At 43.3% G+C, this 144,179-nt stretch overlaps 2 protein-coding genes across 2 annotated transcripts; one reads left to right on the plus strand and one right to left on the minus strand.

The window, feature by feature from the left end:
* Nucleotides 1–10,987: 10,987 nt before the first annotated feature.
* On the minus strand, nt 10,988–50,309 carry EVA1C (eva-1 homolog C). The gene is made up of 8 exons (XM_086461997.1): nt 50,183–50,309; nt 35,365–35,561; nt 31,833–31,956; nt 28,677–28,829; nt 18,039–18,182; nt 13,556–13,627; nt 12,703–12,792; nt 10,988–11,388 (listed from the first exon to the last, which is right to left on the minus strand). Exons 1-8 carry the CDS (start codon nt 50,307–50,309, stop codon nt 10,988–10,990), a joined length of 1,308 nt encoding a protein of 435 aa, XP_086318123.1.
* A 10,152-nt stretch (nt 50,310–60,461) lies between these two features.
* URB1 (URB1 ribosome biogenesis factor) lies at nt 60,462–116,536 on the plus strand. Its single transcript, XM_086462040.1, has 39 exons — nt 60,462–60,588; nt 60,931–61,070; nt 62,958–63,109; nt 65,167–65,299; nt 67,713–67,809; nt 69,001–69,086; nt 71,522–71,647; nt 73,406–73,536; nt 74,724–74,919; nt 76,236–76,373; nt 76,758–76,931; nt 77,562–77,712; nt 80,226–80,348; nt 82,459–82,571; nt 83,797–83,916; nt 87,170–87,286; nt 87,955–88,093; nt 89,178–89,348; nt 90,555–90,751; nt 91,318–91,542; nt 92,058–92,255; nt 93,282–94,137; nt 95,361–95,562; nt 95,768–95,945; nt 97,125–97,183; nt 97,931–98,124; nt 99,975–100,085; nt 100,177–100,240; nt 102,020–102,191; nt 102,726–102,828; nt 107,288–107,448; nt 107,826–107,937; nt 108,923–109,029; nt 109,566–109,709; nt 110,459–110,568; nt 111,568–111,744; nt 112,691–112,932; nt 114,569–115,171; nt 115,761–116,536. Exons 1-39 carry the CDS (start codon nt 60,462–60,464, stop codon nt 115,964–115,966), a joined length of 6,855 nt encoding a protein of 2,284 aa, XP_086318166.1. The 3' UTR covers nt 115,967–116,536.
* The last annotated feature ends 27,643 nt before the right edge of the window (nt 116,537–144,179 follow it).

Genomic DNA, 144,179 nt, shown 5'->3' on the forward strand with positions numbered 1-144,179 from the left:
AGATTAACAGAAATCTGTTTACAAAGGTCAGCATCATTTTTAAGTAGATTTGGTACACCAAAACCAAGTTTAATAGGGCAAGATCTCTAACGTGGAAGATTGTGACTGGATTAGAAGTGTTTAATTTCTAGCAAATCAGCATTTTAAAATGAGAAATCATGAAATTTATTGGAGAGTGTTTCCACTATATGCTTGATGTTTAGGTTCCTGGTACCATTTCTAAAATGTATCATCAGTCAGTTGTGGCTTCAGGACTAACAAAGGGAATGCTGGTAGACTTGAAGCAAATGTCATGCCTGTTTTTGAAGGGAAGATTCTGATTTGGGATATTGTTTGACTAATGGGTAATTAAATCTCCAGAATTATCTATGTAGATAATTGATGTTTAGAAACAAGTTAGACTTCTGTGTCCTTAAAGGAGGTGTTTTTCTATGGAGGCAGATGCGCGTCCTGATCAGGTCGCTGAGCAGTGGAAAGCCAGGGTGCGCTGAAAATTCAGCGTGACATCAACAGAGTGTTTTAAGAAGAGGTGAACTGACGTGGGCACTCACAGCCAACAACTAAAATGAAGTCTTCGTTCACACCCCAAAGCAGTTGTCCCTAGGGCAGCAGGGAGCTGAGAACGCCCAGCCTCTCGGTTCTGCGGCACGGAAAGGCAAGTCCCCTAAGGACGCTGGTTTTGGAGCATGCGGTAGATTTCAGGATACCGAGTTGCCCCCGCACACGTCTGCTTCCCTTCCACCTGAGCCCAACTAGATCACGTTAACAAACTACATCAGCCTTGAGAACAGGCAGTTGCTCATCAGCACGTAGTTTAAGTAGAATTCAAATGTGAGATTCTTTTTTGCAGGTGCCTTGTTGTGGCACTGTGGTGCTAGGGCTGCTCCCCAGCTCTGGAAGTCAGGTGGGTTACGTTTGCTGTCTGAACTTAACCTGTGTTTGACATTTTTTAATTGATTGGGGTTTTTTTGTCTTACTCAAGCCCTAATCCTCATGTCAGGAGGGCAGAGAGACTTGAAAACGCAAATATCTGAGATATGATCAGCCAGAAGCTTCCTGCCTTGCCAAACCTGCCAGTGCAACAAGATGGAAGTAAATTCTGTGGTTGTTGACTGTCCCCTGGCTGTGGCTCTCCAGATTCACAAATCTCAATACTTCTGGCTTAAAGCTCTCTGCTTGTTTGAGTCATTGTAAAATAACTAAGAGAAAGTGTTTTGCTAGTCATTTTTTGATAATAAAATTATCGTTTTCTGTAAGTATTAGTATAGTTGAAGAGACACTGATCAAGTTAAATGAAGTGTTTGCTTTACTCGCAGCTGGAGGATTGAATACAGAAAAGAGAATTAATGCCATTCAGTGAGCTAATAATGGTGGTTTTGCCTCGATCACTGATTCTTTTAGGAAAGTTTGGCGTCTGATAGTTTTTCTTGAATATCAGCTTTACAGTAACATGTTTAAAAATATCAGTACATGGGATTTTGTTAAGTTGCAAAAGTCAAATATTTTACATTTTAAAATTGCTTGGAATTATTTCTATGTGGCAAGAAAATAGAGCGTGTTTTAACAGAACGTTTTGTTCTACCGCTTTGTCAGATGACAAATCAGTGTCCTGTACAAGTCTTTGGAGATCTTTAACCATTCCTGTAGCTGAAGGCTTTTTTCCTAATGTGCCCTTTTGCCATCATGAAAGGGTGGAGTGAAGAAAATCTAGAAGTACTTAATTTCTTAATATCACTGGCATTGCAACCCACAGCCCTATGGTGAATGTTCTTGGTCCATAACCGGCTTTGGGAGGACTTGGTGAAATCATTCTAAAGTCATAAAAGTAACTGATGTATAATAAAGGTTGTTAGTCACCTGGTCAGCTCCTGATCAGTCCTACTGGTTGTAAAGAGACTCGGGTTGCCAGAGGCGTTGCTGTGGCTTTTAAGGGGGCTTCTACACGTATAAAAACCTCTCCCTCCTCTCCCCTGCAATGCTGTCCTTTGTGGTTTCACAGGGATATGTAGAAATGCTGTCTGAAGGCCCAAATTTCAAAACAGGTTCTGCCTTGAAAGTAATTACTTTGGGCATTTATATACATATGCTTCCAAAAAAATCAAATTACTATTTATAGATTAATGACTTAGGGTTGTTGCACGTTTGTGTTCCTCTTTTTTTCAGCAATGTTCTAAAATATTTATGTCCTTTTGGCAGCCAGAAGAAAACGCAGCCCTGTTTATAAGCTTTTAAAGCAAGCTGTGTGGCAGCCTGGCACATGTTGTATCCAGCAGGATTTATAACCTGGTGGTTCCCAAATTTAATTCCTCCAGGATGGCTTTGCTTCCTCTGCTGCTTGTGACAACACTTCCCCTCCCCCAGATCTCATCTTTTCTGTTTAACAGGCTGGCTGAGGACAGCCAGCCCTGCCGTGTGGTTTTTGTCCTGCCGACCTGGGAAGGAGATTCCCAAAAGACGGACTGCCCAGGAACTACTCGAGGCAGAGATCAGCTCCGGGCTCGGGGATTGTAACGTGACCTTACCTAGTGGCGCTTGTTTATTGGCATTTGTGCACCCTGGCGCAGTTTCTTAGCGGGACTACTCATTTGCCTGCTCCTCTCATTTGAAAGTAGCTTTTTTTAGTTACTTTTGTCATAACTGCATTGAGCTTAGTGGCCTTGGCAGGAAGCTTCCCAGATGTTTTGGATCAGTTGTAATGAATGCTTGAAAATAGCCAGCTGAATCCCTCTTACAAATACAGCTTTCATCTTAGATTAGTATTATTCCGAGGAGTTTGTTCTGCGGGCTCCCCGTCCTGTAATAACTGAAGTCATTGTTGGCTTTTGGCCATTTGATTTACTGTTCTTGATATCAGGAAAGTATTCAATAGCAGAAGAGGCAAAATGAAAGTAACATGAGCAGTAAAGTATCTGTGCTCCCCAGAAGTCGCTCGTTAAACCCCAACTGCAAGCAACTGGTGTTCTGAGGCAAAACCCTAACACGTTGCTAGTGCCTTCCTCCTGGCAGAGTTCTTTCTGCAACTGGTGTACGGGTCAAAGGAGCACAAGAAGTTCTGTTGTCTTTCCAAGACTTGTTGAGAGTTGGTGTTTCAGTGAATAAAAGACTTTTAAATTTTAAATTACCATTATACAGAGGATTCTTCTGAGGTCCCATGACAGCATCTGTGGATCTGCTGGATTCATTTATTATGGCTGAAACTGAATGAACTTACTGGAAAAAGATGAAAGAGTACAGGAACAAAGCAAAGCCTATAGATATGTAAATATCTAAAGAATTTGAGAATTACGCGATAGGAACACCACATGTAGGTTTGTAAATTTGCAAAAGCATTTTATCTATCTTCTGAACTGTTTATTTCTGAAAGTTTGATAGCGGACGTGCCCTTCCAGAGGGGGAAATCCATTCTCCATCAAAGGACGCGCGCAGCGGAACATTGCTAAAGTGTTTGTTTTGTGGCCATATCGCCATCCCGATTAATGGAAATTTATATTAAGTGTTGTGAGAGTTGCTAATGCCATTACAGCCCTTAACGCGCTGTTGAGGTTTCCTCGAACAGGAGGCTGAGAGGAAGCAAGGCACGGGCACTTCGTGCTCTGTGGACGTGGCTCCTGCACCGCTTGCCCCGCCAGGAGGTGGGCTGCGCTCCCCGGGGCGCGGGGCGGGTGCTGCTCTGCAGGGCGCTGCTCTGCCCTGGGACGCTGCTGCCACACCAGGCCTGACCCGTGCCCGCCAGTGGGTTCTTCTGACTCTGCGAATGTGCCGTCCTCTTGCTTTACCGCCTGAGGGGCATGGGCAAAACCCACCGGGGAGCGGGAATTTGGCTGTTGTGCTGCAAGGTCTTAGAGCCGGGTGAGCCTACTATACACAGCGTGTTTTAAAATACTCCGGTGACACTTGCTGATTATTTTCCCCTCTCTGTTCACCCCTCCTCTGCCCCCAAACCCTCGTGCTCTGTTACAGGTTTTCCGAATGACAGAGGGGGGACCGCTGCCCGCATGGCTGTGGGATGGGGTGACTGTGGTGGGCTGCCGTTCCTGCTGAGGTGACCCTGGTGGGGCAGTGAGCACCCAGTCCCTGACTCCATGCCCAAGGTGGGCGCAGGGAGCTGGAGCCGCTGCTTTCGGCTGTGCTGATGTCCCACCGGGGCGCAGCTCTTGGACCTGCTCAGCGCTAACAACCGTGGGAGCCTGCGAAGGTCTGGCATGATGGGGCCAGAAAGCGGGGGATGCCTGCCACCACCCATGGCAAGGTCTCCCCGCTAGCAGATGGGAGGATTTTCCAGCTGCCAGTGACCTCCTGACCTCCTCCTCGGTGCTGGAGGAGGATGCAACAAACTGCACCCACCTGCCTGGCTGTTGTTGGTGCGAGTCGGGACTTGCAAAGAGCACGAGCTCTTGCTTTTCCTCTGGCTGTTCCCATCCTTGCCCGCCATCTCGGGGTACTGGGTGACGGGGCAGTGGTGGCCCAGGGCACCTGCGGGCTGCCCCCTCCTTGCCACCTGGTCCCATCTGCGCGCGTGTGCTGGGGGCATGACTGTGCCTCCCCCAAACCCACCTGCCTGCCTGCGTTGAGGGCTCTGTGTGTGTCCCTGTCCCGTGCTCTGGTGAGTATGGGCCGTACAGCAGCTACAGCAGGGTTGTGCTGAGAATGAGGAAGTTTACAGCAAAAATAGGAAATCCGGTGCTTCCTCAAGGAAAAAGAAAAGGTAATTATTGTTTTATTCCAAGGGTTGTGTTTGTGAGAGCAGCTCTCAGCAAAGGCTGAGTAACACAGCCAAGTACTTAGAACGTTGCAGTTAAAAATTGTCGTGTGGGGACTTCTTTTTTTTTTTTTTTTTTCCCTGGCAATCCACATAGAGCTGCCGCTTGTTACCGTGTAAGGGTCTGGGGGCACTGCTGTGTGGTGTTTCGTACCACCTCCGCTTTGTCTCTCGCCCAAGCGACAGCTCCCGCAGTGTAAGGATTCAACCTGTGATTGTCCCCAGCCCAGCGGTCAGTTGTGAGTTTGCAGCTCTGTTTCTTCCTGCCTCTCCCTCCCTCAGTGATACCCTGCGGCCTCATTCAGAAAAGGACATTTCACCTCTTTCCTGATGAGTGATTTTTATTTGGAAACTCTATTTTAAATTTTTGCTGCGGAAAGATCAGCAGGGGGGTGGTGTTGCAACGCAGCCAAAAGGCTGGAAAGCGGGGTTGTTGCAGCTCTGAAGGCTGGCTTCCAGGTGTGGTTAGAGCTGGTCACAGGCTTGTACAACAATTTAGGTTGGGAGGACCTCTTGAGGGCTGCTGGTCCTACCATGCACTTGGAGCTGGCAGTGTGGTTCTGAACTAGGTCTAGCTTCAAAGCTAAATCATGTTGCTCAGGGTCTTGATTTTTCAAAAGAAAACGGGCAGCTACGTTGTGACTGGACCTACCAAGGTTTCCTGTGGATTTTTGTCTCCTGGCTGGTTGACTCTGCTGCACGAAGAAGGTGTGAGCTCTGGCTAACACTTTCAAGCTCTCACTACCCCGAGTGACTGGGCATTACCATCATGTCTTTGGGTCTTAAAAACGCAATGGTCTTAAAAATGCATCGCTCTTAAAAAAAAATTGTCTGGAGAGTTGTACAGGGCTGGGTCAGTGCTCACCCCCAGCCAGCATGCCAGCGATCCTCTGCAGCCACATTGCTCTGCAACAGGGGTTGTTAATGGATAGTCACTAATGCGCACACACCCCCACCCCCCGTATGCATATTTCTCAGCTGCTCTGTGTGTTTGAAGGCACGTTCCTGGCATCTGATGCCTGCCCAGGCTGTCACCAGGCTGTCACCAGAGCTGTTTGTAACACCAAGCTGGGATTTTTATCTTTCTTTATGAGAAGCCACAAGTCCTGCCATTTTTTACAGTGCTGAAAAAAGAGTTTTTTATTACAGTACTGGACCAACTACATGTTGGGGCTGGGTGGGTGGGGTTTTTTCTTCCAGAAATGAGAACGTGATAAAACGATTCCCTAAAGCTGAAGGAGATCCCTGGAGGACTTGCTTTGCCAGGAACACCTCGGAGTACCTGAACCAAGGGTGACCACTGTTTGGGGTCTGTTGGAGTGGCAGTGCTCAGGTGCTGGCAGGAGCCCCACTTTCCCTTCATCTCTTCAAGTGACACTTGGCAGCAGAGCGGGGAGCACCCTCAGCACCGCTGAAACCGTGGGCTGAGGTCCACCAGCAGACAGGGTGTTTTGGGCACAGGCCTGGGCAGTACGGTGTGCTGGTGCAGGGCTCTGCACGCTGCAAACACAGCAGTGCCGAGCTGTGCTCCTCAGCCGGGTCTCCGTGTTGCTTTTGTGCTCCCCAGCTTGAATTCAGCGCTCTGGTGCCCAAACCCATGTCTCCTTCGAGGACAGCGGAGCTGCCACCTCGGTGGTGCTTTGCAGGGCTCGCTCCAAAGCTCACTGGAGAGCGACACCCATTTGCTTCCCAGGGTCTGGGTGGGCTTTGGGAATCCAAGAAAACCCACCATGGAAGACTTCACAGGTGACATGAAATCCCCTGCCTTGGCCCATGCTTGAATGCTCCATCGCTCAGCCGTGCACCTTGTGAAAAAGGCTGTTAGTGGTCATTTATCCCTAAGGCTTCCCAGCATGCAGAGGAAGCCAACTGGATGGTTTCTACACCTGGTTTTGCTCCTTGCTCGCATGCGTACAGTGCTTTCCCAGGTTTTGCTCTCCCAGGTGGCTCCAGGCTCTGTCCTTACCCCAGCCCTGCCTGCACCTTCCTTCCCTGCTGCCTCCTCCCTCCAAACCACCTCAGGCACAGCCAATTGCAGGTGCCTCCCACAAAATCATGGGGGTGATGCGGGGATTTTTGGCTGCAGTGTCACACCTGAGCGGCTGCCGATAAAAGGTACAAGCTTCAGAAGGATTGATTTACTGTTCCTGCAGCCTCACCCAGGGATTCCTTCCTGGTGGTAAACTCTGGGTGATTTTAAAGGGAGGACTGGGGAGCTAAAACAGCTGCAGCAGCGCTGCGCATTGCCTTCCAGCAAGTTTAGGTGTTAATGCTGGGTCATATCATTTTCAAATGCACCTCGTTTCCCCAGCCGTGCACATAGCATGAACCTAACAGTTACAGCCAAACAACTTGCAAGGTCTCCTTTGTAATATTTTCGTCTTAGGCTGCTCTTCTGGGCAGTTGCAGGGATTTTACTGATGAAATGATGTTGCTGAATGATGAAATGAAATGAAATGATGCTGCTGCTAGCCCTAAATGCCCTCCCCATAGCGCTGCTGCTGCCCTACGGCACCCTCCTCAAAAATATTTCTGCCCTTAGCCTGGAAACAAAGTAGATGCTGGCTACGGCATTTCTGCTTGTTTTTTTCAGTTTACGCATGCCACTAATAACCCGCCAAATCCAATCGCTTCTTACCATTGCTCCTGTTCCAGTAAAGCAGACCTGCCACTGAAACGAGCCTGGCTCACTGTACACAGTTTCTCTTTAATGGCCATATGCTGTGTTTTCCCATGAACTCGTGATTTGTGTGGGCTTGGGTCTGGTAAGTACGTTCCCCGTTCATTTTCTGGTTTCTATGCTGGATGCTTTTTCTGCAGAGGGTGTCGCTTCAGAAAGATCGAAATAATTCAATGTCTGTTTCTTGGGTTTTTCCTTGTTTGTTTTCACTCTTAAAACTTTCAGACCACTGTGAACAGTGAACTTTGGGAACGAAGTGAACCACTAATTGATAGCTTTCCCCAGTTAGACCTGGAAAGTTTATGCACATGGAATAAAATAGCAACCCAAACTCAGGCTATAAACAATTCACTCAAGGGAACAGCTCCTGAGTGAAGCTCAGCCTCCCCGTCTGGAGCAAAAGCTGCTTTCCCTGCCCTGCTGAGTTACTCCTGATGCTGGGGTTCACGAGAGGGCTATATCACCATGTTTGAGGTCATATGCAAAACACATTCCCAGAGGCTGTGACATGCTCCTTATTGGGAAGCAGGCTCTTCTCTGGCACCTGTGGAAATCTTTTACTGCCTGCCTGCAGCAGGGAGGAAAATCAGGAGGAAATCAGGCCTGTTAATCATTTACAGGCAATTATATAAAAGTAGCAAAAAAAAAAAATTTCTAATCTTCACTTTAATACAAAGGATTTTTTTCCTGCAGGGTTACAAATGTAGATGAGAGAACTGGGAGCTGGGAAAAATAAAGTATTTTGTGGTTTTGCTCCAAGGAAGGGGCTAACCTCTGAATTACAGACTGGTTTCTGCTGATCTGCTGCCACTTTGGTTGCTTCACCACCAGGGATGAACATCCCTGTTTTCAGCTGGGACCCCCAAAGCAGGGCTATCAGATGGAAGACATGCATGGATGAAGTGAACAAAACAACAGTGAAAGGACCTGTGGTGCCTCGTGACAGGACCAGAGGCAATGGGCACAAATCGAAGCACAGGAGGTTCCCTCTGAACATCAGGGAACACTTTTTTACTGTGAGGGTGACCAAGCCCTGGCACAGGCTGCCCAGAGAGGTTGTGGTCTCCATCCTTGGAGATCTTCCAAAGCCGTTTGGACATGGTGCTGGGCAACTGGCTTTGGGTGGCACTGCTTGAGCGGGGGGCTTGGACCAGATGCCCTCCAGAGGTGCCTTCCGACCTCAACCCCTCTGTGATTCTGTAGCCACCCCTGGGACATGCTAATTTTACCTCGGCTTGAGCAAAGTGAAAGGCTGTGGAAAGACTTAACTCCCAGGTTTTGTTAAGATGTCAGCTTCAGGACTAAAACCTCATGGAGGCTTACAGATAAAGAATGAGGAAAGAAAATACACTAATTTAGTGAGTATAAACAGTAACTGCCAGACAGATAACTTCCAGAAATAGATCAGCTGGAGATCAGCTGGCCTGTGGGCCCCAGGCTCTTCAGGAGCGAGTTTCACTGGGGATCAGTGTTTTGAGGGGGCAGCCGGAGCAGGGCCGGGAGCCCCGGCCCTCAGCCCTGCTCTCTCTCTGCAATCAAATGACAGCTTCTTCGGAGAGTCAGTAAGAGGAAGAAGATCCCTTTTTTCCCTCGGATGGTCTGTCAGCAGGGGGAATTGTTGGGATGTAGGTCAGTCCTGTTTCTCTGTGACCGGGAAATGGGCGGCACCTGCCCCCATGAGTCAGGAGGAAGGAGCCAGCTTCTGACTAGAGCTGTCCCACACCTACCCACGGGGCCGGCCAAAGGCAAACCTGCCGCCTTCCACCTTCAGGACAAAGGCACGGGGTTTTCCCAGACCAAAACCTATTCATCAATATCGTGCAGTAGCTACGATGACTTTCTATTGGAAAGGGGGAGAGTCAAGTCCCAGCGGGTGTGCAGCCAGGCTCCTGGGCTGCACTGAGCAGTTCATGCAGTTTCCCAGTGCCCTGGGTGACCTCAGCTCTCTGTCCATCTCCTCAGCCTCTCTTCCTTCCGCCGATAGGATGCTAATCGCTGCTGAGATTTTTCCAGTTGAGCAGGGGATTGCGCCTTAGTCATCTGAGCAAGCCCCCTTCCTCCCTTTAAAGTTTTCCCATGCTTAATTTGACTTTGTATCAGTAGGAAATGACAAGCCATGCCATTTTTTCTCTTTCCAAGTGTTTCATACTGCTTCACTCTACACAGACGCACAGCATCTGAGTGGGAAAGCACAATGAACTCATGAAGTATTACCAATAGGAAGTGACATTTTTCCTCCTTTTGTTCAGTAAAATTCCCAATGGACTGCAGTTAAAATATTGGAGACATTTTATTTAAAGACAGGAAGGTTGTGTTTTGAACTTAGATATATTTCTGATTTAATTTTCTGTCCAACTGAAGCCAAATCTGACTAGTCTGAACAATTTTCAAGTGAAGATTGCAAACTTATTAAAAAAATCCTGCGAATATAACCTTCAACCAAGTTCTGTCTCTAAACTGTGCTTTAATATCAGAAAAATTAACACAGCATTTCACTTTTAGAAGTAAGTGTTCTCTGTATGTGTCAACTTCAAGGGTCTTATGAAAGCAGCCGTTTTCAAGCTTCTGCTTCACAGATTTGCCAGCATGGGTAGCACCAGGATTACGCCTCAGGCAGGTATCTTCTGATGGCTGAATGGTGACCTTTTCCTTAACAGCAGGGCACTGAAGGTCTTGAATGCAGACTGAGTTTTGCCCTTACATCTGTGCTTCAAGCAGCGCTTTTCCTCCTAGGGCAGGCCTTAACCTGGTGGCCGTGTGCTTTAAAAGAGAAGCTGTAGGCTCTGAGAGGTTCTGTGAAATCTCTGCCCACCAAAGCGCATCTGACTTCAGGTGCTGTTACGTTGCCATCAAGAGGACTGCAACTAAGGAAACTAATGCTTAAACCCTGAAAATTTTCACTGAAATACCTGGTGCTTCTTTGCAGCTTAATTTCCAGATCGCCCAGTCCAGAGAGGGACTCTTCCTTTACGTCTAAGTAATTGCATCAGCTGGACTCAAGTGAGCAGAATTTAACCCCCTTGTAATCAGGATCACTGTTACCAGAGGAATGGGATTTATTAGGGAAAGGCTGGGTTAAGGAAACAGCAGAAAAGCTTCAAGAACCTGTGTTTAATTTTGCTTTGTCCTCCTCATGCTACTAGTACTCGTATTTCTCATCCGTAGAGCACGTTCTCCTGTAATTTATGAGCCGCAACACATGTAACTGGTTACAAGGATGATGCCCTAATGCAGGTGTTTCTCCATGTTATGCTGCTTAAATATTTTAGTCCTTTTTAAATATTCCTTAACCTGCATATGGCAATTGATCCCAAATTACAGTGAAAAGTAATGCGTAACGGAACATAACTTAAAACTATGAAAGCTTGTAAACATGTTTTTCACAGAATGACTTATAGACAGTCAAGGGTTTGAAACTCTCCTTTTATTGCATTTATTTCTTCTTACTTTACAAATAATTATATGCACTGATACAAATGTTCCTTCACAGAAGGTACATTTCTTTTTTAAAAAAAAAAAGGGCTAGGGCATCATCCAAAATAAGCCATTTATTGTTCATTAATATAAAACATATTCATATTTCTAGGAGGTGTCATATCCAAACCACTGTTCATCCAAATTTCTTGTATGATCTGCTCCCTGCGCTCTATCCTTTCAGCCAGTTCTGCTGCCTCTGTTGAATTATAACCTGAGTAAGAAGGTCTGTAAAGTCCCGCTATCTCATCCTGGACGTCTGAATCAGAGGAATCTTCCTCCTCCTCCTCCTCCTCTTCCTCATTTTCACTGTTCTCGTACGCTCTGTCACTTTCTGGCACTAACTGATCCTTCTTCCTGTGCCATTTCTGGAAGTCACGCGAGCACGACGTGCGGATCACCAAAGCACAGAGTGTGAAGATTAATCCCACACAGACACTGGACACAAAGAGGAGAGCGGCTCTTTCAGGGTGATCTGAAATCAGAAAGCCAGTGCTTAGACGCTTTACAAACTCTGCCAAAGCCTAACTACAAAAAAAATCAGCTGCCATTTCCGAAGCATCCCGCACTACACAGGCGTAAGTGGAGGGTCCTTGGGGGGACGTGGGGAGGTTTGTTCCATCAGGCACTGAAAGCACCCTGCACATGCACTCTGAACGCTGCCATCTCTGCCTCTTCAAGTTACTGTGCAAAAATAGTACCCAGACTCTTAATAGTATTATAAAACAACTACATTATCCCATCTTTTTATTAGCGGCTTACTAGCATTCTCAACCAGCTACCAGAAGCATACCCTTTATTTTCCCAGCCATCCTGCCAAAAACAGGCCTTACCCTCATGAAGAGGGGGCATGGGAAGAGCAACTCCGGGCTCGGCGGAGCCACGGCAGCATCTCCAGGCCAGGCTGGGCAGGGAGCATTTTTCTTCCTTGACACAGTCTGAGATCACTCCTCAGTATAGCAACAAGTGAGGCTGATGTGGAAACGGCCTTTCTCAATGGGTTGTGAATGCCCTGGCTGCTTGGGGCGTTGCTGTGAGGCCTCAAGGGTGGTGGAGTCTGGAGGTTTGGGGAGAGCTGGGTGCTGCCGGCAGGGACAGTCTGTCTCGCCACGCCGGCAGGCTGCGGCCGCTCTTTGTGCTGGCGGGGGAAGCCCTTGCAAAGGCTGTGGGATGATGCTCAACAGCTGCGTGGTTCTTGGCGTCTTCTAGAAGAGCGGCAGTCTTAGCTCCAGAATTGCTTCTCAGCAATTGCATCAGCCTTTGCTCACTTCCGAAATTCCTGACTTCTCCTGGTGGTGTTAAGAGATCTGGTGATGACGAATTTATTTGCCTAAACAATGTTTGCCCTAGTGTTGCTGAGTCATAAAACCTGCCATGTCCTGTACCAGAGATGGCTGGGTTTGGGTTGGGTTGTTTTTTTTTTCACTGCTCCTCGATGATCCTTGTATGTATGCAAACCAACATTTCCAAAAATGGATGTCTTCAGCGCTGCTCCCAGATCAGGACCAGATTTTCAAAAATACTGAACAACCGACAGTCCCCATTGAAACTATTCATCAAAAAATACCTTGGCTGCAGTCTCTAGAAGAGTTTGGATCCTTCACAATGGAAAATATTCTATAAATATCAATTATGCTGCGACTGCCCCAACCACAAGATTGTGATTATAACGTAATAATATCGCTACTATAAACACGGGATTACCAGTTGTGACCTTCTGAGGTTACCCTCCTTTTTCCCAATATGCCATGACCTAATGAACCAAACAATCTCAGCCTTATTTTCCTACCTCTAATGTATGCAAATGTAGCCAAAGAGCTGCTAACAATAGTTCCATCTTTCTTTGGAAGTCTTGATTCCTTTGGATCAAGGTCGACACCTGTGACACAAGGAGGTAAACCACCAAATTCAATCATATCGTAGATGCTGAAGCTACTAAACTGATACTCACCCAGTAACTTTTAAACTAACAAGTTCACCTAAAACACAGGCAGACCAGCGCTGTGCTGTAGGAACCTTGCAGAACATTGGACCAAACAATGGTTGATAAATAAAATAAATATTGAAATAAAGTATAAACAACAAAGTATTGAAAATACCGAATATCTAGAAAATGGCAAATTTATTCAACAGATTCTATTACCAAGTGAAAGCCCTTGCCTATTCCCATTAAGGTTTCTGAAATAATTTTACTTCATTAAGCTTCACGGCTCTCAAATAGACTTCCCAGCCCAGTCACTGCAGGACGCTCCTGTTACTGATGACAGCGAATATGCATCAGCCACGTCATCAGTTTTGTTGCCTTTAAGAAGAGCAGGTGTTGGTGTAACTCTTCAAAAGCTCTTCACCCTGAAACAACTGCAGTTTCACATTTACTTTTCCTAATTAGAGGACGTTGTGGGTAGGTCTGGGCGGGTCACTCGTTTCACAGCCTTGCTGTGACAGCAGGACCGTGCTCGTGCGGGTCCCGTCCTGCTCCCAGCCCATCATGCTGCCCTCCGAGGGGAAGAGCAGCTCTTTCAGCAGGGTTGCCATTACCTCGTCCCACCTCCCTCAGACCAAGCTCTGCAGTGGGAAAACGTCCTATTTCAATCAAAGACAAAGAAGAGCAGCAAACTGTATTTTTTTTTGATGGTACATACCATCGTTCTGTTTGATGGAAGACTTGTTATCGGTGACGAGGGGGTTGACAGCCGTGAGGATAAATTTAGGAACTGAAAAGATGAAAGACAAATTGTGTACTGTTAGTTTTAAGAACTAGATCGCCAGTTAATTACCAATCCCACTGGTAACCCTGGGTTTATTAATTGGGTTTCTGATGGTGGTGTTGAAGGGATTGGAGCCAGCAGCTCCACCGCTCAGAGACTGAAGCGGGCGGCTGCATCCGCAGCCAGCGCAGGTAAGTGCCGTCCCTGCTGGTGTGCAAGCCTGGCCCCGGTGCCGCAGCCCGCCTGAGCTCCCTCGGTGGCCCAGAGATGCTCCCTCACGCCCCAAGGCCAGAAGTGTTTGCAGAGGTGGTGCGCGGTGCAGCCCCAGGCAGAGCTGTGCTGCCTGTCCCCACCGTACCAGCGCCGGCCGGGGCTGCTGCCACTGCGTTGCCTTGACTTTTACTAACCTAGTGATACTCTTAACCCCCACAGCGGGCAAATGCAGGGCCCTGCACACGCGGGGAGCCCCAGAAGAAGGGCTGTGCTCAGTGACATGTCCTCCGCCCTCCACCACTACCCACAGATCTGACACACCAGGAGGCACGGCACCGGGATGCTGTGGCGCGGGACAGTGGCAAAGCGCGTGCTGCTCACAGGGCTGGCACTGGCGGGGAGGAAAAGGAGGTGGGAAAGCGAACAGTAACTGGGAAGAAGACTGAAAGGAAAGTGGGGTGGGCAGGGCAGGGAGACAAAAGCAAGCACAGCAGGCAGAGTGAGCCTGAAGGATGGGATGTACAGGTAGAGAGCCAGTAATTTTCACCTAAAGATCAGTGAAACACCAAAGGAGACAGAAAATGCTGCAATTTCTTGCTAGGGACTAGTAAGGGCAGCTCTGGACCTGTGACTGGATCCACACACTAGCCCACGTGGAGCTCCAGGAACACCAATGCAGCTGCATACAGCATGGGGAACTGCTCCTTTGTTTTCCACCCCACAAGGGGTGTGCCAGCCAGTGGACAGGAAACAAAACTGGCCTATAAATTCAGGATAAACTGGGCTACAGTCAGATGCTAAACTGCATCTAGATACCGGTTCTGGATGAGGATAATTCACTGTAACTGAGAGAAATGTTTAAAGTCTTGTGTGACATGCTCTGCAAAGCCTCTGAGACAAATGCTCTCCAAGGAGGAGGGCGCACAGGATGGGAAGAGATGTGCTGGGTGGGAGTGGGCTGCAGCCTTCTCATTTCATTGAATTTTTCCCTTTATAAGTTTTCACACTCTTAAAATAATTAAAAAGAGCTAAAAGCAGGTGCATCATGCAGACATTGAGAGCTGACATATTCTGTATCAGATGAATGGGTCCTTCAGATATCCAGATCTTGGCACCTGCTCTCTGTACTATGTGAAGGCAGATTGATTGATTTTTAGACTGATGTGAAGGGGGAAAAAGAAGGAAGAAATTTCAGGTATGAAGCTTACTTCTCTTCCACATAGAAACATTTGTTAATAAATAGTGTTAAGGAAAGTTAAATGGAACGGAGGAGAGCGAGGTTTGGGGCTTAGCATAGTTTTAATTTGAAAAACAACTAAAAATAGCACTTATTTCTGAGAAGAACTTTTCTTTGTGTGTGGGCTCAAAATCATAGCTCTTTCCTTTCCTGATGAAGGAATTTTTTTGGGACTCTTAGCTCCTGTTTGCAATAGAAGGCCAACAGAGATAGGGGAGAATGAGCTCATTTCTATTTTGGCTTGTACCTCATCGTAATTCTTAGCTGTTTTCCAGCGGCAGAATATTTTTGTTGGTGCATGAGGCAGGCAGTGATCAGGTTGGTTTGTTTTCAGACTGCACTCTGAATTTGCAGGCCTGGCTGTTATGAGCAATGTGCACATGTCAAGAACAACATCCTGGTAGGACACACTGTCCCCAGAGCCTTTGTGTGACCTGAAGCTCCTGTCGCACGGCCTGGTGCCCAGGCCGGCGCTCCTTCACCTGTGCTGATGTTCCTCCTGCTCCCCTCCCAGGGGTAACTTCCCAGGGCTTGGCTTGCTACAGGACTGAATCCTTTCCTTGTGTCTTCCCATCAGGTTTGAACAGCTATTATTTAGTATGCCACTCAAATATTTGTTGTAGGGGGATGCTTAATTCAAAATGGTGTGGACAAAAAAAAAAGCTCCTGACTGCCTGTGTTGTTGATTTTCGTTACGGCTTCATTTCAGACACAAGGACTTTAACTAGGATAGGCTGCATCAGTCACTGAACAGAGTAACTGGTACTAGCATGAGGCATTTTTATCCATCTATACTGCCACTTGTGCCAGCACTACTTTGTCGAGTAGGGTAGGAGTCAGTCACCTACCGCACAGACAGACTCTGAATGGCGTCCAGGGAGCGCAGATACACCACGGGGCATCAGGAGCTGTGCTTCCCGAGTGAGGCTCCTGAAGTCCAGCCTCAGCAAGAGCCACGAGATGTCACCTCATGCAGACACGAGATGATGCTGAGCAGGTCATCGGGGGCCCTGAGACTGAGAAACCAGCACCTCCTGGCTGCTGCTAAGTTTTTACTAGCAGGAATTAACTGCAAAAATAAAAATGCAGCCAGGCACACTAGCCCTAAACAGTTGCTGACCCATGAGGTGGGGAGTATGATTTTTTTCACATTCCTGACCATGATGGAAATACTCTCAAGGGCAGCACAGCCCTCAGAGAACGTGGTCTGCTCTGCTGTGCTCCTGTCACTTCAGGAGGAGGCCTATTTACCTTATCTTGGGAAGCATCAGGTTAGCAGGGATCTTTTATTGAGGGAAAAGAATGTAAAATGTCATTCTGGAATATGCCCAAACTCTTCCCGTGTTCACTAGATGATCTGTAAAATAATTAGACCTGCAAATCATTGGCTAATGCTTCAGATTGCACAGCTCAGTAAGATTTGGCAGAAGAAAAAGTCTTCAAAATGCGCCAGCAACACACAAGAACACTATTTATTACCCACGTGTTTTTGCAAAACCACTTCACTAAGTAACAGAATACATAACCTCGCTGCAAACAAACTTACGCTGGTTTTCTAGTACACAGATGTGCAAGGAAGAACAATCTGTTATAATTATCCTTCCTCTAATTAAAGAGAATTCCATTAACTCTTCCATAAAGTTTCTACAGCATGAAGGCAACTGCATAATAATAGAACGTGTTAGTGCAAAGGCAGATCTCCAGCTCTCTTCAACACAGTAAAGGTGTATTACTGCGATGCCTCTCACCTGACAGCTAACTCATGGGGATACTGAAAATCTCTCATTCCAGCAAGGAAGCAGCCGGGGCTCATTTTCCTCTGGTCTTCAGGTACACGGTGATCTGGTAATCAATCCTACACTGCTGTTCCCAAAAGCACATCTCAGATAACCTGTGCCCTTTGACTACTAGTCACCAGAGATGCAGCAAAAGGACTCTATGGTATGTCCCCATGGAGCTACTGCTGCCACTCCCTACAGACCAGAGAGCGCCAGAAAGGAGCAGGGCTGGCAGCTTTCCAAGCAGTGCACAGTAAGCACAGAGGTAACTTGGTGAAAAAGCTTTTATGCCTCCTCTGGCTGAAGCAGAGGCATGTGAGAGACAATCACCCTTGACCCTCACGCTTCTACCGCACAGCCAGCCAGCAGCAGAAAGCAGAGCCTGAGGAAATCTGTTTGAGGCTTAAGGAATGTGCGGCCATTCCTAAAAGTGTGCAATACCAAAATAAGGCACTACATTGAAGTTCTACAACCACTTTTCTCTCACCTTTACCGGTACTACACTTTGCTGTCTCATGGCCTTTGCTTTTGAGAAAAAGAATTGTAGGGAATTCTGCTTTCCCCCCATGTAAATATATTAGTCTATGGTAAAGAATATGGAAAACTGTTCCCCCTTGTCTGAGGAATGAGCTGAAGTAGGCTTCAGGCCTGCAAGGGATGTATAACCTCAAATTTCTACTTTTAGTGAGACTTTGCCCATGCGAAAGGAAATCCCTCTGCAAGGCTGAAGGCTGTAGGTGTGCTCATGTGAATCAGATTTCAAGACTGGGCTTCTACACAGTGCTTCAATTATGCGGGACTGATTTACCTGCACTGATGGTAGACAATGCCCAGTTATTTTTCCTAGCTCTGTTGCAGGTGAATTCTGTAGAACAGACTCTTAGTTTGATAATATCTCTCAAAATATTAAAACACATACTCTATATTTTATTGTCAATTGCATTTTTATAGGAAAAAACCCCTTGATGCCTGAATTTACATTAGGTGCAGCTCTGCCTGTGGGATTGTTCACATTATTTTGGTTGTTCTTTTATAGCTATGTCACAAACTTCCTGTATTATAGGAAGGGGAGATTTAGGAAGCCTCTGTGTGCATGTGTGTGTGTGTCTCCATAGGTGTGCACCATTTGGCACCGTTTTGCTCTGCAAGCAGAATGAGGGCTTTAAAATGACCATGCATTTACTCTTACCACATGCATAGCTGACGTTAAGGTATTTTGTCACTCCAGGTAGGCACGGACTTCCAAAATCCTGGCTAGTGACAATGACTTTGCATCTCTGTTTCCCATAACACCTTTTTGATAGAACTTCTAGCGCCGTGTGAGAGAAACAGTCTGAAAGAAAAATACATACAATAAAGATACAACACTGGTGTTATCAGAAATGATAGCTGCTACGTGCACGACGAGACATACAAATCCGCTACTGACTTCAGGCATGTTTGCCTAAGCAGGATTTCAGAATTAAATACTAAGATTTGTCAATGCCAGGAAGTCAGCTGCAATGAAAATGTCAACTTGCAGCAGGCTAACTACCTCGTGCTGACTTCCAGGTGCATGCTAAGGTTGCAGTAAGATTCATGTCAAGCTTCAAACAAGGTGCCCAGTATAAGACCTCTATGTTCCCTTCATGATGACTTGGAAAAAATAAGCACATCTAAATAGCTCTTCATCTATTCCATCTCAAGTGCAGATAAAGGGACATGCAATGCTGTTTGCAGGTCTTTCTCTTGGTCCCTGGGTTATTGAGATGGTTCAACTGGATGCCTAATTTCAGTTCAAGCCAGGTGAGATCAATTTTTGTGTGTTGCAACAGCTAGGGCTGCAGTGAAATTCAGTGTATTAAAGGTAGCTTTTTATTTATTATGCCTGTCGCTGGTACGAGCCATTCTGCCGTAGCGAAGAGGTCAAAATGGGCTCAATATTTAACCAGGGAAACTTTTGGCTTCTTCCTCCCATACCAAATTCCAGGCTGTTCTAGTAAGGCTGCCACCACAAGCCAAGTTTGCATGCCTAAAGCAACCTCGGTGGCATCTACCACTGCACTGCCTTCATGCCCTAATTACAGGAGGTAACCCACACCAGTTTCAAAGCAGCTTAAACTACCTCTGACCTTGTGCAGATTGCTGAACCTCTCTCTGTGGACTGAGCAAGAAGCACACGCTGTGTGTGAAAACCTGCCTTACTAACATCTACAATCAGAGTTGGAATGTCTTTGTTCAAGACTTACACCTTCTACCAGAATTTACAAAAGAATAAACCTTGATTACCAGGATTTTGCACTGAAGCCGAAATTGTTTGAGTGGAAAAGTGTGTGTGTCAGACAAACTTTTAAAAATCTGCTTTAAAAAGAGAAAGAATGTCTCTAGATATGATTAAATTCCTGGTATCCACATGTGCTAAACTCCAAGCCACAAAGCAAAAACATCCCTTAGTTTTGGTTTCTAAACAGAAAGCACACAGAAATGACAAGTCTGGAGTAAGTAACACTTTTCTGAAGCTGTCTGCTTCCAGTCAGCGTTACCACATATATTTTGTGACTTTCTGTGGATGAAGATATTTCTCTCTCTAGTCTTCTGAGGCAGGGACGCTCTAGAAGTCTGAAAGCATATCTCTCTGGGCATTGAAACAGTCCTTCCTACAATAAAACACAGACAAGGATGGCACCTTGCCATCTTCCAACTGCTGAAGCCCTTTAGAGGAAAGAGAAACGGTGCTTGCAAAGATACTCCCAAGGTTCCCCAAATCAGTCTTGTTCAAAAAGACAGAGGAGGCTTGAGACTGGAGTTCTTGACAAAGAACACTGACATTTAATATGTGAAAATGGGGCAGATTTGTGATTTTTAGAGCTAATCCCCTGACACCAGCACTAAATAAGTCATAGACTTGAGCAGAGCCATTGGGAGATACTGGGCTGATCTCTTTGTTTGGCAAAGGGCTCATGGGTTACCTTTGAACATGGATTTTTGGGAGAGCAACTCTTTCTTTGTCTTTTCCGAGACCTAAAATCCTAATGCCTGTATGTCCCGGGAGGCTGCTGGGCAGGCAGGGAAGGCTGACCTGAAACACTGGGTAGTTCTGATTAAGTAACTCAGCTGTCTTCTTCTCCATCCCTGGTGATTTTGGACAAGGAAGCATATATTTGGGTGGACATTTTAAGCAACCAAGTAGCTTATTTTGGCAAGTACGAAAACAACTGAAGAATATCAGGAGGAATTATCAGATGATTCATAAATTAATGGATTGGAAGCACAACAGCAATATGGCAAACTGAATTATGTTCTCTACAAAATTTCCTGCCCTGGGAGCTACTTACAGTGTCTTAAAAAACAGGAGGCTGTTGTGCTGATGGTTTTCTACAAATTCAGTGATACACAGTGAGTACGTGTTTCATTCTGCCTTTGGTAGATGTTTGTTCATGTTTCTGTGGGAGTTAATAGCTCCTTATCGTCTATATTCATGTTGGATTTGGCTCTTCTACCTGAGGAGTCAGTTGTCATATGCCTGCGGGCTCTTGGCAGGCCAGTTTTTGGAGAACTTCCCAAGGCATGCCTGGTGTCACAGGTGAGTAAATACAAACCAAGGCTGGCTTACTTTTGCAGGACACCACAGACGTTAACTAGAAAGACCTGTAACAGAAACCCCCTATTTAACAGCTTCCTGTGGTCTGAAAAGATTTTGGCTTTCAGTGATTCAGCCAAAAAATGTTAATTTTTTTTCTCTCTGGTTTATGTGTGTCCTTGCTATCTCCCCACTAGCTCTCCTGGCAGCTACAATGCCAGCTGAGCAATGATTTCAGCTCGGAGGAATTCTGTGTACTCAGTACCAAAGGCCACTTTTTCAATGTCCGCAGCTTCGTCTGTACAATCTCCCACAAACAGTCATTACAGAAGAGTATCTGCACCAAAGTCAGAGGAATCAGTGTGTGCTGAAGGGCTGTCCGAGCTAGTTTCAACCAAACTCGCTTGGCGTCTCATTGCAATCCAGCTGCAGCGACGCAGAGCTTGTGCTAGGAATAACTTATCCTCCTTCTGGTGAAACACCTTATTGCAGTGTCTCCGTGAAGAGAGGGTTCAGTGCTGCATTTTGAATAAATGAGTGAATAGTCCCACTGAACAGTCCCAAAGAAATCATCAATCAGGAGACGAACATAAACATGCAATGTGTCTTCTTTCGGAATATCCAAGTAATGTTTGAGCCACACATATGTTTATGGGGCTTGCCAAATGGGTACCATACGTTTAAAATAAACTGCCTCTTGAAAGGCACGTTCCTGGCGTGTTAGAAGGCTGGTGGCATCCACAAGCAGTGGTGGAAAAGGCAGCGATGTGTGGCTGGGAAAACTCTATTTTTCATGCCTTTCTTCCCAAGTTGCCCACTACACACCAAGACTGTTGGTGGATCTTTTGAAACAGACACTTACATGGATGGCATGGAGACACGGGTGTCAAGAAGAGGTTCTTAATGCAGTAATAAACTATCAAATCTGACTGCAGCTATTTAACAGTTAGAGTAGAAAGCCTTGTTTGTGGAGGAAAGGCTCTTTCAGCTCCCTAATTAGCTTTGTTTAGGAAAGTTTTGGCATGCAAATGACATGCCATAAATCATGCAGGCTTTAATGAGAAGCAATTTGTCTGCTGGTTTCTTAAAGCTTCTCTCAATTCAGACAGGAGGAGTTTTCCCTCCCTTTCTTTCCACCCTGCCACACAAGACCTGCAGATGATGGAGCAGCCAGAGCTGGCCTGAGCATCTTGTGCCAAGCTCTGCCAACAGCATCCCGTCACACCCTCTCCAAACGTTACTAATTGCCATCTTCTCCCACATCACTATGCGCAGGGTGAGCCTCAAGACACGGTGGGCAGGGGATGTGTCAGATCTGCATGCCATAAGAAGTAACATGCTGGTGAAGGACCAAGGCACCCAAAAAAGAAACCCCTCCACAACCTGTCACTCCAATACTGGAGCCGAGCTGCTTCTTGCTTTCATCCCAAACTGCTGGCTTATGCTGCTTTAAGCTTTCTGGGCTGTGCCTACCCGCAAATGAATATGGAGCTTGCTTTGAAAATCAACTGAAAGCAAAGATTTCACACTACCAAATCGGGATGGCTTGTGCTTTGTGGAGCACAAATATCAGCTCTGGGGATAAGAACTGACAAGGGGAAACTACAGAGTTCAGAGCAAGCTAAGGCTGAAGACTACTAAAGAAAGTTACCATAATAATATGGTAATTTATGCAAGAGCATGGCACACACAGGGTCCTGCCTATGCATCAGAAAAGGGCCTTCTGAACCAATGATTCTAGCAAAAACAATATGATCAGCAGCACTTATGAAAAGTGTGGCTGACATCTTTATATGCCAGGTCCAAGTATTGTCAGTAAACAAGACAGTACGATACGCTAAAAATACTACTTACTGCCAGCACAGGCCATTCCTTAGAAGTGAATACAGCACCATCACTTTCTGAAAAGCTGCACTCTCTCCTTCCCTCTTGCTGCAGTGCCTGTTGTGAGGCCCTTGTAAGCCTGCATAAAATTAGCCCATTTCTTGGTTTTATTTACAAGCAGCTCTGAGTTCAGAATTCAGTCTGTAAGTATTTTGCACCAAAAAAACCCCATCCTGGCCCTTCTCTCCTTCTTGAACATGCATATGCACACAGTGAGGGATCCATCTGCCAGCACAAACATCGAGGGCAAGAGACAAGTGGAACTCCACGCTCGCTGCTGGCAGCAGGAACCAGACTCCCTCTGCTCAAACGCTCGTTGCTTTGTTTTGCACCACCTGGGTCTGCCTGTACACAGGCAGGAGCTCCTCGGCTTATGGTAGGCTCAAGCGTCAACTGTACTTTTCCAAACAGTCCAAAAATCTAAGCCAGCAAAAACTATACACAAGAAAACCCTTGAATTGCTAGTAAAGAAAACATTAATGGATGAAGTGGTGTGCATCTGAGTGTGCTTCAAAGTAGGGGTTGGAAGGGACTCTCTGGAGATCATCTAGTCCAACCCCCCTGCTAAAGCAGGTTCACCCAGAGCAGGCCACACAGGACTGCATCCAGGTGGGTTTTGAATATCTCCAGGGAAGGAGACTCCTCAGCCTCCCTGGGCAGCCTGTTCCAGTGCTCTGTCACCCTCAGAGTAAAGAAGTTTTTCCTCATGTTGAAGCAGAACTTCCTGTGCTCCAGTTTGTACCTGTTGCTCCTTGTCCTGTCACTGGGCACCACTGAAAAGAGCCTGGCCCCATCCTCTTGACACCCACCCTTTAGATATTTATAAGCGTTGATAAGGTCCCCTCTCAGCCTTCTCTTCTCCAGGCTAAAGAGCCCCAGGTCTCTCAGCCTTTCCTCACAAGAGAGATGTTCCAGTCCCCTCATCATCTTCAAAGCCTTCCACTGGACTCTCTCCAGCAGTTCCCTCTCTCTCTTGGAACTGTGGGGCCCAGAACTGGACACACTACTCCAGATGTGGGCTCACCAGGGCAGAGTAGAGGGGGAGAAGAACCTTGACCTGCTGGTCACACTTTTCTTCATGCACCCCAGGCTACCATTGGCCTTCTTGGCCACAAGGCCACATTGCTGGCTCATGGTCAACTTGCTGCCTACCAGGACTCCTAAGTCCTTCTCTTCAGAGCTGCTCTCCAGCAGGTCAACCCTCATCCTGTACTGGTGCATGGGGTTATTCCTCCTCAGGCACAGGACCCTACACTTGCCCTTGTTGAACCTCATTGCGTTCCTCTGCACCCAGCTCTCGAGCCTGTCCAGGTCTCACTGAATGGAAGCTCAGCCCTCTGGTGTGTCAGCCACTCCTCCCGGTTTTGTGTCATCAGCAAATGTGCTGAGGGTGCACTCTGTCCCTTCATCCAGGTCAGTGATGAATATGTTGAGCAAGACTGGACCCAGCACTGACCCCTGGGGAACACCATTAGCCACAGGCCTCCAGCTGGACTCTGCGCCACTGATCACAACGCTCTGAGCTCTGTCCTTCAGCCAGTCCTCAGTCCACCCCACTGTCCACTCATCTAACCCACACCTCATAAGCTTCAGGGTGTAAGCATTTCCAGATCTGCCTACAGCCCTTTGTAGCTCTACTTCATTTACATCTGCTCTCAAGAGACTTATACAAGGGTCTGGCTCACACTAGGAGGAGTATGCATCTCTTAGTAAGAGAAAGAAACCAAAAGCCTTTCAACTGCTGTTTGTGAATAAGTGATGTAGGCCCTTTGGATTGTCCACAATAGGGAAGGGAAGGGGGAAGGGAAGGGGGAAGGGAAGGGGGAAGGGAAGGGGGAAGGGAAGGGGGAAGGGAAGGGGGAAGGGAAGGGGGAAGGGAAGGGAAGGGATCCCAGTATCACAAATTCTGTTATATAACAAAATCATGACACCTTGTTGGGCTGGAAGGAACGACACAATTTTGGAAATCTCTCTTTCTTGCCTTGCTGACACCCCTTCTTCTCAGCTGAATGCCATTTGACTGGAAAGAGGGGATTATGACAAAACCCTGCCTCAGGGTATGTCATGCCGTGGTGCAAGCTGTCATGAGAGTGCCTGAATTCTCCACCTCCCCTCTCAACCTCCCAAAAGTGGGAACAGGTAAATGAGAGGGCTGTGCTGGAAAGGACCCTACTTTCCAGCAATAAAGATATGCAATTCAGGGCTCTGCTGGTCATTAGTGCTTGAGGGAATGTACGTCTGACCAGCCAACGCACACCCAGGTGAAATTTCTGACGAGGACATGTCAGTGTTCTAGCTTGCAAGCTGCAGCTAGAGGCGACCCACTACCAAGCCTTCTTTCAAGTACCTTCATGTATTAACAAGAGTAATCTATGATTTGAGAAGTCTTTGTTGACCTGAATCTTCCTTCTGTTCTCTACAGTAACCTGTTCTGGCACAACCCTTAAATTTTCTCTTTCCTCATGCACATGTTAGTACAAATATAAAAGACAGAGTATGTCAGAAAAGGCAACAACTCACACAGGAACAAAGCGCTACAGTTTCCTGCTTTGGTGCTGGGCACAATAGGTTCCTCTAAGCAGAACCATCTGCTACAAAGCAGGACTCAAAAACATTTTTGTTTTCTTGTGACTTTTTTTTTATAATCTTAGTAAATTCTTAGTATAATCTTAGAGAATACTGTAAATTCTGTATAGTCTTAACAGTGCCAGTCATTTGAACAGCTGCAGAAACAAGGCACTGCTTGGAGTCTTTTATTTTCCCGCAAAGATCCGGAGATCTTCTAATGGAAACAATTCCCTGTGCTTCAATGAACACTGCTACTCATGGTAGGAGCTTACTTTGCAGAATAAACTCTTCCTGAAGGCAAAATATCCTGAAATGCCTGGAGACAAGATTTTATGCACTATTCTTTGAAGTGGGCAATGATGACCACTCACAGGAATGAATGCTCCTGATGACAAGTCACAGAGCAAGACCAAAGACATGGAAAAATACCATATTTCACTTTGATGATGAAAATGATAAACAACAGGAAAAAAGTTTTATAGTGATCTTATATGGAAATTTCACACTTTGAGAAATCCTCCCTCTCCCCAAATTGCACCGAGCAAGATGAGTTGTTCTAAGCACAACTTTTTTGTTTCTGGTCATTTTTAACAAAAGCAAGCAACTTTTTGAAAGGCGCAAGTTACACTTCTAACTAGGTATCAGTCTTTACACTGAAGTAGTGCTGTCTCATCAGCTACGGTACATATTGAAGAGTTTCTTGTATTAAGTAGTTCAAATATTTACCCAGATTCAAACCTTCTCTTTATCTGAATCAGAACAGGGACTTGAACATATGTTTCCCATAACCCATCCTGTGAGGGCTTTTCAGTTGGCTTTGTCTTGTGCTAAAGCTGTTCCATTGCCTAGACTAAGCAAGACTTAACCAGACTAGAGGGCAACTCTACCGTAAAGGCTTTATCTAGCAGGGATGACACCATGACGCCATTGCTCTTCTACATCCTCTGTACTGAAAATGGCACCTCATTTACTGTATTAAATTGGCTCAGGAAACGAGTTCCAAGAGGAGGCAGTCATGCTAAATGTTGAGCTGAGGCTCAGGATCCTACAACTGCTCTGAGGCCACACAGCCATCACCAATACCAGAGGTGGATTTATATACTCTGTTTTCTATATGGAGAAGAGCCTTTATGCTGAAGTAATTTTACTTTTTCCTCTGTTCCCTTCGAAACAAAGCTCCAAAAATCTGTCAGCTAATTTGATAGACTGTTCACAGAAAAGCAATAGTTCAGAGTACATCTGTCTCACTCCAAAGCTGCTGTTTGTCATCAATTGCTTATCAGCTATAGCTATTACATGTAACATGAAGTCACCAAAATCTAGAGCAGTATCTAATTAATTCAATACCCAGTACTCCTAGCAGGAGCATATCAAGAATGGATAGATGCAAAACTCTTGAGCTCAACACAGACTTCCTATACTTGTCATTAGGACCTACAGATGAGTTCCCTTCTGCATAGCACTAAAAAAAAGCCTTGCAGTTTCCCTGTGATGCAGTGAAAGAAATGGAAAGACTTAAGCACTGCCTTTAGGCTGAGATGGACAAATGTGGGTAGAAACAACAATGGATGTGTGTTGCAGCAGATTTAGCTTTTGGTGCAAACATACAAGTATGTGGGCTCTGATTCAGGAATGAAGAGCAGCTGAAGTGAGTTTTCTAAATCGTCTAAAATACTGCTAAAATCACATTGACATTCAAATTACCCTTGCTTTCCCTGACAGAAAGGTACACAGACATTTTAAAAAGTGTATTCATGCACCCACTTACATCTGTATACGCTTAAATAACCACATAAGTAAGATTTAAGCTTGAGACAGATAGATCCGGGGTCAATTGGATCTGGCAAACTCTTTTCTGATAACTGAATGTGTACTCCCAAGCCACATAGCTGCTTACTCACTGCAGAGTGTTACTGGTACCACGCAGGAAGAGGCCAAGCACTTATCATTAATTAACAAGACATCTATAAGAGGATCTACCTTCTGTAGATCTACTTTGTCTTTGTCTTAGGTTTTACGCTCTCTCCTATTATCACAGTTTTAGGTTGCTTTATAGAACACAAAACCAGCAACAGCCAAGGTGTTGCTCAAGAGGTGCTCATATGCAGGAGGCCACAGCAGAGCGTTTGTTGCTGTTGCAAATTCTTTCTAGATTTATATCGGGAAACTTTATCCAGAAAGAAGGGTTTGCAGTTTTCTGATCTGTGACCTGTAAGTGCTGACATTAGAGGGAAGTGAGTGATTTCCAGAGGTGAACAAAGTGCAAGAAGTAAGTACGATGGCAGCCCTTCTCGAGAAACAGAGCTATCTCTGCTCTGCCTTGCATCATATACTAATGCCACCAGCACGACGGATGTATGGGTCTAAAGACATCCAGTGTGAAACACAGACCTGGTAATTTTAGATTCTTGTCTAAGAACAGATTAGAATTTCCAGCCAATACATTTTTAATAATATCTGTACAACTAAACAAACACTGGCTTGCAGACAAATAGGTTTTAAGACTAATTATTGATCTCCTCCTGATGTTTAGAGATGCTTCTTATAGATTTCACTTGCAGCACGTTTCTTAGGAGTAAAGTTCAGCCTTTGCACATGGCTGGCATCAGTCATGTAAGCCCCTCCCTGTGTGTTACTAAGGGATTCGAACAGCACACATATCTTGTGCCAACCTTCTCCATGGCATGCAAATTTATCTTCATACCTTCAGTGTCAACCACCGAACATATTATTCATACAAGCATCAAGCACCCTCACAACCACATGCTACTATAAATTTAGCTATTTAGTGATAAAAAGTGAGTTATATGTCATTAATCGTACACCAGCTGAGACTATACAGTGAAGTCAATGACTGGTTATCGATGTAAACCATACAACTACTTACAATATTTTGGGTTCTTTTACCTATTCAAAAGGGAACCGTCTGTGCCTGAAAGTGTTCACAGTCTGACTGAAGTAATATTAATATTAAAGCAACATTAATATATTGTTTATATGTTAATTACTAATATAGTGATCTTAATATGATACATTAATATACATGTTGGGATGCACCCATACTACTAAATCAGCAGCGAGAGGGCATGTTTCTGGCACTGCAACACAGTGCTCCACTCCAGTAAGTATGGTCTCTGCACCCATCTGGCCTGGGCCAACAGCATCGTCTCAACAACACCCCATCGCAGCTGAGGAGCTAGCACAGGCCAGGGAGCAGCCTCAAGAAGCAGTTTGCATGCAGTCATCCTGCTTTGGAGGGTAAGAGTTTAGTACTACATACATAGGACACTCCCCCCTGCTGGACTTGGTGCAAGAGAGAAGTCCCAGGCACATTTAATTTTCTCATACACTACCACAGTTTTGGAGTCTGGTCATACAACAGCATCTAATGGACCCTGACCCTATCCTTACAGTCTGCATTTCAGGCAAGGACGAGCTGGCAGAAACAGAAATCAGTGAAGAAGGTAACAGTAAGACAAGGCGTTGTAACACTCGCATTGCCTAATCATTGTCAGAAGCTGGAGGAACAAGAGAGGCAAACAGCTGATACTGAGTATACGTCACCTAAATGATGATGTTAATCATGCTAAGGATTTATTAGCTATATGAAAGTTTATTTCTTTGCTGCATTTCTTACTCTATGTTTCTCCCTCATACTGAGCAATTTGTTTGAGTTTCAGAAATAATCTCTTACATTTCAATCACTGGTGCTTTCAAAATGCCATTGCTCTTGCACTTGAAGTTTTCTCCCTGTCTGTCTCCCCTCTTCTCAGTGCACCTGGTTAGAGAAGGTCTATTGACAGTATAAAAACATACCAAAGGGGGGGACACGCTCCACTTCTGTCGAGCAGACGTTCTCCTCGTGTGCCCATCTGCCATAGGTGGCAGAGTAGATGATAAGGAACTTGGACTCCTGACAGTGGAGTTTCAGTTCTTGATTTTCACATGCTGATTTGGTTTTGTATTCAGCTAAAATAAAAGCAAATAACAATATGGTAGCATGAGGCAATTTACTCGGCTGGACTGTTAATAGCAAATGGCAGCACGACAGAAAAGAGCTTTTCTGCAAGTTCTGTTGTGAGTGATATGTGGCACAATTATAACCAGAGACAAAGGCAATAGCAAAGCAGAGTGCTTCCTCCAACTGAATTGTTCCCATATGACTATCTAGAGCCTCCGGCTCCTTTTCTGAAATGAATTAAAAAGTTAACTTTTGCCAATCTCCTCTCCCAGTGGAACAGCCTCCCCCCTTCCTGCCCTATTTCCCAGCCTGCTTTCCACCGCTGCTCAGTAGGAGAAGCCTCCTCCTTTCGTCTCTCCCCGTGACAACGTTGCATTCTCCACCTACGTCAGATGCCCGCCTGAGTGCTGAGAGCCTCCGACCACTCATCAATCATGGGGATGGCTGGCATCACCCAGTGCCACCGCGTACAGCACTGAGCGAGCGCCGAAGAATGGGAGGCACAAAGGCATGGGGATGGGCTACACATCCTGAGCCAGACAGTGCTCTCAGCTATATTTGCACGGCTCCGCCAAGGTCAGTGGGTTTCCCTGGGCGTGACTATCCAGCACAGGCTCATTTGAAAGTTTTGCTGACAAAGCAATGTGAATCAAGAGCCTGAGAAAAATACACCCCCTCCCATTCTCAGCTGGCAGAGGCACACTGGCAGCGCTCTCAGCACAGAGGTGGGGAAGTCAGTGAGATCATCTTCTAGACAGCACGGTTTATCCCTCCAAGGGAACTGGCTAAAATGTGCCATCTGGCCAAGGAGGTCTCTTGCTGGCCTAAGCAGCCCCTCTACTTGCAGCATTTTACTGCTCAAGTCTTCCTGGTCTAGGTATGGTGGCAAACCTTTTTACTGCAGATAAGGCCAGGGAGAAGACTTTATTCTGCTCCATTTTTTTGTCCTTCAAAAACGTGAAAATGGGAAAAGGAGACTCCTGAGCTGAGCAGGAGAAAAGGGAAACCTTATTGTTACTGAGCGGTATTCCTGTGAGTGGAGTGTGGGTGGTGGTGCTAGGGGAACCGGAGAGGGAAAAATCTCCTATCTATTCAATAAAGAAAACATTATTGTTTCATCTAGAATAGAACAGATTAAAAAAACGGGTTAACGTTCTTGGTAAGAGACCAGTTTCTTCCCTTCAAGCTCATCAGCAGTCACAAGTTTAAGTCTAAAAAGAGTGATATAAAAAAATAGTTGACCTGCTGCAGATCGTTACTTCTGCAGAAGCACCTGCCATACCATACACCCATGAGGATCATGCCAAGGAAACAGAGGCTCTGACCCAAGGGCTGACAGCCCAAGGCTGGGCTCTGTGTCTGTACAACTGTGCTCAGTGGTTGCTGGAGAGGCTAGGGAAGTACAGACAACAGAAACAAACCCGCAAGTGGTATAAGATAAAGGTAAGAATATAACAGAGACCTCTGCAGAGATACAGCAACAATATTTCTAAATAGATGAAAAACTAAGGGATTCAGGCAATTGCTTAAGTGCCCACTTGAAGGCAAGAAGACTAAAATATACTTAAAGTTATACTCAAGTGATTTCCTGAGTAAGGATGTTTTCCACAGCCAAGCCTAACAGTATTGGTATCTTACCTACAAATATAAATTTTCTGTCATATGAAATCACATAATTTGCACTGGAACTGGACTATTCCTCAATTCTGAAGGCAGCACTTGCTGTTAAATACACTTTCGACCACTTTTTGTAAAATTCAGATCACAGAGAATATGATGTATTCAAAGTAGCTCATTTCCAGTGGGAAAAAAATTAAGCAGCTTATAGAAGTAACAAACAGGCTCCAAATCCACTTTTGATTAGTAAAAAGAGACTTCTAATGACACAGACTGAATATCTATGATATTCAAATCCATCTACTATTAATAATGCTGTAATTGTAATATGTAAAAAAAATAAACTACTAAGATAATAAAACAAATCATTAGAAGTTTAAATTTCAAACATCTTTTCCCCCCGACGACCGGCCCAGAAAATCTCCCAGGGAGTTCTTGTGTCAGTGCTTTGCCAAAAGTAACATCTGCCTACTCTATTCCCGTATCTCTACTCTGACTTCAGTACTCCGCATAAATTTCCCCTTCAATTTGCTTGCCACCCCTGTTCCTATTCCACTGAAGATGTCTATCTTAATGCTCTGATCAAAGAAAATCTCTTTTGTGCTTTCTCCTTTAGTTGTGGGATGGTATTTCTGAGTTGGCTGGTGAACCTACCATAAATCATCATTAAACTATTTTCTTTGGGACCCATTTCAGCCACACTGGGGATTAGCTGCCAAAAAAAAAGCCAAGCCCCCAGGCTACTGGGGCTTGTTCTCATATACAATAGCAACAAGAAAAACAATTTAAAAACACCAAATAATGAAACCTCATTATGACTGTCTTAATCTTTCTTACACTTTCCTTATGTTTACAAAGCACCTCTTTGAGGCGGGATTTGTCCCTTTACATATCAACGTCAAGGTGATTCTACAATGAAATTCTGTAACAAAGTTAGCCACACGTGTATCCCCCAGCCACTGTTCTGTAAACGGGAGGTAGTAACAGGATCTTTGAAAGCTTTGGTGCTACCTCCTTAAGTGTTTTTGCATATTCGTTATTATGATATCTTCATCATTTAGCCCAAGCATCTGTTTTTGCTGTACAGGTCTATCTTTCTAATATGACATTATCATTGCCATCTCTTTAAAAATATTTTCCAAAACATTTTTCCTTTCTAGTCTGATGTCTGACATCTGTTCTGCCAGACTACACTGGTCATTAAATTGGCAGCAAGCACACTGAAGTTGTAAACACAATGGAGAGCTAAGGTAAAGCAGAAAAAAACAATTTGCTATTAATCTGAGAGTCTCAGAACTTCACATGGATTTGTGCAAAGCCTTGTGCAGTGGCATTTTAACCAAAACAAACAACAAAACACACACAAAAACATTTGCCTGATGTGGATTACTTACTAGGTTTGCATTTAAAGGAGACAAAGAGGAATTTAGTGGTCCCTGGACACAGATCAGGTCCAAAAACCCGACTATTGACAAGGAGTTGGCAGGATCTCAGGTTTTGGCATTCATCCAGTACTTTCTAGAACAACGGGCAAAAAGGATAGGCTTGAAAACAAGGTATGAAGCTATACAGCAATAACACTTAGTTGTACTTTGTTCTATACAGGAGAGAAATAATTTCTTCATAACTTTTCTGCTATAAACATGTATGAAATATCTGTACCACCAGATTTAGGCCACGTCTCTATTGGACTTCAAGTCATGGCCAAGTTTATGGGAACACATTCATTACAACGATGCCCATGGCAAGTTAGGAGGTTACCAATTTGCTGTCGTTTGTCACCTTTCCCTCTGCCCCTAGATCTCGCTGTGTGCCACACAGCCCAGAGCAAGTGGGAACACGCTCAGCCTCCAGCCTCTTCACTGGTGTGCCTGAGGCACTCACACACTCCTGATAGCATTTATGGCCATGCCATGTCCAGGTGAAGCACGGTAACTCAAAAAGATGTCTTTTTAACCATTTCATCTCAATCTACTTAAGTTTACCTGATCATGCTCTGTAATATCTCCACTTGAAACAGTTTTAACTAATGACTTGATGTGCTTAGTGACACTTAAGCACAACCCTAGCTTTAAATCATATGTAGGACCTCCTGCTTAAGGGGCACTTACTTCTTGCTTGCAGTTAATCACATTATCAGATATTTATTTGACTTGCCACTTGAACCAATTCCAGAATTGGTTTGATCAGATAGCACAGATGTGCCTGTCTATCCTAAGCCTGCTTGTCTTTTTCTTCTTTTTTTTTAAAATGCTCTTCTAAGGCCCTATCTACCGCAGATTTTTTGGCCCCGCAATATATTGTGGTTCTTACTGTGCTGCTCCACTGGGAGTGGCAACAGAAGAAGGACAACACAAATCAGCAGTGTTATGTTGAGTGTATGTCAGAAGGGTCATGTGGACACTCCAAGTTCAGCAAAAGGACTGAGTACTCCTAGTGCTCACACTGGTGTTCCCACTTCATCAGTGGTTTCGGAGCTCTAGCTATAGAAAATGTGAAGACGTCGTCCACGATGAGTCTGAGTCCAGTTTTTAACACAGGCACAAGCCGAAGCACATTTAAAAAAAAGTTTTAATGCAGCAGTATACTTATGAAATTCCCATTCACCTTCAAAGCCCACTTTAGAGAGGACTTTCCATACATTGTTTTTGGATAGTCTGTGGTGTTGTGCCCAGCATTCTTGATGTTTAAAACCACAGCAGGGTGCAATAAGGAGGGCGTTGGCTCTGGGTCACCCCACTCTTAACAGGACTAACTGTAAGATACCATTCTCTGACAGTTTTATAGTTTTAGGTACTCCCGTAAAATCTACGGGAATTTTTGCCTTGTTTTTTATCAGAAGGGGTCTCAGTCATACCAAGAGGCCAAATCACAAATTTACCACTGTGACAGCACAAGCCGCACTCTTGTTTCCAGGCTGGGAGAGTTGGCAGTGGCTGAATCTCTCCTGTCATCCCTGGAAGCCATCCCTCCCAAGCAGAAATGATACACATTGGCAGCACATTGTAGTGATCCTGTAACAGTCTTGCCTTTTTGTTCCTGTTGGTAGAAGAAGAGGACTTGCATCCAACACTTTTTGAGCATTAAGTGCATTCTAAAGAGTTTAAAAGCGAAGGAAAAGCACGGCAGACTTAATTTTATCAGTCAATTCTTCTTTCACAGAGTTGCAAGTCAAACAAATAACTCCTCCTTAATGGCGATGGTTCTGGAACAGGCCAATGAACTAGAGTTACATCTTTAGTAAGTGCAGATAGCTGTCCCCTACCGAGTCACCTTCTGTTTGCACCTGAGCTGAATCATCTCCTGGGCATCTGTTTGTATTTTCTCCTACTTAATGCAAAAAGCAGTCGCATTTTCCATCGTGTGGCTGTGCAAAAATATGCAACCACAAAAGCAAACAATGATACTCATAATGAGAAAGCACTGGGCTGCTAATATCTTGAGACAGATCGAACTTTGCAGTTAGAGTTTACTATTTATTATTTATTAACCCTTTTAATAGGAGGTCACTGTAAAAAATGCCTGTTATGCTTCCTCCTAGCTGCAGGGTAGCATCACACCCCATTATGCAGACTGCAGATGCAGTTCCAAAGGGAAGGGGAGGAGGGATGAGATCACCGGTGCTCTTTTCTAAGAAATCAGGATGTGTCTCTTCTCCTTGACAGAACCGGAACTCCCTGAGATGCAGAGCACTGGTATCTCTCATGTTCCTGGCCTTGTCAAAATGCTTTCATGCCTTTGATCAGTGACAGTGCCTGAATGACGATGATAGTTTAGACAACAGTTATCCCATGCTGTGTTTATTATATTCAAGGGAAAAAAGTGCCCAGGGAGACCTCACAAAGGCATTCACAAACCCAAAATAATCATTGGTGTCACTTCGCTGTAGTCAGTAAAATGACATCAAGGATGCATCTGGCCTACTGTTTTTGGTGGAGAGATGTACTTTCACATGGCCTATAGGTCATGTCTGGAAAGTCTTTAGAAGCTGCAGTACAGCATGGGCAAGCCACACTTATAAAACTGCCCTAATATTGCTTTTGGAGAAAGGATATTACTGCCAAACCACTCTGTAAAACTCACTAGTGGCGGGAACAGACATACCCTGCTGTCAAGAAGCAATGTGTCAGCTGCAAGCTTCATCAAAGCTTCTGTAGAGTATACACAACAGCTTCACCAACAGAACACATTCAGATTCCACTGACTACTCACTTTTGCAATGTCTTACTGAATTTGGCCTAACACTAGATGTTTCCACCACGATGAAACAAGCCTTTCATAGCAGTGCAAGTCAGACCTTCTAAGCCTTGTTACAAAACTCTCGATAGAAGAAAGTAACACTTTATGAAGTATAAATAATTTTAAGCCATACTCAAGCAGGCCCAGCAAATAAACCATAGGATATTACTCACACAGATCACGCATTCGCAGGAATGCAGATATCTGCAGAAGTCCTTAGGATCTGCTGTTTAACTATCACAGTGAGTGAAGACAGGCACAGAACAAGCCAAATGCCAACCAGAATGGCATCTTTCTCAGTGGATTTGTAACCCAGCTCTGACCAATGTTTGTATCCTCTCCTGGGGACAAGGAGGGCCTGTGTGATGGATTAAGATGAGGTCTGCTCAGTCAAGACCAGTCCTTCATTAGAAGAGAATTATTTTAGGGAACTTCGAGAATGGGGTTTCCAAAGCAAGGCTCATCAAAATCAAAGGCAATCTACAAAGCTTTCACAATCCTACGGTAATATCCTGCAGGCCAGACAAATCCTTTTCAGTTGTAATACTTTTGATGGTAAACTGACATAAGACATGATGTCATTTCATTCAACGTCGTGAACACTTGACAGTTTCACACAGCACAGCTCACCACATGGAAACCATCAAAAACATTCTGTACATTAAGAACCTTTACAACGTGCGATACCTGAAAAGAGGTGGGTGCCACACAGTTTATGGGTTCTGTCATCCTTGTTTCAGGCTCCTGAGTATTACACATGCGGTAGTCTTGCCCGTAAAATGCTGATTGAACACTTATTGTTGAATGCCGAGGACAGTGCAGACTCAAATGTTCCCCGTCGCAGGCATAGGCAGTGTGATTTTGCAGAAGTTTGGTTAGGTAACCTAGAAAATATTCAGCTCTGTTACAACTAGTACAGGAAATGACAAGCTCGTTAGGTAATAAGAAAACTACAATCAGTCTCTGGAAAGGGCATTGTAGTCAAGGTTATATGTGTGGCCCGCTGCCACACCACATGGTTCTGTGAATGGGTCAACCTTTACATGCTAGTAATGCTCAGGTCTGGAAAACAAGAGGTCGCGTGGCAGTGAGTCAGAGCCCTACCAGCACTCCAGCAGCAGCACTATGTCAGAGATGTCATTTCACAGGCAATAAACGGGCTCGGGCCCTTGCCCGTCATGGTTGCTAACAATCCCAGGGCGTGTTTGCAGGAGTCGGAAGGGCTACTACTCGGGTTTGCGGGCTAGACTCTTGCATTCCAGCTGGCTAAGGTATTCCTCACACCTCGTCTTAAACTGATGCTTTGGCACTTCTGGGTTCCTAGGCAGTTGTGTTTCACACAAGTGACAAAAACAGTGATTCTCTCTGTATCACTGAATCAGATGCTCGGATAACAGAGGAAAGGTGGTCCCAAAGTGCTGGACACCATAGGTGCTGGACAGAAACCCAGAAGTAAGACACACCAAATTTTGTATTTGTTAAAGAGTTTGTTGGTGTTACCAGGAGAGGGAGAGGTAGGATCGGAATGCAGCTGTGCACCTGTACCATCCATTTGCATCTTCTAATAAGTAAGTCCATAAGCAGCAAAGCTAATGAGAGCTGCTTTTCTGATTTGTATTTCATCATGTATTGTCTCTTTAGCGAAGATTTCTGTTATCACTACAAATATTTCTAAATTTAATCTCCTACTGCCCTTTTCTCTGTTCTGCAGAATAACAGAAATCTGCAGGCTGCTACCTTTGAGCATTTTAAATTAGCCATTGTGATGGGAAACTACTAGGAGTAATTTAATTCAAAGACTTTCCTCACCTATACTTATGAAGCTTTGATATCTCTACCACTCTGTCACTCTTGATTGAAATCTATCTTTAAGCAGAAAAGGTTTGTGGGTGCAGGGGAAGAAGAGGTGTGAGGGACAGAAGAGATAAAGGATACAAAATACCCATCTACAAATGAAGCAATGTCCTTCCTCATCCCTCATCCATAAACATGTGGAAATTAGATCCAAAAACCACCTTTTCCCCCGTGAGTTTTATGACAACCCAGTATACTACAAAGCAAATCTGTTTTCCAATTCTTCCACTATTAGCCAAATGTTTTAGTAATGTGCAGACAATAACTATATTTTAATAGTTTCCTTATTCTTATACATGCATTAAATTCTGTATAATTCTAAAATAAATTCCCAACTTCTAGGACACCAATTTCATCCACATTCACATCAAAAAACCCCAAAAAAATTCTCCAATCCCAACATATTAAGTAATAAGAAAGCACTAAGAGCTTCCACTGATTTATATGAGAAAAGATTTGTAGAAGTTTTAAAACTGAGACTATGATTACGTACATACCTTTTTAATTTCAAAAACTATAATTTTCCTATCTTTATCTCTTTTCCAAATATGATTAGTCTAATTAAAGACAAAATCTTTGCCTCAGAAGCCTTGTTTACCCTATTGTGGTGACAGCAACATTATTAAGTATAACAGAGAAAAAAACAAACCATTTTTTCTTGTTTTGGTGGCTGAATCAGAACTGGAATGACAAGGTTTTCGTATTACTAAAATGACAATTAGCATTCTCAAAGAAAATATTGAAAAAGAGTTTGCTAACGCCATTTGATTTTCACACTTTTGCAGTTTTTAAACCTTTCAGCAAAGACGAGCAATTTTAAAAAAGGGGTTTAAATAGAAATGTAAGTATTCCAAGTAAACTACAGGAAAACAAAATATTTCAGTTCTCTGGCATCTTTTCCAGCTCCAGCTGTGCAACGGCATAGGAAAATTCAGATCCCCTACCAGTTACTGAGTCTGGAGAAAAGAGAAGCCTGCTCCGCTACTGTCTTTGTTGTTCCACATCTAGAGCCCAAGAGAGGACAGCAGTCAGCTAGGTGCACCTTCCAGTGCAGCAAAGATGAAGGTGAGTTCCTCACCTCATTGAACTCAGTCTGAGCACTGGCACTAAAAATCAGGATGGAGAAAATTTCATGCCCCGCATTTGCAGTCTAGATCTTAAGGAGACCGGCCCAGCAGAAATGCCCATGGCTCCTCACAGCTTAAAAAAAAAAAAAAACCCAACAAAAACCCAACAAATCCATCCCATACATTTTCTGTGTAATTGAGATCACAAATAACTGAGCTTTCCTGCCAGAGCCACTCCTCTGTCAGCCTGCTCCTGAAAGGTGCTGAGTATAGCCAGCAAAATGGGCTGAATGCCCAATTGCACCCAAGCAACTCTGCTACAGTCCGATACTGCAAAGGGGCCTCCAGAGGCATTTACTGCCACTGAATGCCTCTGACATCGCCATCATGGCATAAAGGGCCACAGTGTAAAAGAGTATTCAGCCCAACATGAGTTGTGGGCACTCAACACCTTGAAAGATTTAGCCCGATATTTGTAATCATTCCAATTCTTCAGGTTTTAAGTTACTTGGAGCCAAGAGTGCTGTATACAAAACAGCCCAGTATTCCCTAAAGAATATCAGCTATGTTGTGATTTGGATGAGTTCCCTGGCATCTTAACTGCTACTTTGATCCTGCAAATTCCTAATCCAGTATCTAAGCACCTTTCTCCAACAATTGCAACTATTCAATCCTTTAAAAAAATGCCTTTATAAAAACCTTGCTCTGATTCCGTAAAAGCAATATGGTTCACCTGCAAAAACAGCGTTAGACGGACTCATGAAAATAAGACATCATGCTCTCCGGCCTTCCAAGCGGCATTTAAAGTGACTCTGCTGTTATTAAAATCCTTGTGTATTTGCACACAATAAAGGATAAAAATAGTAATGGAAATTGGCTGAAACCTCATGTTCTCTGATAAGAGAAGTGGTGACGTACTAGTATCTAAATTGCTCGTCTCACATGGCAGACCACATAAACCTGCAGATTTTATTACTACACACACAGACTACGTAGACACAGGTGGAGCGGTCAGCCCTTTGTGAAGAGCGGTGCCAACCAGGCAGCTCACAGCCCACGCTGAGAAAGAATTCCCACTAAAAACGTCACAATTGCCTCTTTCCTGAAAAACTCCTGCTTCTTTCCTCTCCTCATGCTGGCCCTCTTCACGTACTGGGGTGCTGCCTTCCCTGCGCTCAGCAAGGGAATAAAGTTTTCTCAGCAGCTGCTGACTCTCACCTCGGTCACGGAGTGGTGCTTGTGCAGGAGGGAGCAGTTTCCAGTTGCTCTCCCTCTTTTCCTGGGCAGCATGGCCTTGTAGTCACCCTGGTAGAAACCTTCATCTTCTTGAGGTCATAAGCATCCCTATATTGTTTACCAAATTCTGCACAGAAACACACTTCCCTCGAGGCAGCAAATTTAGCCAAACGACAATGTAAGTTTAGGGGGAAAAACATGTTCTTATCTCTACAATTAATAACAGCTGTGATTATCAGCAGAGGGGGCATTGTAACAGTTGAATGGGTCTGTCACTCTTTCTGAAGCATGCTTCCTTTTCTGCATTTCTCTCAACTGGCGCAATCAAATCAGGTCATCCAAAATAGACAGCAGGGTTGTGTCACCGTCCAAATCAGACAGCAGGATTGTGTCACTTTCAGGCACCGGCCCAGCACATTGCCTGGGCTACACGCACTTCAGGGCACTATTTGGTGTTCAGAATCTCTAGGTTTGTATTTATTTAATTAATCAGTATCTGCTAGTCATGAATACTGAGAAAACTTTTTTTTTTTTTTAGAAATATCTAATACGGGAGCTAGAGGCTGTGCCTGGACTACAACACACCTCTAAGACCCGTGCATGCTAGGAAAGTACTCACTAGCTCCCCTCCAGCCAGCACACGAGGAGATTCCCTTCCCCTGGAAAGCAGGGCACAGGGAGGGCTGGAGCACATTCATGGCTCGCCCCAGCGTGGACGGAGTGACGTCATGGCTGTGTGTGTGCCTGGACTGGGAAACCAGAAGACTTGTGAGTTACGGGATTTCTTACCCTGAGCAAACAGAACCTTATGCAAACCCTATAAGAATCCTTAGATGATTTCATGTTTTAAATCTAATTTTTTTTTTCTCTTGGTTTTCTGGGTTGATGGGTGATGTTTGCGGTGGTGGTGTTTAGCTACAGCAGTCACTTTTACAAGCGTTTTTCTGCAATAAGGACTAAGATTTCCTCTTTCTCTTTTCAACAATAATAAATGTCACTCTTCTTCAATATGAAATTTTGTAAAAAAAGTCAGCTATTGTGCGAATTGTCTAAATTAGAAAAACTTGGCAATATTGCAGTGTCCCAATAACATCTCTACGCCTCTGTGTGAAAGCCCCACGAGGAGGTTTCCCATTTATCCAAGACACACATTCATAAGCAATGTATGGGGTGCTCTGCATACAAAATCATGTACAAGACATTACAGACTGCCTCAGAAGCCTGAATCATACAGCAATAAAGAGATCCCATTGATTTGAAGGCCAGAAGGTATCATCCCACCCAACTGTCAGCATAACCCAGACTACTCACTCATTGTAACCTTTTACTGAGACTCAAAACACCAATGCAGAATCCAAGCGTAATCCTTTCTTCCAGAATTAGCCAAATTAGTCACAGCATCCACTGTGTTGACAAAGAACTTCAACTAAAAAAACACAGCACCAGAAAAACACACAAAACACTGAGGCTGAGCAGCTGAACAAAGCTTTAAGCCTTACTGATCACTTCTTGTTGCAAAGGAGGACTGATAAACTGTAATAACAATGACAGACAAAAATAGCTGGCCTAAGAGAGTAAAGGCTGTAAATAGACAACTCTTTGTGCGAAACAGAGCTCTCAGAAGGTTATAGTTTTTTATACACAACATTTGCTCCTGGGATTATTGCTTTGATCAGCAACAATAATGTAGTAATGAACCTGAGGGTGTGAAAATCCAGAAAGAATTTTTTTTCCCTCTTAAATCACTGAAAAACACTGAACTTAGTTTCAGTTTAAAAAAATATGACTACCAAAAAGCCTGGAAGTGGTCAGCCAAGACATGTGTTACATCTTTCGTATGGCACAGGACAGTACAAGGTACCGATATTTACTGGATTCATTCCTTGCGGTGGAGGATGCTAACACAAGGCCTTAATGCCCTTTTTCAGCTATCAGCATTAGAGTAAAAAAAAAAAAAGCATATATTCTGTCCAGCCTCACTGCACTGGCATGAACCTCACCATACGGAAGCATCAAGGAGAACAGCATTTCAAGCTGTGAGTCTAATGCCTAGCACATATTAAACGCAATCTCAGCGTTGACTGATGTAATGTCTTTTTGGCAAGACAGCAGCTTTGCAATGTAATTTTTTTAGAGCCTGAAGCTGAGTAGCACACAGCCTATGAGGATTCTCAGAATCGGGTCTTCATATACAGATTTAGTAATATTAGTTTCTGCACATTGTTCAATCTAGCTTAATGAGCACAACAATTTGCTAGCTTGTTTTAAAGACATACAAATCCATTTTAGATCAAAATAGCTTGAAATAGCACACATATTGTTGTGGGAGTCCCAGAAGGCTAATCCATTCCGCAAATCTACATCAGCTCCCGCAGTTTTAGGAAGAATTGTGCCAACAGTCATTAAAAATACACAAGCAAGATTGGCAAGTTTGAAGGAAGAGATCTCTTGTGGCGATAACAGAACTGCTGATAAACTCTACTACAAACACCATTAGAAGCATCAGTCTGGTATTTATTGGTATTTGGGATCCAGCTGCAGTACTCCTCCAGCACCATTTTCTCTCTTGGTTTGTGAAGGAAGCATTGACGAGAAATTAACCCCAAAGTTTCCTGCCCCATTCCCTCTGCCGGGCCCTCCACTGGTCTTTAGAGGCAGCTACACCCCAGACCATGCTGTTCAGGGTTACGGCATAATCACTGATTTCAGAGCTGGGCTGTGTGTGTGGATATAACAGTGCCTATTTGGCTCCGCTCACAGAAGCAAGGATCTGCCTCTTGCAATTGTCTTTAGTCTCTCACCTCGGTTGTCTGCAGGTTCTTTCTGTGGTAGCTCTTTTTTAGAATTAGTAATTGTGACAGAAGGCAAAATGTTATCCAGGAAAGACATTGGTTCTAAAATTCACAACACTATGTTTCTTGCGCTGTCATTTTATTCTTTTTGATCCAAGTGCCTTGTAAGCATACTGTTTGAGTCATTCTAGCCAGACTTGGTCTTACAGTCTTTTACCAGGAAGAAATGCCCTTAGGCAAAAGCATTGTTTATTCTACTCACTGTTCAGAAATGAGCATAACAGCTTCACTCAGCAGACACACACAAAAATCCGTACTTGCTTAATAGATGCTTTCTTGTGTAGTCACTAATTTGACTTAATTTTCTTCCACTGCTTTTTTTTTTTTTCCAGTGTGCCTTTTCCCACAATTCCTCTCAACACTCATACCCTTTACAAGTGACTGCTATCCTACTAATGTCATCCTTTTACTTCTACTGCAGGAAGTGGCATGAAAAGCCAGTTCGCCATGCAAGGAAAATAGTTTTTGTATAATCAGTGTAATTTTTTATATTATCTAAATCTTTTTGATGTGGGGATAGACATTCACTTGGAAAAACAAGTGGTAATCTAGTTTCACTGATAAGCTAGTGACCATAAAAAACCTTCCCATTTCCAAATGTCTAGTTTGGTTTTAGAGCACACAAAGCTGTTGATCTTCTCAGAATCAGTCCTTCAGAGTTTTCAGCTGATTGTTTCTAAAGGAGATGAAGCTTATGAGACCACAGTCTCTGTCCATCTGCCATTCGCTTACTCAACAACTTCTAAGCTCCATGGCCAGTTTCAAACCTGAGGGGTACAGAGCTTAGGGAAATAAAGTTCCTACAAGTTTCATGAAAACTGAAGCCTGAGCTGACAAGTCAAAGTAGAAAGTATCTCCTCCAACTCAATCTAATTGACTAATGCCAAAAGCCAACTGGCTGCTGAAGAGACAGCATTCTCATACTGGAGAGCTAATCAGCCTGCTGCTAACGGAGCAATTTTTTTTTCAGGGGCCTTATGGCAGATGAAGGATTAAGCCTTCAATAAGAAAATACTTAAGAGTGAAAATGCTTCAGGATAGTATGGCAATCAAAGCAGGCATCAGTGATGAAGACGTCAGTCACGTTTTCCATGAACTGCTTTATCAACATGTGCGCTTTCCTAAGGAAATTGTCTTGTTTCATTTTTTCCCTCACAGTCATACCTCATGGATCATAATGTGAATCATAACCATTTTACTGAACCTCACTCTCACTATCTTGTAAATTTAAGAGTCAAATTAAGCAAGAGACTGGTTCCTCTTAAGCCAGAGAAAGGACCCAGGTAACCAGCAGATAATTCAGCGTAAAAAACTATTCAAACTCTAGTATGTGAACATTATTCAGTGAGGAGCGGCACACACAAGAAGCCAAGCCATGAGCTCTTTTTAGAACCAAGACATCATGAAGAAAGTACAGACCTCCTGTAACTTCCTGGTTAGGCCAATGGGCATTGTTTCTCCAGGAACCACATAACCTCTTTATATCCGTGCCACTCAGCTCAGACTTGCTGTTAGGTGAATTAATTTTCTTGCAGACTGAGAAAATCCATGAACCCTGCACCCACAGACCAGATGCCTATTCTCTCTCTCATATCCTCTCACAGCTGTTCTTTGTTTCCTTCAGATCTACAGTTTCATATTCCCTTGTGTTGCCTCCTAGGAGTGACGGTTATTTTCGTTGCATTGCAATGGCTTTCTGAAGAAATCAGAGATCTCTACGCACTTTCTTCTTCTCACTCACTTTATCTTTTTATTTCCTTCTTCCCTTCTTGCGTTAGGAAGAGGCAAACTATTACTGATCCCCAGAGATTTTGGTCTGTATTAAACTCCATGCTATGATCAGTTATACTTCTTTCATCTATTCCATGAAGCCATAGGGGTAACCACTTGTCCTGGGACTTAATATATAACTATTACAGTAGAAAAGGAAGATTTTCTCCCTCCTGTCCTAAGATTCTGACGAGGTACAACACTGTTAAGCGACACTGCGAGGCTTTCATCTGCCCTTGCCAAAAAATCCTTCTTTTGACTGGAGACAAGAGTAGCCTCTTCTAGTGCCTTTAACAAGAAGTAACAAGAGGAAGGCTCAGTGGGCAGCAACTGCTTCTAGAGACAGAATGAATCATTATGCCCAAGAGACAGTAAAGTTACAATCTTCCCGAAGACTGAAAGTAGGAGAACCTCAAGCACTAGAGGAAAACATTTCTTTGAAAACTTGGATTTATGAACTTGAACCTCCATGCAAACTTGAGGGGCGGGGGGGGCTGTTCATTGCTAGCTCCTCAGAAAACAAAATACAGGTTTCATTTTGCAAACAGAACTCTGACTCAAACTCTGCATTTTTTTTATTCCCATTTATATTTGACACTCAAAAAGGCTGATAAATTAGAGAACAGGAAATCTGCCTATTGAATCACTAAGTCCATCCTCTGGCAGCTCACAAGTCTGCAATGTTACAATGGCTTGTAGTATAGCAAGTCCAAGCCAGAAAAGCAAAACCACCTCACCTTACCCTCAAAGCCTTATAACTTTCTTTATAACCACAATTCATCATCCCCAACTCAGTTTTAGCCTGAAGAAATGAAAAGACCAAAATCGCAAAATGACGCTGAAAAATTAATGCTTGTCTTCCCATCCAAGAATAAAGACAATGGAGAAAAATAAACAGCTATTTGTGGGTTGAGACCCTCATCCAAAGCCCAGTGAAATCCTTGGGAATCCTTTCAGTGACCACAGGCTTTCAATCAGGTCTTATGAGTGATGTTTTAAAATTAATTCTAAATTAAGAGCCAAACATCACTGGTATTTAATTTGTTGCCAGAAGCCACACAATAGACCTTTGAAACAAAACTCTTAAAATGCATAGAAATTCAGACTAAATGACTCACCAATGCTGAACAAATAAGGCGCAACCACGCCTCCTTCTGCTCTTCAGCTCCCTTTAAAACACTATTGTCTCTGTGTTTGGTAATATATCAAAATATTTCAATTTTAATTGTAGATTATGGTTGGCAGATGACAGAATTCTGATAACTGGTGACTGGTCAGACAGTGCTTTCTCTGTCTGGGGACACTTCCATCAAAATCTGAGTATTTATTTGGAACAGGTCTGTAACCCCTTTCTCTAATAAAGCTGAGACTGCCTGGAAGCTCTGTCTTACTAAGAAGGGTATCAGCAGCAGATGGAATAGGAAGGCAGGAAGAAGCTAATCCCTGCTATTTATTTTCAATAAAAATAACATACAATGTGCCAGGTGCCAGCGATCTGCACAGAGGGAACAATGAGAGTTCCTGCCCCAAAGGTGTTAGCATCTGAAAGACAGACTCAAACATGTTGGTCTCTGAGCAGCAGAGCTCAGGAAGTCAGGTTTCCTACAGGTTCGTGTGTCATGTCTGAATTTCCCAGCATCTGTTCTAGAGGTAGGAGCTTCATGCAACACTTTAACTCACTTTGGGAGAGCTTTTAGAGCGGCATCCTTTCTTGGGATGCTACTAGGGCCTAGCTGCTTATGCTAACAACACGTCTAGGAACTTAATAGGACCAAAGCTTTTACTTCTCTAATAAGGATGATTAAATCATTTAACAAAAAATGTTTGGCAAAATCCACATCTAAAATGGGATTTCATAAGCTACACTTCGTCAGGAAAGCAGCGAGAACTGCAGAGATAGGTCTGAAACAAAACCTTGGATCTTAGCACCATGATCTAAACTAAAATCTCATTTCTGACACACACCTCTTTGTGCCACGGAACAAATCCCAGATCCAAACCCACTCCACTTTGAGAAACTTCAAACCAGACTTTGAGGTTTAATTCCCATATAACTGAAATGAAACATGTTTCTAAAATTAAATGTTTTTCTTTAAACAAAGCAACCAAAATTTTCAATTGACTTTTACAAGGCAGTATCAAGAAGATGCATCATTGGCATCACTCCTTTTAGCACCTCTTTAAATAGCCTGGTCGAAAGACAAGCTCCATTTGCCACGGTGAGTCGACAGAACTACGCAAGAAAATTTATATGGGATTTTATCTGACCAACACAAAACCAACCAAAAAAACCCTCAGCATCATTGTGGTTGCTCATGATTGATCCTGTCACGTTATTACAAACAAAGCATTTGCTTGAAGCATTTGTTTGCTTTCCTTTTGCCTGGGGGAATCTGGGATGGGTGAATGCCACAGAACTTAATGGAAACTTTTAATGCAGAAAGGCCACAGGATCAGATTATATTTCTTGGGTGAACTGGTTTGCTTTTTCATTAGATCATTTGTTTTCTATTGTTGGGTCAGAAAGATCAAGTCTATGGAGTTAAAGCAATGTCTAGCTCTGTCTGAACTGTTCTGGAAAAAGAAAGAAAAGTTGACACCAGCAGACAAAGACTGAAAGGTTCTACCTAAGCAGCGGCTGCTTTTTCTGTTCACATCCAGAAAGTCACTCTTCAGCCCAGTTATGCAACCACACAGTTACTTCATTTTTGATCTTCAGTTACAGCCACGTTTCTTGAAAGCTGCCCAGAAAACCTGGCTGGGACCAAGGTAAAGAAAGGGAGAGTGACTGATGGAGTAAGCAAAAGGGGCCAGTTCAAGCAGAAAGCCTAAGCTCAAAGTAGCACAGAGAAAAGAAGAGGAAGAAATGGGTATAAAAAAAGGTGAATGAGTGTTCCTCAGTCTTGCCAGAGAGGAGGAGTTTGTTTCCAGATAGATAACAGGTCAGTCCACTTTTGCAGCAGACAGGGAAAAGGTGGGAGAAGAAGCAGGGCTACGACAGAGAGCCAAGGGGAGAGCGGAGCACTTTCCCCATTGCCAGCAAGGAGGGCAGGGGGATGAGATGAGGGAGCAGTGACTCCTGCTGTTGGGAAGGTACACACTCCTGAGCAAACGTCACCATCCCCAGCAAAAACAACTCTCTCTCAGAAGCAGTGGTAGCAGACAGTTGGGCTTTCTGTAGCACCAGTATAGGTATATAAGTATATAGGTATGTAAGTTAAGTATAGTATGTAAGTAGATAAGTATAGTATGTAAGTTTGCTGGTTTGCCTGTTTTGGGAAACAGTCCTTGACCATAGAGGAGCTATGAGGAAACGGCTGTCACGTGGCCTTGATTTCTTGAAAAATGTGTCCCTCTTCACTTCTGACAGCCTCCTGGGAGCCCAGAGTATTCAGGATTTTGGCTCCCAGAGACTGCAAAATTCATAGCAGTCTTCAGCCTCCTGGATTGGGACCTGATCTGAAATGTGAAATTTGCAAGTGATCACTGAGAAAAATAAGGTAGGACAGAGCTTTGTCAAGTAGGAATGAAACTGTGGACATGAATAAATATTTTGGTGAAAAGTAATACAAGACCACAGTGGCAACTGACCTGCAATAACCAAATGAAGAGATTCTACTAGCAGCCAGAGCTGCCAACCTCTCTTATGAAAAGGGAGGGATAAATACTGTACTAGTTTCACTATTTCTGTTCTGTGAAGTGATCCATAAAAAATGACCACAGTTTTCTAAATAGGGAAATAAATACAAGTCAAACACGAGGAAAAAAAAAAAAAAAGAAAAAGAAAAATAATAACCCTTCCCTATCCACATACAGTGTTTCCTGCTCTCCTTTCCACAACATCAAACAGATCCCAAGAGGGGCCATCTCTGCTGTTACAAGCAAGCAGATAGGTCTTGTGATTAACAAATGGACCCTGGGTAGGTCAGAATTGCTAGCACAATTTAATACACACGTAAAGAGAACACCAAAGATTACACGTGCAGTTGCAATCTGACAGCAGCCTGGGAGTTGATTACAGAAAGCTGTCAGAATGGGGTGGATGGAGAAGCAGAGAGGAACAGAGCTGGGCTGCTGTGGTAGAGATCCGACGATAGAAACACACAGAGCAGAAAGGCAATGACCCAAAGAAGTATGCACCCGATAATCTGAGTATAAAAGCCTGAAATCTGTGAAAAGGAGGAAAAGTTTAAGCAACTGGTCTTCCAACTCTCTGGGCACTCCAAAATTCCCAGTATTGGATCAAATCATGCAGAACACATCCAAGGTGCAGACCTCAGCTCCTTTTGCTACGACATGGGCTGCACGTGGAAACCTGCAACCTGCTGCCTGGAAGCTTCACCCTCAAAAGGACAGGGTTAGACCTGACCCCTTCCAGAAGAGTGAATGTGCAGGTGGTGGGTAAGGCAGCGGGAGGCATCTCCCTGCTCCTCATCCCTCCGGATAATCCCCCGGGAGCTGCCTGCACCTTGGCAGCTGCAGGGCGCTGCCCCTTTAAACAGGGCAGATTTGTTTTCATGTAAATTCAACAGCGCTTATGAAAATCAAGTCCCTATTCCTGCTGAGGGAGGGAGCGAATAGGGAGGGAGGGAGGGAGCGAATAGGGAGGGAGCGAATAAGGAAATTCATCAGCTCTAGAAGCTCAGCTTGAAGCTGCTGTTACGGGGCTTGTTGTAATTCTTTAACAGGTACTGAACAGACCGGGGATGGCACTGCAGGGTGTCATCTTAGGTCTGACAGGACCTGGCCCACAGCACCTACTTTTGAAGTAGCTGAAAACTTCTCCATGTGCTCTGGATACCTTTTTATTTTTTTTTTTTAAAAAAGGCTCCAGTAACATTTTGGTCTTTTCTGTCATCCTGGATTAGATGTTAAAAGTAAAAAGAAAATGTGAGTAGAATTTGTTCAAGCCTGGAAACTTCCCAGTCTGGCAAGAATTTTCTACATCTTATTTACTGAATTGTCTGCATGACATTTTTAATACCGATCTCTGGGGTGAGACAGAGATTTTTTCCTTGGTCATGCTACCTATTCAGAAAGCTCAGTGCACAATGAATACTGAATACAGCTGTACTTCTGAAATGTATCTTGGATAACCTTATCTAAATAACTTCATTTGAAAAGTGAATGGACTTTTGTGAGAGGAACTTTCCTAGATAAACCTGAGGGATATTTTTTAACTCAGCGGCTATTTGAAAGGGAAAATTTGAACATTTATTTTATTTTCTTGTGGAAAACTACCATGTGATTCTAAAACTAACATCTACAAGCCAGCAGTTAAGCCAAAAAAACACCAAAGAATGAGATAGCAAGCATTTAAAAGCCTTTTACACGTGAAAGGAATCTAATAGGAGAAACTTAGTTTATCCAAGTATATAATTCTGGTCTCTATACTTGGTGGTTGCTTGCTTAGAAATGTTCAGGCTGATGGAGTTGGGCACAGCAATAAAATCACAAACTCTATTTTCCTGTTGCTGAGAAAACAGTTTCCACAGAACCATCACCAGTATTTTGAATTGTATTAACACAAACTATATTGATATGCATAACAACACACTCGGACTATTAATTATATACTAACTTTGTCCTGGTGCACTCAACTGGCTTTTGGAAAGTCCTGCTCTGTGCAGTAAGGGTTAGGTTTGCTTTCTGCCCTAGAGGCAGTTTCTTAAGCTTGCAACTGCCAGGAATATGCTTTACTGTGAAATATAGAAAGGAGACAAACAGCTCTTCTAAATAACTTTCTAACAGCAGTAAGATGTCCTGGAACACAAGAAAAGAGTGCAGTTTTCTCAAAAAAAAAAAAAAAAAAAAGAAAGATTGCTCCTTCGTTCTGCTGGAAACAAAGACATCTTTCCAGTTTCTACAGTCATTTCATTCTGCACCGACACAGCACCCCGGCGGCGATCACAGATGTGATTTCTGAAGGACTGCTAGTGCCTCCGCTCACTTTGAAGCGACCCTCACCATCCCAGCGCTGCGAGGCGAAACGCTCTCCCAGCAGAGAGAAGCGCAGCGTTTGTTCGCTACCGGAGGCGAAGGACGGCTCACTCAGGGCCCGGCTCCAAGTCTCCAGGAGAAAGTGGGAACCTTTCCAGGGACTTCCACGCACTTTTGGTCAGGCCCCGGCCGATTCACGCACAGCTTTCCCACCGCGCAGCTGAGAAGAAACGGGCAGTTCAAGCCCTCACGCCCCTTCCCACCTGACCCCTCGGGAAGCCCTTAACCCTCTCTTCCTTCCTCCCCTCCCTCATACGGTGCCGCAGCTACGGCACATCTGAATCATCCGCCCGTGCTCCCCTGGGTACAGGCCCGCGTCCCGGCCCCGGGACACGACGTGCCCGCGGCTCGCCGGTCAATACGCAGCTTTCCGAGCGCTTTCGGGCGGGGCCCGCCACCGGGCCGGGGAGGGAGCGCAGGAGACAGGCAGCCCCGGCCCTCCCGCGCCGCACAGCACCGGCACCTCACGCCCGCGCCTCTCGGGGGGGTGCCGGGGTACGGCGGCTCGCCTCCCGAGGCGTCGCGGCGGGCCGGCACCCCGGAGCGCTGCCAGACCCCTGCCCGGCGGGAGGGGCGCAGGTGCTCTCCCCCTGCCCCGGCGGCCGCCGCAGGGCCCCGCGGAGTCCCGCAGCCGCCGCGCCCCTCAGCCCCCCGCGCCGGGCACCGCGTCCCGGGTGACCGTTAGTCGGTCCCGGCCCTGCCGCCGCCGGCGGGCCCGCCCCGTACCTGAGAAGTCGGCGAGCGCCGCGACCTCCGCGCTGCACACGAAGATCACGCAGGAGAGGAGGCGGAGGAGCCGCCCGGGCTCTACCTGTCTCCGGCGTGGGTGCTGCCCCGCATCCCCGTCCCTCATGGTGCGGGAGAGGGCAGCTCGGGGCGGGGGGGGCAGACCCGCCGCCTCACATGATGGAGCCGGCCCCGGCTGGCGGCACGGCCACCCCCGGCCCGCCGGGCGCCCTCCGCCGCGGGGCTGCCCCGGGACCGCGCGGGTGGCGGGGCGCGGGAGCAGGCGGAGGGCGGAGCGGCCCTGCCCGAGGCCGAGGCCGCAGCGCAGCCGCCCCCCGCCGCGGCGGGAGGGGGTCCCGGCCGGCGCTGGGCCCCGGGAGGCGAGTCGCCGCCGCCGCGGGGGAGCCCGTGAGGGCAGTGGGGAAGGGAAGAGGCTCCTCGGCGGCGCCGTGCCTGGCACTGCCCTCAACGCACATCGTGCGGGCCGGGCTGACTCAGACCCGGCTGCACCTCGCCCGCCCTCCCCCGGCTCTCTCCACCCCTCTCCGGGCAGTTCGAGGTCCCGGCACCTCCCTCCTGGCGAAGAGGCTCGATTTCGCCTTCACACCCCGTGCGAAGAGCTTTATTTTTCACTTATTTTCCCCCCTCATTCCTGTTTGGCAATGGTTGGAGGACTGTCACGGGCTTACACACACCCCCGACTCATGTGACAACGTTTCCCTGCTTGTGTTTTTCCCGAAACAGGTGCAAGGTGCTCCCCATCGCTCCCTGTCCCCCGCAGCGCAACGTCCCTGCTTTCCCTCCTTCAGACCTCCTCGCCCCGCACGCCAGACCCTGCCAAGCCTACTGCTCCAGCCCGGCTCCTGTCTTTATGCATTGGCTCACAGGTCTCTGGGGGAAACCCAGCTGACAGCTATGCCTGGCAGGATCTCTGGATGAGGGATTTCAGCAGGCAAACAGCTCGGTTAAGAAATGGCCCCGACTCTTTCATTTGGCAAAAGAAACTTTCCCTTTCTCTGTTTCCTCTCCTCGTGTTGTTGCCTGACAACACCTTATCGCAGCCCTTAGCTTTAAGACTTGTGTAGTTCAGCATAGCTGAGTTTGAAGTGTGTAGGCTTGCTTAAAGCTTTCACTGCAAAGTGAGAAAACATCTTGAAGTTACTTTGAGAGAGTTCAGGTTGTTCCCTGAAATCTTTTGTAAGACTGAAAAGTAAACCAGTGGGAAGTTCAAACAAATTGTCGTTACAACCTGCTAAGCCACCTTCAAATATAATTTCTAGCTCCTTTGAAGTTATTAGGGACTAAAGAGAATAATTCAGGACACTCATTTCCTAGTTCCTGTAAGAGCTGCCCTCAAGAAAGCAAGCCTAGAAGCCACACTGGAAACAGGGCAGGAAAGCATCTTCTGCCCTGGGGTTGTGCTTAGGTATAAAGTGGGTAGGCAAGAACATCTAGCTGTTTACATCCTGGCATGCATGTTCACACTGATCTTTCTCCTGAAAAAAACGTGAGTAGGTGAGAGATGACGGAACCAAACTAATTCCGTTAAATCCGTTCCTCTTCTCCTGCTCCAACTGAAGCTGGATCACGTCCAGATATGAATTTCCAAACTTTGGCACCTCTTTCTGGAGGTTACACTGAACTTTGACCAGTTTGAACTTCATGTTTGGATCTGAATCCACTTTCTTTCCTCACCCTCTCTGTCTCCACACACAGAACAACAACTGGATAACAAATACATTATAGTCGCGCTTTCTTAGTCTTGGGCAGATAAGGGCAAACCGGGTTTCAAACGAACCTGCCTGAGGTCAGGGACATTGCATCAAGTTTTACTGAACTCAGATAAATGGGATCAAAGATGCCGAAATAACAGGATAAAGTGGAATAGCTCTGAAGCATCTGCAACCGCAAACACGGATGGGAAGAGAGAACAGTAGCTCTGCCGGGTGTGTGAAGCTCTTCCTTCTGGCTGCCTCAGATAAGGACAGTGTTTGCCTCTGAATTGAGCCAGTTACCCTGTGCCTTCCGACTGTGGTACTGGAAGGAGACTTGTGGGAGTCTCCTGCCTACTCCTCTCATTTTTTCCCTTCATCTTGCCATACCTGGTCACTTAATCTGACACTTCCTGCACTTGCTGCCACAGGTCAGTTCCACCAAAGCCAGAAATGAATGCTGGGGAATGTTACAAGCAGCACAGATTTTTACCCCTCCATAAAAGTAAGCATTTTAGGGGCCATACTCAGATCTTCTAAAAAGGTGTTTAGATGACTACAGTGAACTTACTTGTCTGCCCTAACTTCCTACCTGCCATGTCTACCATAGCTACTACGTATCTACCATAACTTCAAGTGAGTGCAGTCAGGTGATCTATGGCTTCAGGATGCCAGACTCCTCACTACAGTCAATGAGGAAAGATCTCACGCTCAGGCCACCTGCCATAGCTGTAACAGGAAGCGTGTCACCTCCTCGTCTCTGAATTGCTCATTAATCCCTGGAACATAGATGTCAATGATGGCAACTCAGCCTGCTGTGTGTGACTCCAAGTACACAATGGATCTGTGACAAGCACACAACCGACAGAGAAGAATATATACATAAAACGTCAAAAATCTCTGAGAAATACCCTGTACTCATGTTTGAAAGGCTTTGAACCAGAAGATCCGGTGGGGCTGTGTGCCTAATGAGAACTTGTGAATCTTCTCTTTCCAATGAGATAACATTGCTTTATCTAGCCCTGAGGTGCTGTAAGAAAGGACCCTCCAGTGGTGCAGGAATGAGCCTGGTATGCGTTTGGCACTGTGCAGGTATAACCCAAAGGCAAAGGCAGTTTTCAAGTGGAATGACTGAACTGGGAGAGGTTCAAAATGCAGGTAACCTCCAGTGAGGTGAGGCAGGGAGGGCTGAATAACACAACAGGCAGCTGGGTGCTCCATGTGTGGATATTAGGGAAGCCTTCCTATGGAGGAGAGCAACTTATGGACATTGCAGCCACAGGAACGGAAGACATGCTTTCACTAAAATGGCATTGACAATATTTTTCCTTTTTTTTTTTTTTTTTTTCTTTTTCCCCTGAATGGGGGATACTTTGCTGTTCAACCATAACCTAAAATCTGCAGTGGTTTTTGGTAATCCCTGCGATGGGTAGTGCTTAAATAGCTAGAGGCAGCAGTGTAAAACATTAAGGTTGGGAGGCAGAAAGTATTATTTGTCCTGAGGTGCAGAATGTGCTGCTTTGCCATGGACTTGAAAGCAGCTTCTACAAGCTGGCAATGCTCAGTAGTTGGAAGACAACAGAACTAATCTAGACATGTTCCACATGTAGAATTACAGAATCTCTCAGCCTTGGCCTTTCCTTATGAGCAACAGAAGTGAGATTCCTTTTTTCCCCAAAGAAAAAATGAAAGCCTGAAAGCTAGAATCCAGGCGAGGTATCATGTCTGCTTCAAACAGTTTCTCTCTTTTGAATGCAGGGAGAAAAGAAGTCATTTCACAGTGTCAGAAATGCAGGAACTGTGTCGTTGCATGGAAGCTTTGAAAAAGCAAAGACAAAATCTGAACTCTTCATTTCTTTTTTTCTCCATATTATTCATTTTTCTCTGAACTTCAGCCAAACTTTCAATTTGAAACTCATATCATGGCTTAGTGTACGGAAATTCAAATGAAATTACTGCTGTCAGTTAGGAAATAAAAAAACATTGTGAAATAATAGAAGACCGTTGAGTTAGATGGCCTAAAATTTTCTATTAGTAAAAAAAAATCACAAGATCTATAGCACAGTAATAAAAATGATCAGAAATATATAATCTCTGAAATACTTTTTCACATATATACACACATCTCCCCACTATACCTCCTACTGCTTCTTCTTCCTCTTTTCTCCCCAGTAAATTTTTTGGGAGCTGACATATGTCATTTTCATTCTCTTTTCCCACAGTAAAGTTTCCAAGAAGTTCACTAATGTTCTCTTTGGCTTTTGTGGGTAAAAAAAAAAATCAAAGTACAAACCCGCAGGCTTTTCCCACATTTTTAAATGCTTTATATTCCTACATTCTGACACAGATGAAATCTACAAGACAGTTCAAACAAGTGGGCTGCTATCCTCTCTCTGTTTCTATGGAAATGAGTGTCAGACCGGTTAAAACAAAGCACATGCTTTACAGTAATCACTATATGGCGATTTTTTAAAATAACGTAGCACATTTTTCCCAATTCAACCTCTATTTCTGTGGATACAAGAATGAAAATAGTTTTAGAGAAGCTTTTCTTGTATTTTTTTCAATTCTAAATGTGTTTTGGATGCTGTAAGTTCTCACGGGGTGCTACAGATTTTAAGTTCTAACAAGATCTTCAAGCGTGCAGTAATTTGAACTTGAGAGGACCAATTCTACAAGCTGTAGTTAGGAAACATTTTCATGCACATAAGTAGAAGTTCGAATGAATACCGAGTAGAAGTTTGAATGAATACAGAGTACAGTACTTCACCCAACAGGTTTAGAAAGAGGGGAAATATTTGCTATTTTCTGCCAATTTTTTACTCACCTCAGAGAGTGCAAAGTTAGCTAACAAGTTTTGAGTTTTGTGGTCATAAGCAGCTTCCTGCACAGTCAGCTCTTGGCCGAACTAATAACATCATAGAGACCCTGACCACTTCACCAAAAAAAGAAATAAGATGTAACACGTGAAGTTTGTAAAACCAATCTCCTTGTGTTCCATTCCATCTGAATGAAACCTCACTCCATCTTCCTCACCATGTGCAGCAGAAAGGTCACCTCTCATCCTCCTGAATGCTGCCAGTCTTACTGGCACCTCTCCTGTATGCAGATTATTTTTTCTAGCAGTACACCTGGGCACTTGTATAGACATGAAGTCAGAGGCATGCCCCATCTTACAGAGCTTACTGCTGGAAACAAGAGAAAAAAAGACCTACGGTGAAGGAAGAACAAACGCACCAAGAAATAAGTCCTGGCTTTGTTGTTCTTGCCCTCTTAAAGCACATAAGTCATCCCTGGTCACTTCCTGACATAAATCTTCAAAGATGGACTGGAAAAGACTGTGTATCTTGCCTCTCAGTTTAGGAAGGACATTAGGACAGAGCTGCTGAGTGGACCACAGTCTTGGAAACAAGCCTGTTTACTTGTGAAAGTGCTTTATTACGGGTTTATGAGCCTGCCTTTTGGCTGGTTGTTGTCACTGTTTCTCCTTTAATATGCATTTAGGCTAAGATTTTCCAAAATGACTAATGATTTTGTGTACTTGAAATTCAAGACAGCAGCTTTTTAAAGCCACAGAATCAATATCAAAGCACTGAAAAAGTGGTGGCTTTTCCAAAAGCCTTGAAAAATCGGGCCTCAAGGTCTCTCAAGTTAGGTATGCAGAGGCATACAAAACTGGTAGTGTTTCAGAAAAAAGTAGGCCATATCAATATCTAATTGGTGAAAGTTAGTAGTTTTGAGATCCAGACCTCACAGTAATTCAACCTGAGCACCCCAAAATTAGAAGCAAATAACAAAATTTGAAAATAATATTGCATTGTTTCCAAGTGCTTGCTTTTCCTCTCAGGACCATAGGGGTTCCATGGTAAATTCTGAAGAGAGGCGCAATGACTATGGTTAAACTGACTCAGGCTTGATGATGGTTGAAGATTATTCCATGTATGGTGGGAAGGATTTCAGTACATGTGGAAGACACCCTTTTTCTGCCTCTGGATGTAACTATCCTATAGTGCCAAAGATCCTTTTCTGTACGTCGAACTAAAGGGTTTATTCAGCTTATCGCAAGTAGCTACACACAGCTGCTTTCAGCTTATGCCTCCTCTAGCCCTTCCCAGCCTGCTCACCGACCTTCCTGCTCTTCTGTCCTCTTCCCTTCTTTTCGGATCTTTCCATCCATCTTCAGCATCTGGGCAAGCGGCCTGATTCCCGACTCACACCGTGCTCTGGCTCAAAACCCTGGTGCTAATGCACATTCGTACTGCTGATGCCGCAGGCGAGTTAGGTCCTTTGATACCAATAGGGCTCTAGGATAATGGTAGGGAAGATAAACTGTCATTAGTGAGGTTTTAAAATGCACTCCTTTAGCTATTCGGAGAAGTGCTGCTCCAGCTGAAATAACTAAGAGACTGGAGGAGGAGGGGTGATGTTGTTTTTCAGCATCAAGAGCAAAAAAAGTTGTGGTTTTACTAAATTGGTGTAACTGCACTGGCACGGCAGGGCAGTTTCACTAGGGTTCTTGCCTCAGCCCAGCCTGCCCACTCAGTTCCTGAGGCCATACACGGTTCTTGCGCATCACTCAGACCCCTTGTTTCTAAACTTCTGGAATTCAGCCTCTGCAATGTTTGTATCTCCAAGTGTGTGAGCTGGCACTGGGCTGATCAGGGCCGGGGTGGTGGGAGTATGGGGCAGAGGGAATTTGGGTGTATGATGATGAAGGCGTGATAGTGTTGGGCTGTGTTGGGAATACTCCCTTCTGGCAAGGCTGTGTTGAGGAGGCGGTCCTGACACTTAGCCCATCTCTTGGCAGCATCCACCCTTTCTCCCTCTGTGATCCCGTGCCTCAGGTGGCAGAGGCTGGAAAGCAGAAAGATCTGATAAACAGCTGTAGCTCACACAGGAGCTTGACATTTTGGGAAAAAACTGAAGGAAACTTTTCTGTGAAATAATTCTGTAAACCATGAAAGAATACTGAGGAGTTTTAAAGATGTGATTTCTGATGAAATTCAGTCCCTCTGAATGTTTTCCATAATTAATTTATACATCAAACGAAAAATTTATGGTAAGAAACTACTGCATTTCCTACACGCTCTGGACGAAAGTTAGTGTGGAATAGGGGATCATGGATCATGTGTGGCCATTAAGTGATACCACCCCTGAGAGAGCAGTAGTGGTGCAGTGGTACTGTAACTGGCAAGGGCTCCATGAAACCAAACGTCAGTGGTTTTAAAGGTCAAGTCTGGTCTGGGATTAGCATGGGCTGTATACCTCTGTTTAGGTACAGGTCTATCAGCAGCCCTACTCATAGGGATATTTGCTCACCTGTAGTGTGAGGTTGCGGGCCAGGAGACCAGGCTGAGTTTGGCAAGGATCGTCACCAGGGCATGGTTAGGGAATGATGTAAATTCGCATCAACTGACTTAAGCTTGAGGGCTGGCATAGCAAGTATTGCTGAGCTATAGCTAAAGGCTAGAGATAGGGGCTGGGTGAGCAGGACAGGAGTGTTTATGGCTGAAATCAGAAGACAGACCTTGATGAAACTGTTGGGCAAGAAGTGGCTTGATCTGCCAAAACAGATTTTGTCTATATGATTGCATGAGTGAGATCCTAGAGCGAGGAATAATGTTTAAGTTTGGGAGACAAAGGCGAATTAGGCAGGACTTCAGGGCTGGGGCTTGTTACTGTAGGTACTGTTCAGGCCAGTAAAGGAAGGCTTCAGAGGTCAGATTTTGGCTGATGTAGCAAAGGGCCATTTGGCTCTATTAGTTTTGTATCTGGAACTGTTTGTTGAACAAGGGCGAGAGCTAAGGTTCATGCGAAGGACTGGGAATTTTTTCAAACTAGCAAATGCCAAAGGGGCAATGTGTTTCATGGATATGATTACACAATCATCTGACAAGAATCACAGATAGTTCAGAGTATAGTTCAATTTACTGAAAACTGGGCAGCTCAGAAATGAATACTTGGCTTATTCACTGCTTACATGTTAAACATGTAGGTACAACAGAGCAGATGAACTTTGTCTGAGCTTGATGTCTCATTCTTCAATTGGGCGTCCATGAATGGAGCTTGCCAAAAAACAGACTTGAGGGAGGAAAATTGTCATAGATATAATAGACAAAGAAAAGGACATAGGCTTCAAAGTACACTACAGCAAAAACATGGAAGTAATCTGGCTTGAAGTGAAACTAACAGTCTTCCTCACCAGGCTCATTAAAGCCTATGACAGCTACTCAGGCAGCGAGGGGAGAGAATAATTGAATTTAAATCTTAAATTAAAATAATTTTCACTACCATTTTGCAGTAGTATTTTTATACTAGATATTCTATGAAATATGATGTGATGACGGTGATCAGGCTTGTAAGTCTGACTTTTACCTGGAAGATATCAGTATGGGTGCTTTGAGCATTTTAAAAGCTGTGTTAATTTTCTGGTGTTTTTTACAGTTCTACTAGCTCTAGCCTTCCTTTTCATCCCCTCAAAACCAAAACAACTCCCTCTTGAGAATGTTATTTCCTTTTCATTTTATGTGCCCCCTCCAATTTCTGGAACTGCAAATGTGTTTGTGTATCTGCATACCTTCAATTAATTTCCAAGAAGATAGTAAGGTTGAAACAAAGGATACCTATCATCCAGAACAACCCATCAATAAAGTTTTATGGAAGAATTGAACGGCCTGTGCCTTTGCATAGAATTTGCTACGTTATGGTGAATTCCAAATGACACTGCCATCAAAACAAGCAGAAAAATAGTTGAAATCTACTGAGTTAAATTTCAGTATTTCTGGAAATACCAAGAATGATTAGCAGAGTTTGGAGTATGATGTAACTAGCAGCATTAAGATGCTTTTTAGCTTTGTTCTTCTAAATTACTTTAAAAAAGCCCTTGTACCTACTATCTAGCAATTAACATTTTCACATTTCCTTTTTCTGTTTTACCCTTTTGTGCTTTCTAACTTCATCTTCTTTTATTTTACTCAACCGTTCTCAAAATATTGCAGCATCTTCCATCGAGCATTTGTCCATCCTAAATCGTAGAATAGCTGTTAATGTTGCCCTCTTCTGGATCACTTTTTTTTTAACAGTATTTTGTTAAAAACCAGTTTTAACAAAAACTCATGTTAGGAAAAACAGAAAAATATTAGTGTTGCTTTTATTTATTACTTGTAAATATGAAAAAGATTTGGATAGATCTCTACATTGATTTTCATTTTCTCTTCCTGACATAATATAACAGTCTCCTTTATCTTCCACCACTGTTTCAACTGTTGGCATTTTGTATCTAAGAGTTTATCAGAACAAGACTTTTTCCATTCCTCCTTACCATTGTGCTTCTCCTGGAATAACTCATGCTGAAAGAAAACCCTCTGGTTTCAATTAAAAATCTAGAGAACAATATATTTGGCCACCTTGAGTAGTGTGCTTCACAGGCTGACAGGTGAGCAGTACCCTTGTGTAGTGCCTCATTATTTGTTTGTTAGTGTTTGTATAAGACGTTTTAACCAGACAGATTTAAAAATGTGATGGACACACAGCCTGTTAGTTGGAAAGCAGTTTATGACTATTGCTTTTGCAAATGACAATCATTTTACCTTTTCCCTAGTATCTGAAGAAGTTCTTTTCCTGTTTCCCGGCCCCCTGTGCTTTCCCCCTCCACTCCGAAGTCTGTGTCTCCATGGTTCAGGACTGCCCTGTGACACTGTGGTGCCAGTGGAGACAAAAACCTGCTTGGCCTTGCGATCAGCAATGGATGAGAGCCTGTTGCAGGGTGCTGGAGATCTGCTTTTGAAAACTCCCTACTCCAGAAGCTTTCACCCCTCAGTGGTACCAGTCAGGACTGCGTGGCTGCCCTTCGAATGAGGTGACCAAAGCATCTTAAGAGAGGAGCGAAAGAAAAGGTGTGATAACTGGTTTTAACCCCTTTTTGTCAACTTGGGCACTGATTGCTCTGACAACCACGTGCATACCCACCATAGGCAAAGGGTAGTTCATGCTTTCACGCACATGTACGAAGTGCCGGTACACGGCACCTAAGGCACCGCTGGGAGGGCAGCTGACAAGCGGTGACCGCAGGCACAGGGCCGATTCCGGCACGGAAGCCCCGACTGAAATGCGTGACAGATCCGTCGGCGGGAACGAGCGGCCCAGTGCCCACGGCTGCCTCACAAAACGACGCCCGCGCCAGCAGAGCGGAATTTCGGAGCGGGGACATTTTCCACCAGGAAAGCCGCGAAGGGGAGGCCGCGGGGCAGCGCTGCTGGGCAGCTGGGGCAGAGGCGGGAAGAGCAGCGAGGCCGGGAAACCTCCCGGACAGCCCGGCCCGGGGCGGGTGGAGGCTGGAAAGGCCGCCCCCGCATGCTGCAGCCGGGCCTCGGCTCCTCACGGCGGGAGAGGCGCGGCCCAGCGGCCGCCCTCCCTCAGGACCCGGCCCGGGCGCACCACCGTCCCCCCGCCCTAGCTGGCAGCTGGGCCACGGCGGGGAGGAGGCCGCTGCCGCCGCTTCCTGCCGGGGCACGGCGCCGCCGCTACGGCCGCTTCCGGGGCGGCCCCGGAGGTGCGGGGGCAGCGCCATGGCGGTGAAGCGGCGCGGCGTGCCGGAGGCTGGCCCGGTGGCGGCCAAGCGAGCCTGCTGCGAGGAGGAGTTCAATGGCGTCCGCTTCAAGGCGCTGCTGCGGGACCCCGCCACCGCCGGGAAGGGTGAGGGGCCGGGCCGGGCCGGGCCGGGCCGGGCGGGGGGCGGTGGCTTTGCCTGTGCCCGGCGGGGCGGTGCGATGCGATGCGATCGTGAGGTAAAGGCATGCTCCGCCGGCACGGCGGGGGCTGGAGCGGCTCCCCGGGGAGCCCGGAGACGTCTCCTGTCCCCAGGGGGACGTCGTGGGGCTGGCGACGATGGTGATGATGGTGATGATGGTGATGATGGTGATGCTGTACCGTGGGCACGTGCTGCTCCCGCACGGCGTGGGCCGCCGCGGAGCCCCGGCGCAGAGCCGGGCTGCCCGGGCCCTGGGGGGCGGCTCGGGTGAAACTCTCACATTGCAGGTCTGGAGACCTTCGTCGCCGTTGCTAAGACGCTGCCGTCACCTGAAATCTACGATGTGGTGGAGGGATACCTAAAAATTTCCATGGAGTGTGTGGAAATATTCAGACTTCTGGACGGAGAAAGGAAGCCTGAAAGCGAAGTAAGTTGGCCATGGGTGTTGTAGTGTAGTGACTGGCAGTGAGCGTCCCAACTGGGAAAGGAACCGCCAAATAAATGCTTTGTGGCGTAAATAACTCTGATAATTTGGTATGGGTTTGTTTGTTGGTTATTTTTTCTGGAATTCAGGGTGGTAGAAGAGATGTTCCTGGGTTTAATGATACGCCAAACCAAAACGAAGCTGTTAAGGTTCTTTAAATATTATCAAAATGTTATGAAATGAGGGAGTCAAAAGAAGCAGTTAAGCAAACAAACAAAAAAAAAATAGTCCCATGAAAGTAATTGCTTTTAGATCACTAGACATCTCCCTGATACATCAGTATTTCTAGGAAGCCGCTGGTAAAGTTGATCTAATTTTTCTCATCTGATCTGGCCACAATTTTTCCTCATCAGAATATGATGAATAAACTAAAGAATTAAAAAATTTTTTCAGCTCTGAATACTGGGGCAGCATTATTAACTTAAATCTGCTTTCAATGTAAAATTGGATAGTGTTCTTTTTAACCTCCACTTGTCGGTCTTTGCTTTAGATTATCATTTTTGTCTGTGTAATGATGACCTCTGTCATAGTCAATGACACGCTCTCTTCGAGGTCCTTTCAGTAATGGCAGCGAAATGTGTTGAACACAGTACTAGTGCTGTGTAGACTCTGGGTGCATCTAGAAGGTGTTGATTGCAAGACTGGAGCAGCTCTGATGGTTTTCTCCAGTATGTTTCACTGTGCACTTAATAGTAGTTGTCTCTTAAAGCATTGGCTCATTAGCCCTAGGCCTTGGCCTCCAGCTTGAAAAGGGCCTTCAGGATCCATCAGCCTGTGCTGAGATTTGCACCGCAGAAGTGGCCGTTGTGCATGTTGTGCATGTGCGTGTAGGTCTCGATTCACGGGTGAGGAGGCACCCTTTTTTGTATTCAGTTTGTTTGTCCAGGATTGTACAGGTCTTCAGTCAGCACGTTGGCTTGGGCTTCCAGCAAAGGTTATCTCTCCCTGTTGCTGAGTTTCATGAGTTTAGCAACCGGAAAAATAGAGGAGTCAGCTGACCTCTTGTGGTTCTCTGGTCTTTCATACAGTATTGGTATAGGGGCTTCCTTGAAAATTCGCACTTTTAGAAGGAATCCTTTAGAAGAGGAAGCATGTGTCTAGCAGGTTGAGGGAGGTGATTCTGTCCTCGGGTGACCCCACCTGGAGTACTGCATCCAGCTCTGGAGCACCCAACACAAGAAAGACATGGAGCTGCTGGAGTGAGTCCAGAGGAGGGCTACCAAGATGGTCAGAGGGTTGGAACACCTCCTGTACGAGGACAGGCTGAGAGTTGGGCTTGTTCAGCCTGGAGAAGAGAAGGCTCCGGGGAGATCGTATAGCAGCCTTCCAGTACCTGAAGGAGGCCTACAAGAAGGCTGGGGAGGGACTTTTTACAAGGGCCTGCAGTGATTGGACGAGGAGTGATAGTTTCAAACTGAAAGAGGGGAGATTTAGATTAGATATTGTGAAGAAATTCTTTCCTGTGAGGGTGGTGAGGCACTGGAAGAGCTTGCCCAGAGAAGCCATGGCTGCCCCCTCCCTGGCAGTGTTCAAGGCCAGGCTGGATGGGGCTTTGAGCAACCTGGTCTGGTGGGAGGTGTCCCTGCCCATGGCAGGGGGGTTGGAACGAGATGGTCTTTAAGGTACCTTCCAACCAAACCGTTCTGTGAATCTATGATTCTATGATTAATTTGGGAGAGAATTCAGAAGTTAACTTCGTCTTCATACGTGGAAGCTTTCCTCTTGTGGTGGGGTTACTCTTTTTTAACGGTGTTTGTTACTGTTTACTCAGCTAGTAATTTCAAGCTGCACTTGATATGGCAGATATTAACATATTTCTGTCTCTTACAGATGCTGTTAATCTTTCAAGCTCTAGAAGCCATTTTACTGAGGACAGCCAGTGACCTCTCCCATTTTTCTGTTGTGGGAATGAACGTAGTCAAAAAGTTGATTCATTCCTACATGAGATTGGTCTATGCTGCGTTATATTCTGAAAATCACAGGTAAGTCTTGTCTGTACTGTTGCAGAGAACCTCTGTCCGTTGATCCCAAGGGGCTGTCTGGGTCTTGCACATGTGTACGAGACATTGCAAAATTCAGCTTGACTTACTGCTAATGATCCCTCTTTATTTAATGATGCTGTTCCACATTTCATGAAGTAATGCATGTGGAAGTCTTTGCAAGGTGGAAGCTCTGATATAATACACAATCTAATGCTATATGATACTTTCCCCAGGCTGTAGTTTTCATCCGTTGTGCCTGTCCTGGTGAGAGCTAAAGTGGATGATATCGAGTCCTATTATTTTGATGCTACTTGGTTTGTGAAGTGAAAGGTACTTCACAATGGAACAGGGAGGAACAGGCTTTTTTGTAGTTCATAGATGCTGAGCAGTCTGTCTTGTGATAGCAAAAAGAGCTGCTCTTGAGTGTTTCATTTTCCTGTATTTTTTGTAGTCAGATTTCCATGTTTATAATAGAATTTTTTTGTAGTCAGATTTCCATGTTTATAATAGAATTTTTTCTTTCAGACTGACATTTCCTCTGTAACTTTTCTGTCTCTTAAATCTAAGGCCATTCATGTGTTATCTAGTGCAGTCTAAACAATGATTTCTTATGCTCTGTGGACAGGGTGAGAGAAGATCCAAGTGCCAGAGAAATTTTAATACATACCTGGGAGGATGAGGAAGGGAGTGAAAAAAATAGAGGCTGCAAATGACTTGTCCAACGCCAGTGACTTGTCTTTTGGTCTTTGGACAGGCCAGAGTTAGAAGAGCATTTTCTGCTTTCCAGTTTTTGCCCACAACCATGCTTACTGCACCACTCAGTTCGTCTTATTAGAACAAGCATTTTAACTGTACAGAGTATCCCAAATACAGGTGGATAGATATATTGTAAATAAATTTTGAAACTATACAAGACCGGCACTTCTTATTAAGCACTTAAAGATTACAGCTTTTGGAGAAATCCTTCTAGAACCTGCATAGAGGAGGCTGCAGATTTCTGATGTTATATGCTGTGCTTTTTCTGTGCTATGTCTGATGTGCAAAGGGACTTTATCGTGGTGGTACATCTAGATGGGGTCTCCGCTTCACTCATATGGCTTTCTTACAGATTGTCCATGAATGTAACATGATGGACAGATTCCAAAACCCTTAATGGGTAGTGACTAATCAGATGATGGAGGTCTGCAGACTTGTACCCAGTGTTCCTGTCATGTTCCCATTGAAATAAATGGCAAACTCCCATGAATTTAGCAGTACTTAAATTTTTGGCGCTTTCTTCCTTTTATCCTACTTTATAAAGTGAATATGCAGCCTCTCATTACAGCTTAATTTTGGGGAAGAATTTAAATAGGCATTCCCTTTTCCCTTCTTTCCTCCCTCCCAGTTGCCGTTATCACTGCCTAAAATAACGGTTTTGGTTGTTTTAACTCCCCTTCTATTTTCTCAGATAAATTTTCCCAGTGGTCAGTGAGCAAGAATCGAAACTGAGTGTAGATCTTGGGATTTGCTTCATGACAAGGCTGTACTGCGTACTTAAGCTGAAGAAAACCTCTGTCACTCAGCTAAAACACACAAAATCCAGTCTTACTATGGCCTACACTGTGTACTTCCTTAACTTCAGCATCAGCTGTAGCTCCTGTGGACCTGCTTGTGGCAGTAAAGTGCAGAAGTGTTGGCAGGACTGAGGGCTCTGTCCAAGAGGTATCCTTGTAGAAATAGGCTGTTCCAAAGACGACCAAAGTTAGTTGTGAATAGTGGAATGACATTTGTGTTTGGCCTAAATCTATGTTGTGATTGTTGAATGGTTGGTTACATATTCAGCTAAATATGACTGGGGATAGTTTCTAACAACCGTCTTGGTTACTTGTGTTGGGATTGACTCAGAACTGCTTTGTGCCTGAAACCCCTGAAGGCTTGGGTGGGTGTTGGAGGTGGAGTCGGATAATTTCTTTTACAGGAAAAAGGTATTTATTTAAATTTTGATCTCTTGATTCGGTTGTTTGTGTAACTGTCATCCTGGAAATAACCTGCAGGTTTTCTTCTGCATTTCATTTTAGGATGAGCCGCGCATGCCTTACCCTGTTGTCAGCAATGGTGGCTCAGGGGCCAGATTCAGCAAGGGATGTGTATAGCCATTTTGATTTTAATAATAAGTTTCTGCCTGGATTGTTGAAAAAAAGATGCAAGAAGGTAAATTAAGCTGCTGTGTGGCGTGAAATGCTACACCATGGCTCCATCAGTTTTTTTCTGCCAAGTATTTAAAAATAAGCTGTTGCCAAAATCTCTTTGCTTTATTTTTTGTATAAGAACTTACCTCTTCCTTCCTGTTCTGTGTCGATTGAAATGCTTCTTGATTGTTTCTAATTGGAGCAGAACTGATCTATAGGGCAAGAGCTTCCCATCTGCTTACATAGGAGATCCACAGGGAATGTTATCTACAACATCAGGAGAGCTGGCCTGTACCCTTGAAGTACAGCTTGCTTCGTTTTCCATTCTGTGCTGGTCTTTCTCATCTGGTCAGGATGCAGAGCTCCTCAGGATAACCTTGTTTTTACACTGCTTTGTAGAATTTACAGCAAACTGTCAAAGTGCCTTGTCTGTAATAAGCTGTGGTGAAATACAAACGTATAGTTTCTGTGGGCTACCCTTTTAATGTCTTAAGTGGAGTGAAAGTGATGGTAAGCTTCTGACAACTATTCAGTGAAATGCTTGGGAAGAGCTCAGTCTTTTTTTCCAATGCAAGGATTGCAGTTTGGTCCCAGTAAAATAAATGGAGGTTGGAGGTTCTGCAGTTGTTTTAATGGAGAGAGGATGTCGTCTGCTACTAGTACAGCCAGAGTAACTGCATTTGAAAACATAACCAAGAATTTTAAACAATCTCTTGGTGGAGATCCTTAAGGAGGATATGTGAGTGAGAAGAAAAAGTCACTCCTCTTTTTCCAAAAGGAACTTTATTTCTTGTTTCCTCCCTGTTTGCTAAAAATAGTCAGGGTTGACCTGAACCAGTGTTTCAGAACAAGGATATTTATGTAATTCCAAATATAAGTGTATAATCCAGTATTATTTTCAATGCTAATACCTTGTTTCTAGTTTTAAAGATGACTTGCAGAATGGATATGTACATTTGTCATTGGGTTTGTGCCACCTGCAGTGACAAATGAGACTGTATGTAAAGCAATCAAGTAGAATGCAAAAAAACAAACGCACACCTTTTTACCTGAAACCACATTTTACAGTTTCAGGAATGTCAGATTTCATGGTTTTTGACCTTACTGCAGAAGTTGTCTTTAGGAGTACCTCCACCCCTTAAATTTAAATGCTTGGATGTAATCTTTTGACCACAAGCTTATTAGGTGTGCAAGTAAGGAACAAGGAAGAAGGTTTCCAAAAACAGGTTGAAGGTCTTACTTTTGCTCAGCTTTCAGTGAATTCATTATGTCACAACTGGCTATCAGAGGTGAATTTTTAATACAAAAATATCAGGCCCAGAGCTTACAGCAAAATCTCATTTCTTTTTATTTCTCCTTTCAGCTCTCTCATGAGTCATTTCTGCCTTACGTTTAAACTTAATTTTGCACAGTAATTTTCAAAAAAATTATGAATCAGGGAGGGAATTTTTGTCAGGGAATGACCTATCAGTGGTAGGATGAGGGGTAACCATTTCAAACTGGAAGAGGGGAGATTTAGATTAGATATTAGGAAGAAATTCTTCATTGTGAAGGTGGTGAGACACTGGAAGAGGTTGCCCAGAGAAGTTGTGGCTGCCCCCTCCCTGGCAGTGTTCCAGGCCAGGCTGGATGGGGTTTTGAGCAACCTGGACTGGTAGAAGGTGTCCCTGCCCATGGCAGGGGGGTTGGAACTAAATGATGTTTGAGGTCCCTCCGAACCCAAACCCGTCTGTGATTCTATGTTCATATCCTATGATCCTTCCCCAGGCAAAGCTTTCACTACTTCCACTGTGTCTGAATTTGTAGTTTTATAACATATTAACCCCTTTTTTAAGGGCTTTTTGTTTTTACTGGTCTAAGTCGCGTGACCCAGGTAATTCTATGAGCAGCTGTGATAGCTGAGAGATGTGTGTGATGCACTGCAGCTCAAAGATGGCAACAAGTAGCAAGGGTCCCTGAGACTGGCACTGCTCTGGAAGCCTATATAGTAAGAAATTGCAGCAGCACTACTGCCATTGCTGTTCTTGGGGGTATTTTTTTGAATTGACCAGTGTACCAAGCGGTACAGAAGTGGAGATGTTCAGTGATGTGTGTACAGGGTTTGCATGAAACTACTGTGAACATCCATCATCTTTTTTTTTTTTTTTCATTTATGGCCTATCTTGTATACTGAGAATTGAAAAATACCTGAACTAGGACACCTTCCTTTTTGATACTAACTTTAACAGACTGTGATCTGCTTAACACAAGAAGCTTTTTGAATGAACAAGCCGTGGCTGTATTGCGTATAAATGTATGTGTATGGCTATGTGCAACATGTTGATAGTTGTTTGATTTACATGTTTACAGTACTTATAATGGTAATCAATTGTTGCAGTATTAACTTTGCATTTGTGTACAATATCTATGCTAACAGTGCCTTTTATCTTTTTTAGGGGAGAACTGATGTCCGTATGGCCTATATTCAGTTTGCTCTCTCCTTTTTGATTGCTGGTGACAATGCAATCTTGACACAGGTGCTGGAATTAAAAGGTACTTCACAATTGCTTGTATTTTTTTTTTAAGGCAGAGTCTTTTATAGGTGATAATAAATATGAGCTAATTCAAAATGTGAACCAGTTAAACAGCGCTAATAAAAAAATCTTAAAGACTGTGCGTACTTTGGTTACCTTTCTGTCCTCATGCAGGACAACTATTGTATACTCCATTAGACCGCTTTTTGTCAATGATCCAGGAGCCCAGTATAATGTCCTTTGCATCCTTTATGGAGGCGTTACATGGGAGTGCGGTCCAGGAGCGTGTTACGCCCATGTCTCTTAGAGAAGGGTCTCAAACTGAACTGACAGAGAGGATCCAGAAAGCTGGATCTTACAAACATGTGATTAATACCTAGTGCCTTATGTGCTGAAGATAATGCAAAACTTGTGTTGACTTTAGGGATTTGAAATCTACTGCTGATATTTCTCAAGTAGTAAATTGTGACCCTTGGTAAGGTTATGAAAGCATTCAGAAGGGATCTAGAAATACTCTTTAAAAAAAAAAAAAAAAAGAGAAGTCATTAGCTGGCAGCAATTCATTTCTTCCATGGTGAGGGAGTGAGAACAGGCTAAAATTATTTGCTGCTGCTGTTCCCGCTACCCTGGGTGCTGCTGATTACCTTTAATTGCTCGCAGTTGTTCAGTTCTTTCAGGACAGGGAATGGCAGTGCACACCTAGACCTAGTCAGCACAGCTGGCTGTCCCCTGTAAGATACTGAAGGTCTTTATAAACTGGAGTTCTCTGACTTTGAGATGCACAGATGAGCCAAAAGATAATGCACGTGGTTGAAGATGTAACGTTAGACATTTGAGAATCACACAGTGGAACAATTGCGAGTCCTTCAATGGAAAGGATAGGCATTTGCTCAAGTTTAAATACTTCACAGCACATTGGGGCCCAAAATGTATTTGAAGTTGACAGGTGCTGTTGCAATCGCTGTTAATAACCAGGTTGGCAAATTATCTACTTATGGTGAGAGTAGGTTTGGCAGCATTACTTGTTCTTCACTGCAGTTATAGACACATCATCCTTCTGAACTCTGATTGCAGCCTTTTGGTTCATCCTTAAGTATAACAGCAAGGTAAATAATATGACATTGAAGAGAAATGGGTATGAATTCCTTGAAGCATCTTAGTATGAAAATAGCTTTCACATTTTCACTTAACATTTGAAATGTCGTCTTAGATTTCATTCCAGATATTCTTCGCTCTGAAGTAAAGGAAGACAGAGTTTCTACTGTCAATCTTCTACTTTCCACACTGAGAACTAAGGTATGATATACCCTTGAAACTGCATTGTCTCTTGTTTTCTGTTTTCTTTGCTGCTGGAAACAGTTTTGCAGTAATTTCTCATAAAATGTATAGCTCCTGAGGGTGTTGGCACTGTGCTGCTGAAAGTTTGTCAGCGTGTCCATTACTGATAATATTTGCTGGAGGTTGATAGCTTGGCCCTATTACTATTTTGTGACTGAAGCTTGTTATGCTTGGGATTGTTTAGTCTGAAGAAGAGGAGGCTGAGGGGAGACCTTATTGCTCTCTACAGCTACCTCAAAGGAGATTGTAGTGAGGGTGGGGGTCAGTCTCTTCTCTCAAATAATTAGCAATAGGACACGAGGAAATGGCCTCAAGTGGCACCAGGGGAGGTTTAGATTGGACATTAGGAAATTTTTTTTTTTACTGAAAGAGTGGTCAAACATTGGCACAGGCTGCCCAGGGAGGTGGTGGAGTCACCGTCCCTGGAGGTGTTCAAAAAACGTGTGGGTGTGGGCACTTCGGGACATGATTTAGTGAGCACAGTGGTGTTGGGCTGATGGTTGGACTTGATCTTAGAGGTCTTTTCCAGCCTTAATGATTCTATGATTCTGTGCTTTTCCAATGCCCTCTGTTAAAGGAAGTCATTGCAATAGTTTGTAATTGGATGATAATTTCAGCTCATCTTTAGTGTGTGGTGTCCAACAGGTTCTGATTGGTTTTATGGGTTGTGATTGCATCAGTGACAAGCCTGAGGGTCTAAAGAACTGGAGTGGTTTTGGTGCTTCTAGTGACAGTCAGATTGATCCTTCAATTAATGTGTCTCTTGCCAAAATCACAGAATGTCAGGGGTTGGAAGGGACCTCGACAGATCATCTAGTCCAACCCCCCTGCCAGAGCAGGACCACCGAGAGTACATCACACAGGAACGCATCCAGGCGGGGATGGGGAGGTCAGCTAGACTTGAGTAGGTTTGTTAGCTCTGAGCTAGGTAATGACATGCAATCGTCTTTCCAGGAGAAAAAGAATTTTGTGAGTTTTTAGCATGGGGACTGTGACATGAAATGAGTTTCTAGGAGCTGTCTGGTTGCAGTTGGTGTATGATACCAACTCTGACCAGTCTTGGCAGGGGTCTGTTGAGGCCACATCCTGTGGTCCTGGTTAGCTGGTCTTTGGGCTTGCTTACTGTTATGATGGCAGGTTTCTGCTGCAGGAGATAAATTCAGTCAAAGGTATTTCTTGGTGAGGTAGAGGAAAAGGGAAGTCTTATCATAAAATTGTTTTCCCGAGATCAGAGAAGCTTTTGTGAAAAAGAAAGGGTACATTCCGCCTGCTATCAGAAAGCAATGTTGGAGAGGTGAGTCTGGTCCCCTTTGAAGTTGTTTTTTCTGATTCTTTCATAGCAGACAGAAGTAACCTCATGATATAGCACGGCTGAGACAGAAAACTTGAAAGCAGGAATTGCTGAAAGGTGTGAGAGCTGCTTTAGTCTTGCCTGCCTTTCCTGTGCTCTGTTGTTCCTTAGCTTCTGAGCATGACTCTGCCTCTTTTACTGTGATGCACCAGCTTGTTGCTGCTGTGGGTACAGCAGCTGCACCAGAGATTTATTTTATCTCTATAAAAATGCTTTTAAAAATGTTTTTAGTTCCAGTATCTATGATTTTTGAATCTCTGTTTTGAATTACTGTAGCAATGTTGCACAAGCTGTTGTATGACCAATTGAGAGAATAAAGAAAAAATAGTTTCAAATTTAGGGTGTAACCATAAAAGCCTGCCTCAGACTCAGGCTTTTCACAACTGACAATTTAAAGCCAAAAATATTCTTTAATTTTTCTGTTACAATAACTTTGGAAGAAGAAGAAAAAAGCTAGCATTTAAATGTAAAATAAACCTCCCTGAAACTTTATTTTCTAAATGAAACTTTTCCCATGTGGGAATCATACATTGAGTACTGTTACGTTATTGATGAAACTTAACACACTGTATGACTCCTTCAGTTTAGCAAGGAAAATGAGTATTTAAAAAATGTGGACAGGAGAACACAGTAGGGGAACTTTTGAGGACTTCATCCACTGTGGTTTCCGTTTCATTCAAACTTTATTTGTAGCAGGTTCTACCATCTCTACCAGCAGGTTTCCATGATCTTAGTCTGGCTGTGCTACTCTAAATATGTTCTGTGCTCTTTAGTTGAATGTGAAGGTCTGTCCTGTCCGTCATGTGCAGTGTTTACAGAAGTTGGTGTAGAGTTCTATGGCTTCAGCCATATCAAGTTGGGAGCAGGAGCCTGTGAAAGAAGTGTTAACAGGACAGACAGAACCTTTTGACTGCTGTAGTGAGGAGAGCGAGTGATGTGTGTACTAGAAGAAGGAAGTGCATTGCTAATTTGCCATTATTTTGTAGTAACTTGCGAAAAATAGAAAAGTTGTTTGTTTGTTTTTTTCTTTCATTGTTTTCAGGTGGTTCAAAATAAAAATATCACCAAAACCCAGAAGGTGCGCTTTTTTACTGCAGAAGTGTTGATTCACATTGCTTCACTTTACCGGTGGAATGGGATTACTGATGTCAGCCCTGGGGATTTAAAGGTCTGGTAACTTACTTCTCTGTAACTCCTAGTCCTTGTCCTGCCTTCCACCCTACCCCTTCTCACCCCACCCTTTGCAGCCCACAGGATTTGAATAGCTCCTAATTACTTTAATTTTGCTGAGCTCAAGAAGAGGGATCTACTGAGGCTGCTTAAAAAGAAACTCTGACTTTCCACTGCTTCTCACTGCTTGAGGAGGAGGGTTTGTTTCCCCTCCCTGCTTGCCAGAACTGCAGTGCAGATCTGTTAACCAGGGTGAAATGGGTCTTTTGGGTGCAAATACTGTATGCCATTTCCTGGACGCATTTGTGTCTCTGTAGGAGATTGCATCAGGAGCAATGTTCTTACCACAAGCCTCATTCCCATCCTACATGCTGATCTGATGAGAGAGCTAACCTCTGAAGATGCTTGCCAGCCTTTTCAGCTTATAGACTTTGAGAGGTTGGCAGGGTTTCTGAGGCTTGAGCTGTTAGTGATTATGCTGGTCCATGAAATCACATTCCTAAAGTCATAGGTGAGGCAAGGATCAGGGCTGCAGCTGATGATTGTGTGTCATCTTCTCCTGATGAACAGTTTACAATTTTGATTTTTTATTTTACTTAGTCATGTAATATCTTTTTTCCCCCCTTTCACTGTGGGATGTAAGGCCAGTGCAAAGCCATAGAAAGGCAGGCTTCCACTGGGTTTTGGCTGCATACTTTTCGCCTTTGTGTTGATTAACACTTGATCCTTAGAAGTCCAGCCGTTCTTCTTTGAAACTTCTAACACTGAACAACTGCTGCCTCATACTTCCTCTACGGCATGTTTATGCCTGTGCCATTCCAATCCTGATGTATTGTAAACACCTTTTGGAGGTGATCTGTTTCTAGTAGGTGTCTGCCTGTAGCTATGCAAATCCATGACCCTATTCATAAACACGCATTTCAGTTTTGGGTAATTTTAGATTCTTACAATTCCATGCAGTCCTTGTGAATCACATGATTTGTGATTTCCCAACCACAATTGTCAAGAAACTTCTCATTCGTAGGGATCTTGAGTTGTGCTGGATGTAAAAGGTTAATGGATTGGGGTTTGCTTTTTTTCTTTTTCTTTTTGCTTGACATGGATATTTGGTCACTTCTTCCATTTTTGAATGGTGACTGTAATGGCATTGATGTCCCACCTTTCTCTGAAGTGTTGGCATATTTGGTGCATTGTTAGCTATCCATCTTTCTTGCCCTGTATTAAAGTTATTCCATCTTCTGCCAAATTGGCCCAAAACCCACACACATGCTTGTTTCACATGCTTTATGCTGAAGGCTTCGGTGGTTTTTTTGGTCTTTCTAAACTTCCTTGTAGTGAACCTGGCCTGTATGGTTCAAAGTTGTTTATTTCAGATTAAATATTAGATCCTTGACTTCAAAGTCCCAGCGTGGCCTTGCCCTATTTATATGTTTTCTATCACTGCTTTTCTTTAGCTTAATTTTCCTCTATCTTTTCCTGTGTCTTCTTAGCAAATGCCCTAAGTAGGTAATGCCCTGCAAATAGTACCTATGTTCCTAAATTTGGGAGGTTTACTTTCCTTGAAGCAAAAGTATTGTAATATTTAATGTGTTTAGTACAGGAACTGAAACTTCTGTTAATCTGAACAAAAGCCAAACTGTCTTTTAGCATTTCTGTAAAAGGAGCTTCATAAAATTTAGAGTGATATTGATGTAATATTTTTCTTCTGTGGCACCAAAAATCATATGCCTTTTTTACTCCTTTTTGATTTTTATAGGTGACTCAAGGTTCTGAAGAGGTGGGAAAGATGATGGTGCGGGAACTTGTTCATAATTTCTTAATGGACCTCTGCTGCTCTCTGAAACATGGCATAACTTTCTATGATCCAAGTCTTGGAACTTCTGGCAAGTAAGTCACCGGACAGCTGAGATTGTACGTGAACTTTGTGCCAGGAACAAGAGACACCTCACTGGTTATCTTCTGCTCTTCCAGGCTTTTGCAAGTAACTTCACTGAATTCTGCTTCCATCTCTCTCTCTTCTGTGGCAGACAAAAGAAATACGTTGGGTTTTTTGTTGGTTTTGTTTTTAGCTTCCCAAGATGAAACTATTTGATCTCCTTATACCTCAGTGTGCTAGAGTAAAGGGTACTCTGCCCTACTCACAGGGGCTTGGGCAAGGTTTCTCTGAGCCAACTCCACGTATAACTAGGTACAAAGTCTTTTGCTGTAAGGTGTGATTTTTGGACCACAGATTTTTTTGATGTGACAATAAAGCATCAAAGCTGCTGTGTTAACCAGATGGTGGTAGAATACCTAGTCTGATTTACGTTTTGTAGAACCAAAGGTGGTTTATCCCAGATTTTGACAAAATGCTGACATTGATTTCAGTAGTGCCAGAGTTTGGCCTGCAACACCTAATCTGGAAGCACCTGTTTGCCCCTCTGTTTCAATTTACTAACTACTTAAAATATGTGCGCAGTAATTGTTTTGATAAGATATGACTGATAGAGCAAACAATTGAGACATTGTAAATTCCATGGAGGGTTTCCTGTAAGGTGGGTTTATGCCTCATTACATTAGTTGGGCAAGGAAAGTACTAAATTGTAGTAGCAGGTCCTGAGTGATGCCACAGCGGGTTGTTTCTTGCTTTGAGCAAAATTTTAACTGGTATTTGCCTGGTGTCTGTGGTATTCTCACTTTTTTTAGGGACATACAGAAGAAAAAGAAAAAAAAAAAAAAAAAAAAAGGGACTGAAAGACCATAGAAAATACTTCCAAATTTTTAATATTAACTTTTAATTCTACATTTTTGGCTCTGTGAAGTTTGGTTAGAATATTTCTGAAACATTGTGGGTTTAATGAAAAGTAATTACTGTTTGTCATGCAGAAAACCTGGAGGTAAATTCAGTTCTTACTTTTCTGAGTATAAACTCAGAAATTACGCCAGCAGTATGAGAGGTCCTACCTTGAATTTACCTCAGCAACAGTTAGAGGAGTTGCAGAGTTAGCATCATGTGAAGTACCATGATACATTTCATACATGTAAAGTATCAAAATAAGGATTTATTTTTTAAAGTATTTCTTTGTCTTCAATAGGGGAGGAAATGTGGTGCTTCTGCGCTTTCTGCTTGGTTTAAAAACTGCAACAGAAGATGAAATGGTTGCTGATCTCATGGTGAATATTCTTAAAGTATGCCCAGATTTATTGACTAGATACTTTAAGGAGACCCAGTATTCCTTTGTTCCTAGAGTGAAGTCAGCTTGGATGGACAATATGAAGTTACTTAAAAAGGTAAGAGTACGAATGATGCACACCACCTCACCACAGAAATCTGTGATCCCAATACTCTTTTTTTTTTTTTCCCTTCAAAAATTGAAGTCGTTCTTGTTAAATGGCAGTGCAGAATTACACAAAATTGTAATAGGAAATATGGTACAGTCAAACATTCCTGACCTACAGAAAATTTACGAAGTAACAAAGTAGCCATTGCTACTAGGAGGTTAAGCCAAGGAACTTGGTAGTAGGTTGGTAAGCCTGCCTTTGATTTTTTTTTTATTACAGATGGATATTATAATGCTATTCCTATGTGAAATTTGTTACTATTTGGGTACTGTGCAGTACAGAGTCTGGGCAGCCTGTGGTGTGGCCATGTTAGCTCTGCATCCACGAGTTTAGCTGTGGTCTTCCTAGTGACAAGGAAGAACATTTCGTTGATTTCAGAGGAATTAAGCTGAGGATCAGGGAGTGGGAATTTTTGGTTTTGTTTCAGAAGCAGCTGTTCTGTATCAGAGGAAACTCACGTGTCTGAAGATGTATTATGTTCACAGCTGTAAATGCACAGTGCTTTAGAGTTTATTAAAATCACTGGAAAGCAGACAGGCACAATATTTCATAAATAATGATTTAAAAAACAAATCAGTCTAGCAGTGGGGAGGTTAGTTGACTGAGGTTTAAGTGAGGTAAACAGGAAGGACTTAATGGTTCTGAAATAATGCCATCAATTACAAAGTATGTTAGGAAAGCAGCAGCAGGATGCTGTGAAATGTTGAAGATGGTGAATGGAGGGGGGAAGATGGCATCCTGTTTTCTGTGGGTGCTGAGGAAAATGAGCCATGGCTCAGAGCCACAGGTGCTTTAAAAAGTATAGACATAGAGTGAGTTGGAAGGTCATTTTGTAAAAAGCCATGCTTAGTGCAGGAGGCTGTATAAACGTTCAGTTAAACTGGGAAAGAAGGAATTGGTATAAGAAGCGGTGGGGAAACATCATGCTGATGATATGTTTTTTGAGATGCAGCAAGATTGAAGCTCAGCTAGAAAAACCTTTTGTCCTTTCTATTCCTCTGCTCCTTTGTTTAGCTTAAAATGGGCAAGTAGGATCTGTAGTCTGTTGAAAAGGGGTGGCCTTTAGCAGGAATGCAGGTCGCATACAGATGTTCCATTTAGTTGAATAGGAGTCTGGGGGATGCTCTGTAGCATTTCTGCATAAAAATTGACATTTAGTGCTGTCATTACTTTTGACAAGTCAAAACCCTTCTGTAAAATACTCCCTACAAGCTGTCATCTCTAGGGCTATGTCAGTGTTGATTAAATTGTTATTTTTATTTCAGATATATGAGGCTCAGCCAGAGATCTCCAGTTCTTTTAAGACTTCAGAGTTTATTCCTCTTCCCAGGTTGCTTTCTATGGTGATGGTAACAACAGTCCCTGCAGTGTGCAATAAAACAATGTTCACCCAAGGACTAAATGTAAGAGCAAGCTGTAGTATTTCAGTGGATTTTTCTGTTCCAGTTAATGCTGTTTGATTTAAGTGTGTGATCATCCAAGAAGTGTTTTAAGTCGGTTAATGACGTATGTTATGTATTGGCATAAATCTGGTTTGGGGAAGCACTGGAAAATGAATTAAAACCCATTGATACTGCTTCTGAGAGCCATTCACAAGCACCAATTCTGCCAATATTCACTAGTAGTTTAGGCTGGGAGTCTGAAAACCTGCAGATTCTTTCCTGCAAGCCAAGGTTTAGGAAATAATTAATTCATTAACAAATTTTAACATATATTCAGAGTACAGATGATATGCAAAGCATAAGAGGAAGCACTAGAATGTCATTAATTCAACTTCCTTCTTTCAGTTACCCAGCACAGTAGTGAAGCACAGCATACTGTCACTTGTGTCAATGGTTCTGAGAAGAGCCTTGAAGAATATTGAGTACTGTTTGAATGAAGAAGTTTGGCAAAAGTCAGAAATCTACACACTGTCAACGATGCAGGAATTCGTACAGCTGTACAGAGAAGCCATCAGCAAGGTACAAAAAAGAAAACTGGGGTCTAACATGAGTCATTTTGCAGCAGATAACTACTCATCTGCACTTTCTCCCCAGGAATGTAGTCTGGAAGCCAGGACTGTCTTTGGACAGGGGGAGGGGAAGGCTGTGGATTAAAAGGTGTTAACTTGTGTGCTAGTAGACTACATTTCCTAGTTGAAATTGGCTGATGGAAACGGAAAATAAATTTTGTTTTTATTTTACAAATTTGTAACATTGACAGATACTGCTCTGTAAATGAAGAGCTCTAATGAGAGCAGGGCCAGGAGCAAATTCTCCTCCTGGTTCAAGTAAATTGTAGCCAGCAGAGTTCACTCGGAGTTTAAAGCTACTAGACAAAGTAGCACTTGAGTTGAAAATACACCATGAGGATGAAGAACAAACATAATTTTTTCACAAGAAACTTTTTCAATAAAGTGTTCTTTCCAGTATTTATGTTCTGCAGAAGTGAAGGTACACTACTTGATTGCAGATCTTTTTCTGATTGTGTACAAGATCAGTTACAACCTTGGTGAAGAGCAGCAAATCCTCATGTTGGTTGGTTGTGAATATTTTTGTCACAGTAGCTTTGTCTCATGCAGGAAAGCTATTGCAATTTACTCTTGCTTTTAGCTTTTACCAGACATGAACAATATAGTGGCTGTCTGGCAGTCCTTTCTGAAGCAAGGGAGAGAACACCACAATGGCCAACAGGAGAAAAGGGAAAGTGATACCTCTACTGTGAAGGCAATGGCTGAGACAGCAGAAGTTTCTGAACAGCATGGTAGGCAAAGCAGGTGGAGTTACCCCTTCTTACATGTATGTGAATGTGTGTTGTGAAATCCTCATCCCACGTAACGTCGTTAATTTCAACAGAGTCCATATGTCATTTGTGCATTTACTATTCATCTTTGCTTTGTTCAGTTCTTTGGGCAGTTTAATTCTGACCAGGGCCAAGATTGCCTAAGAACAGTTTGACAAATAGAGTGCCACTGCTGCTAGGAGGTTAAGCAGTTTGACTTTCCTCTGTCACAGAATCACAGAATGGTTGAAGTTGGAAGGGATCTCTGGAGGTCATCTTGTCCAACCCTCCTGCCTAAACCTGGTTGCCCAGCACCATGTCCATACGGCTTTGTAAGAGCTCCAAGGATGGAGACTCCACAACCTCTCTGGGCAGCCTGTGCCAGGGCTTGGTCACCCTCACAGTAAAAAAGCATTCTCTGATGTTCAGAGGGAACCCCCTGTGTTTCACTTGGTGCCCATTGCCTCTGGTCCTATCACTGGGCACCACTGAGAAAAGCCTGGCTGCATCCTCTTTGCACCCTCCCTTCAGATATTTATATATATTGATAAGATCCCCTGAGCCTTCTCTTCTCCAGGCTCAACAGTCTTTCTTCATAGGAGAGATGTTTCAGTCCCTTCATCATCTTTGTGGGCCTTTGTGGACTCTCTCTGGTGTGTCCATGTCTCTGGGGAGCCCAGAGCTGGACACAGTGCTCCAGGTGTGGTCTCACTGGTGCTGAGCAGAGGGGAAGGATCACCTGACTTGAACTGCTACCAGTGCTTTGCCTAACGCAGCCCAAGATACTGGTAGCCTTCTCTGCAGCAAGGACACATCACTGGCTTGTGTTCAACCTGGTGTCCACCAAGACCCCCAGGTCCTTTTCTGCTAAGCTGCTTTCCAGTTTGGTGGCCCCCAGCATGTGCTGGCAAATGGGGTTGTTCCTGCTCAGGTGCAGGGCTCTGCAGTTCCCCTTGTTGAACTTGAACCTTCTGTCCTTGATCTTCCTGTGCTAGTAGGAGTATTTTGCAGCCACACAATAAAAAAGGCAAGGAAACTAATATGCCTGAAAAATAATTTTTTGAGAGATTTTCGTTTGGCCAGGTTATTATACCATGAGATCATGTTTTTGGAAAGCAGTTAGTTACTGTGGCTACACAAATGCTTGTGTTGCTGTAGGACAGGAGTAGAAGTATGCAGGTGTTGGAAGGAGAGAGGGTTGGACTGAAGCCTTCAGTTTTCCTCTCAAAACCAGTGTCCCTCCTGCAGGACTTGCTTTAATAATCCCATTGAAGGAAGTTTTAGTACTCTCTGTTGCTTGGCTAGCAGCCTACAATGTTTTACTTGCAGACTGAAGATAAATCTGCAACCAGTTTCATGTCCTTCACAGGGCATATTCCACAGTGAGACTTCCTGGAGCAGAGAGTTTTTCACTGTATGTCCTTCTCTGTGTGACTTCGGGCAGCAAGATAGTTGTCAACACTTGACACTCCAAGGCTCTTTATAGCTAGAGTGCCTGCTGAAACCAATGGAGCAGCTAATCTTTAAAGTACTGTAGCTGTAGTTTCTCTGCATACTAGAGTGATAATACCGTATCACTTACTCTCAGCTCACCTTTTGCAGCTTTGTTTGCACCGTCGCCACTAGAGGATTCTTTTTTTAATGGTAGTTGAGACTCAGGCAAACAAAGACAAAGTTTATGCATGGCATCAATCCAGTTCTTCATAGCTCCCTGAGGGAGACCCAGTTAACAGGAAAGAAGTAGGTGTTAAAAAAAAAAGTTTTGGCTGCCCTTCATTTATTTTGCTTCCTTTCATTAGTAACTGGATAACAAGTAGCTTTTATCCGTCCTCATGTTATAAACTAAAAGAGTATTTAGCTGCTGTGAAAGCTTTCCCTAAGAAGTAAACAGCTGCCTTAACTGGGGTTGGTGTTTCTCTCATATTTACTGTCTCCCTCTTGCCAAGAGATCACATTGAGAAAGTATTATTTTGAAAGAGGGAAGGGAAAGAAGAAACCTTTAACTGAAGTAACAAATTAGTAACAAATTAATATACTGTCTCCTGCACTTCCCTAGTCAAACCTAGCTGGCATTAGGTAAAAATAGTGTCCCTGGAAACCAGCAGCATGACCATATCCTTTTCTTCACTTTTTTCTGTTGTTCAGCCTTAAATTAAACTGATTGGATTCTTATGGTGAGTGTTAAAATGCTGAGGTTGTCTTTTATATGTGTGAGCACTTTAGAATCAAATTAGAAATGGCAACTGCCAATTTAGGCACTGAATAAGCTGATTTAGTTTTAAAAGTATCACATAAGAATGGTGAAGAAGGAAAGTGGGGATTCTATTGGGGTTTTTTTCTGTTTCTTTTTGTTAGTGAGGAAGATAACTGGTCATTTCATAGGCAGGTCTATTGGAAATATAGTTAGTAATTCTCATGTTGGATAATGCTGGTGCTACACTGTGCTCTCTTGGTACTAAGGAAGAAGAATCTAATTATGTAAACACTTTGTTTAGGTTCAGATGACGCTGAGACAGTGTTTCTGAAAGCTGCACTGCTTCAGGTCATATGCCTTTATCAGAAGGTTGTGCCCCACTTGGTAGCACGGAGCAACTTTGATTTTAGCAAGCTGCTAAAAGGTATGTGATGGGTATTTCTATTACCTTCATTGTTTTCTCTGCCTATGTATGAAGGCCACAGCAGAAGGGAATGTTTCTCTTCTGTGTAGATAGAGAAAGAACTGTTTTCTAAAAGTAACCCATATTAGTTTCTTCATTATGTTGGCATTTATTGTTGCTATTTCTGCAGTGCTCTGGCACTCTGCCCTCTTAAATTCCATAGCTGCTCTGCTACACTGAGTTGTTGGAGGTGGTAGGTTGCACAACAGTCTTCCTCATTGTGTGTCATATTCTTGCAAATATTTGGTCTTTATGAGGTTTTAATTCCAGTGTTTCTGAGGAAGACTTATGTCCAACTTTTAATGAGATTTGGGGGTGTAATTCTCCTAGACCTGTGTGAACAAGCCAACTCTTATTAGCTGCAATAATACAGATATTTTTTTAACAGGATAGTTCACAGAAAGTTTGGGGTGGGGGAGAAGCACATAGCAATTCACCAGTCTCATCTGGAAAATGTTTTAACATTCAAAGTTTTTTTCCATTTGCTGTGTTTTGAATTATTTTGGCATAGTTTGGTAGTGTGTGGGGAGAAGAACAGTATTCTGTATGGTGTTATCTCCTGTGGAAGATCTATATGAGGAACCACTTTAGCAATATTGTTGTATTTCTGTCTCTGATGATGTGTTCATGGAGGGTATTCCCTGTCATACAGCAGAAGTAAACAGAGATGTTCTGTACCTGCTTAAAGCAGCAAGGATGATGAGCCACAAATTATGGGCTGTGGGCAAGATACTCCAATACTGCTAGTGGTACAATAAATACAGCCATTTAAAAGTCTGGAGGAGAGAGCAAACTGTTGTTCAGACATCATTGCTATCTGTGGGCCACCAGAGCTTGTAGGCCACTGAACTAGAGCAGTTGTCTATGTTTTAGGCAGGTCTGGGATGTGTAAAGATGGGAGTTATGTAAATACTTTGATTAAAGTCTGTATGGGGAAAAGGGGACTTTAAACAAAACCCCCCTCTAAATCAGCTGTCTCACACATGAGGTTTTTTCCTCTCTCTGCCAAAGCGTATTTAATTGGTTTGTATACTTGGTGAGTCACCAAACCACATAGCCTGTTTGTCCCATTGTTTCTTGCATTGGTCTTCTTTCTTCAGAATGGACACAAGGCAGGACACCTTTTTGTGAGGCAGAAATCTCTTTGGTGGTGTGTTTTGTTACAGTGTAAAATGATAGAGTTGCATGGGCTGGAAAATAGTGTCATTCTCAAATGTAATGAAGTGAGCCTGGATATTAATTTTGATGAAAAATTATGGTAGAAAATAGTGGTGTAAATTAATCATGAAACTTCGTTCTCTCAGATGTCGGCTTGAGAGTTCTGTCACTCCTTCCCTTGCCTTGATTGAAACTTATGCTCCAAAGGCAGCATATTTTGCTGTCTTGTAGTAGTATGTTCTTAAAACATACTGCTTGTTTGGTCTTACTGTTGGCTAGACTTTGTAGTGACTTTTTAAAATTTATTGTTCTCTCTCATACTACACAGACTATGAAAAGCACACTAACACCAAAGCTTTATACAACTGATCTCTGTAACTTTACTGCAGTTAAAGTGTGGGCAGGTCAATTTTTAGGGCACACTGCTAGGGTCTCTGCACATTTTTGTGACCTGTAAGGTGAATAGTTCTGAGGTTATGCCATAGCAGTTGTGAGCAGATGGTAAAAGTGATAAGGGAGAGACACAAGTGTAAAGTTCCATTGCTTGTAGCAAATATTGTAATAGTATAAGCATTAAGATTTGTTATTGACTTAAATTCTGCACTTTGGTCTCCAGTTTATCCATCTTCTTTAATTCCTGTAGGACACATCTTTTCAGATTTTTTTTTGTTCCCATGCACCGGCGATGGCTTGTGCCAGGGGCAGGTGTTAGGCTTTCCCTGCTGAGGGCTGGATTCCAACCTTAGGTTGGCCAAACATAATTGTGGTGTGTCTGGGGATCTCATGGTATGAAAATATGTGGATTACCAGCCTATATCACAGTGGTGGTTTGAAGCCCTGAATAATTAGTGTTCCTGAGATCTCAGGAAGATTTTATCAAAATAAAGTTGATTGTATTGCTTTCAAACCTCAGGTATCGTCACTGAAAAGGGCCTCCGAGAGGAGGTCCCTCCTGTTCTGCAGCACCATATACTGAAAGTGGCTTTGGAACTTCCTGCAAATAAATTTGCCTGGTTCAGGGTACAGGTAAGAGGCTTCAAGGCAGATTTATGTTTCTTTGGCCTGTTGTCTTCAAATCTTCACATATGGCCCCGCCTAGTTTTAAACTAGTCCCAATCCAGTCGTTTTAGGAGGTGACCCTTTTATAAAACCAGTAGGATTTATAGTCTTAGCATTAGTGAAGAATCCCTTCTGAGCTCAAAAGTTTTTCTACAAGGACAGAAATTTTTGCCTCACTGTTGAGGGCTGGACAAGGTTCCTTCAGCTCTTCTTGGCTTTGGAGAGGGGCACGAGTGAGAACTTGCTGGTTTCCACTTGTCTGGAAAGCCTGAGGTTTCAGACCAAGGAAATGAGTTGCAGAGGGGAGTTATCCCATCCATTCCTAGGGAAGATTCTGACATTTATTAAGGCTGTCCCTCCTCTCCATAATTACTGGAAACTTTCAGGGCCCTTTCTTTCTTTTTTACTGCAGTCTTGTAAAATAAGAAGGATGTAGAGAGCCTGATTTTCATGTGCAGAGAAAGGAGTGGCCCTAGCTTTGGGGGGCAGCAGAGAGACCCATGGGTGCTGTGACTGACCCTGCCTTGTAGGAGATTTCTGTCCTCTCCAGATGGCCATAAAGGAAAAGTGACGAGAGTTAAGAGCAAGTAAAGGAAAACCTTTGGAAACGGGCAAAGAATCTAAAGTATTTTCTTGTGGCTTTGCCCTTCTAGTATGGACAGGTTTTAACAGAAAAGATAAAAGACAATTCTGGCAATATTACAGAGAGTTGCAGTTATTAGATATCAAATGCAAGTCAGTGAGAAAAGCAGAGGAGGTGGCTGAAGGATTGTCATTTGATGTTCAGATAGTGTTCAACGTCCCTGTGACTTGCATTGTTTTCCTGTTCTTTGGAGATCAGTCTTGTAAATGATGACATTTCTTATTCAGACAGTACTTGTAGGAAATACGAATTCATGGGGATAACAGAAATATAAGTAGAATGGATGGTTGGAGAGGAGCGTGGCTTTACCTTGGGCCCTTGTATTAGTTGGTGTTTCTGTTACTTCTCTCTTCTTCCACTTTCAAAAAAACCATTGTACTCATCTTCCTGGCTCACTGAATGCAAAGTAGTATAAACGATCCCATTCGTTTCTGGCCTTGGTAGTTTTGGGCAGATCTATAAAATAATGTATTACATATCTGCTTCAGTGCAACATAATCCTGTACAGTGTTGCTGTACCAGGGGAATTTTGATATATTTTTCTTTTAGGATATCTCTGAGACAGAGAAGGTATCTGGTGAAAAATCAGTATTCTATTTACTGATGAAAATGTTCGTTACAAGTAACCATTCTCATTTGAAAATTTCAACCAAAAAACTGATCATCAAGGTAAGTATTTGATCTGAAATATCAGGATATTTACTATATCCCATTGGTCTGAAATTTCAGGATTGTAATTTTTTTTCTTAAAGCAGATATCTTTACTGCATAGTTGTGTGGCCAACAGAGCCTTCTTTCCAGTTTTCTGTGACTGTTCATGGAATTTGCTCTTGGATAACTAACTACCTGTTAGCTAAATATTCTATGAAAGTCGGTGCTGTCCGCTGAATTTGCTGCAATAGTTGATGCAATAGTAAGGAAAATTTCTTTAATGTTTGTCTAAATACTAGGCTGAGTTAATTCCAATGCTGTAATAAATCAATGTAGTTCGTGTCTGCAAAGGTCTTGACATTGACCACGAAGAGATTTTTTATTTTTTATTTTCATTTATTTAATCTGTACTTCATGACTCTACCCTTCCTAAATCCTTAGCTAGTTTGCTCTGACCTTGCAAAATAGTCCTGTTTGTTACAGTCTGATACAAGCTCTGATGCAAGGAGCACTTTTGTCTTGAAAATGGATTAAAATCCCCTTCTGTGCATTTAAATGAGTTATCTGACTTTTCGGAAGTGCTGATCAACTACAAGTCTCATGAAGGCACCAGTGGCTGTTGTTTTCAGTATCTTTTTAAAACTCGGCATCTTCTAGTTATCTAAGTAGGGATAGGGTCCTGCATTAAAAAAACAAACGCGACCAAACAGCTGTCCCCACCAAGAGAAAATCCCAAAAGCTGTTCTGAGTCCTCAAAAGGGCTCCTTGGCCGTGTCCCATAGTAATAGTGGCGTACAAGTCTGTATTCAGCTTTGTGCATTTAATTTCTGTGTTTAGCTTCAGTCACAGGGTGCAATTGTAATGTTTAATCCACTAAACCAAAGTTACAGTGATTGAATTAGGTTTTAGTTGCCCTTGATCCCTGCAAGGGATTAAAGTCAGGTTAACTTTGTCTCACAGTAACAAATATCTCAGTTAAAAGCTACCCAGTACAATTTTTCTAGTGTATTTGGATTCTTTTGCTGAGTGGAGACGTGGGCTGCCTGACTCATTCTTGTTTCCTCTTTTAGATTCCATCCATTTCATTTTGTCTGAAGAGAATACAGGAGCAGTGAAGTTAGGCCAGTTATGTCAGCAGAAAGGCTGCTAAGAATAGATGTTAATGAGTGTGTTTTGGTTATTTTTCAACACAGTGCCATATAATCGGAAAGCATGTTTTTGGATTTCACATTCTGTTCCTGCCTGTTTTCATGAGAGCTGCAAGTGGATTTCTATTTCGAGACTCTGCCAAAAATAATTAATTATTTAAAAATGAATCCTTTTTTTTTTTCCTTTTTAAAATGAATTACCCTGTCAGATTCATGTAAGCAGCGCTGTTATTTTTATAGCTGCTAGTATTGTACACAGAGTAACTGTAGAGCAAATAAGCTGTGGTATCTTCCTTTGTATTTTGTGTGTGGGGAGAAACAAAGGCACGGATTCATCCCACATCATTACAGTCATTTAATGTAGGTGCCAGAGTTGGGAAGCTGGTCAAGGTTTCTTCTCTTATTGAGAGTGAGGGGCAGGCAGTTCTACCATTGTGCAGTTCAAATCACCTGTCATCTGGATTGTCCTTCAGACAGCCGTTCCTCCTTCCTCTCTTCTCCCTCCTCCTCCTCCTCCTTTCTTTCTTTTACAGAAGACCATAGGGTCACCAAGTTCCTAATTCAGGTGCTTCAGATAAGGGCCTGAATTTAAAGAGCGTGGGATTGGGCAAAAAATTCTAAATACGTTAATGCCGGTTACTTGATTGTGGTAAAATTGTGCCTACCTCACCACCCACAGCAGCCATGAGTATGCTTATGCTTCTCTCTGGACCTTGCTGTGGTCACGACCCACCGTTGGTTCATTTGGCTGTTTACCCATCTGCCCAACTCTTTTAAGCACCAGTAGTCTGATTTAGATTTAATGTAGCAAGGATCATCCTTTATATTACATCAGTAGTTTTCAAAAGCCACCCTACAGACTGTTTTTAAGGGTATGGTGCTTTTTTTTTTTTCCTTGCTGTATTGGTATAAAGGTGTACAGCGCTCTTAAAGCACCATAGGCTGCTCCTCTGAAATTATAAAAATAAGATTTACTAAGGTGGAGGGGACGAATGCTCTGTGTCCAGGCAACTTTGACCTCAGTAGGGCTTGTGCGAACTGACAACAGAAGGACTTGATGTGATTAGACCAAAAGTCCTGCTGGCCTTTATCTTTGCTCTTACCACGCTAGTTCCATTGAAGCTGTCCGACATTGAAGGCTCTTTGCAGGCTGGGACCAGCAAGATGGATTGGGCCTGGCTGTGGCTCTGTGCTGTAGCTGACTCCCTTCCTCTGTGACCCCTACACTGTAGGCCTTGGGCAGTGAAGGGGCAGAGAGGCTGCTGTGGTGAGCAGCACTGCAGGTAGCACAACGGCCTCTAGGTCTGGTGCGTGCTGCCCCGGCACACGCGTGGTTTCTGTGTCCCGAGCGCTTGTAGAAGTCTCGTATTCCGAAGGTGTGGGAGTGAGCACTCATAGTGAGATGGCCGTGTGTTCACTGCCCAGTCCGGTGAATAGGTGTTTTCAGCGTACTTGAATGGGGTGCATGTGGGATCCGCCCATAAACATGGTCAGCGTGAGGGCAAGAACCAAGTGGAGTTGTACTGGGTTTGTGCTGCAGACAGCAGGTGAGAGGAAGAGAGGCTCTGAGAAGACAGGAACAGAAAGAAGTTGCTCTTGGCTGATTTTACCATTTGTGAGAGAGAGTAAGCCATGTTTTGCCTCTTATTCTTAAAGTCCTCCTTTCTCTACTGCAGCACTGCTTCTTGCCCTTTTCCTACAGAGCCTGTGTGTGTCTGGCAGAGCTCAGTGGGTTTCATTCATCAGCTGTAACATCGTCATGCCTCAGCTCTTACTGCTCTTGTTGAGAGAGCAGTAGGCAAACAGCTGTGATGAAGAACTAGGCCTTGGTCCTGGTTACATTGAGGCCAGTTGATAAAATCTTGGGAGATTTTGTTTTAAAAAATGCATTCAGTTTTATCCTCTGTTATGCAGTTAGAGTGGCCCTAGTGAGTGGGAATAAGGCCTCTTGAACTGAGGGGGTGAGAAGAGAATGACAGATGTTTCTTTTCATCAACTTGCTTTTCTTTTTATCTTTCCAAGAAGAAGAAAACATGAAGTTGCTATACAAAAAGATCTTGCTTTTTTTGGGTTTTGTATTTTAGTTAGTTTGGGTTTTTTACCCCTCCTTTTTTTCCGGACAGGTTTTACGTGACAGTGGAGTGTTTGAATACACGTGGAAGGAACTTTCAGTTTGGCTGGAACACTTGGATAATACAAAAGAAGACAAAAAGGAAGCAGTGATTCAATTTCTGGAAAGGGTAACAACTGTTCAAATTAGCTGGATAAACAATGCCAAGAATAGCATTAATGGAAACTAATTATTTTGTTGCTGTTGTTGAGAAACCTGTCAAAGATCAGTGAATGAATTCTGAGAAAAGCAGTTGTTTGTAATTCTTTATACTGAGCTGACATCTTTCTTGTCTTGGGTGGGAGGACAGTGAAATGATTTGGAGGCAAATTAAATCCAGAAAGAGAAGTTGTTATTACAGCATTGTTGATACAAGGGTAGAGTGTTGTGCGTGGGGGTAGCTCTTACCTCCTCTTTACTTAATTTTGGCAAGTATTGCCACATAGTCAGACCTAAGTAAATTGTTGTCTTTTTACAAGAAAAGTTGACATTTCCCGTTTATTTTTCAGGATGTTAAATGCCCAGTGCTTCCTTTTCATTGCAGTTTCCCCAAGGACCTGGTCTGTGGTAGCGCTTTAGGTGCGAAATTGCCATGGACATTCCTTTTTCTGTCAGACCCAGTGTCCCATGTACAGCAGTAACCATAGACCAATTGCTTCAGAAGTGTATGGAAGTTGTCCTCCTAAAACTTTCCCAGCTTCCAACCACTTTTAACACATTGTCTTTCTTAACAAGATATGGTTCCCGTAGACTTAATAGCCTGTGGACTTAGATTTCTCTCTCAACCTTTGTTAACAGATCCTGTTGAAACTGGTGACAAACCCGTATCCATATACAGATAAAGCAGCAGACCTTGTTCAAGAAGCCAGTATGCTCCAAGCTAATATGTTTAAACAAGACTCTGATAACGTCAGCATCCCCGTCTCTCACATTGACGGTATGTGGCGATTCCCTCAACATCAGAGAATTCCAAGACTTTGTGCTAAATTTTTCTAGCCCTAATCTGCAAAGTGACAACTGGTAACTATAGAAATCCTGCTCAAGTAAGGACCTATAAGGTTCAGCCCTCCTGTTGTATTTAGTGTCAGAAGTAGAAGTCTGAATTGCAAAGTTACCAGCCCCCAAAAGTAATTTCTGATGCAGTAATGCCATTTTAACAATATTTTAAATCTCTGTTCAGGCTCCTGCATTTTCTAACTAAAATGAAAACTATTACAATTCCTCTCCCTGGGGCTGCTCTTATCTGTTCATCCAGGAGGCAAGGGCTGGGGTGCCCAAGGAACTTTCTTACTCCAGGCACACAGCTAGAATTTTGCTACTCCTGCTCTTTGGGACCAGTCACAGCCCTTCTGCAGACAAAAAAAATTCTGCAATGTGGACACTTGGACAACTTACCATGTGCTACCTGTTCTGCTATAACAGTCCATGCGTAGGATTTTGCAGTATGTAAATGTAAGATAATTGGGGTAGTTTAACAATCAGTACCAGATGGATCAGTTGACTTGAGTTGCCTCTGTTACAGAGACTTAATGCCAGCTGTGGAATACATGGTTTCTTCTTCATATGTTAAAGCTATCTTTGACTCTTTCATGACCAAGATTTGGTTCTCTGGCCCCATAGAGCTCAGAAGTTCTTCAAGGACTGCTCAGGATGTTCTTTTAATGAGGAAGTGGCTGCTTCCTTTGTACTTGAACATACACGTTTCCTGTCACTGTTATGCTCTGATAGTCTTTGCCTAAAGCCATCATGATAGCAGTAGGTGATACACCTCTTTTCATCCATTCCTTCTGTCAGCTGGACAGCAGTGTTGAAAGGCAAAAAGTAAAGTCAAGCACGTAGTAAGAGACAGTGATTTTTACAGTTGCGTTTACCGTTACGTTGCTGGACAAATGTGTCTTTCATCCTTTTTTCTGCTTTGGGAATGCAGAAGCCGCTTTGTATTCCTGGAGTGTTGGATTCTACATCTGTTGGTTTCTGGTTAGTCTGAATCCTCTATTTACATTTTTTTCTTCGCTTAATAGATGTCCTGGATATGGTGGATGTCCTAGTTGAGGGCAGTGATGGCTTAGATGAAGAAATTGGGTTCACTTTAAATGAAGACATGATTATCCAAACATTTCCATTCAGTGCTGTTGTCCCTGCTGCATTAGAAGCCAGGAATGTACTGTTGCTTCAGACTGAAAATGGAACAGGTACAGACTTTTTTGTTTCTATGTATTGCCTATGCTAATGGAGTGGAAGTGGGATAATTTTTACTCAATGAGCTCCTTTTGTTGCAAGCAGAAGGAGGTCCAGATCCATGGTGTTCCCTGCTCAAGAGAGGCGTTAAAGCTTATGAGGTGTCTCTGTCCTTTTTTTTCTGACCCTAAAGAAGCTCACTCCTAGTTTCTCAAGTAGGGAAAATAGATGGAGGCACAAGCATCCTGTAAACTGCCATTTGACTCTAGGGAGCTCCTACTGTGGGAAAACAAACTCACACAGGTTAGAAAGAGAGAGCCCAGCTTTTCCCTGTGAGATGCAAGGAGGTGGAGGAGGAGAATGGCTTGAGGAGCAGTGCAGAGACACTGTCCCTGCATGGACAGTCTTGGTCTGGAAGCAGTTGTGCTTCAGTAACAGAGTGTTTTAAGCATAGAGTATGCAAATCGTGAGAGGAAGGTGGTTTCAGTGGCTGTAGGCAGCTGTTCCACTGAGACCAGTCAGTAGGGGAGGGAGGACTGGAATGTTGAGTAGAAAATGGATGTATCTTCCAAAGAAAACTTTGTCAGAGGTGAAGCTCCAGGGGTGAATGTTGCAAAGTTCTGCCACCTTGAGGAAAGGATTTGGAGGAGTGAGGAGTCACAGGGGCAGCAACTGGCCTCAGAGCAGGATTTGCCAACCCCACAGCACCTCCCTAAGTCCTATGTATATTTGGCTGTTGAGTAGCACCTGGGGTGGGGCTGAAAGTCCCAGTTCTGAAAGAAAATCCTCCATATTTAACCAGTGCATGTTAACCTGAGTGTGTTCCACCCAGTACAAATCAGTTCTCTTAGGTGATGCTTAGCTAGGTTCTTTATCCATGAAAATGCAGACAAGAGACAAGGTTAGCACAGCACAGTAAAGGCAGAGTTAGTTTTATGCATGTCTGGAATGAAACAGGCCAACCTGAGCATGTATCTTGAGGTGGGGTGATTATTTACTTCAACAAGGACTCCTATATGGAAGATTTTTCCGGATACTTCAGTGGGTCAGGAACACTTGTCTAGCTTACCACAAACACCTTTTAATCCTGTTTGATGCTTTTCTAAATGATGCTATATGGTGTGTTGCCCAGGCCTTAATGAAAGAGGGTTGCCCTAGTGTCTGTGCTCATGCAGCTTACTTGTCAACAGAAGTTTATTTTTTTTATTTTGCTTTTCTAGGAACACACGTTGTAGAGTATCTTGTTGCTGTTTTCACTGACCTCCTGCACTCTCAGAGAGAACCCCTTGCCCTCTGCTTGATGTTCCAGCTCTATGATAAAGATCTGCAGTCCCTGAAAGTTTCTAAGTATCGTCAGCTCTACCAATTTAACCAGTACTATAAACTCTGGATACCCCAACAATCTCAGGAACCTGTGGTACGGAATACCTGAAGTCACTTGAATTCTTGAGCCAGTATTACTGTAAAACCTCACAGTGTATAAAGGTTACATTTTCATAAAAAAATAGCATTTACATTAAGCTAATTCTGTATTGCTTCTTGATCAAATTGGGACACAAATTTGTTCAAGGGTTTTTCTCTAATGACACAAGAAGTCTTTGTTGAGGTTGGGAAGTGAAGCTGGGCTTCAAGGGTTGTGTGCGATCACCCAGACTACAACATCAGGCACAGTGTAGCATAATATATGACATGGCTGACGAGACAGTTTACAGTGGGTGGAGTTCACTCAGGTGTGGGTTGAGAATGCATGGACCAGCTGTGCTAGGTGTTGATGTGTTTTTGTGTTAGCCCAGCAGTGACCATGTGTAGATTCCCCATGGGAGATCTTTGACTAGCTCAGTGATAGCAGGACTGTACACGTGCACGCCCAGAACTTCAGTCCTGGTTTCAGCACAGACTCATTTCGAAACAAAGGTAGCTGAAGGAACTTCTGATTTATACTCATCTTTATTTTTCTCTTACGTTCTTTTCCATTTTAAACAGTTTAAAAAACACAAAGAGGTATGCAAAGAACCGGCGGTGGCCCTGGATTCTGTATTTACCACTTTGCTAAAGAAAGCCTATGAGAGAGGAAGCAGTACCTTACTGGAAGATGATATCCAGACAAAATTGAGAGACTTGGCTTCCCAGCTGCCTCCTGAACAGCTTTTGTTAGGAGTAAAGCATGTGTTGCTGTGCCTGAAATCCACAGTGGAGAACTTTGGCAGTGTAAGGGCAATATTGTGATAATATTGTGGGTTTGTTTGTTTTATTTTAATGGAGAAAGTACAAATGACTTGGCTGTTAAAACTTAAGGATCCAGTTCTGCAGCTTTTGCATGTACTCAGCTCTCACTGAGGCTGAGCACCAGACAAAGCTGCACCTAATTTGTAGACAAATGTCTATCCTAGTTGTCGAGGAGTCTTGGATTTAGTTTGCATGGGTTACCTTACTGGTCTGTACGTAGTGCAAATAAACTCCAGATTTTAATCCAGCTCTTGGGTCTCCATAAGAAGCCTTTCCAGAGAGTGAAATTCACTGGCCTGTGTTACACCAAAAATCGCAGTATAGATGAAAATCAGTATTGATTTGGCACCCTGAGACTTTTCTTAGAATCAGGTTTCTACAGAGGGGGGTGATTCCTTGACCCAGAAAAGGTTGTAATCTAGTGAGGTTCTTAGTTAATTTCTGTTTTTGTTGGATAATTACTCTTCTGCTCCAGTCCTCTTTTCTCAACTTTCGAGGTGTCTGTATTTTCACAGCTTAGTAAAACTTTTGGTCCTCACCTTGTTGACCTCTATGTGGACCTGCTGAGCAGCTTGTTGTGCCGGGGAAATCAGATAGAGTTGGATAATCAGCAGAAACGAGACGAGCATCAGACTGAATCAGATCTGTTTATGGACGAAGAAACTTTGATTACAGAGGAGACTTCAAATGACAAGGTACCAAATCCCTTGATACACAGGCCAGCAGCTCACTTCTTAGTAAACTTTGATTTGATTTATTCTCTAGGGAAATAGTCGTAAGTTTTGCTGAACCGTTAATTAAAGCCGATGATCTTAAATACGGACAATTTTTGAGCACGAATTATGTTGATATATATTTTCACCGATCACCAAAACATAGAACTGGCTAAACATGACAGAGAACAGGGGATCTAGCAGGGATCAGGCTTTGTGAGTGCTGTAACTTGATAAGTCATGAGGATTTCTGGGATTTCAGTTAGGATTAAAATGTGTCTGTCACACGCTGACTGTTAGGTCTTGAATAGGATTTTACTGCTTTGTAGAAGCATTACTATAGCTTTTGCCAGGTCCTCAGAAGGGCAGGGGGTGAACAGGATATGTAACACACTGTGTATTTCACAGAGTTGTATTGAATGGAAAGCAGTTGATGCAGAGAGATGCTGTTAAGGTTAGGAGGACGACTTAGGAACTTTGAGCATGTGATCCAGCAGTTACAAAACTACTGTTAGAAGATTTGACCAAGCTGCATCATCCATAGTCTCATTCCTGAGCTGGAATATGGTCAGGAGAGGTCCTGACAGAGATCAGTCACCTTTGCTGAAGAAATTCTATTTCCGAAGCTCTATGTAAAGCCTGGTTATGAAAATTATGTACTTGGAGAAGTGAATTTTTGCCCCCCTTTCATGTGTTTTGTGGATTTGTGGAGATGAGAATGGAATTGTATTGACAAACTCCAGAATACACAGTTTTCCTCTGGAAATGTGTTTGGACATGTGGAGAATGTTCAGTGGAGGCGTGCCTCCCACATTGTAAATGTTAAAAGAATGGTATTTATGTGCTTGTAATTTGTTCCTATTTTTATCCTCTGACCAGTTAATAGACAATTTCATGTTCAGTAATTGTAATTAACAGGCTGTGGAAAATAGGCAGATGAATGATTCCCACCCCCCCCGCGAACTATAATTATCCATTCAGTGATATTGTTAAAATAATTTGTTACAGACGCTAGAAGATACAGTCATGTTGATTTTCAGACATCCTACGCTGGAGAGCTGGTTCCTGGCTTTAGAACAACGTTCTCTTCCTCAGCACAGTTTAAACCCTGTCACTGTGAAGCTCCTGTCAGCTCACCTCAACTCCGGTGTGCTCCAGCTGTTGAAAACGGCTGCCCCGATGCTGCAGAGCATGGATCACAAACATGTGTTATCGAAGTATTTTGAAGCAATAACAAAAAGTGTCTTGAAAGAGCTACAGGCCGTGGGGAAAGACAGAAGCCAGATCTCTCCCAAGAAGTCTCACCAGTTGGCGGCTCTAGAGGAGTTGCACGTATACATGGCTGCAGCTCAGCTGAAGGAGATCACTTTAACCATGCTGCGACTTCCTGAGATGAGCCTGACTACTCAGAAATCTGAAAAATCCCCTAAAAAAGAGAAACAATTAAGCTTCTATGGGCAGATTTTGGTGCAACTCCTCACAGAGAGCTACCAAAGGCAGCCCCAACAAGGAGAGCTACTGCTGTCCACAGAGCACGTTAAAGCTTTGGGGATATTGATGTCAGCATCAGCCAGCAAAGACCTGGAGGAAGTTTTCCTTCGGGCTCTCCAAAGCGAGCCAGTCCTTGCACATGCCGTCAGTGTAGAGCTGCATGTTCACTGCCTTAACCAGAGGTCAGAAACCTCCCTTGCCATTGTGGGCATGCTGATAAAACACTGTAGGACTCACCTGCTGCAGTTCGAGCTGTGGTGTCTGAGCACTGCCACTGGAAAGTACCTCAGGAAAAACGTGGAGAGCTTCCTTCCACTCATTAATGTGTATTTGCAATGCAGAGACCACTATGATTTCACCCGACCTTCCACAGGTAAAGCCACAACTGATCCCTATTTCTGATCAAGAGGCCCCATTCCCAGTGTAGGCTCTGCTGACCTTGAAGTCTTGGATCCTCTGCACAATAAGTAGAGGTGATAAAATTTGTGTGTCTAACTTCTAATGATTCACTTTTAAGTACCTCTGCAGAATAATGAAGGTAAAGGACTGTAGCGAAGCTTGGCTGTTAGACTGAATCAAAGTACTCTTAGAGTTGCTGTTGCCCAGTTTTCTCTCTTGAAGCCCTTATTTAATACTTGGTGGATGTGAAAATCTGTCTTCATGCTTATCTTGGTTTAGTATAGGAGGTAAAATCTTTTTTTCGGGCATAGATAGAACACTATCTGGTGAGTGGAATGCCATAGCCATATGGTTTTGCAGAACGTAAGCTTTCACTTTTACAAGTGTAAGAGTCCAAAACTTCCTTCTAAAATAAATCTCCAAATATAGCTTCCTACAGTAATGCCTTCTTAAGCTGGCAGTCCAAAACTTTCCAAACCAACATCAGCATTAAATTGACAAGACTTAAATTTTCTACCGGCAAAACGACGAGTTAGGATTCAACTTGACAGAACAGCATCACTTTAATTTCATTTCTCTTATTGCATGGAAATGTAAATAGCAACAGAAACAGGCTGACTGTAGCTGTTGGTGGAGAAGGCTAGCTCTGTCTAGAAGTTCAAGTAGTGAGAAGACCTTGTCAGCACACAGGGAAGTACAGGATGGTTAAAGAACTAAGCCTTTCTCTAGCACTTAATGCACACCAGTGGTTTCGTTCTTGAACACTAGAAGGGGAAACCGCTGTCTGACTGACTTGATTTATAAGGTATCTGTTAGTCTGTTGATGTGAGAGAAAATGCCCATTGGGCCCTGGGTCAGAGAACTGGTAAAGTTTCATCCTTCCTGAGATGCAAGGTCATGGCTTCTTATCAGGAATTTGTCCCTCTTTTGAAGGTCTGCATTGTTTGCCCATGTCTAATCATTTCAGCTGTATAGCATGTCTGGTACATACGCCAAGTACTTCCTAATGGTGCTAGGGAGCAATACAGAGTGCACTCCTCTCTAGCAGATCAGCACCTAGTATAGTATAATTTTCTAGAAACTAAGTAATCTGGGCCTTGATTAGAAAAGTGATTTGGGATTTTTGTAATTGTAAGTCTTTTGTTGCTTAACATACTTAAATGGTGGAACCTGTGACCCCCCGCTCTATCCCAACAGTTGTCTCAGCTGTTACATCTGTCTTGAGGAAAGCTCTGTGGAAGGAGCTTTGCAGTGTATTTCAGGACACAGAAGCGTTGTGCGAAACCACTGTGAAACTGCAAGTTCTTTCGAAGTTGTTGCCATCTTCAGAAAGCAAAAGGCTGCGAAACCTTATTGACCAGCTTCCTGCTGCTCTCGAGAAAGCAGAAAATAATGAGAGGTAGGCAAATCCAGTTGCCCTGTTTCAGGACTTGGTTTGTCCTAGAGGGCATTGCGGTAGATACACATGAATGCAAATATTGTGAACAATAACATCATCCTCTCCTCAGAGAATCTGTCACTTCACGCTTTGTCAGCAAGACGTCTTTAACATATACAAAAAAGCATGTTACAACATTAAAAACTAAATAAATATCTTTCTGCAGTTGGACAGTGGCAGATGCCATATCTAGAGTGCTTGAAAACTCTGAAGAGCTGCATTCCTGGAGGAGACGCCTATTATCGGCCTGCATGAAGGGGTTAGTTGTCATGTACAACAGCAGTAAAGATGAAAGCAAGCAAGAAGCGGAGAGGTCTATGCTGCTCAGGCTAGAAGAATTATTGGTGAGACTTCTTTTTATCTGTGTTGCCAGAATGTGACTGTGCAAGTGCATTGTTGTGCTCTTGTATCTTGGGTAAATATAGATTGGACTTTATTTTCTGTTTACAGAGTATGGCTTCTATGGGCTTTTAGTAGCTTTTGCGGAGTTAACTTGGCCCTACTAATAAGACACAGTTTTGAGTTGTTCTTGATGATGGCTTTCTGCTAACAGTCCCCTTTGAAAATCAGAGTTTGAGGTGTGCAGGAGTTAAAAATCAAAGGTTGCAAATGGATGTTTTTAGTTTTAAAAAAAAAAAAAAGGTGATAGAGACCCTTCTGTCAAGACCCACCTGCCATGCCGTCTGAAGTCTGTGGCAGAAATCCGGTTAATCATAGATACAAATACAGACTCTGACCATAAAGAATGTTACTTGGTCGGGTCCCTCTGTACTACTGTTTGGGTTTTTTTTTTAGTTCAGTAAGGTAGGCAGATCCATGTAAGACATAAAAATGAAAGTCTCTGCAGGCAGCCAATGCCTTTGACCTCTTGCTGGCTTCTGGTGAGACTCTCTTTTAGGACAGGATGAGAGTCTTGCAGGACCTGATCGACAGCCTCATAGTGTTCATCCTAATGGTGTTCACAGGCCTGACGAGCTTAGCACCTACCGTTACTGGGACTGAAGGCATGTGCAGCTGTAAATCTTCTTAAAACTGATGGTTATTTATTGTGGTTTATGGCACGTCAGGGAAGATTAGTTTTTGTAAAGAACATGTACACCAAGCCACCCCTGTTTGCCACGTGCAAAGGTTGCAAAGCTTAAGCATGTTGTAGGAACACAAAAACCTAGTACCCAAGTCTCTTGCTTTGACTTGCCGACTTTTTGTTCCTATCATGCTTCGGGAGTGTAAAGAGTTTTAAGACTGTGGGGGTTTTGGTACCTACAGACCAGCTTGCTTTTTAATTGCCCATATGCTCCATTGCTCCCAGGACCAACAAAGCAAGACTTGCGGTTTCGTTTGAATCAGGAAGTAGGACTGTTGTGTCCGAGAGCTTTCTCCCGTGTGTCCTTTGATCATCCCACCTGAGTGTTTGGCTTACATGTTGTTAGTGTGTCTGTTGAACAAAAATTGCTGTTCTTGATGATATGTAGAAGCTCTATGTGCTAAATGTAAACATCTGCTTTTACTTACTACGTGCACAGTGCTTTGTTGAAGAAGTGGACCCAGATGACTGGTACAGCCTTGTGAAGTCGGGACTCAAGTAAGTAATTCTGAGATGCACCGAAAGTGCTGTAGGAGGTACAGTTCTGTTCGCTTGGCCTTGTCCTGCATTATCCTGGAAACATCCTGCCTCCCTTGAATTCCATCAGATTTGACGATTCTCCTTGTTTCTCAGGATGCACTTTATGGCACATCCACTGGCTTTATAGGAGCCTGAACCTGCACAACTGCAGGCAGGTATGGATTTTGTGCTCCAGTTAGCATCACTAATACAGCTAACTGGATAGAGGTACTAGCTTCTTTTCAACTGGCATAGAGAAGCTTTATGCTCATATAACTTTTCTTTTTATTTAAGATACTTCTTAAATACAATTCATACAAAAACAGACTCAGATCTTTCACCTTTAAATGTAAACCACTTAAAAGAAATAAGGAATAGTTGAGGATAATCTTAGCTTCTGTGGAAGTAAAGTGTTAATCTGAAGGGTTGCTGTCTGAAGGGGTTAGTAGGCAAAATTCTAATCCTTTATTAAGATCAGTGCAGCTACAAGTGTGACTGTGTGTTGATTCTCCTTTATTTTTTATGATTAGATACCAGTAAAGCTTAAAAAGAATTAAAACAGCTCAGGGAAAGAGGTGCATGTGTTTTAATTTATTTTTTTTAACTTGTTTCGATTTACTAAATTTGCTTTCTTTGCAAAGTTCTTTTTCTTAAAGAGATTTTTTTCAAGCAGGTTTCCTTGGGTTTGGTTGGGATCTGACTTTTCTGTGGTCCTTGCTTCTAAAGGTACCGCTACAGAGATGAAGCATTTTTGAAACTCCTGAACATTGCTATTCAGTTACTATACAAGAAAGAATCCTCACTTAGTCAGAGCTTAGTCAAGCTCTCCAAAATTCACATGATGGTCACGCAGCACTCTCTATTTTTGTCAGCCATACTGAGGTCAAGAGAAGAAGATGGCACGAACACCCAGACAAGAGGTATTTTTTTTATCTTCTTCCCTTTAACTGTATTTAGTAATCTTGTCTTTCTTGCATTATATTCTATCTGTCCAGCAACCTATCCACCTACATATACCTGCAGAGCTATTAAACAATTCCAGAATATTAGCATTTAAATGTTATTTATTAATATTTAATATTAATGTTGATTATTTATTAATTAATAAAAATATTAATATTAATAAATATTAAATAATAGTTTTAAATGCTACCTCTGCTTGGACCCAAATGTTAGATTCGTTTTATTACTGCTGGTTTTAAACAGTTAGGTTTCTGAAACTACTGAAAAGTTGGGTTTGGGGCTTTTTGTTTGGTTGGTTTTTTGTTGGTATTTTTTTTAAACCCTACTGAAATCTTGAATTGATTCTTTTGGTTTCTGTGAGGCTGTTAGTGTAAGATCACTGAAGTGCATATAGGTTCTGTTAGAAATGTGTGTGACGTTTAAACCTATTTTAAAACAGGTTGACAGAGAAGATTTTAAGTTGTTTTTTCAAATTGTATCCAAAATGTTAATTTAATCGATGTGTATTTCATATGGCAACGTTTCATGAGGAATATCCTTCCATAAGTAGTATAAATTGGGTGCTAGTTCATGTGTAGGTTGGCTTTGTTTCTTTGTCTCTGTCAACTGAAATACTGCCTGACCTTGAACCAGTCTAATTTAATCTACATACACCTCAGCTTTTTACCCCTTTGCAGGGCTTTGAGATTCAGTGATTGAAGGAGCCGTATAAGAAAAGGGGAGGAAATTCTGAGGGCAGCATGTTGATAGCAAATTTTGTGTATATTGGTGAGCAACGTGTAAACAAACTTTAAAGTTTTAAATCACCTGAAAAGAGCAAAAATCTCTTGTGAAGTCACAAATTTAGTGAAATTATAAAAAATAAATAATAGATTCTGGTGCTTACTGTATGTGTTTTACGTTTTGAATGTATTTCTGTAGAGCAGCAAGATGGATTCTTTGAGGCTAACTTCAGTCAGTCCAAAGCTTGGTGTCAAGAGTGCGTTCATTCAGGCTGTTGTCTTTATGATCTATTTTGTTTTGACAAAAAAAAAAACCCTATATTTCTGTAGATACTAGGGGAAAAAGCCTGTGTTTTTTCAGATACTAGGAGTAAAGAAATCTGAATTCAGGTCTTGAATCTGCCACAAATACCCTATTTACCTTTGAGTAACCTGATCACTTATTTGATCTATTTCTCAGCTAATTATAAAATAAAGGTGGATGATTTCTGTACGCCCCAGGACAGAGTTCCTGTATCTTGCCAACTAATTGGATTCTGCAGTGCTGACCTCTGTTTAAGTGCCCAGCGTAGAAGTGTTTTGATAAGTTATTGCAGCTGGGGTGTGAACTCACAAGTTCTTGCTATAACTTCTTCAGTATCCTGGTGAGGTTGCTGGGTTGTCTGCCTTTACTCTGTGCAAGTCTTGACCTAATTTGAGATGCTTTCCTGTGGTATGGTAGGATAGGGTACAGCACTTCTTTTTGACCGGAGAGCAAATGTGTACATGTGGAAAGTTTCTGCAGGGTACTATGCCACATTGTGACTTCACCTCACAATAACGTGTGTCCAGCTTGGAAATACTGTTTTAATTTCTTAAAAAAATTGTTCCACTTCAAAAGTTGTTCCGCTTCAATTAAATGCATCATGATCATCCTTTAGTGTAGTTGGGTAAATTTTTTTTTATATTTATAGAGATAAGTCTTGATCTAAAATGTACAGTACTGTGTGTGCATGTATTTAGAGAGGGTGTATGTGTGTGGGGGTATTTATATGTGCACTATTGAACTGAGAGCGCAACAAACTAAATCTGTGTGTTTATTTCAGAGGCCTTGGTGGATATACTGCTGACAGTTGTGAAACTCAGCCCTTCTGTCTGTGAGAGCAGTCACTTTGCCGTGCTGCTGGGTGCCTACGGGGCTACGCTGAGTGCTGTAGGTAAGTGTGTTAGCCTGGGAAAGGTACTTCCTACTAGATCTAGTTTTCATCTTCATAGGTGACTGACTTTGGGTTTCATCTTGTTTTTTAGATCAGAAGATACTGCTACTGCTTCAGTTATATGAGAAGAATAATCAGAGTCTTATAAAGTTCAGGTAGGCTGACCACCTTCCTTTGTTTGACTAACTACATGCAAATAAGTAGTCTCACAATTGGCATTTTTCCAGGGTCTAATTTTTAACTGACATAAACAGTGAGCAAGGTCAAACCTAGAGGTGAATGTTGCTTTTGGAAACATTTTTTCCTATGTAATTCCTATTCTTAATGTAATTCTCTTGTGTTGCCCAAAGTTTTGGGTGTCTGCGGGTTGGGTGAGGGACTCATTTCAGTAGTCCCTCACTCCATAGTAAGAACCCGCTATAGGGATTTCGTCACCCATGAAGGCCAAAGCACAAGTCACTCGTGTAGGACTCCTTCCCCTTCCCTGTTCCCTTGGGATACAGGATTCGCCACTCAGCGCAGCCCTCACCCTTTTTAGTGATCCTGCCCCTCTATGCATCATATTCAGCTCTGGTGCTTTGCTGGAGAGGAGAGGAATATGCCAGTGGAGGAGTGATGTGTAACCCCTTGTAATAACACATGTATGGTTAGTTTTGGGGTACTAACGTGGTATTGATGCTTTCCTTGTCTTTCACCAGTCTGGACTGTAGCTCTCCTTATAGCGCAACCTTGCAATACATCTACGTGCTTCATAACAGAGAACCACGTATTGTATAAAATAATCAGTTTCTTTTTAGGCCCTGTGCCCAAGCATTCCACAGGAGTCTGTTGCTTACAGTTCTTACGTACACTGATGGGTTTGGTCTGCCTTGCTCAAATGCACTTTTCTGTCTTTGAGGTATGGGCATAAATCTTAACAGCAGTGCAAGAGTACTGGCTCAGGCAGTTGGAGCAGGACTGGAGTCTGAATTAAGAACCTCCCTTAGCTGTGTCTTTGAGAATATAGGCAATCCAAGCAGCCTGTGAAGGGGGACAGGAAATCAAGGTTCTTGTTAGCAGGGAACTGAAGTGGCTTCCAGAGGCCAGGGCTCTGGCAGTAGCTGCATCCTGCATAAATCTTTCCTGAAAGTGTTTGCAAATGGGAGGGTGTTATGCGAGGAGGAAACTGATTTCAGAGGCAGTTAGCTCCCAAAACTTTTGTGGCCTTTTTAAAGGAGAAACAATTTCATAGTGTTACCCTGAAGTGAATTGGTAGCCAGACACTTGGTTAGACTTGATCCCAGCACTGAAGAATTTGAGTGACTATAGAGAACATTCAGCAAAAGTGCTGTACATGCAACGCAGCAGAGCCCAATGTGTGTTACAAATGGGAGCCTTCAAGTTCTGGGTGCTAAGAAGACTTAATACCATTCCTCCAGCTGCCTCACTGACAGTGAGGCATGCTGCTGGCAGTACCCACATAATAAATGACAGTATCAATAGCACTTTAAGCACAATGGCAAAGTAAATGGGGTCTAAGGAGGAGAGTAAGTTTATGTTTTACTGAACCACTGTGATGCTGGTTTGAAATATCAGTTGCATTTGAGACAACCTTGTCTGTCCAGGTCTTGATCACTGTCTCTTCTTGCAGCTGCTATCATACTTACCTGCATTTATAGCTTAAATAAAAAAGCATTTTTTCTGAGAAGGTTAGTTCTGCATTGGATTAGCAGGGTAGGAAATAGTTAATGAGACACCCTCAGACCAAATTTGAAAACCTTTTGGATGGATGAAGAAGGTGTTGCCAGGGAAACAAGTTCTAGTTTCAAGTTCCCACAGGATAATAAGTACAAGTGAAGGGAAAATTTAAATACTAATTTATATCCTCTGTAAGTGCTTTTCACTCAGTGCTAGCAGTCTGTTGACTAATGCCTTTACTTCTAACAATGTTTAAGGATCCTGCTGTGGGGTCCAGCCGCTGTGGAGCATCACAAGACTTGCAAGAGTCTAGGGAGGTCGCTATGGCAGCAGCCAGGCATGGAGGAGATTCTGTGTCTGCTAGATCGAGAAAAGATGATGAAGACAATTCTATCTTTCCCTCAGCATCGTCGTCTTCTGTCATCACAGGTGCTTTGATTCAGAGTGCTGAATTATCCTTCTTTTGGTGTAGAAAAAGAGCCTTTCACTTTAGTAATTTCTTTCTTGCAGTCGTGTAATACGTTGCAATTTGTTTACATCAGGAGAGTAATTTAAATTCATAGGAGGGCTGGAATTAATTGCAATATATGGACCACATCTTGGTGGTAGGTGTGATTATGCAGCATTACAAAGATTGCCATGTGTGAGTGAGACCGGAATTTGACTTTTACACAGTTGTTAAATTTGACTATCCAAGGATCCACTGACAATGGGCTCTTCAGTCTTCCATACAGTTCGCTAACATGCTTCTATACCTGTTTGTGCTAGTCAGGGGAAATAGTTTTGGAACCCTGATAGTGAAAGCCAGATTTAAACACAAGCATGTCTCACCCTGTCTTACATTGTATTTTGCAAGCTTTAGTATTGGCTGCTTTATAAGGGGGTGAGGTGGTCGGGTGAGTTTGAAACCAAGCTGGAAGTTGGCGTTGTTCCTTACAAATACTGGTTTGGATTTGGTTTCAGGAGGCACAAGAGTCACTGTATAGAGATGAAAGCGTCAAGAGCCTTGATGACTTCTACGATCCTCGTTTTCTACTTCAGCTCTTTAGTGAGCTGACCAGACCAGGTAAAGGGAATGTTTCTCTCTGATATTTAGTGTCACTTTACTCTGCTGCGGGAGCTGCCTGGCTCCATCTGTTGCTCTGTTATTCTCTATCTGAGAGCTAATACTACATAGAAATTTGTGCCTGCCTTTGGAGAGAAGAAACACACATCATTTATTCACCTACTCCATTGCATTGTCAATTTCAGAATGACTTAAAAGTAACGAGGTATAATTGGCATTAAAGTTTTTTGGTTTTTTTAAAGCACTTTTCCAGCTAATGCAATGTATCTAGTGAGATTTGGCTACTCAGAGATAGAGCACTGTAGCAGCAGACAGGCATTCCTGCCAAGCTGCTCTTGTCCAGACGACTAGGTGCTCCCTCATAGCTCTTTTAAATGTAATGGGTTAACCCTATGTAGAGGGACAGATCTGCTTAAGGTGAGGAGAGGTTTTTGAACTGGAACTGGAAACAGCGTGGAAGAGTCAAAAAGTAGACAAAGATCTGTGTTCTCTGATCTATCGGACAGCATTCTGTATATCACAAAACCCAGCACAATATAATTATAAATAGCATAAGGGGCATCAATAGAGAATATTCCCCACTGGAAGGTTGTATTTTTTTCTGGTGAGTGTGTAGATCTGTATTCTGCATTAGCTGTGGTGTCGCAGCAACACGATGAGCAAAACAGTCACGAGAGGGATGGTACCTTCTGCTGCTCCATGCAGAGCCCCACCTGCAGCTGATAGGACTGCTTGGATCTGGTGCTGCTTTGTGGCTGAGTTTTTTGGGCAGTAATCAGCTCCTTTCAGCTATGCTGTCAGTGAGAGCTAGGCGGAGGTAGGGCACGTTGGAGAATGTGCCCTGCAGTGTTGGAGGAGTTCTCTGGGCATAAATGAGAAGCCACCATTGCGGCGGAAGGGTGAAATTGTTTCGTGACCAGAGTGAATCTCTGCAGGGGTATTGATTTCTGTGAGGAGCACCGTGACTGAATTGTCTGGAGATCTGCCCTGTTACAGGCTGCAGTTATAGTATCAGGAAACTTCAGCCAGCTCGTTTTCCATCAGACACAGATGCCTGGGGCCATTGAATGTCATGAATAGGCCTGTGCTCAGAACTGTTGGAAAAGTTGATGAGGTCTACCTGGTGCTTGAAAACTAGTTGCTTAGACTCACTTCCGTTGTTTGACATGACTCTGCTCTGCGTATACGTATCCCTGCTGTGCTTTACAGGCACACCGTCTATATAGAGAGCCCTTAAAGATTGAAGCGAGACAAGTGTCATAAGGAATTTCCTAACCAGCTCCCTCCCTATGTTGATGATGGTTAACCAGTGTGTAGTTACAGCTGGATTTGGCTTTCCACAGCAATAATACCAGAAGCAATTGGCAGGCTGATAACTGTCTTTCAGTGAAATCATACTTACAGTCCTTCTTTGTTCACCTGTGCCCGTATAGCACAGTACCTGCTTTGTGTGTTCTTAGCCTATACTTAGCTGTAGTTGTAAACTGCTCCATGTAATTTCGACAGCAGTAAAAAGAACTGTCTTTTAGTCTACTGAGGAAAAAAAGGTACCAGAACTACTTGGCATTTTGCAGCAGGAGGGATCTTAGACGATGCAGTTAATGGTGGGTCTCTGAGATGATTATTGATGAAGAGCATGGACAGCCAGTGTCTTTTGAACCTGGCTGTAATAGTTGGAAGAAGCACTGCTGTTGTGCACCTGTCATGGTCACCCATCACCTGGAGGCCACCACCTTAACTGGTGGGAGGGATTCAGTGGCTGTTGGTCAGCCTCAGCAGCGTTGCAGTCAGCCAGAGAGGATGACTGCTTGTGTGGAAAGAGTGGGGTTGAGGGAGCTCTTGCACATCGCATTCTTGTGGAGCTGTGGAGGCAGTGGCTGTCCTGACATAGGCTGACTCTAAAATTGGAGAGGGGAAAAATAGTTCTCTTAACTGCTCGGCGCTGAGTAAGAGTCTGTGTCCTAAGAGGGGCTTTTTTAAAGGGCCAGAGTGATTTATGAGTTCAAGTCCCATGGTGCACCTAAACCATGTCAGCTGCTCTTGGAATTCCCAGTTCCTCTTTATTTATTTGCTCTTTGTACTGGCTGCACAGTGCCCTGTGCGCAGATGTTATATAACTGCTAAATTTATAAACATAGACTTATTGCACAGTGTTTAATGCTAACTGAGTAAAAAGTAAGTCTGGAGTTGGGCAGATAGCAAGTTCTGTCTAACTTTAGCTCTGATAAGCATCTCGTGGAAAGCTTTTCCATCATGGTTCTCAAGGTACTTTAAACAAACTGTATGTCAGACATAGAATTAACTTTTTTTTTAATAACAGCTTGTTATTTTATGTTAGTTGTTGAATGTGCGCTCCAAGGTCAGCTGGATGGAAAGTATTTCCGCTGTATGTTTTCAGTGAAAGAAGGTTTTCCAAATAAATCTTTTCTGTGGCCATCATGAACTTTACTGCTGAAGTGAGGACCTTGGATTTCATTATGTGGTACCACCCCGTAAAATTATCCACTTTATCTGTCTAGTTGTCATACATTAGTAGTTCTCAAGAGCTGCAGTCTGACAGAGAGCCCTGTGGTGGCTTGCTGTGAAAGGGCATACGACACGTATTTGGTCCTGTACTGAAGAGGGGTTGTTGTATAGGCCAGGGCTATGTGTGAGATGGCCATAAGTGATGGAAAATCCTTTGCAGGCAGATGAGTTTTAGGTCATCTTTGCATGTTCACTTGGGACTCGACAGAAAGTGTCCGTTTCCTAGTGTTTACCTTGCACCCTTGCATCTTGCCTGAAGAGTGGGGAAGTGCGGGGTTGCTTTGCCACAGGCAGAAGGTGGCAGAAGGCGTAGATCAGGTGTCTCTCTGGGCTCTGTTTCTCTTTCTCCTGCCCTGTTGTTGCTACTCCTCTCACCATTTTTACTTTAGTAGTCAGGTGGTGACCTTGCCCAGTGCCTACAAGTGGAAGCGAGTAGAGCTGTAACTGTACGAGGTCTGGTGATGTGAGAGGTATCCCATGCTAACAAATAAGGGATCTCTCACTAGGAGAGTGACTGAGGTGTTTTGCATTACGGGAGTTAAACTTGATGTGCTTTGGTGAGGAGTGGTGTAGGGAAGTCTACAGTAATTGCTAGTATTTAAGTAACTTGTAAAACCACTCACTGAAAAGATCTGTTATTACAATTCAGTGATGCCTTTGCCTTGGTCACGTAGCAGTGGGTGGGTTGGGAGGCAGTGCTGGGAGGTGGAGACCCTGCCATTGCCTGGCCCATGACTAGCAGAGCTGAGTATGAAACTGCCAGGTACAGAATTGAAGTAGGAGTTCTGGCAGTTGAGGAAAAGAAACAGCCCAGCTGCTGGTGTGGGGACATAAATAATCCATGATTTTAACATAAATATATATATAAAATATATATATTTTTTAGTTGTGGGTGGGTGGTGGTGGGGGAGGAAATCTGTGGACCAAATATGGGTACTTGTCAGTAAGACTACAGACTCTTCTTAAATAGGAATATTGCTTCTCAGAAACTTTCTCTTGACCTTCAGTGCAAATTACAAGAAAATATGTGAATATTGTTGCTAAACTGAGAACTGCAATACATCAGCACTTTAACTGGTAAAATACAACTGAGGTGCCATTGTATTCCATTACCAGTGGATGGAATAGAAATAGTACAGGAGATATTCTGGAGGTTTTACACCAAGTCATTTCTAGCCATCAGTGGGTAGAGATGACACAAACTCTTCAAAACACACAGTCCTTAAATGAGAAACTCTAAATCCTGGTGGCAAAATGTTGTGTAAGATAAATGTTAGATTCGAGGGTGTGTTTTCTCTTTGGTTGGTTACTGTTTGTTGCTGGATTTTTTTTTGTTCCAGAAGGGCATAGGGGTACAGTTCAGTACTTTGCTTGGAACATGCCTTACCAGCAGAATCGCTCATGCCTGCATGGTAACAACTGGTGTGGCTAATGGCTTATTTGTGTATTATTCTCCTGTCCATTCTATTACAGAAGCTCTTTAGTACAGATAGGCATTGCATTGGATATGCTGATCTTTCTTTCAGGCACAGACTTATCAAGTGTCCAGAAAATGTTTTGAGGAGGAGAATTTTCCCTCTTGTTCTTCTTTGTACTTAACTTCCCTGAAACAGTGAGATATGTGATGTCTTTACAGCATTTACTCCTAACTTTGTATGATCTAGCAGGCAGAATCATCTCTGTCTCAGATATGAGACTAACTGCATTAATTTCAGCTCAGGTGAAGAGTGATCGGCAGAATACCTTTGTTAGCTGAAGGAGCCTTCGGCATGCAGTGAAGCAATAGTTTGTAGGGGTAGGTCTAGAAATTGGTGTTATAAATAGAAGTTTTGTTAAGGATTATAGTGCTGTTAAATATTCTATGACATGTCAATATAATGCACTGGGTGTTCTTCTTTTGTTTTGTTTTGTTTTTTTTTCTCTTACCACACAGAGTGTGTAGTGGCATGTCACAAGTTTGTTGAAGTCAATGCCCTGGGTCTAACAGTAGCTGCCCTTAGCAGCTATGATTCCAACATGAGAGCAGCCGCGTACTTTGTCCTGGCTTCCTTCCGTTCTCATCTGGAAGGAGCTCGCTTTCGAGAGAAGAGTCAGGTAAGACTGAGCTCAGTCGATAGTTTGCCAGGTTAGACTTTTAGGCCATGGACCTTTATGGGAGAGTCACTGCTTTACTCAACCATCTGCGTGCACATGACGAGAGAGCTAAAAGCAGCTTTTTATCCTCTATTCCATTGTTTCTCCTCTATCACTTTGTGTTTCCTCCTGTTATAATCAATGGGCAGAAAAAGGGGAGGGGGGAATTTTAGAAATTCTTAGGAATTTTATTTGTAGGAGTGGAAATCCTGATGGGATTTGTATTTGATTTACGGCCTATGAAATACCCTAAAAGCTTATTTATGTATTCACGCCGTCCTGTTGTATTTGTTTGGGCTATGGTTCAAGCTTTTCTCCCCTGGGCTCTTGTGCTGCAGTTGCTGTATCTCTTGGATGCTGTGCAAAATGGAATCAGGCAGCCGAACCTCAGATTTACCTTCTCGTTGACCCTCTACATTGCTCGTGTGGCACAGCAGATTCTGAAGCCAGGTACTGTAAACCTACTGTGCACGTTGAACTCCTGGGTTGAGTCACTGTGCACGGAGGAACATCCTTGAGCAGTAACAGAAGATGAGATAGCTGTGACACTGGTGGGAACGATGAAGTATGCTTTCCTGTGTTTCAAAGAAAAACTTCAATGCTTGTGTAGACTGCCTTACTGGAGAAGTGGGAAGTGCCATTTTGATTTGGGTACAAAACCAGTCTGATCCCTCAGGGATGAAGCCACTACCTCCTTGTAATTTTGGGGTGGAGGTGGACAGAGGACTAGATGAGTGTGCTGGTCCTGTTCAGCAGATCAGAGTAGGTTGGCCCAAATATGCCCTTTTGTCCTTAGGCACTGGATCAACGTAAGTCACCGTTGCAAAGGAGAACCGTAGCATCCGGGAGCAGTTCAGTTTGGAAGGGACCTTGTGAGGTCTCTAGCTAAACCTTCTGCCCAAAGCAGGGCCAGCTACGAGGGCAGCCCTCTTTGCACAGGGCTTTATCCTGAAAAACCTCCAGACCTCTAGACTGATCCTAGAAAGCCTCCAAGGATATTCACTGTATAGTCCTCTGGGCAACTTTTTCCGCTGCTCGTGGGGGCTGTGTCTGGTCTGTAGGTTAAAAATGACGATTGCCTAACATGAAGTGTTAGGCTTGAAATGTGGAGAGATTTGCCTCTCGCTTTTCTACAGATTTCTGTTTTGTCAGTGCAGTAACATTGGATTTGCTGAAGTCGGAGCCAGGTTGAATGTTTATCTTCTCACCTGCTTTGTGCGCACTCTGAATGAGCTTTTCATTTTGGGGAAGAGAAGAGGAGGGACAGACAACAATATAATGGGTCTTAGAGCAGGAGGCCTCCCCACTGAAATTAATCTACTGTTCTGAGAGCTAGCTGAAATACTGGAAAATACTGGTTCCGTTTATTTTTCTGCATGGCTGTGTGTTGTGAACATTGTCCTCCTCCACTTATAACCATTGTTTCTCTTCACAGAGGAGCACATGTATATAAAGTTTAACAGATTCCTTCTGTCACACCAGTATTTGGACCTGAGGAAAGTACCAGGGTTTTTCCAGCTTTTCTACAGTTTTGATTTCGAGGTAATGTAAGAATCCCATCTTAGGAATCCACTAATTCGTCAGAAAATAATAGAACAAAGCCACAAAAATGCAATGAAATCTTACTCTTACATAGGTAACTAATTAAAGGCATCTTTGTTTTGTTTTATATTGGAGTTAGAAGTATTATTTCTGGGTTTCTTTTGTTGTTTTCTTAATAGTAACACATAATGAAATCATGAGTTGTGCTGTGTGTGCTCTGTAAGCACAACAAGCTAAATGTTCTGCCCTAGCTAGCTCACATTCATATTTGAGTTTAGATTATTAACGTTGAGTTCAACTAAGGTAGTTTAGAAACAGCAACTTTTGAAGTTCCATTATCAGTGCGTATTTGGGCTGCAGAATAGCTGTTCCTGATGGATGTTACTGATTAAATTTGATAGGCATGAAAACTGAGAAGTCCAGAAGAGGCTGTTATGTGCTGTGCTGGCACTCCCAGGGACTCAGGGGTTTTTTGCTGTTATGAGCAGGCACTATTTTGAAATGTCTGATGGTGGTATTTTTCTTATGGCTTCTAGTACAAAACAGAACGTGAGTGGATTCTCAGATTTCTTGGAGAAGGGCTGCGCGATAAACATTGCTACGAGCTTTATGACTACCAGAGGATTTTCCAGGTCATTCTTTCCTTTTTCAACAGTCCTTTGTGTGATGAGGGCTCCCAGGTAAGACTTTAAAAGAATGCAACACCAACCCACAAAAGTTTGCGTGGTTCAGAGATCTTAAACAAATACAAAGCAGAAAGAAGCTGTTGACTCTTCCCTTGCCCTCCTGAAAATCTGTTCCTTGTTGATTTTGTGTATATGTAGAGGGGGAAATAATTGCTTATGTCTAAACCAGAGTCACATCCTTATCCCCTGAACTTGGAACAGGTCCCTGCCATCATGGAACCTCACTTGGTTTCATCAACTGGTGGTCTGGCTCTGGTTGTATTGCTACTGCTTCATGGAGGATACTGCAGATACTGCAGTTTTGCTCATACAGTCAGGGCCTTTGCTTTTTTAGGTCTCCTTATTCCCTAACAAGCAGGTTACCTGTACAGTGCTTTAGCAGGAAGAAAACTCACGTGCCAGAAGCTCTCATGTTCATCAGCATCCACCCTGAGAAATCCAGTCTGTTAAAAGTATCTCTGTTAGGTGTCACGGTCTTGGACAAAAAGAGAAAATTGTCTTGCTGCCTTAAGACTTCTATTTAAGAGTAGTGTCTGTGTGTACGAAGCCTTGAAAAGAGAATGTCTTTTCTTCCCTGGGGTTGCTAAGAACATGTGGTGTTTGGTAATACATTTTAACTTTAAGTTGATTAGATCCCAAATACCAGTCAGATTGCTAATTATACCCTTCAGAAAGATTGATAATAACTAGATCTTGACTATATTCTAATTTTGTAAAAGAACAAATTATGTTTTCTGTTTCAGAGACGTATTCTGGAGGTACTGCAAAATGCTTCCCATATCACCAGAGCTGCCTATGAGCTGATACAAGATCACAGCCTCCTAACCTGGATACTGCACATCTTGGAGAAAAGGTAACTAGGGAAATACTAGTGGAATGGGAACAATTCTACTGTCCCCAGTAGAATAATTATGCAACTGAGTATGAAAACAAAGGTGACAGAGATGGAGATGGCCTGTCAGTGGTTGTGACATTTGGCACTGAGGGCCATACTGGCAGAACTTGCACAACTCTGAAGCATTCCCTTGTGTTTCTAAAAACAAAATCAAAATGCTTTCAGGTTGTAGTAGGAGGGATGATGGGGAGGGAGCTTCATGTTTTCAATAGTGCTTTCTTGAAAAACTTAGAAAACAAAATGTCACCTTATTTTAGCATATGTGACTTTCAAATACCCACAATTCACATCCTGTCGTAGGACCTCTTACACAGTAATTGGCACAATAATGAATTTGAGCTGTCTGTAACATTTCTCCTTCCACTCCTTCCTCCTCCCCTTGCCTCTTCCTCACGTACATGCACACACGTGCGCGCACACACACACACACACGTGTGTGTGCACGCTCTCACACACACAAAACCTCTTTTGCATAGATTCCCCTGGCAGGTTCAAGCAAGGTTTCAGGATCATCTACAGTGCGATTGGCCTGCACAGGTTCCCAGTACGAGAAGTATAAGCATTGCTGTTATTGAGGTCTTAGGAACATAAGGAGCCAAGCTGTCTTGGACAGTAGCTGCTCTAAAAAAATGGTGGCCATGGTCGCAAATGTAATCGCTGCAGTACTTGGCAGAGCTGTGTAATGAAAGAGGCAAGTCAGAAACCGCTAGTCGCCTGCCGGGGCCGTGACACGCTACTGGGTTTCCCCAGCTGCAGCATGGCAAGAGGAGGGCAGGAACTGGGGACTTCAAAGGGGTGCACTGCTATACGCTGATGGGGTCCTGGCTGAGAGGCAGCTATTGCCATTCATAGCTCCAAAAGCGCCCTTGAGTATGGTCCCCTCTAGGTGATGGACTTGTTCCTGGTTAGGATCTGCCTTCCAAATGGGTGTTTGCTTCTTTTTTTTTTGTTTTTCAGGTTTCTAGAAAACAAGCTGTTAGATAAAATTATTTCCTTACTCCATACTCTGTGGCTGACAAATTTAGGAGGCAAGAGAGAAAGCAAGAATCAATCCCAGGAGAACAGGAAGTTTCTTCCAATTCAGCTTGTAAATGAATTTCTGTATGTTTTGATAGCATTAATCAAACACATTCGGTAAGCTCTTTTTTTTTTTCTTTCTTTTTCATCAGTTTGCATCTCATCCTCCATCCAGTTTGAAATTAATTAAGGCCAGAAGAATTTCTTGATCTCTGGTAGTTTAATGGTTTTTTTCGCCTTCAGTTTGAATGTTGAGTAGTGAATTCTGGTGAGATTTGTTTGACAGGAAGGTTTAGCTGTTTAAATACATGGGGAATAACGTAACAGCTGGTGCACAGTTACTGTCAGGTTCTGCGTCCTTAATTACGGGCCATTTGTAAGCTGCTATGTTTTACGTGTTTCCTGCTGAATTAGAGCCTGCAGTTAGCAATGCTATTTGCTGCAAGGATCTTTCCTACTCTCCGAAGGTTTAGACTTTCTGTGTCTGTACTGTGCCTGCAAATTGTACAAGGAGAAACCATGCAAAGTTCTACATGACAGCATTAAGAAGGGGTCAGTCTTTTCTCTCCAGATCTAAAGCACTTAACCTGTCTAAGCAGAGCAGTTGCAGCAGGGATAGTAGAAAGCAAATGAGTAACTGGTTCTGTTTGGGTTCATCGTAGCATCTGCAGCTCTTTGTGCAGACAAGTATTGCTACAGCCTGGAGAAGCTACATTTATTTCCTCAAAATTTTAAAAATTCATGCAAAATAAAGAAGCCTGGGTAAAGCTGCAGACCTCTGTCTTCTTCCTTGCGTGCCATCTGCCTTTGCTGCTTGCAGGCAGGAGGGCAAAGACTATGTTTCATAGTCTGTTCTGCCAAACACGAATGGAGTGAAGCTCTGGGGATTTCAGTGGGAATGAAGCTAATTATTACTGGCATCTTGAGAAACAAAAGTATATGCCTAGAGAACTGCAGGAGAAAACTGTAGGAAGAGGCTGTAAGGAGATGAAAACCTGTAGTTGTTTTATTTTGTTAATTGGCATGCAGAAAAATACATGGCACTTCTGTTTTCTTTTCATAGGACTAATCTAGATCTAGCCAAACTGACTCAGTTTTTCAGTACGCTCAGTTCTGTGCTGGAATATCGCACTATAGTTGTTGAGGCCTTCAAAGAAATGAGGCGGTTCACTGTGAATGACAGTGTTCTCTCAAACAAAGAGGTCCTGCTGCTGCTGCATAAGTGGAGTGTCATCGAAAAAGACCTGCAACTGCGAGAGGATGTGCAGACTCTTGCTCAGAAATACCAAATCAAAGAATTGCTTAGTAAGTACTAAAACATTTCAGAAAAGTAATGTTGTTGAGCCTGTTACGAGATAACCATACAAGTGAGGCAAACTTTATAGGAAGCAGTATTAATAACTTCGTTGGACAATCTGATATAACTTGGGGGAGGAGGAAAGGAAATGGAAAGCCATTTTTCAGGTCTTTGTTGTAGTGGTTTCTAACTTTAATACAAGTCTGGAAGCTTTGGAGAAACACAGTTTTTAAAAAGGGAAATAGCTTTTAAATGAAACTTAGCTGCAGATCTAGATTCAGGCTTTGAAAAACTAGTCTTAAATGAATTTTTTTTTAATGATGCTTGGAGGCTTTCTGCTCAAAGATTTGAACCATTCTGAGTGTGGATGGGGGATCTGAAAGTGAAATATGAGTGAAAACTATTAGTAAAGCAAGAAAAAATGAAATAGTTGATTTTTCTTATTGCCATCAGTGTTGGAAGAAAGCAAAAATGCATTTGGATTTGTATGACTTCTCTCTTGTTATCTCTGTGAATAAAATGTAGAAGGAACTTTGTAGTGGGGGGTGTTAAAAAATGGTGTTTTCCTGCAAATACCACAGCTGCTCTTGGTGCACATTACAACTTCTATATGTTTCTTCAAATGTTCCATATCAGTTGAACTAATTATTAAAGTATCACTGTGTTTAAGGGACACTATAAAAGCTTTAGTTTTTCTAAAGTTTTTCACGCCCTTTTAGCATCTTTCTCAGGATTTTTAGAATTATTATAGTGACATCTGTAACTTACTATATATGTGGTTTTAAAAAAATGTGTTGCTCTAAGCCTCAGGAGCTTATAAAGCAGTTACAAAAATGGATCCTTATCTGAAATTTTGTTTCTGAAATTACATTTCAGGAGTTGTCCTCATCCCCTGCAGCCCCTGGGAAAAAATGCTGAGATGCATGTAGTTAATTTTAAGCTGCAGAGTGCCACGTTACTGAAATTTCTGGTGATTTTCTCAATGACTGCTGGAGAGCAGATAACCATAAAATGCTCTGTGTGGTGTGGTGGTGGCAAAGTGCTGTTGCTGTTTGGGAGCTTTGCTGCTCCCCGTCACACCAGGCAGCCTGTAACGCAGGGCAGCCCTGCATCACAGAGTTCGGGTGCCAGTCTCTTCCCTTGGGGTGTGGAGAATTCACGTGCCCTTGCCTGACAGCACCTCGCCAGCCGGCGGCTCAGCCAGGATGCGGCTGTGCCGGAGGACGGCAGACCTCGTGGCTGGGCTGATGCCTCCTTCCGTAGGCAGGCGTGTGCTCTGCCTCCGCAGAGCGTAGCAGCGTCGGCGTTTCTCATGAGGTGGTGTAGATAACGTAGCCTTACTGGCAAAACCGCGCCTTGGCTTGGCTGGGCTGTGGGCCGGGGCCTGGGAGGCCCGCAAAGTTTGCTCACCGCAAAGTTAGGCGGTCGCTTCAGAGAAGCGTTTCAGCCTGTGAGTCACCGGGAGCTGCCTGTAGCCCATTTGCTCTGAATTGCATAGGCTCCATTAGGCTGCTAAATGAGGTTAGTGCTTAGCCTTTTAGCAACTGAAACAACACACGACACCGTCTTTCTTGCATAATTTTGTACCAAGAAAATCCTTTGGAGTATCTGATGTTTATTTTGGTGGTGTTTTTCTTCTTACAGAAAACTTTAAAGAAAAGAACAAACCTCAAGCCTCATCTCATGCATATCGTCACATTCGGAAAAAGCATGAAGTAGAAAGAGAAGATGACACTGCTGCAGACGTGGAAGTGTCTGAGCTGGAGAAATGCAGAGATCATCTGAATTCCATATTTGCCCATTGGGAGCCCGTTTTCCCAGCACCACCTACCAAACGTCAAGGGGAGCCCCTCACATCCCCTGACCTTGCGGATGAAACCATTGGTCTTACCTGTGCTTCCACTTACGTGGTAACTAAATGGCTTGTAAAGTCCATGATTGAGCACAGCCTCAATGTGCAAAATGCTTCGTTAACTCTGCGGTGGCTACAGAATTGTGTCTTGCCACACCCAGTGGCAGTACAGGAGGTGCTCAAGGATGGGACGTTGAGAAACAACATCTTCAAGTTTTACACCCGGATCTGTGAGGCCAGCAGTGGGACGACTGGACTTTTTAAAGAGCTCTGCTTGTTCAGTTCAATCATGCTTCGCCTATTGGATGCTCAGGGCCTGACCAACAGCAGTGTTCATGAACTTGTGAAAACGTTGTGCCTGTCAGCAGTGACGGAAGAGGATGCGAACAAGAAAGGTAACTGGCCTTTTCCTTTTCACTCGGTAATGGCAGAAAGTAGGTGGTTCCATGGATTTTTTTTAGTTCATCAAAACATTGCCCGTGTCCATTGGTGCTCATAAATTCACAAAATAAGAGCTGTGCCTTTGGTGGTATGGGCACAGGGGTTGGTAGCACAGAATAGAGTCGCACAGTACAACAGTCATACTCCCTCAAAGATACTTTCCTTTCTAGGACTAAAATGGAGTTCAGTGAGATATAAAAAAATATAATTGTGAGGGGAAAACCAGTCTGCAACAAATGAGTCCGTGTAGGTATGGGTTCTGATCCATGTGCTGTTCAGTGTTATCATTTGATAGCAAAAGCCACAAGTCAGACTTCAAACTTTTTTATTTAAAGAGGTCAGAAGGTTGTGCTAACAAGAAACTGTGTTCTTTCCGTAGTGTGAGGTGGATCATTGGCTTTGCATGGGTAAAAACCCCACAAATTTTCCACCTAGGAAACTGTTTTAAAATATAGGTCAGGAGGTAAAATAGTTTGGTGTTGTATTACTATGCGGAAATAGAAGAATATCTGTTCTGATTTTTCTCTAATTTTTCTTCCACAGCTGTTTGTGTATTCCTGACTTCTGTTTACATTGGGGACATATGGCTTGGAGCGCAGGAGCCAGATATGTTAATAACCCATGTCAAACTGATCTGCAGTAGCACAGACGATGAATTAAACAGTGATGACTTGGAAACTCATAAACAAGGAGAAGAAACTATTATGCCTCTTTGCAAAACCCTTTACTTGGCTACATTGGGGCATTAATTCAGTGAATTGACACTTAATCTTTAATGTTATACGCTCAGCTGTCGTTGCTTCAAGCAATGAAACCCTCCTGAACTGTTCTCCGTACAAATCTAACTTGTTTTGTCATAAAGATCAATATTTTATTACTGTGTGCAAACTCAGAGGGGGAAAATTGTATTTATCATCTCTCAGCAGAACATTAAAGCTGTAATTTCTCTTTTCTTGAACAGTATGGGACACAATGTTATTTATATCATTTTTATTACAGGAATTTTTAACTTCATGAAGAACCAAAAAAGACTGATGAGTGCATTGCCTCTGGAGTGTATTTCAGTCCCCATGTAGTTGAAATCTATTCTCTCTCCAGTATAAGGTGGGGAAAAAGACTGCAGAACTTCACCACAATGTGGTGTAAGTGCAAAGGACGAGTAGTCAAGAGGTTTAGCCACAATGATTTACTGTTTCTTGAAGAACCCAGTTTGTTCCGTGGTATGTGATACCAAAACCAGTTTGAATAGAAGACTGAACACTGGAATCATGACGGTCTGGGATTCTTCTTGGTTTTAAATTAAATGGCTTTTAAAAGCATTTGTATTGGAGCTGGTCTGGTTTTATTCTCCTTTCTGTTTTTTTCTTGTGGGGTTTTGTTTTGGTTTTTTTTTTTTAAATTAAAAAAAGCCCTGACCATCACCGCTGCTGGGATTTGCCACAAAGGCCCGTCTTGTCTCCACTCTGAAAAGATGAGAGATGGAACTAAAACCCAAATGACTTGCTGCTCATTGATTATACATCACTTTTATTGGAAATTCTCTGTGAAATCCGATAAATATTTCTTGAATGGGGCCTTGAGGGCAGTTTAACATATCATTCCAGATATGCAAACACGCAGAGCCTGAACTTGAGCCTTTGAAATGTAAAACAGGATTTATTAAATTGACTCATGAATATGTGTTGTGCCTAGGTATTTTGTACAAATTCTGTACAGGGGAAAAAAACCCCACAAACGCACATTCCTTGTGATGTTTATTTAATTTGGATTTTTTTTTAAATAAAAAAAGTGAGACGCAAATAATGAGGATTGCTTCTACATATAAATACTCATGTCCTAAAGAAGCCATAATATCTATATCAAGACTTGATTTAAAAATAACAAATACTTTTTGAAAAAGCTGCCTCTTGAAAAAGAGGCTAAATTTTGTGTCATATAAAATCCCTAGGAATCTCCTTTGTGATGAAAAAAACCTTATTTTGCTTAATTAAAAAAAAAAACCAAACCAACAGGCAACATGAAACCGAAGGAGTTCAAAAACAAGAGATGTCTTTTCATCTCATCTAACTGGAAAAGAAAATTCTCATGACACATGGAGAAGGAGTTCTTCACACCTAACAGTGGTTTATAGTATGATTTGCTGGAGAGAATTCAAGAAATGAATTAAGACCATTCAACCAGCCTAGGGACAGTAATGCAGAAATGTGTTTTCTGTACCCAAATCTATCTTAATTGGCAATAAATTAAATTAATTTTCACCTAGTTGAGTCTGTTTTGCCCATCATGGTAACTGGTAAGCCATCTCCCTGTCTCAGTCCTGACCGATGAACTTTTTCATCCCATTTTCCTCCCCGTCCTGCTGAGTGGGAGTGAGAGAGCGACTGGGTAGGCGTCTGGCAGCCAGCCATGGCCAACCCACCACAATGTGGAATGTGGTGTTGTGTAGCCCCTTCCCATCCCTTAATAAAGTAGCAAAGCCCAAATCCTAAGTGCCACAACCCAGCTGTCACGCGCTGTCCAGCAAGTTGCAAGCCCAGAATGTTTTTGGGTGTGCGCTTGTACCTTGCTTTAGCCTTTCCCATGCCCGTTGGCCATGTTTGCTTTAAAAAAGGAATCGTGTAACTGTGGTACCTGCAGGAGCAGAATTCACGTGTCGAAGCTCAACCAGTCGAAAGAGTGATAAATCTGGAGTGAGATCTGATCTAGAAATAGGTTCAGCAGATGCCAACAGGCATGCCAGCTTACTGATGCTTAAACGGCTGTTTGCACACCTTGGTATTTCTCTCTGTGGGTGGGAATAGTGATTTCTGAATGCAGTTTTGTCACTGCAACAATAAGGAAGATAACTTTCAAGCCTATAGCGGGCTTTAGCTAATGAGATGCAGGGTGCTGTGGAAGTGGGAAGCAGTATCAGGAGCCCGTGACTATGACTAGGGCCAGTCACACATGTCAGCATGCTTTCCTTACAGTAGTGCATCTAAATCCTGACGAATTGCACGTGAATCCACCCTAAGGGTTCATGCTCAAATGATGATTTTCTGATGGCCTTAAGTATTCAGAAAGGCCCAGCAGTGAGTACTTTCTCCATAGCTTGTAATGTTTTGTTAGTGTCTCCAACACTGCTATTGCCAAAATACTTGGGGTTGGAGGAGAGGATTGCTCATATGCATTTCTTTTTTTTTTAAACGGTAGTTTTGGAAACAGAAAGATAAAATTAATGCAAATGAACTGACAATTTAAAGCTAACAGCCTGTAATGTAAAAGGTACATAGCTCCTGATGTGCATATGTGCTTATCAGTAAAGAGAATGTAGCTGTACATGTGGGAACATTTGAAAATAAGGCTTACTCTCTCACCGCCTCTGAGCTTCAATATATTCCAGTAATGTGGCAATTAAAAGATTATTATGAAGTTCTGCTGGAAATAATGGTCAAGTATCTTTAAAAGCCATAGATGGTTATTAGTTGAATGATTTGTGTGTGTGAATTACTGTGAACATATTCAAAATACATTTTAATAAATTTCATAGATGGAGAGTCATTATTTTAAGAAATTAAGCTTGATTAAAGTAAATTGCGGAGAGCATTTTGCGATGGAAAACTTGCTCCATATACAGGCCTACGTTATAAAACAAGGAGTTGCTACAATTTAACACAAGTTTTTCACTTTGATGCTGTTGAGGTGAGAATCATGTGGATGAAGCTCCAGAGTGCCCTGCAGCAGGGGTCTGGGCTGCCCTCACCAAGTCATTTCCATGACCGGGCCTGTTAAGAATTTTACTCAAAATTCTCAAAAACTCAGTGAAGCCCAGAAGGACATACTGCTTCCTGTTGTACCTGGTGTATAGACCACGTACAGTCTGAGTTGCAGGTGGGGCTTCTCAGGATTTGAAATGGATGTTGGCGATGGGCCGCTGGTGCCAGTGCTCAGATGAGGACAGCTGGCACCTTAGCAGGAGAGGACTTCACACAGTGTGAGCGACTGGGCAGAACGATGTGGATTTTGTGGGGGTGGTGGTTTGGGGGAACATTTTTTTAGAAGTCAACTATGTCTTTGAACCAGCAGCAGGAGCTGATTTGGGTCACGTTGTTGACTGGTGGGTGCAGCATTTCAACCATCCATGAATGCTGCAGACCACACAGGGAAGGCCTCTGTTAACGGAGGACTCTGGCGGAAAGGGAAATAAAGTGCTCGCTGCGGAGAGCAAAGCACTGGAAGGGCCTTGGAATGGGGACACGTGGAAATGTCACAGAAGAAAATGCATTTCTCTTTCCCCCACTCCCCTTCTCCCAAGTTAGGTGCTATAAGATAGGGTTGCATTTTGCATATTATTTATTACTGTTTATACATTTCATACTATGTGCCTTCTATTTCCAAGTAATTTGAAAGGCGGGCGGGGGGGGGGGGTATTTTCAGTGTTTATGTACTTTGAGTCATGTTCCAGTGCAAGTAATGAAAGAACACCAGTTGTTACGAATGGGAGTATTCACATCTTTGAGAAATCACCTCGGAATCCATTTGTAGAGAAGAAGTTCTTGAAAAACAGGGTGATACAAGTCTGTCATGAGTCAGGGAGGAGGATGCTGGAGCAGACTGCACTGGCAGGTGGTGCAGAGCTGTTCCAGGACAGATGTTCTGTCTCAGGCTAGATGGATGTGGCAGGGCTGATCAAAGTGCAGTTGCTGCACCCTTAAGGAGGAACTAGAGGTCTAGATGGTCAGGTCCTCTTCAGGCTGCCCTTGATGATACTGTGTGACGGCAGTGGGGTTAAAGGTAACTCGCAATCTGCAACGGCATTGCTGGTGCCAACAAGGGAGTTGATTCATGTCTCCTGTGAGAACTACCTCAGCTCTAGCAGAAGGTAAGGGTATCTGAGGGGAGAGGAAGGCTGTTGTGGCCGTCTGAGCTGACTGATGGAAACATTTAGTTCTCTGATGTGTCTCTGTCCATGTTGCACCTTCAGATCCCGCAGCCTTTCCTCGTTTTCTCCATCTGCCCGTGACTCAGTCTGACTCAACAGACTTTACGCCTTGACAGGTTTCCAAGCCCAACACCAGTAGTAGACAGTTTGCTCAAAAAGCAAACTGCAGAAGTGTTTGTCTCAGAGATTAAAAAAATTTGAAGATTAAAAAAAAAAACCCCACAATGCAAACATACGCCTGGTGGTTTGGTCTGTCTTTTGTGTTTAAGGCTTTTTTTTAACACAGCCCAACCCACCCACTCTGTGGTAACATCATAGCCCACCCTCCCTGTACACAGCGCATGGTGCTCTGGCAGTGCTTCACTGTAGGAGTTTTTGCTGCCTGCTTGGAGACGTGGAATTTCTGAGCTTCTCCTCAAATTTCGAATGCATTTTGTGTTGCCCTCAGCCCAGCAACTAGCTGTGCAGTCTTACATCTATTCCAGCCCTTGCTGCCTTCCTCAGCCTGACTCTGACATCCCAGCGTCGTGCTCACTGGAGCTCTAAGGGTTCTTCACCCCCTCGTGGACCTTCGCCTGGTTCTGCCCAAGTTTGGCGGAGCTCCATGGGTGAGGAGAGGTGGAGAGAGCAGAGGCCACTGAAGGGGGAGGGAGTGCGAGTGGCCCTTGGTTCCCTGCTCCAGTTGAGCTAAACCAATCTTCTCCACCTCACCGACAAGATGCTGTGGCCCTCACGGAGGGCTTGTAGCTTCTGTTAAACTATTTGAGAGCCCCAGCTGAAAGCAGGCAACTCGTGCAGAAATCCGGTGTTGCTTTTGTGGGTTTGCCAGCATTCTCCTTTGGTACAAAATACGGTAAACACACTTCTCTTTCTAATGCCTGGGTAACTGGCAGACACCATTTCAGGATTCTTCAATGTTAACAATTTCTTTTCCATTTCAAAATGGAAGCAAAAAGTAATTGGTTATTGGTAGCAAAGCTGTATTTCTGGGCAGTGGGTAAAGCTAATAACTTTATTAAGACACTCACTTGAGACGATTAGTGCTGCCATTAGCTTCTTAAAGGCTGTTCTAGGTAAACAGTGTTTTAATAAATTTTAAGTAACCCAAATATTTTTTGCAATAGAAAAGTAAATAAAAAGCTCATTCTATCCTTGAGGGAACTGCTGAGCTTTAAGTTGGTGAAGCAAGTTGTAACCTTTCCAAAAGCAAAGTTTTATTGTTGATGTTGCACTTGACATTATGGCTCATTTTTCAGAGGCTGACCAAGTGGAGGTGTCACTAAGATGCAGCTGGTGAGCGTGACCTGAGGACAGAGCCAGAAATAGATGGCTTATGGCTCTCATGATATATAAACAGCATTGGTTATGCTGCCTGTTCAGTAAGATCAACGGGGTGCTGTGTTCTTTCACAGCAAGACAACCCAGTGAAAACTGATGCTGCAGAGACACCCCCGAGGATAACAGGACTTGGTGTGCATCTGGGTGAGCACGGTAGATCTCTTTACAGGACTCGGGGCATAATTGGTATAGACTTTCTGCTGGGGGAGTAAATGCTCTCAGCCAAATCAGTCTTAATGAGAACCACTCAACCAGCAGCACACCCTTTGCACCACATAACTGGGAGAGGAGTTTGCGTCTGAATCCTTACTAAAAAAAGAAATTTAACAGTCATCATCATCAGGATCTAAAATGTTGATCTAAAATGCTGATCAGGCAACGCCAGCAACACTGCTTAGATATGGCCATTAGGACTTCCTCTTATGCATCCAGGATATTTCAGGTTCGTCCTTCATGGAAAGACATTTTTCTTCTTTTCCTGAACTAATTCAGGTTTGTGGTATCAGTGTTTAATGGGCAGTCACAGCACTGAGCTTTTCTCTTCAGTCAGGAGAGCTGTACTGCTTTTTGTTTAACCTGTTCCAGTTTTAGCTCGGGTTCAGATCCCTCCATGAATGCCAGTTTCACCTGAAAGGGAGGCAGGTGTTTGAGAAGCAACCACATCTGAGTATGGGCTACTGAGATCATTGCAGTGAGGCTGTTCACCATTGGAACTGCTTTCTTCTATCTGGTTCCCTACAATCACTTGTCTGTAATGTGTGGAGAGAAAAAAAAAATACAGTTATCAGGCACATCTGTTTGTAAGACAGCAGCAGTTTCTTAAGGAAGTACATTGTCAACGTTTTAAAAAATACAGAAGATGGTTCTTCTAACACAAAAGACATTGAATCCAGCACGAGAAATGCTTTTGGACTTCAGCCCTCTTTACCCACCATGAGAATCATGTCCTTACCTGGAAATGGAGTATGACCAACAGCAAAATGTGAGCTGTGGCTGATATGTGGTGACTCCCCCTTTCCCCCTCAAGATGGGACCTTCAGTCCAGCCCTTAAGCTTGGTTCTTTAGCTGGATTTTTAAAGAGGAAACTAGACACTTTGATATGACTTGCTCTGTACCGAGGGTGAAGGGAACTGTCATGGCTGCTCCTGGGAAAGAGAAGAGGGATAAGAGCTTCGTGTGATTGTGAGTGGGTGTCACTGGGGGCAAGAACAAGAGGGATGTGTGATACCTGGGAGAGATTCCCTGACACTGGGGCTGGGAAAAGGCAAGACACAGCTCTAAGGGCTGGTGGGGATCTGAGCAAGAAAATGGGACAGACCTAAAAAGGAGTGAGTAGGAGTAGAGTAGCAGGAAATTTGCTGTGTACAAATAATAACAACACAAAGGGGTATGGTCTTGCCAGAAAAACAAGTTAGTGGTGCGGTGGAGGAGGTGATGATACAAGAACAGCAGAGTGCACCCTGCCTCCTCCTCCCTGAGCCCTCTTCCCAGCAGCTTCCCAAACTTCACCCTTAAGAAATGTATAGCAGATGAGTCCTAGCCTAGAAGCAGTAAGTTCCATTCAATATGGCTGAACACAAGATCCCAACTACTACTGTATCCTTAGGGCTTCAAAGGTGGGGAGGAAAATTTCATTGGGAAGAAAAATGTAACCCAAAAGTGAGAATGAAAATGGAAAAATTCGGAAAAGTCTTATTAATGCCCTGGAGCCATGGCTTCAGAGACGAGATAATAGACATCTTTGACTAAAAGCCAGTGTTTCATCGGCTAGACAAAGGTAACAACCACAATCTGAAAAACAAGATAAAGTAAATGGGATGAAAAGGAAAATAATTGTTTTTAATACTTTGGAGGAAGGGAAATATAAACTTTATAACTTCAAATTTATATTGATTAATTGCTAATGAAAGCTTAAAATATCTGTGCCTGACAAGACTAACATAAGAGGGATTTTGTTTAATGGTAATTCAAAAAAAAAGAAGAAACAAACCCCAAAGGTCTCAGCAACAGGCCCACCACAGGCAGGCAGATTTGGGGTTTTCTTTGCTACGATGCAGGTATATTCAAGATATCTCTCTCCTCTCTGTTTGACAGAAGCAAGACAAAAATACTCTTACCAAAACAGGATGTTTTCTTTCCAGTCCATTAAGTAGCTAAATATCATCAGCTAGCTATCCGTATTTTAAAATCAGCTGGAGAACTTGCATCCCAGAGACATGGAGACTGTCTGAGGAGAACTCTGCCCAGCTCTTGTTAATCGTTAACCATCCCGGGAACAGCGGGGAAGTTTGAGGAGGCTGGAAGAGCCCCAGTGTCCCAGTACTCAAAGAGAGTGAACTGGTCAAGCCCGGTCACTATAAGGCAGTCCAACTGACCTCAGCCCCAGGCAAAATCATGGAATTAAAGCTAAGATAAGATACAACTGAAAAAGTATTTCAAAGGACAGAAAAACTAATTCCAGACAGTGTGGTTTTATAGAAAGACAGGTAATGGTGAAAAATGTCTGATTTCATTCTTTGAGGGGAACACAATTTGCAGGATAAAGGTAGCTGCATATGTGTAGCTATTTAAACTGCAATAAGGTGTTTTGACTTAGTATTCCACACTGCCTTCTTTAAAAAGAACTATACACAAGCTCCATTAAACAGGTGTTACACGAATTAGGCTTCTCAAAGCGTAACTGGAGAATGATCTCTGACTGTGGCTGTTTCTGGCAGAGCTCCACAAGCACCCAGTCGTGTTCAGCATTTTCATCAGCGATATGGAAGTAAATGTAAAGTCACTCTGAGTGAAAGATAAAGATACAGTTATACAATGGGAGCAAACAGCCATATAGCTAGACAGCTAGTTAAGATGGACCTGTTCAAACAATATTAGTATATTACATTTAAAGCCTCAACCCTGGCAATAATATTTTGCATTGACAACTGCAGATTTTTCATAAACTACTCTCCCTAAAGACAGTGAATTGTGCCACACAGAAAAGCTTGAGAGATTCAGAAAAAAAACCTAGAGCTAATATTTTATATTTATGGATTTCTGGGGACAGACATGATCTTTGAAAGCCTGGAGTTGGTGATACTGTGATTCCAAAAATGTCACATATCTATCACGCTGTCTATCCGCAGTGATCACTTTTTGGCGGTCTTCATTAACAAACGACTACAATATTTTTTTAATACAAATAACATGTTTAGGCCTGATTTTGTTGAAGAAGTTTATCAGTTAAGGCAAGATGCAATGCCAAGGCACTGTGATTTAACTAGGCAGAGAAATGAGAAATATTGATGAACTTAATAAATACAAGAACTTGTTCTCCTCTGCAGAGGTATTACAGCACCTGGGCAGAGACTTTGGGAGCCAGCATCCCTTCCCTCAGCGAGCAGCACTCTCAAATCTCCAGCGCACGAGTTGTCCGTGGTTTGGTTCATGTCCCCTTGAGAGTGGACTGACATAATCTCAGGACTGCCTGGAGTAGGCATTCTGCACCCTCTGAGGAGGTAACATTGGATTTGATAATTCTGTTGTTCCTAGGATGCTATTTGAATGCGTGGCTCAAGAGTTATTTCAGTCTCTTGATTGTCACTGGTAAATGTCTGTGTGGTCACTATTAGACAGAAGCCTTTTTGTGTCATTGAAAACCGTTTAACGGTTTGAAAACGAAAAGGCCCATCATTTCAGTTTGTAGGAGAAAGGGCAAGAACTAGGAAGAACTTCAGAAAGGAACGGAGAACGCCTTAATGCTAACATAGCCAGCCTGCTTCCCAGTACCTGAGCAGTGTGGTCCGCTGCACAGCCCACCTGGATGGATGCTTGCCTGGTGGCACCAGACTTGGAGACTGTCTGAGCAGCAGTTGCAGAGGGTGTCTTCTGACCCCATGCTCAGCAAACGGTGTCCTCTCAACTGCAGAGTCCCAGCGCATGGGACTTCTGGAGGGACACTGGCTACTGGTAAGCAACCTGTATTCCTGGCCTTGAGTTCACACGTACATTCACAGAGCGGCTGGTGCTAAAAAAAACCCAGACCATTAGTTTTCACTTAGAGATCAGTTATCTCTGAACAACCACTCTACCAAGTGTGATACCAATCCCAGGCCTCTCTCCTGTGGCTTGATACCTGCTAAAAGGTATTGGAGGGAGCGTGTTTCTTTAGATGACAGGAGTGAGAACACGTTCCTGTGAAGACTGTAATTTCAGCGCTGGTGACTGAAGTCTTATAACAGGCTTCAACAGTTCATAGCTAACCATTTTTACAGCCTCTGCTCCTGTGGGTCTGACAGCTGCTCACATGAAAGAAAGCTGGTTCTGTCAACGTGAAATGAGGAAGTTCTCTTAGTGATGGAGGTGTGAAAGACAGCTTATCCCTTGAAACAAGAGGCTTGAGAACAACAAGATTTATTATCTACTCTTTGAGATTAAGTTCAGGAACTGTACTGGGGAGAAATTGGCAAAGATCCCCAGGAACACTGTATGTGAGAAGCCAGTTCTAAAGACTTAGCTGCCTCAGCTTCTTCTGACATGAGGAATGATGCTGTAATCTATGCAGAAAATCATGTAGACCTCAAATACTGGTCCTGACCGTAAGATTTAAGTACCACTGAGAAACTAGGTTATTTCTGAGCGCTTCACCAATCTTGGCTATGAATTTCAAGATAGCTGGGTATGAAAATATGTCTTTACCACTAGTGAGATAGTCGGTGGAGATCACAGTTGAGTATATCTTAAGTGAGATTATAGAGAGACAAATTACCTTGATTCCAGGAAACAGTCTACTGTGATAGGAAGAGAGGGCTGAAGAAAGTAGAGAACAGGGGCAGCTGCCTTAACAAAGTAGAGGAGCACAGTTCTGCTTAGTCAGCAAAGTACCTCTCCTGAGGATCTTCTTACTATAGCATTAAAAAAGACTTCCTCTCCCCAAAGAAAAGGCTTACTGTCATCTGGAGGAATATGGTGCCTTGAATATCAGATTCACCACCTTCGTGTGCAGGAATAGGTACCTTTTTGCTATTGTGAGATATATATAGATATATATATATATATGGTGGTTATACTGTTCACTAATGAATATTAAAATCTTGAAGGTAAGCTAAAAAGAAACAAACCCTCTGAAAATTACCTGCCCTCATGTGCGATCTAGAATATTGGTATAGATTTCTTTTTTTCCGTCCTAGGGACAAAAACCCCTGAGCTGTCAACTATCCAAATTAGTTCCCCAGTTCCAGGAATGAAGCAGCTGTTGCAATTGATCTGGATGGAGCAAAAATTGAAAGAGCACGTGGACATTGTACAGTCTGTCCACAAAATCAGTGGTTATTTGTCTGTCCATGAAGGAAACTCTCACCTGCAAACCGAGAAGAAAGCTGGCTGCAGAACAAGTATATTCAAGCCAACTCACACATCTCTGTCTGGCAAGCGGTATCCTCAAACTATGTTACCATATGCCCCAGAAATGTTGGGTAAAAGTCGGTGGCAGTCAGGGGGAAAAAATATCTCAACACTGAATTGCGTTTCTTATTGCAAGAAATCTGTCTAAAGCCAGCAAGGCTCATGCTGCCAAGGAGTCCAGAGTCCCTTGACTGAGCCTCTCTGGTGCTACTACGACAGCAAGAAATGTGGACAAGGGATGAGACATGCAGATCTTCCAACTCTCTGGGTACCCAATGTAATTTTTTTTCTACGTTACACTGTCTGATAGAGAAGCGACAGCCAGAATATTTTGGATGTCCACAGCGGTCTCAGTCACAGCTGTCAGGAATGCACAGCCTCCAGTGAAATGCATGGGAAACCTGTGTGTCCTCTTGAGAGGTCCAGGAAGGAACTTTCCCTGCCCCCACTTTCACTGCATGAAGTTCCAGCCTTGGCCGGGAATTGTTTCCTGTCACTAACCCTTATTTTTCTGTATCATTTTGGATGGTAAGAAACATAGCTGAAGCAAATGTTAATACTGGCTCTTCATCACAGCAGTGTGGTAATCAACTGCCTTGGCAGGCCAACAGGTTTGGAATAATTGGTCCCATGCCCCAAACCTTTTTTCTTCATTCTGCAGGGATAGTGTAATGGTGACAAAAGGGACTGGGACATGGATTCCTTGCTGCAGCTCTCTTGCAAGCACCAACCCTTCCCCCTGTCCTGAACTCACTCGTCTGACTTGGCACCAAGTTACTTTGTACTGCAGAGAAGAGTCCGGTGCAATCAGATCATGGATTGAGGTCCAGGACCTCTCAGTGTCTAAGGATTATATTGTGGCATAACTAGATCCAGGTGGCACATACGGCTTTCCGAAGACACTTTGACACTGACTTCTTTTCTGTGCAGATGTGCAGGTAAAAATCAGCAGACTATACTGCGGTAGATGGTATGCCCTTGCCAAAATACTAAGACCTTGATGTACCCAGTGATGGAAGAGAGACAATCACTGCATGTTATACAAGGCTAAAACGTAACCTTCAAGGGACCCCACAGAGATCCAGCTGACAATGCAGCAGTGGGGGGTTTGTCTGACAGTCAACTGGAGCAAGAACTTAGGAACGGCCAGACTTGAAAGCATGCTTGTTTCACCAGGCGGTTGAGCAAGCTGGAAGAGTACACGCTGCCCTATATGCCCCTGGGCTTGACAGAGAGATGGATGAGCACAGAAACGGTGAAGGTAAAAGTTCTCCAGCCTTGACCAGTGACGTGTATGTACGTTTGCTGGGTGAATGTATTGGAATTACCATGGGAAAAGAGACAGGAGGCTTCAATACAGAAATGAGACGATCGTCATGCCAAGGGTAACGGATGGATTACAGAACAAAGAAGATGACAGGGGAGGATGGCGGAAGTTGACGGGAAGAACTTCATTCAGGCACCCCACTTCGTTTCCTTGCTGGAATTGGGAGAAGTGTAACTGGTGTGAGGGTTAAAAAACAAATGGAACTCAACAAAAAGGGCAAGTTGGGGGGCGTGGGGGTTAATTAGTCTCTTCAGCCCTAAAATCATTTTCTTACAGTATGTTTCAACCCTAGAAAAATAGAAAGACAGGATGATTTCAGAGCCTAAGCAAATCTCATCCAATACTGCTTTCCATTAATGATTCCTGGGCTCTCCACAAAGCATCCCTAGATGCTTTGTTCACAACAGCTCTTTTGATGGGCAAAACTGAGCATATTAGGGAAAAATATGGATATTTTTAAGTAACATGATGCAAAACTGAAAAATTTTCAAAAATTAATACTTTTGTTTAAGTCTTCCAAACACTCTAACTTTTTCATGTATATAGACTCCTCCTGCCAGTTTTTTAGGAACAGTAAATTAATGGGAACATGCATCTGTTACCCTGTAATTTTATGTCCATTTATTTCCATGTGTTTCTTGTATTGTTAGCTTGCCTCCTGCTTTGTGGTTTATTTGCACAAGTTGCCTTTTTTAATGTTGTTGTTACCTTTTGTGAGCATGCCAGAGGACTTAGGGTGCCGACAAATTAGAATATTGGTGCTCCTTTTTACTGTCATATTATACTTATTTCCTCTGCCTGTTTGTGACCTAATCTTGAACTTCTGCCTAATCTGCTGAGCTGAATTTTCTGCGTCCTGATCAGATGAGGAGGAGCACTGGGCAAATGCATCCTTGTTTGCATAAAACGTGTTTGGCAGAAAAACTAGCAGCAAACAAAGTAAACCAAATGTAGAAAGCTGCAAACAGAAACCTGTCCTTAGACAAAGTTCAAAATCACAAGCAGCGTTAGAACTACATTCCCATTCAACATGCGGGTGCTGCACATCAGCGGGCGCTGCGTCTCCATCAGCTGCCTTCACAGGGCAGGGTCTGTAATTTTTTTAGGAGACTGGGGACATGCCTGTCAACGGTGAGGTATTTATGCAGCCTCTCTTTTCAGTCACGGAGGTTTCAGGTGAGAACATCCTTCTAGAATAATTAGCTATTCCATCCCTCTGCCACTGGAGGATTATTTCCCTCTTTTGTCAAGCCCAGCTGTAAAAACAGTCTGAATGACACGAACACGGGGCTCTGGGATCTCAGTCTGTAGAGATGGATATGCTGCACATGTTCTAAACTTGAAGATGCTGTTATGCTTTACTGGGCTACTTGCTAGCTCAGACCCAACTCTGTCTCCCTGGTGCTGAATAGCACTCTACTGAAATTTAAATTAAGCTACTCAGGTGAGAGTGACAGAATCACTTTAATCACTAACGGCGATGGCCTGAGGCTAATTCCAGGAGATTCTGCCCCAACAGAAAACCCAATTAGACCATGTTGTCCCACTCCTAAGCTGACGAGTACTGTGAATGCTACACATCCAGGGTTGGCAAGTGTTGCAAGGCATTTCACAACCACACTTCCAACTGATTAATACTCTCTCTAAGTGTATTTGTTGTTTTGCCATGGGCTTACTATGCTGAAGGACAGAAGTTCAGATACGGCCATCTTTGGGAAGGAAGGTATTATCCCACTTCTGCCAGGATTTGTAAAACAAAACAAAACAAAACAAAAAAAAGGGGAAAATTTGCCCAGATCTTCAGCCAATCATAAATCAATAATTTCACTGAGTTAATTGAACTACAAGAACTTAAAAGTGTTTAGGGACTGAGTCGTCCACTTATTTTAGGCAAGAAAGAAGCTTGCCTAACCTTCTGTATAACAGGCCAGAGAACGACAGACCATAGGCTCCTCACAGTAATTTTTTGGATGAATACAAATGCATGTTTTTCAGATGTTTAGTCATCAAGTAAAAAAAGAATTACTCACAGCCCATTTAACACTCTACTCTAAATTGTTCCAGTGAATCATTACCCTCACATAAAATATGTGGTACATCTCAGTTTGTGTAGCCTCAGCTTCCAGCCATTGCATTTTAGTATGGTATTTTACCATTTGGTAGGTACCATGGGGCTCTTGAATTGGACACTAGTGTTCTAAAACATGCAGATAGTTCACATGGAGCATCTTTGAGCCACTGCTCCTTGAGAAACTAATTGATTTGAGTTGATTTCTCTCACTGTAGCATGTGTTTCTGGAACTCAAATCAGTTTTTTTCCCCCAGTTCTTCAGAATCCCTTTTAAAGAGTGCATTCTAACATAAATACAATACTCTTGAGATGATCTAAGCAATGGCACTCATACTATTACTTTCCTGATGTCACTAACAAACTTTCTCTTAGTCTCATCAAGGCCTACAGAATTACTTTGGGAGCTTGTGTTCACCTGCTTTGCCACGATTCCTACTTCTGCCTCAGGTGTGGTTTACAACAGGTACTCTCCCATCCTGTGTGTAAAACAGGCTCTCTGACTTCCATAGCACGCAACCTGGATCACTGGCATAAGTAAGATGCATGTGGTTTGCCAACATACCAAGCAGTCCAGACTGCTCTGCCTGTCCTCGTGGTTTAGTGTTCCCCCATCTTTCTGTCTCCTGCAAACCTCATCAGCTACAGATTTACTTTTATCCCGGTGATTAATACAAACAGTGAATAGCCGTGGGTTGAAAGGCACTCAAACCAAATAATAACGCAAAAAGTGTCATCTCTGTGTGCAGTTATAAATGTTGTAATCGCTGGATCACTTGAAGCACTCGATGAATGTTTCATGCAGGTTATTTTATCACACTGATCTATACTTACTTGATCTCTGGTTGTACTTACTTTACTGGAGTTGATCCAGAGCGGGACATATACAGTAAAATAAGGAAAAGAAACGTCACAAACGCAGCAAGCCCAACCCAAAAGGCTATCACAATAGAATCTGTGGACACAACACAGTAATTCTGTCACTGGTACTATAGCAAATACAAAACACAGCAATATAATTTATGATCTCTAAGAAAGGTGTGTCATTTAATTAATTCAATTTAATTAAACCCTTGAGAGAAAGCAATTTGAGTGCCAATTCGTTAAAAGTCTTAAGAGCCTCCTTAGCAGTTTATTGTAACAGTGTACGGCCAGGGCTGGGGAAGAGGTCAGGGGAAAAAATCTAGTAGGTGTGATGGTGAGTAGCACTACGTGTGTATTTAAAAGGTAATACTGAGCACCAATGGTTTTCACAGCTTCAGCTCTTTGCAGGGGATATGGCTTCTTTTAGAAAAGTCAGTGTGGTAAGCAATGTGGTACTTTAGACTGAGCCATTACCGGTCAGTGTATAGCCAAATCCTGCTCTTAGGTGAAAAAGAACAATGATCCATATTCTTTAAGATTATGCTTTTAGGGATTCTAGCCTTGAAAATATTTTCTACCAGGTGAAGCATCAAGGAAAGCCTGTTGAAAAGTGCCTGTGACCGTCACGGCACATCGGTCCAGTGGAAGAGAAGGTGAACCTTCCCCTGTTCAGCTGCAATACTTCCGTAATCAACACAAAATAGTTAAAAATGCAACCTACTTTATCAGGATTAAGTGGTTCCTTTGAGGAAGAAGTAAGTGGATCCCTAGCACTGAGGTATGGGTTCACAATTTCTTTAAATCAGCCTAAGATCCTGCCACTGCTGTTATCCCCAATTCAGATGAAAACTTTTTTTTAATATACATTAATAAAAGAAAAAAAAAAGATGAACTGATCCCTATCTGGGTGACCCAGTGCTACTGGGAGTCCGAGCTGGTTCAGGGAGAAAAAGGAGTTGCTCCTTCACGAGTGAAGGCTGCAGTGCTGCTGAAATGACTGCCTCAGTTACGGCTCACTGTTAGATGGGATGAACCTGCTCCTGCCCCAGCAGCACACTTGGTCACTGTTTCAAAATGCTCCTTCCTGGGATCAGTGCGGTAGTGGTGAACATCCCAGTTAAAGCCCTGAAAAGTTTGGGTGTTCTGTGGGGCACAAGTCAAGAAATGCCCTGAATTCATAGCTGGCTACTCACTTAGGCTGAGGTGAAAAAGAAGGGTCATTGACTCCAGAGACAAATATTGACCAAGATAAAATAAATCTTCCATCTGAAAGGACAGAAAACATTGTGTTCTTTGAAACAGGTCCAATATGTTTGATTAGGTGTTTCTTTGTGAAAAAGTTCAGAACGTGTTGTCATCAGAGCCACAATGAGATTAGGGAGAATTATTCCAACTTCTTTTAAACCTAAAACTAGAGCTGACCCAGCCCGGGTCTTATTGGAAAGCTGAGTTTTGGCTGGACTACTGAGAAATAAGAATGTGGGGGGTCAACTTATTTCATTCTTCCTCTGTTGAAAAATAGTTTTACTGAGCTTTAATTCAGAGGATGGTAAATGAGCAAGTGAGGGCCAATATTCTGACCTGCTCTGCCCGAACCTATTATGGGAAAAAGTGTTGCGTTGCTACTGGCCAACCCCAACTCCTCGAGGGAGAATTAGGGGACTTTAGTTAAAAAAGAAAACAAAACCAAGGTTGTGGGTCAGGGATATTTTGAAAAGCTTAAAGTTTTGAAGTGTTCAAAGCCATCAGGGCAGAAATGAAGGGTTTGAATTTATAGAATTCCCTATCAGAGCTGTTTTGGTTTCATCTTTTAAAAGCAGCTTTAATAAGATTCATGGAATTCACTGAAGCCAATCAAATTTGCTCCAGGTCTCGGGGGGGTTTTGAACTCCTGAGGAATAAACTTCCTGTTTTTAAGTCCTGCAATTAAGATTTTTTTTAAACTGGGCTAACATATTTTAACAATCTATTAAAAGCTTTTCTATTGCTAAAGTTTACAGTCACCTTTTGTGTGATGTTTTTAAATAGCCTATAGTTCAAATCATGCTTTTTATTATTTTTACACGAAATGGAGAGAGCCGCACAACACTATTAATAGAAAGACCGTGACTTTATAGCTGCATTTAGATTCATTGTCAGGAGACAAACACAATCTCACAATGCTTCAGAGACAGGCCACATAAGGAGGAAAGAAAGTACAGAGATTCAGGTCTCTGTTTTACATTACATATAAAAAACCTCAACCAACCAAACACACCCCCCCCCCCCAACCCGAGGCAAAATTGAATTAAGGGAGCTATAATCCCATCCCAGGGGTTATGACAACCGTACGATCCATTTGCGCTGATTCAGCAATGCACCTAAACAAACGCTCAGGTCCCATTGCAGTTGATCAGCAGAGCCCCTCTGGAACATCAGTACAGAGGTTATTGTAATCCTGGAGGTATCCTGCGTTTTTGCCAAACTTGGATTCCGTTTGTGGCTATCTGAGGGGAAATTACCACTTTTCATCTCCAGCACAAAGGGCAAGGACTTGCTGAACTTACTTTATCTACACAGTTCCAAGCACATGAAGACAATAATCCCAACAGTGGCTTTGAAGGTATAAGAATGCAAACATTATGCAAAGACAGGAAAACCTACAAAGTATATTCATTGCTTGACTAGTGCTTTTATTCAAAACAAGGAAAAAACTAAACAACTGTGGAACTACTTCTCTTGGTGGTTTTTTTGTAACTTGTAACTCACTGTTCTCCCACTGCTATTTGGAGAATGAAGAATAAAAGTACCAAGATGACGCAGTCTCCATTCCTCCTAGGCTGCTGACATGGAATAATGTCTATTTTTATAGGAAGAAAAAAACCTCCACCAAATCAAAAAAATCTCACTAAAACCAGTTTCACTTCCCTGGCTATTTGAAAACCAAACCCAACATTTTTAGTTTAGAAATTGGTACAGCCAATGTGGGCTCTTTAAAGGACATAAATCACGGAGTAGAACCCCATTTTGTCAAGCTGCCTAGAAACACCTTACATAAACACCCGCTCTAGGGAACTCAAATTGCTGTAACTGAGGGGAAAAAAAAGTAGATCCAAAAAACCTACACTTGCATCTTTCTCTTTCTTCTTTGCCTGGTAGATGACCAGCTGAAACATAGAAGCCTGGTTTACTGCAGATTTGGTCCCCAAAGCTGAGACCAAAGGTGATTTTCTTTGGTGTCCAACATGGCATGATCTCACCCTGCAGCTTTTTTGTCAGTAAAGGTCTTCACTCAGTGTTCTTCCTTCATTATCTAGCCACCAGCTGTTGTAACTTGCAGGTATTTTTGATCTTTGAGGTCTCCACTCCTTTGTAACTACATCAACAAGTTGGAGTTACTGTAGGAGCAGACGAGATGCATAAACCCAAAGTATGATCGCATAAATCATCTCCTTAGAATACAAAAAGACCTGAAAGATGGCAGACTTCTCTACTTGTTTAAGGGCAGAGAACAACTAGAAAATAATTTCAGTAAGAGACTGGTTTACTCTGCTTTTTTAAATGGAAATAAGGCTTATGACATCAGTCATAAGCACTCACACACATGTGTGTTTGGTAATTTCCTCCATGAAAGCATCAATGAATTTCAATTAAATCTAACAGAGGGTGAGCATCTTCTCTCAGAAGCACAATTTCTAAACGTTTCAAGAGAAGAGGCAGCTGGGTAAAGAGAAATATCCTAGAAATGGCCGTGGAGGGAAATGCTGTAAAAGATACCCCACCTATTAGATATCAGGCAACTCAAATGTTAGAAAGACGGTATTAATGAGAAAAAAGGGGAGAGGTTAGATTCCTAAGTTTTTGCTAAGCCAGCCACAAGCAGGGGACTTACAGCTTAACTCAGCAGTTCGGGGTTTCTCTGGTGAGATCTGAAGAAAACTATCTGCCTTAACTTTACAATTAAGAGAATTTGCGAAGCTGCTCATAACCTGCCTGATCCCAGCAGCACCAAATGTTGCTGTATTCAGATTTTATATATGGACAGTTGTGGATACTTACACCTCCTTCATTAAGGCATGTTGCTCTAAGTTTGGAGGCAATAAACCCTAGGCTTATCAGAGTGGACAGAAAAGCTTTTTAGAGGCAGTGCAGAGTAAGAGTTTCTGCTCTCTTCTCTTACTCTTGCTCTCACAATGCAAGTGAAGCATGCAGAGCTCCTAGCACTGTCCAGTTCAACCTTCACTATTAGAAAGTTTCTTGCACTGTTATTTAGAGAGGCACGAACATATTTTGAAAGGATATCACTGTAATAACCTCGGGAAAAGCAATTTTAGTCTCTGAAACCGCATTTGAACACTCGTAGTTGTCTGCAGTAAACTAACAGCAACCAGTAAAGCCCATTGCTTTGCCACTCAAACGAGGTACAGCCGTAGGTAGAGACTTGGCAGAAATCGAGGGAAAACACTGCCTATAGCCTAAGTGACTCAAACATGCCTCCCCGCTCTCCCTCGATCTTTGTCAATCCATCCAACTGTACTTGGTTAAGTTAATCCCTCATGACATAGCTTGTCAGTTTATCTTATCAAAGCCTAACCAACGCAGTCACATTAGGAAAAAAAATAAATTACTGCCTGCTTTAAGTAACCATAAGAAGACATTGCTAGCTCACCATGCAAAACCAAGTGTGAGACAGAATTAACTCTCACAGGGTGAATTTGGTCAATGTTATTTCATATTATATACTTTGAAAATAAACTTCTAAACCCAGCAGCTTCAGCTTCCACGGCAATAAAGAATTTTGACAAAAATGTATATTTATATACTTCATCTCACAGTTCAGTAGCACTAAATCAAAGGAGGAAAGTTAACAGAATATGTTTTCAGCTTGCTGTTCCTGGCTAGCGGAAACATAAACTTCTTCTTTTACTGACGTTTTGAAAGCTTATCACTGGTAATGCAAGCCTTATGTCCCAAGACGAAAATACGATAGTCTTATAAAAAAGTCTGCTCATTCAGTCAGCTTCTGTGATAGCAGCATACAGGTAACTAACACCCCAAACTACAGATTTGCAAGTCATTAGGTTTCCACTTTGCAAATGGCTAAAGAAACCCCTGTCCTTCTAAATAAGTTAGTATCAGCAGCCTTCTAGTTTCAAATACTGTAAGATAAATCAAAGAATTTCAGTGTTAGTCATAACTGCTAGCAGAGCACAGTCAGTTTGGAAGGCAGACATCCACCCATACAAACCACACACACATAACCCGGCATGGTCCCTATTGCAAGGAAAACAGAAAAAGTAAGTTGGTGAGACAAGCTATGTCACATTTTTCCTGTACTAGATTAGCATCTACTACTCTACAATACTTACATTTATTAACCTTCAACTTGCTTCCATCTACTGGAATTGGATCTATATAATCCCAATAATATTCATACGACCAAAAATACTCAGAGGAGTTTGTTCTGTTAGCCATTTCAGTGGTGCATTTTAAACCAGCTCAGAACTCCAACCAAATACTTTTTTTCATTGTACTTCAGCACCCTCAGAAAGAGATTGCATAACTGATGCCTATGTAAATCACTCCGGGGTCCCGCAGCTCAAGGACTGCCTTGGTACTAAAAAACATCTAGCAGCAATGAACATTAATGCCTGACAGATATGTAACAGCAGCCCTTAAAATGTAATCCTCGCTTCCTGATGGGCAATTACGTTATTCCTTGGCATATTTTAAGCTGAGATGGATGTCAAGTAACCTAGGAATGGGGTGGACAAGTGCCAGCTGGATCACAAACCCTTCCCTCTCAGGGACTCGCAGCAACGCAGCGCTCCCTGGAGCTACTGGAAACAGCTGGGCTGAAAGACATTTCTGAATTTCTCTTGACGGAAACAAGTAGGTGAGACCTGACAAAATCCTTCCTAAGTAAAGGGCGCGTTAGAATAACCATGTATTCTGCTCGGCTACTTCTTCGCTCCCTCCACCCGGAAGGCAGGGGAGGCACGGGCAGGCCCCCAGCCGGGACGCAGGGCAGGCCAGCGGGAGGCCCCGGCAGCCTTGTGCCCAGGCCGCCGCCCGCACGCGTGCCTCTCCGAGCTTCACGGCACCGGCACGGCCCACGCTACGGGCGAAGCAGGCCCCCGGCCCGCTTCTGACCGCGCCCCTGGAGCCCCCGGGCTACGCTGCAGCTGGGGAGGCCGGGGCTGGCTCGATCGGGCGCCGGACTCACGGAGGGAAAGCGGGCCTGCCGGCACACCCTCCAGGGCACGGCGTGCGGCCCGGCGCCGCTCAGAACCGGAAGCCGGGTCGGTTAATGGCGGCTTTCAACAGACGCACCGCCACCTCTCCCGTGCTCCCCACCGCCACGGCACCCCAGACCCCCCGCGCCTCGCTGCGCCGCACGGCAGCGGCAGCGGGAGCGGGACCAGGCCCCGTCCACCCGAAGCCCGCCGCCGGTACCGGCTGGGGGGCGGGACCTCACGGTACGCCGGGGGAGTGGCCAGGCACGGCACGTCCCCGCCCCCTGGGCGGGGCGGGGCGCATTTCCCGCGTCGGCGGGCGGTAGGTGGGGCGGTGGCGTGGCGTGGCACGGCACGGCACGGCGCGGCTCTGGAAGCGGGCGGGCGTCACTGCCGCTTCCGGGACGCGGGCGGTTTGAAGGTTATGGCGGGCGGGCTGTACCCGCCGTCGGGCCTAGTGGCGGAGCTGGACTCTTCCCTGTCGCTGCTGGAGGCGGGCGGCGAGCGGGGGCCGGTGGCGGAGGAGGAGCAGCAGCAGCGGCGGACGGACGCGGAGAACGCCGACCTGCTGCCCATGGTGTTCCTCTGCGCCGGCTGCAAGCGGCCGGTAGGCGACACGCTGAGCTGGGTGACCAACGACGAGGAGGCGGGCTGCATCCTGCTGCGCAGTGAGTTCCGCACCCCCGCCCCGCCTGGCCCCGCGGCGGCCGCTGGTCACCGACCGACCGACCTCCCTCCCGACCTCCCTCCTCCCCGGTCCTCACAGGTGCGGCCGCCAGCGTCTCGGTGGACGAGGAGCAGAAGCTCTCCAAGCGGCCCGGCGAGTATGGATGGTGAGGCCCGGCCCCGGAGCCCCGCTGCTGCCCCCTCCTCCGGGGGGTGACGGGGTGGATCCCCACCTGGGCCCTTCCCTTCCCCTCCTGAGGGAGCCGAGAAGCCCCGGGGAAGGCGCTGAGGAAGAGCCTGGTAAACGGCCCGTGGGGGCTGCCGGCCCGCCCCGCGGGCGGGGGTGGCTGTGTTTCCCCGGGCAGGGCTGGGGGGCCTGGAACCCTTCTTTCGGGCGGTCTGTTCAAAAGGCTTACGTGTTAGCCTTGCTGAGGTCGGCTGGCCTGAGGAGCCCCTGGGAACACAGGCTGAAAGATGAGCACTCACAATTACACTATATAAAGTAGGAATGAGTGCTCTAAAAAATCATAGTGGATAAATTTTTTTGGCATAGTGATGGGGAGAGGTGTTTCTCTTTCTTTTCTCCTGAATAAATGTTATGTGTCTTACTTACAGCATGGTAGAAACGTTATTCTGCTCTGGCTGTTCAATGACACTTGGCAACATCTACAGGTGCACCCCAAAGCATCTCGACTACAAGAGGGATTTGTTCTGTTTCAATATTGACTCAATTGAAAGGTAAAGGCAGAATTTTGATTGGTAAGCCTACCAGCTAAACTTCCCCTGCCAGGCATCATGTTGAGGGATGCTCCTGTTGATAGTTGCGGTGGGTCTAGTAGCTGTTTCTGCTGCTTTGTTCCAGAGCAGTGTTTTGTATTTTGTATTGAGCATCATAGTGCTGAATTGTGAGAAACACGATCTGTGTAATGTTAGCAAATCCTGGAAAAAATAAAATACCAGGGCTGCCTTTAGTATAAGAAACTGCCTAACACCCAAGAAAGCAACACTAGGCACTCAACACAGGAAGGGTCCCTCTCGTTTGATCAACAGAGACCACATATGTGCTGTCCTTTAGGCAACATAAAATGAGCCTGTGGTCACAGGTAGTACCAAATAGGTGCAGCTGTAAGCTATGAGAGGTAAACGTTACCAGTGGAGAACATGGGTAGAGGGGCTTAAGCAGAACTTAGAGTGAGGTCTGACCTGTACTGCTCAATTCTGCTTTTCCTTTGCTAAAGTAGGCAAAAAGCAAATCTTAAGACTGAGTATGTGCTTGAGGCTCTCACTTAACTTTCTTGCAGTCAAAAATGGTCTAGAAAATGAAGGTGTGCTGTTGTGTTGGTTCTAGTTGGTTTATAGCACTTAAAAGTGGTCTTAAAATATTCTTCAATAATGATGTCCTGAACTAAGTCTCAACACCAGAGTGGTTTTATCCACACATTGCTGTAGTAAACAGAGATAGGTTGCCTTTATTTCTGTCTGGGCTAGTTTTCATGTTTCTGCTTTTTGTTAAGTTCCAGTTTATTCTGCTGTATGTATGTGGATGTTCACCTTCCTGCTCTGGACAGTTGGGGTGGTTTTCCTCTCTTTCCACAGCTATGATGCTCTGCTTTTTCCATGGCAGTAGAATTGTCGGAAACACTAGTATGGCCTCAAAAGTGCATTTTCTTGGTCAGTAATGGTGATGACTGGTTCTCCCAGCTAGTGCTACAGTATTCTCAATGTCTGCATAATTTTTCACTGTATCCTGTAGCACCAGAATTCATGATGGGCTCTTGGAGTGCTGACTTCCATAAAACGGTGGTGTCTTGGTAGTTCCACGCTCAAAACTGTTTCTTTCCACCATACAGTTTGTTTACAGGATTACCAGATACATGTGTGTTTTGTTGTTGCTGGAATCATGCTTCCGCTTTGCTAGTGTATTAATCCTAATCTTGTAATCATTGAGAACAATGGGTGGGTCCTACATTTGTTGTTTGCCTTCAGAGTGAAAAGTGCATCATCTAAACTGTAGTGTATCAGTTACATTCTAGGATCCTCAGAAAAGCAAGCTCTTACTAATGAGGAACCTTTAACTCTTGAAAGTCGAGCTGTCTTGGAAGAGGTGCTACAAAGGGTAAGACTTAACCTTGTGCCATTAAATCACCTCTGGAACCCTAATATCCTTGCATAGTTTCTACAAAACTTATTTCCCCCAGATAATTTCTTCGGGTTTTAATGTATGCTGCAATACTTCATGCTGTTAATATCTTGTGTTATGCAAGATTTTTAGCAACTTTTCCTTCAATTTTAATGGTCACTACCATTTTCTGTTTATCAAGCACAACATGAGATTCCTATTTGTGTCCTGTCTGTAATAAAAATTTTGTTTCTAATTAGTTCTGATTTGCTTCTCCAGATTTTCACTTAACTTTGTTTTAGTCATGTCTCTTCTGTCTTTTGTGTAAACTAACTTAATGCTTTTGCTGTAACTTTATTTACCATGTAATATTTCAATACAAAGTTGACATTTTTGCTCTACTGACAACTTCTGATTGCAGGTAGGGAGAGTTGAGAGCAAATAGTGTAATGAAGTCTGTTCTGGAAGCTGCTGGTTTCCTACCAAAAGCTGAATGTGTGAATCTGGCACTTACCAAGGTTGGAGAAAATTAGATTTGAGAAAGTGTGAAGAGTCAGTGTTAGTTGAGTGAACTTACAAACTATGAAAGTAGCAGGAATAGGATTGGCGATGCAAGATCGAACTTGAGCATTTACTAATGTCTGCCCTTGGTCTTTGTATTGTCAAGTATCTGTCCCTGCTTACCTTACAGGCAGACACTGTATTGAAGGCTCTGGAGACAAGACTGGCTGCTGTTGAATCGAGTATGGCTTCTCTTCACAATAAAGTCTGAAAGAAACTGTGTGCAGGAAGTTTAACTGCAGGAGAATGGTGTGTGTGAACTTGTCCTTGTAAACCTATGGAATATGTGGGAACACTGCAAGAGCTGTGTGAAGCACCAAAAGATATTGGTGGCTCGTGCTGCTGTAGAACTGATACTAGCCTTTGCTATAGGTAAGGAATTCCTCTCCCTTTCTGTTAAAAGGATACCCCAGAAAGAAACAGATTTTTTTAATCAGGTTTCTGTGGACTTCTGGTTTATATGTAAATATTTATTTAAGTTTTTATCTATCAAAGAAAAACATTTATTGAATAGCAGGGAAGTTGGGAGATATCCACTGAACTGCGTGTACTTCTTCCTAAACCAATAAAAAAAAAAACCCTGTGATGTCTGAAGGAACAACACATGTAACTGTTATTGTTTTCACAGGCTTTGCTTGACCTGTGCTCAGGTGAGAATGGCACAGTAACTGTATGGAGTGGTTTGGTGGTGGCTGTGGCTCTTTTTTTTATTTTTTTGCAAGCTCAAGGCTAAAACGTAATGTAAAAGGTTTTTAAAGCATTAGATAAAATACTTTCCACACAGTACTGAAGGTCAAATGTTTTACAGTTTCAAGGGGAGGAAAACAAACAAGGCTGCTCACAGCACACCTTTAAGCAAAGCCTGGTGTATATTTGAGGAATGAATTCAAAATGATAATTAAGAACAATTTTCAGTGTTTTGTTGTTTTAATGCAGATATTTCAGTTATTTGTCTTTGATCTTCTGTGTACTTAACTTACTTAACTGTCAGGGTTTCTTATACAGTGTGGATGTTCCAAGTAATTTTTTATTAAATAAAATAAAAGCAAGCACTTGTAATCTAAAGGAAGAATAATTTTGAAAAGTGTTTTTGTTACTCAATGTGACTTAATTTTACTCCTGCAAGTTTTTAAGTTTTCTTCAAAAACCTAGAATGAATTTTGCACTGTTCTCACCTGTTGGTAGGGACTGTTTCTCTTTATAAAAGCTTCCCCCCCACCTTTTCTCTATTTACTACTTTGTTTTGAAGTAGTGCTCAAGTTTAGCCTGTAGTGATGTGTCTGGTACTCTTTCATGTTCAGGTAACTAAAACATTGTTACTTGCACACCTGCCAAAGGAATTGTAAGCACTAGTCTTTCCAATCAGATTGCTCCAGTGTAATTTTTGAGGCAATTTCTTCTCAAACAAGCTTTTGAGTGTTGGTGGCATAATAGACTTCATCCTGGATGTCTGAAGAGAACCATGAGCTCTGCCCTTTAATTGAAGGCTGGCTGATGTTTTTCGTTATATGCAGAGTATGTTTTTGTTGGGAGTGTTAACAGCTGATGGCCTGGTAGGCCTACCTTTTCAGATGTAATGCCTAGAGGAAGGTCTCCCTGCCCATGGCAGGGGGGTTGGAACTAGATGATTGTTAAGGTATCTCCCAACCCAAACCATTCTGTGATTATATGTATATATGTGATTTTTTGACATATGGAGTTCTTCTATTCAGGACAACTGCGGGAGCAGGGGCACGAGCCCATAAGGATCTCTGTAGACTTTTCTGAACATGTGTTCAAATTTTAACCAATGATTGACACAAGACAGCATAATCTTTTACATCTATAGTTCAACAAAGTAGCAGCAGAACACAAAGGTGCAAAGATAAACTTGCATGTTTTTCTGATGGTTCCCTAGCCAAATTCTTGGCATGTTAGGGGTGGGAGATTGAATAACCTAATGTTTCTCAACCTGGAGGTAGTTTCTAAGTGGGTTCTTGTATTTGTTCAATTATATTATGAAGTAACCATTTTAGATCTACCTTTTGGAAAGAACCAGGTTTTCTGGCCTCAGGCAGCACCTGTAGCTTTAAACATGTTCCTCTGTTAAACATGGAGGGCAGCTAACTGTGGTTCAGAGCAGTTGCCTAAATAGACTCACCAGCTGAGTTCCTTCTGAGACTTGTTTAGGTAGATTCCCTAGCACCTCTCTCCTATGTCCTATATATTGCTACTGTGTGTAATGAAGGTAAAGTGTACATATGTAAGCATGTATTCAAAATAAGAAATGGTTGCTCGTCTGAAGGTAAGCCTGGGAACTCTAACTGTTCTTCTCTAGCTACTGTGGGAAAAATAAATGCTGAAGAAGGAACCCCAAAAGTATAATCCCACGAGTATGTCCCTGAACTCAGGCAGAAATGACTACAAAGAGTCTGAATTAGTTTGTGTCCTGCGATGGAACATGCACAGGTAACACATTTTAAAAGTGCATATTAAGTAAAAATTTTTCTCCTTGGTTTAGTGTTATGGTCTTCTATGTTTTCTTTATTGCATACCTGTATTTGGCATCAGCGTATATTTAGAACAATGTCTCTTAGCATATTGTAACTAGGAGCTCGAGTACATTAGCACAACAGCCTTTCTTAAAATAAATAGCATTTTCACTCTCAAGGGTTGCCAGCTGCTGCTTTGCTAAGGTGTGCAATGAACAGTCTAATTTTAGAATAAATTTCATAGTGAGGCAGAGATATTTATGGGAAAAGGTGTGAATATGTATATTATTCCAAGCAGCTGAAATATTTTTTTACTGTGAAGTTCAGTTATGAGCTGGTATCTTTAGTTGTTAACTGCGCTAAAGGGAATATAATAATTTTTCTGTTTAAATGTATAAATACGTATTATGGTACAGTTGAACAATTTTTAAACCCTAAGGAAAGCTGTAGTTGTTCCCTAGCCAAATACAGAGTGAAGTTTACTACGCCAGCAGGATGTTCAGTATGCAGTCATATAAGCAGTACAGTTCCTCCTGTACCTAGTTTCTCGGTTTCTACCCTCAAATGCAGGATAAAAAGGAATTTTAATGCTCCTTTGAGGCAATCTGCATGCTCTAAGGTTCACTTTTTTTTATACTTATTCTAGGCACTTTGTGCATTGTGTGCTGGGAGGGAGAAAAATACCATTTTGAGTTATTTAACTTTGTATGCAGTTAAATACGACAGGGATCTGGTTCAAGTACAACGGTACTTTGTAGCTCACTCTAATTATGCCCTTCAGAGAGAGAAAGTGGTTCAACATAAAATACGTGTCTTCAGAGGATTAAAATTGAGGTTTCAATATCCCCTAATTCAAACTTTAAAACACTTTTCTGTAACTTGAAAACCACCCCAAAACACACTGATAAGAATAACAAGCAAAATTTCCCAGGTACAGAATCCCCTAGCAGCAAAGGAATAAGGATGGGGAAGACAATACATTCCACACAAGGGCTGTATTTAAGGATGGGTAATGTTGCATATGTT

The sequence above is a fragment of the Leptosomus discolor genome, chromosome 1 (assembly GCF_034619465.1).
Source record: "Leptosomus discolor isolate bLepDis1 chromosome 1, bLepDis1.hap2, whole genome shotgun sequence".
In the NCBI taxonomy this organism is placed as follows: Eukaryota; Metazoa; Chordata; class Aves; order Leptosomiformes; family Leptosomidae; genus Leptosomus; species Leptosomus discolor.

Excerpts from the sequence above, each read along its gene's own strand:
- EVA1C (XM_086461997.1), bottom strand. The coding sequence starts at position 50,309 with ATGAGGGACGGGGATGCGGGGCAGCACCCACGCCGGAGACAGGTAGAG. Across the intron at positions 28,830-31,832 it reads CTCCTTTAAATGCAAACCTA|CTGAATACAAAACCAAATCA; the intron begins GTAAGTAATCCA and ends CTTTTATTTTAG. Across the intron at positions 13,628-18,038 it reads TAACGTCAGCTATGCATGTG|TTCCTAAATTTATCCTCACG; the intron begins GTAAGAGTAAAT and ends TCATCTTTTCAG.
- URB1 (XM_086462040.1), top strand. The coding sequence starts at position 60,462 with ATGGCGGTGAAGCGGCGCGGCGTGCCGGAGGCTGGCCCGGTGGCGGCC. Across the intron at positions 91,543-92,057 it reads CAGTGGAGAACTTTGGCAGT|GTGTCTGTATTTTCACAGCT; the intron begins GTAAGGGCAATA and ends TCAACTTTCGAG. Across the intron at positions 111,745-112,690 it reads GCATTAATCAAACACATTCG|GACTAATCTAGATCTAGCCA; the intron begins GTAAGCTCTTTT and ends TTCTTTTCATAG.